The sequence below is a fragment of the Pelodiscus sinensis genome, chromosome 4 (genome assembly GCF_049634645.1).
Source record: "Pelodiscus sinensis isolate JC-2024 chromosome 4, ASM4963464v1, whole genome shotgun sequence".
Lineage (NCBI taxonomy): Eukaryota > Metazoa > Chordata > Testudines > Trionychidae > Pelodiscus > Pelodiscus sinensis.
The window spans coordinates 9,138,217-9,256,232 of NC_134714.1; the positions used below are offsets into that span (position 1 = coordinate 9,138,217).

The window sequence follows — 118,016 nt, forward strand, 5'->3', positions numbered from 1 at the left end:
CTGTGGAGTGGCAGTGTGTGTAAGCGAAGGTGGGAGAGCTCAGGTTGGAAGCAGTGGACTCTAGCTTAAGTCTCTGTCATGGTGAAAGAGGTGTGGGAGTGTATGTTCTACACTCGCACTTGCTCCATAGCTGGCAGTTTTAGACTCAGAGGCTGGTACTGAAGGCTGCATGTGTAGGCAAGCTCCTATTTATGGGAGGACTAAGACTTTGGGCTGGTTATTCAGAATGAAAAGGTGGCATCTGAGGAACCCGGTTCAGTAGTTTTCAACCTTTTTCATTTACAGATCCCAATAAAATATCAAATAGAGGTGCTGACCCTTTGGGAAAATCTTAGGCCTTGTCTCCACTACTGTGATCAGTCCACTGGCTGTTGATTTATCATGTCTCCTTAGATACAATACAGGCCTGTGGCCAAGAATTTCTGGGGGGGGGAGGGGGGTGCCTTTTTTGTAAATGTGGACCGCAAGGGTGTGAATGCACCCCCATGGTCTTCCAAGTGGGGAAATCCACCCCAGCCCATCAGAGCATGGGAGGGGGAGGTTCAGGGAGCACACTACTCCTGCCTTCTCCTGGCTGGCTGGAGCATGCTTACTTCAAGGGGGGGGGGAGGCTTTTGCACACCTCCTGCATCTGGGCCTGCAATAAATTGATCTCTGCACCCTCTCCTGTCAAGGTGGGTACTCCAGCAGGGTGAGAAGAGTAGCCGGTGTCGATGAGAGCACAAGCGCCGCTGGCCTTACTGCACACAAGACACCATGGTGAGTACACTGACTGCAGCTATGCAAATAGCATAGCTGATGTCATGTAGAGCTGATTGACGGTTGGGGTTAGGGGAGACAAGGCTTTAGACATAACCTGCGGACTCCCCAGGAACCTGCAGACTGCAGGCTGAAAAGAGGTTACTTACCTGCATCTGGAGGTTCTTCAAGATGCTTGGTCCCTATTTGTATTCCAAAGGCAGACATGAATCCCAGGCACCCGAATGATGCACAGCGGCATGCACTGACACACGTATGTTGTTCTCACAACTGCAGCCGAGGCTATAAGAAGCATTCAGGACACCACTCCAGGCAGTGTAGGCAGCAGCAGAGGGGAGGGAGAAAGGTACTGGAATCCAAATAGAGATCACACATCTCAAAGAACCTCCAATTACAGGTGTGGAGTCGTCTTCCTCTTCAAGTGATGGCCCCTAATCCCTATGGATCCAAACGTGGCTGCACGGCAAGCAATGATCAGTATGGAGCGTGAGGACTTGCGAGAAGTCACAGTCTGCGGTACGGCTCCGCCTATGGCTGCATCAGGAGCTACTATTGAGGCCAAGCCATAGTGAGACGTGAATGGAAGGTTGGAGCTCCACACGGCCGCCCAGCAAATGTCCCCAACCTTCATCCATATGAAGTGAGCAGCACCGCTAAGTAGTGGAGGTATATTAGTGTAGTATTTGCCAATGCAGTGAGGTCTATTTGGAGATGGGCTGCGCGAAAAGGGATGGTCACTTGCAACATTCAGCAAGGGCAACGGAGTTTGGGCGAAACCTAGAAGTCATGGTTGCACTAGAGGCAGAAAGCCCATGCGTGTTGGATGTCAGGAAAGGGCAGTGGTCTGGTGCCGGTGGGAGGCGAGAGATTCATGATAGAAGAGTAAGAGGTAGATACACTGGATGAGGTGGAATGCAGGCATCACCTTAGGAATGAATTTGGGTACAGGTGTAAGGAGGCCTTGTCCTTGTAGAAGATTCAGGGGGCCGGGTATCAACCATCACGGCCAGTAGTTTGCTAATTTGTCGTGCCGATGTGATGGCCATCAAGAAGATTGCGTTCGCTGAAAGATGGAAGAAAGAGCACATGGCGAAGGGTTTGAAGAGTGACCTGGTGAGGACAGAGAGCAATATTAAGGTCCCAAGAGGTAGATTTGATCACCAATGGAAAGGCTCTGAACAGATCTTTGGATATGTCTATACTACAGAGTTTTTTTGTTGTTGTTTTTTTTTCAGAACAACATTCAATTACGTCCAAACTGCAATCGCATTCTTTCGGGGGGGAAAAATCGAAAGAACTGAAGGGTTTTTCCGACATTGGTAAGAAGCCTTTTTCTGAAAGAGCTCTTTTGGAAAAAGGTGTATGTGGACGGGGAAGAGGGAGTTCTTTCGCAAGAAGAGGAAAGAGGAAAAAGCACAGGTGCCCTGGTAGCCACTCCGTCCATAGCAATCACAGCTTACATGCGAAATAGCATCCATTCAGTGTGGACACACTCTTTCGAAAAAGCAGATTGCTTTTTGATGCGCTTTGGCAGTGTGAACACTCACTTTCATAAGAATTTTCAGAAGATCTCTTCTGGAAAAGCTTCTTCCAAAAGAAGCCTGCAGTCTCTAGACAGCCTTTGAGGAAGAAAATGGTTGCGTGTGTGACAACAGAGATACTATCCATTGTGGGGAAGAAGGGACTGGACACCATCAGGTGGACCTCAGTGGAGTTCTGGGGAAGGGCCAACATTTTGAGCTGGATAGGAATGGATAGAGAGTCTCGTGGATAATGGTGGCCATGAAGTCAGTCAGTGAATCGTGTCCTTTTGGCCCTGGTAGACAAACACCTGCCGTGCACTGGGGCATCACACACCAGGGTGGAGTGTACCCTGTGTGAGAGCTCTATCCAAGCCATGAGGTTGACTTAGCTGAGGTGCCAGAGGCTGCCCTGCATCTGTGTGAGAAGAGAGAGGTGTGCGCAAAGGCAAGGACAAGTGGAAGGGCAGAGAAGGTCTGTGAACCAATATTGGCGAGGCCAAAAGGGGGCTGTCAGTATGGCCAATCTTGCACAGGACTTCCAGGCGGTGGAGAAAGGGTGAAATGTTAATGATGGCAGTTCCTGGTCCAGGGAAGCAGGAAGACTTTGCACCCTAAGTCCACCACCTTGGTTCCCCTAGAACAATAAAGGGGGGACTTTGTGGTTCTTGCTGGTTGTGAAAAGGTCCTCGTGGGGGCTTCCCCGCCTCGGAAGGTCAGAGTGGAGTGTGAGATGGCGCATTTCCATGTCAGCAGGACCTACTGCACTTGTGGGAGTTGCGAGCACCCACAGACTATTGCTGCCATGTTGTTGCAGAACAGCTGAATGCCAAGGAAGTGTAGGAGGGGGAGGAAGGCCCAGCAGGGGAGACGGGGAGCCATCAACTCCAGGACGTTAATGTGAATCCTGGCTTCCCATGGGAGCCAGATGCCTGGGATCGCGTCACCATTTAGATAGGAGTCTCCACTGAGGACGGCGTCCGTGTTGAGAATGGGAGGAGTAAAGGGGCTACCAACCAGGATTTGAAATGGGTTGGTACCCCCAGTGAGGGAGACCAGAATAATCCAGGAGAGCAGGATGGGCTTCACCAAGCAGTCCAGATAAACAGGGGCCACATCTGAAAGCAAAAGCTGGTGAAAATGGGCAGGGGGCTTCATGGAGTGCAAGCCGTCAGGCGGCGCAGGATGGAAAGACCATTGGCAGATGAAGGTGAGCAGGTCGATGCATAAGGTCATCATGTCCAAAGCGGGGGGGGGGGGGGGGGGACAAAGTGATCCACTGGGAGGAAAGCTCAGACGGTGATGAAGTCCAGATGCGCACCAATCAAGGCACCCTTCAAAGGGTTGGAGTATTGCCCCTCTCCCTGTTTGGGGAAGGAGCACTGGAGCATGTCAGACCAGCTGCAGGATGGCCTCATGGATGGGAAGGGCGGTCCAGGAGGGTTCCTGTGTTTGGAGGATGGATCTTGGCGTGGGGTGTCTTGTCTTCTCATCAGGAGAAGAGACAGAGATTGGAGTTAGTCTCTTGTCCAGATATAATGAGGCTCCATTGGGCACCAGCTGAGTTGATGGTACTGCCAGTAGTACCTTTTCCTCCCCTTCCTCATCAATTGAGGGAGCCATGATCTAAGCAGGGGATGGCTGGTACGAAGTCATCTATGGTATGGGTCCTAAGGGAGACAACAGGGCTAGATGTATGAGTTCCATGGGTACTAATGGCAGGATCCTATGCCTGAGGATAGGGCGCTGTGCTCTAGCCATCCAATCTAAGAGAAGGAGGCAAAATAGAGGGCTCTGGCTCCAAGAAGCCCTTGGACTCGGAGGATAGGTCTGGCTGCGGCAGAGCGAACGATATTGGCCGTCCACGGGGTGTGGAAGGGGCTCGCCTCTCCAGCTGGAGCAGCAGGGGCTCATCTGCCAGAGATAACCGAGCTGACAACAGAGGGTCAGAAAGGAGAGGGGAATCTGGGGGTGGCAGCCGAAGCTCCAGGCAACGGAGAGGGGAACTGCACGTGGCAAAAGGGAACACTGTTGATGGTATCGGTGCTGCAGGTGGCAGCAGGGTGGGGATGGTGCAAGGGTGGTGACGGGGGCTGGTAGTGGCACTGGTGCATCATGCCAGTGGTTCTCCTTGCCCTCCATCTGGGGCATTTTCGGAGCTGAAGGAACCAGGTCAATGTAAAATTTCTTACCCGACTTGGCTCGGCTTGGGGAGACAATACTGTGTTTGTGAGCAGTCCTGCATGGGGACCTCCCCTTGTGTCGATGGCCATGCTTCTTATGTTCTTGGTAGGGCTTGTTGGACCTTGGTGGTACCAACAGATTCATCACCCTGGGGGTAGGGGGTGGGGTGTTTGCCAGTGCTGATGGACATTGCTCAATGGCTACACTGGTCCCGGATCCAATTGCACATGTAGGTGCATAGTCTCTTCCACAAGGAACTTGCAGAGATCAATTTCCCTAACATCTGACTTGCAGGATGGGAACGAGCAGCAAATGGTGCAGCAAGCGAGGACGCGCCCTTCGCCCAGGCAGCATAGACGTCACTGGTGCTCATCGCTCACAGAAACAATGAGGAGTCCTGTGGCACATGGAAGACTCATTCATTTATTTGGGCATCAGCTTTCGTGGGCTAGAGCCCACTTTGTCTAATGCACAAAGTGGAAACTTCAGTTTGGCAGTGCCACAGGACTCCTCGTTATTTTTGCTGAAACAGACTAACATGGCTACCTCTCCGAAACTTATTGCTCGCAGAGAAAAAGTGCAGGCACAATGCACAGTTTATGAAGCTGACGTGGTGGGGCATAAACCCTGGAGGGAGACCTCCCCAGCAGTAGACTAATAATAATAATATATGGAGATATACCTATCTCATAGAACTGGAAGGGACCTTGAGAGGTCATTGAGTCCAGTCCCCTGCCCTCATGGCAGGACCAAGTACCATCCCTGACACATTTGCCCCAGATTCCTAAATGGCCCCCTCTATGTCCATTAGTTAGAATGAACCTAACTAATTACAACACTACAAAGAACAAGAAAACCACAACTGAGAACTATGTACATGGAAGAATGGACAAAGCACTTCCTTAGCGAGGCTAAGACTATGGAGGAACAGGGATTCAGACTCGGGCCATGCAGCAGTAAGAGGGAACTCAAGCAGCATCACTCCGCATAGCCTCTGATAACCTCAGCTGCAGACGTGAGACCGATGGACAACACACACAGGTTAACCGACACTGCTACGAATTGTTCTGATTCCAAAGCATGGCACACACATAGGGACCATCGCTAGAAGAACAACTGTTCTATGATAACTACTAGCTGTCACAAACCCCTGGCTTAGATATAGTCTGAGGACTCCCCCAGGGTCTGCGGACCACAGGCTGAAAACCAAACTCTGATGTACAATATCACTTAGAAGAATGTAAATGTTGAACTCCAGAAACTTGGCAACCCCAGAAAATGCCAGGTTAAGGTAACATCTCTGTTACTTCCAGACAACCATAAATTTGTCCTCTTTGGGATGCCATGAGAAATTTTGAAGCAAAATGCAGGACAATGTAGCACTTTAAAGACTAACAAGATGGTTTATTAGATGATGAGCTTTCGTGTCATCTAATAAACCATCTTGTTAGTCTTTAAAGTGCTACATTGTCCTGCATTTTGCTTCAACTACCCCAGACTAACACGGCTACATTTCTATGAGAAATTTTAGCACCCTTACTTTATGCTTTCATAATAGACACTTCCACTATATCTGTGTGCAGCACAAATAGACACGACTCCAATTTCACATAATCCACAAAGTCCCACCAGATTCTTATTACTGTGCTCATAAGGACCTACACAGATACATTGATCTGACTTTATTACTTGAGTCCTGTACAATGAAAGACCAACATAGCTTGGGAATTCATAGGCTTGGCCTATACACAAGTTTTGTACCAGTCTATGCCAGTAGTGAGATTTTTTTTAAACCATTATCAATTATACCAAAAATAAGCATGCTTATACTGAGTATCAATTTCCTTCCTGTATGGGAATAAGCTATGCCTGGATACGCATACACATACTAGATCAACTGTTTACTTCAAGCAACATAACTTCTGGATTTAGACAAGGCACTGATGTCACCTTTCCTGAAGGTTCCATAATGAAATTATCCAATTAAGAACAAGAAAGATTTTAAGAAGCTGGAAATGAGTCTGAGGGGAGTCTCAGACTAAGCAAGAAATGGGACAGTGCTTACGTTCTTTATCCATCATGATTAGCTACAACCACACTGAAGAAAAATGAAACTGCTAGGTGGAATCAATGACATACTGCTAGGGCTTAACATTCTGGAGGGGCAAATCCGCTGATTCCCTTCAGTACACATTTTCCCTTGTTTTATTAAACACAGACTTACCAAGTATGTTACTGGCTTCCCTACAGGGGCAGAGTTAAGGTTATCCAAATATATTATGGGGAAAGGGTCACCTTCACTCTGCATGTCCTGGTTTTCAAGTTCTGGACAGGGGGGCTACTAGTTGAATAATTATCTTCTAAGGGAGGTATGTGTGTCAACTAACGTGACACTTCTTGATTTACTGATATGCAAATCTGGATATTTAAAAAAGTGAATATTCAAGAGTACAGGGAACTCGAGTATTCAAGAGAACAGAGTGTTGTTGTGCAGCTGCAACCTTAACAAAACTAAGTGGAAATTTAAACCTAACTCTGTTCTAGATATTTGTGCTGGAGAGAAGGAGGAGAATATCTAAAGCTCTCCTTATTTGTATACACAGAGTCCATTTACAGTGTTGCTGCACCTACATAATTATAGTGGTGAACTACACTAAGACAATGACAGTGAGATACATAACATTAACCAGAAAGATCCTGGGCACAGATTTATTTTCCCCCTGTATAATCATGGATAGTTTTTATGCCCTATAAAATGAAGGGCTAACGGCACCAGCTGCTATGTAAATTTGCTCACACTGCTCAGCTAGTTAACCTCAATCCTTTGTTTTTCCACTGCTGCATCTCAGTTTACTGAGGGGCCTGCCAGTTGTGCACATCTCAACAAAACCTTCGTTAGGGCCAAGAGGGCTCTCTGAGAGCCTAATGGTTTTTTTTTTTTTTTTTAATCTAAACTAAAATTTAAAGCTCCTCTCCAGGCTAGCTAGTCTTAGCACAGTTCCGATTTAAATCTTCTATTTCTCCTGGATGTGCAGATTTGTTAAATCACCAGCTAGCCACACCAGAGGTATCAAAGGGATCCAGTTGGGTGGTGCTGGAAAAAACAACTCCCTCCTTACTGAAAGGGTAAACAAGAAAGTCAACAGGATATCATTGCTGGAGGTGGGTACAGGCTAGAACTAGCTCTGGGAGGGGAGATGGTGGCACTTAATCTCTAGAGCATCACTTTCCCCACAGAGACCAGGACTATCTCATCCCTTTCAAGAATGGTTATTAAGTCTGTATTGAAGAAAAATCCCCTGCATAGCTCGTGCCCAACCTATTCATTAGCTTGGGGGATCTAGACCACTGCTGCACCATCACCCTCAGTTAGGCAGATGGTGGCTCCCAGGTGCCTCTGAGCCTGGAAGTCAAATCTTAGCACCAGCAAATTAGCCCCTCTTCAAATACTGCGGCTTCCCTTCAATTTCCTAGTCCTCTCCTGTTTATTTCCTTCAGATGAAGGATCGATCTATCCTCTCATCTTGACATTTATGGCTGAAGTTGCAGGGGTGGAGTCTGCTAGCCGTCTCCTTAACCTCTTCCTGCCCTGGCTCTATGCAGGGTTATCACTGCGTTCATGCAAATAAAAACAGAAGGGACCATTTATTGAAATTGTTTTTTGTAAGTACAAGTAAAACATTGTGGAAAGGGAGCTGCAGTTGGCAGTAAAATTAAAATGTGCTCTTAAAGGATGGGAAAGTACAGAGCGTGTGCACTGTCCTATATTATCATAACCATTACATGGGTATTTATTTGTATTGGGACATCACTCAAAGCTTCTAGCTTGGGCTAGTGCTCTTGTTTTCAACCGGGAGTCTGCAAACTAGGTCTAAGATTTCCAAAGGGGTCAACACTTTCTCTTGAAATTTTTTAGGTGTCTGCAAATAAAAAAAAGTCTGAAAAACCACTGGTCGATTAGATTAGACACTAGACTATGCTCTCAGAAGACGTGGGTTAAACTCCCAGATCTACAACTAAGTGACTTGCCACACTCAGTCCAGTTCTGTTTCCTGTCCCTGCTGCAGTGTTTCCAGCTCTTTCCTTATACTTGGTTTTTTCCTTAAAGCCCTGGCTCTTGGAGTCAGATTACACGATAATCTCTGCTTTCATTTTTTGAAAAAAAAAAGAAAAGAAAAGAAAAAAAAGTTTCTAGTCTTCATGCTAATGGGAAAAACCCTGAAAACATTGTTCAAGTGCATCCTCAAGACTCGATTTAAAGAAAAGCACTCAAATGTGTTATACAAGCGTATGGTTTTTAAAGCGATATCGTGACATTTGAGATTCTGACTCATGATTTTTGAACAGCTGGAGCTGGCAATGCTGAATCTGTCTTATTGATTTAGACCTGAAAGCTCTTCAGGGCAGGGGCTGTTCTCTTACCACATGTTTGTGTGAGGTTTAGCACACCAGGTCCTGGCTCTGGGGTGACTGTAATACAAATCAATAATAACTGTGCTGTGCAAATACGCCATGTAGGAGGACCTGATCCCTTCCTTGGGAGTTTAGCAAACGTGAGTCTAAGCTGTAAAATGCCAAACCAGATTTTAAGCTTTCCAATGTTTGCATCTATAGAAAGCAGCCACCTCTGCCTTGCACTCGGTAAACACCCTGAGCATTGTGGAGAGTCCAAAGGGGAAGGCTGTCAACTGGAAGTGTGACTGTCTCACCATATATACCCCTGCTGGCCCTCCACCTTCTTGGTTCCTTCTTGCCGGAATACTCCCACGAAGAGGCTGCGGGTGGGATTTGGAACGGACACGAGCAACACATCTCGAAGAACAACAGTTAGGAGAGGTAAGTAATCGTTTTTTCTTCTTCGAGGGATTGCTCATGTCCATTCCACATAGCTGACTCCAAAGCAGAACCCAAGGTGGCAGAGTTAACCCTTCACGGAACAGGGGACTGCCCTACTAAGAGCTGCGTCACCCCTGGCCTGCTGGGCTAAGGTTTAATGATTAACGAAAGTGTGGACCGAGGACCAGGTGTGCTCTACAGATGTCCAGAATAGGCATCTGAACAACAAAGGCTGTGGAGGAGGCCTGGGCCCGACTGGAGCGGGCTGTCAAAATCATAGAATCATAGGACTGGAAGGGACCTCAAGAGGTCATCGAGTCCAGCCCCCCGCCCTCAAGGCAGGACCAAGCTCTGTCTACACCATCCCTGACAGATGTCTATCCAACCTGTTCTTAAATATCTCCAGAGAAGTCATAACAAGCCCTAATATAGGAAGTGATCCATGACGAGTTCCTCTGGGCTGAGACTGGGAAGCTTTTTACCCTCTCAGCTATTGCAGCAAAAAGTTGAAGGGACTCGTGGAAGGGTTTTGTCCTGTTTAAATAAAAGGCTAAGGCCCTCCTAACATCCAGAGTGTGTAAGGCCTGTTCTTTACCCGAGGCGTGAGGTAAAACACCGAGAGGAAAATGTTCTGCGAAACATGAAACTTGGGCAGGAAGGCCGGGTGTGGGCAGAGCCTGACTTTATCCTTAAAAAAGACCATGTATGGTGGGTTGGAGGTTAGGGCCCTAAGCTCAGACACCTGCTGGGCTGATGGTAGCAGGTTTAAAACAAATAAAAGGAAGTATTCCTTCACGCAGCACACAGTCACCCTGTGGAACTCCTTGCCAGAGGATGTTGTGAAGACCAGGACTTTAACAGGGTTCAAAAAAGAGCTAGATACATTCATGTAGGTTAGGTCCATCAATGACTATTAGCCAGGATGAGTAGGAATGGTGTGCTTAGCCTCTGTTTGTCAGAGGCTGGAAAGGGGTGACAGGAGAGGGATCACAAGATCATTACCTGTTCTGTTCACTTCCTTTGGAGCATCTGGCATTGACCACTGTCGAAAGACAGGACACTGGGCTAGACAGACCTTTGGTTGGATCCAGTATGGCCGTTCTTATGATGTGATGGCCACCAGAAAGGACACCTTCCAAGGGAGGGGTAGTAGTGAACATGCTGTCAGGGGCTCGAATAGAGGACTGTTGAGCCTTGTAATGACCAAGTTAAGGTCCCACAGGGGGACGGGTTGGTGAACATGTGGATAAAACCTATTCAGACCCTTTAGAAAATGGAGAACCATTGGATCCGCAAAGAGCGACTTGCCTTGGGAACCCAAGTGAAAAGCGGAGATAAGCCACCAGGTGGACCCTGATGGAAGAGGAAGAGAACCCCTGGACTCTCAGGTCAAGGACATAGTCCAGGAGTGAGGGAACCGGAGCGTCCATTGGGGAGAAGTCCCTCTGGGTAGCCCAGATAGAAAACTACTTCCACTTGGCCAAATATGCGGTTCTCGCAAAAGGTTTCCTGCTCCCCAAGAGGACTGCCTGGACCCACTCGGAGCACTGATGCCCTAGCGCGGTCTCAGGAGAAGCTATCCCTTCATATAAATGTCTGGGAGCTACCGGCAGTTCGCCTTACGTGTCGGGCGTTCCTTCCCCAGCTGAGGAACAAGGAAGTTTTGGTCCTATCCGACAATATGGCAACTGTGTTCTATATAAACAAGCAGAGTGGTCCCCTCCCATGTCACAAAGCCCTCCTGCTCTGGGAATTCTGCATCCAACAGGGCATCCCCTGGTAGCTTGATATCCCCCAGGCACCAGAAAACCCTGGCAGACTGACTCAGCAGGTCCTTCTTGGGTCACGAGTGGTCCCTCAAGGCAGATGGGGCCCTTCGCAACTTCCAGAGGTGGGGTTTTCCCCACCTGGACCTGTTTGCAACCCACAGAAACAGGAAGTGCCCCCCATTTCTGCTCTTTCATGGGTCATAACCTGGGGTCTCTGAGAGATGCTCTCCTTACCTGTTGGCTCCTGGAGCTGCTCTATGCGTTTCCTCCCTTCCCCCTAGTGCACAAGGTGAGCCAAAGGGTCACGGAGTTCAGGTCCTCCCTCATTGTCATAGCTCCAGCATGGCTGAGGCAACATTTGTTCACATCCCTGCTGAGTCTGTCTGTGAAGAGGCCAACTGCCCTCGCCATGTACCTGGACCTGAGAACGCAGGATTACGGAAAGCTTTGACATCCAAAACCACAGTCCCTGCACTTCATGGCCTGGAAGCTCCCAGGACCCAGCTTGTGTTCTTAGGTCCCCGACATGGGCACCCCATCTGGTATTGCATGGGTTCCCAAACTGGAAATTCCAGGGGGTGCGCGAGGTGACCCAGCCCCCTGCCATCAACTCCCTTCTCCCCTCCCCCACGTTTTGCTGCTATTTTTGTTTTGTTTTGTGTGCACTTCCACACAGAGTGCAGCGGCGGTCAAAAAGGCAAATAGGATGCTAGGAATTATTAGGAAAGGGATAGAAAATAAGACCCAGAATATCTTACTGCCCCTGTATAAAACTATGGTACGCCCACATCTTGAATACTGTGTAAAGATGTGGTCTCCTCACCTCAAAAAAGATATTTTGGCCTTGGAAAGGGTTCAGAAAAGGGCAACTAAAATGATTAGGGGTTTGGAACGGGTCCCATATGAGGAGAGGCTAAAGAGACTCGGACTTTTCAGTTTAGAAAAGAGGAGACTGAGGGGGGATATGATAGAGGTCTATAAAATCATGAGTGGTGTGGAGAAGGTGAATAAAGAAAAGTTATTTATTAGTTCCCCAAATAAAAGAACTAGAGGACACCAAATGAAATTAATGGGTAGCAGGTTTAAAACTAATAAAAGAAAGTTCTTCTTCACACAGCGTGTAGTCAACCTGTGGAACTCCTTGCCAGAGGAGGCTGTGAAGGCTAGGACTATAATAGAGTTTAAAGAGAAGCTGGATAAATTCATGGAGGTTAGGTCCATAAAAGGCTATTAGCCAGGGGATAAAATGGTGTCCTTGGCCTCTGTTCGTCAGAGGCTGGAGAAGGATGGCAGGAGACAAATCGCTTGATCATTGTCTTTGGTCCACCCTCTCTGGGGCACCTGGTGCTGGCCACTGTCGGTAGACAGGATACTGGGCTAGCTGGACCTTTGGTCTGACCCAGTACGGCCGTTCTTATGTTCTTAGTTCCTTTTTTTTTGCTCAACAAGTTCTGCTGCTGGAGGCGTGAGGGTTTCTCAAAAATCAAAAAGGGGGCTTGATGCCGAAAAGTTTGGGAACCGCTGTGGCATCGGATGCATCCGTCACGAGCTAGAGCGATGGCAGGGGGCAGGAGAACAGTACCCCTGTGCAGACCACTTCCTCCTGAAGCCACTAGTCAAGAGAGGTTCTGACATTGGCTGGGGCTGTCATCACCATGTCCAGTGCGTGGAAGACTGGATTGTGCACCGGAGCTAGCCACGTCTGTCGAGGGTGGAGGCGGAGCCTAGCATGCTGCATCACGTGCGTGCATGCAGCCATCAACCCAAGGAGCTTCATGCCCGACCTGGCTGTGGTCATGGGAGAGGTCCGCAAATGAAGGATGGATTCTTTGATGGTTAGGAACCAATCTTTAGGCAAGAAAGCTGTCGAGTCCAGCAGAGCGCTCACAAACTATTATCTGTGTGGGGACCAGGGTGGATTTGGCCTTGTTCTAAAGGAGGCCCTGGTTGAACTATAACGCCCAAACTGGGAGATGGCACGGAAGGCAGTGGTGTCCTCTAGTGAGGCCTGGGTGCCAATCCCAATGTCCCCAGTGCCGGGAGTTCGGTGCGGGGAGTACGAGAGCCCCGGGTTCTCCCGGTGCCAGCCGGGGATGACGAGCTCAAAGATCTCCCTCGCAGCCTCAAATGTGTCTGGAGTCGAAGGGCCCACCTCCACAAGGTCCTCATCTGGGCTGGGGTCATGGCATGGGCTCAGCCGGTGACCTACACGCTGTGGCTGCAGAGGCCGGGTGCCCCGACTGCGGGCACCCTTTCGGCGCATGCCTTGACGGAGATGTGCCCCTGCTAGGTCTCCACTTCTTCTGCAGCACAGGGGCCTGGGAGCGGCGCCACGCAGCACGCTGCGGTGCCGGAGAGGTGTGTGTGAACGTCTCAGTGCCTCCTACAGCGAAGCCCGGGTGCTTTGAGTGGCTGGCGCTGGACGAAGAGCCACCTCCGTAAGAAGTAACTTCAAGCGGGACTCTCCCGCTTTGTTCAGGGTTTGAAGCTCCAGCAAATCTTGCAATTATCCATAAGATGGGCCTCACCCAAGCACTTGAGGCAAGCTCCGTGGGGGTCCCCCCAGGGCATCGGCTTCAAGCTCTTTATGCAGGGCTTGAAGCCGTGGGACCCAGGCATGCCCCGCATGGAGCGTTCAGGGACGCAAACATGAACCCCTAACTATCTACAGCAGAACTATTTCTAACAACTGTAACACTAAAATAAGCTAAGTTTGAACAAGGAAAAAACTGGAAGAAACAACTTGCTGAGCAAGCAGAGCACGTTCCAAGACCATCACGGGTGGTAAGGAGGAACTGAGGGGGTGGAGAGCCAGTGACAGTGCCAAGAGGCCCCCTTTTCCGGTGCCGTTCCCAGAATCAAAGGAGGTGAGCTCCACACAGAAGCACTTGGTGCCAGATCTTGTATCTAAGGTCACAGAGCGGATTCCATGAGGGTTTGCTTCAAGTGAAAGTCCCACTCCTTTCTAGTACATGGTTTGAAAACCTTACAGATTTTGCACTTGTCAATCTGGTGGCTTCCCCCCAAGCACAGGACGAGCCAGAGAGGTCACCGATAGGCACAGTCTTAAGACAAGACCTGCGGGGTTGGGAGTCCTGGGACTTTGGCATGCCCCACGCCCCAAAGGGAACATGGGCAGGAAGGGGAAAACCCCCTTCACATAAGAACGGCCATACTGGGTCAGACCAAAGGTCCATCTAGCCCAGTAATCTGTCTGCTGTCAGTGGCCAATGCCAGGTGCCACAGAGGGGGTGGTCCGAAGACAATGATCAAGCAATTTGTCTCCTGCCATCCCTCTCCAGCCTCTGACTAACAGAGGCCAAGGACACCACTTCTATCCCCTGGCTAATAGCCTTTTATGGACCTAACCTCCATGAAATTATCTAGCTTTGCCTCCCACTACTAACTCTAACACTAACTACTAATCTAGTTACACAACAAAGAGCCGGATATGAGACACAAGGTGGGTGAAGAAATATTTTTATTGGATTTCTGATGGTGCCACTGATGAGCTTTCAAACTTCACGGAGCAAATATGAAGTTTCCACTCACAATTTGCCTATAATGCACCTCTACATCAGTGTTTCTGAAAGTGCGCCACGAAAGCACTTTGGGAAACACATTCTTTGCTGCCAAGCAGAGCCGCGGGAAGCAGTGGCTCAGCCCACGCAGCTTCCCGCGGCTCCCCTTCGCTGTAAAGGACGAAACGGAGCCAATGGGAGCTATGAGGCTCCATGGCCGCGGCGCCAGTAAATAAACAAATCAGGGTGGCCCATTAATGTTTTTCAAAGTGGTTTCGCGGAGCACTTTCAGAAACAGTGCTCTACATTAACTTACCTGCAAAAGTCCTCTAGTGTTAAGAGGAGAAAAAGACACTGCCACTAAGAGCAATTTCGCACAGCCCACGTGTCAAACCATACCAGAGCTTTGGCGCAGGGACCATCTCTTTGTCCTGTGTTTGAAAAGCACCAAGCACAATGGGAGCTTGATAAATAATGATCATAAAGAACACCTGAGGAAATATCCCACCCCAAAAGGAGCCGCCGTGGGTATGATGCAAGGATCGGGAAGGAGGCTATGGAGACTTGGCTTTCTCTTGCCTATTACATACTGGAAGATCTGTGTGGGGTAAGAAAACAGCAAATGTAAAATGAATTCAAATTAAACCAGCTAGTGTTATGTTACCAGCTGATTACACAGTATAAAAATTCTAATTTGAAAACAAATGTAAGATATTACAGCAAATCTGTTTGCACCAAAGATTATAACTATTCTTCCCCTAAAAGCAGCAATCTTCTATAAACATTCATCTAAATACAAGATCAAGCCTCTGATTAAAGTACGCTAAAATAGTAGTTGTGTCCCTGCATTTCTTTGCTCACTTACTTTGTGGCATTATAATCCTGGAATCAATAATGTGATTTGTACACTGGACAGTTACTGGGCAACACACATCATGAAACGTTCAATTGAACGTCCTCTGTCATTCACGTCCAATTGAATCTAGCATCAAGTGGCTCTTTTCAGTCTTGGTGGTTATTAGCTTTGCATGGCTTTGGTGAACCAGCTTAAGTTTTTCCTGTTTGCTACAGATGTTTTCTGCAAAACAAGTGTTAAGAAGTAGTAGTGTGTTTACATTATGGCAGTTTATTCTTGCAGAGGAAAAATATTATTTTAAATGAAACCTTAGTGTTTGCATAATTTAGAATGCAACAAAAAATGTGGAGACCTTAACATTGTGGGATACGCACTTCCTTCTTTCATTTCTGCAGTTTTTTTCCCCATCTCTTAAGATGTCAGATTGAGGGGATGATTTTGCTGCATGCATTCCCTTAGCTTTATTCTTCCGTGTATGAATTGCAAGACCGGTCTTGTCCCTGTCTGGCCTCTTGGCCTGGATTAGACTAGCCTGAGAAAATATGGAGTGATTTTATAAATGGGCCGAGGCATTCATTAAAGGAACACTTTCAAAATCATAAGCCATGTCTTCCATTTCCACCAACTCAGGATGAGCCCCTATGAACAGTTAACAAGCCAGATCTTTACTAATAATGTTCTTATTTAAAATACTTAAAAAGAAAGATTCATTTGTACTAGGTAAATATGGTGTCAGGGTGTACAGCACTTTTGCAATATGTGGGTGCTTGCAAACCCTTTAAGATCGGATTTTCAAAAGCACTTGTCATTCATCTATTTTAGTTGAAGTCAGCAGGAATTTTACCATTGGTATTTACCAAAGCCAATGCTAAGCATTTTTGAAAAGTCACTCAATTTAGAAATAATGTTTCTAATGTGGTTTTGCAGTAGGCAGGAAGGAAGCTGATTAGTCTGTCTCACTCAAATTTCTACCAGTCCAGTTCAATGTCCCACATTTTGCATCATTCCACTTACTCCTTAGTAGGCTGCCAACCAGTGTTGGTACCTGGCATGCTAGGAATTAATACGTATCAAGCTAGTGATATGCATCAATATACAGCAGTAATGCTCCTGAGCTTGTTGTTTATTTCATCCTGGGGCCTCAAAATGCTTTACCAGCGGCATACAACTGAACTGAAGTGGGAGAAATAAAATGCAACTACCTTTGAAATGTGTTGTCACTTCCATATACATACCAGCACAAACCACAGAACAGCAGCTATTTTTATCCTCCTCCCCTTTACTTATTTTTTCCCCAAGAGGATTCATCTGGTAGGAGATAGGTGAAAAAAGTTTTATTGTTCTCAGTCTAATCGTTCAAGGCCAGAACTGAGTCTGGTGCCTTAGAAATACTATAGATAGGTTAGATGAGAGGATTTTTTTTGGGGGGGGACACATTTCATTAGAAAAGTTTCAAACTGTGATGGATAGGAAGAGTGCTGGCCTTTTCTGAACATCCCAACATTCAGTAACCAAAGGATTAAACTCAAGTAGCAAGGAAGTGTTTGCAGGGAGCCAGGAGAGCCAATAGGGAAGGTGTTGAGATTGGAAATGAAAGAAACCCTGTTTGCTTTTTCTTCTTTTGTGTGAGTTTTAAGCCAGGAGTTGGGGGAACAAGATGAATTACACTAGGCAGAATTACCATGCCTACAAAGAATACTGGGCATTAAAATGGACTGGACCTTGAAGCACGAATCTGAGAGTAGATAGGGGATGTCCATTTAGATGCAACCAGGTTATTTTCTTTGTTTTATTGTTTGGTTAAGCTTCTCTGTGCTAAGTCCATGTCCCTCCCATACACTGTACTTTAAACTATATCCCAGGGATGGAATTTTGTTCTTTTCTCAGTTGCTTTAAAACACCTAGTAACCAAGTATGTTTTATCGAGTATATCTTTTTGTTTTGTTAATAAAAATCATTTTTTTTTAAGGTGATGATTTGATTTTTGTGTCCTGGAAGTCTGTGTATGCATGCCTAAGACTGAGAGGTCAGCTATTAAAGATTGCAGTTTGGTTTCTCTCTTTTTTTTTAATGTTCTCTTATATTAAAAGAGCTTGGGGTATCCCTCTGGAAGAAGTTCCAAGTGTTTCTTCCTGGAATCAAAAAGAAATAGGTTTTTTACGTGGTGGTGGCAGGAAGCTTTTAAACAGAAGCCCATAGTGGCAAGGTATTTTAAGGTCTCTTGCAGCCCCCCACCTTCTGCACTTGGGAGTGCCAGTTGGGGGAATAGCCTTGACACATTATTCTTGAAGTGTATTTTATAACACAGAGATGATATGGCCTAATGTGAAATAGCTCTAACTAAGCAAACAAGTGCGCTGCTGAGCCATCTCACAATGGGACACATCACACTCCTTTTAGGACATGCTAGTTTGGTGCTATAATCTACATGTACAGGAGGGGACATGTTCTTTGAGACTGGGTTTGGGGCACATTTGACACTGGAAAAAAGATTCAGCAAGAAACATCATGTCAGACTTTGCTGTCTCAATGCTCCAAATCCATCAACAACCAATGGACTGACAGGAGTTACGCAGCCCACAACAGCTTTAAGCGACAAATCCGGACATTTTATTTAAATATCCACTCTGCTTCTGGTAATAAGAACACATCCCAAATTAGTTAACCAAGCTGCCAAAGCCCAAGTATGTTGTTACAGGTTATTGAAATGCTGACGTTGGCAATGCCAAAGCACCCACTTTTTGGAAACCACTTACAGCTGTAAGTTGAACGTACATCCCAGTCACATTGCACTACTCGTTTTTGCAACAAGAAAAAAGGGAAGGGAAGAATTACCCAATAGTTATTTTTTCTAATCTGTAAACAGAAATGCAAAAGAAATGATGAGTGTGACGGGAAGAAGCATGTGGCTTATTGGAGTGTCCTCATAATACCTCTTGCAGCAGACACGATGAAGAACTGACGGATTTACTGAAACCCAATTTAGGGAGAGTCTATTTTACTTAAGACAGCGTTTAAATGCACAGAACCAAGTTAATCTTTGGTGTCAGTTCATGTATAATACTAGGGAACAGAGATAGGACCACCCCTGAGCATTCCAAACTACAGGAGTGGGTTTTGCCCACAAAAAACTCACGATACTGTATCTACATGTATTTGTTAGTCTTTAACCTCTAGTCTACCCTACAGGATAAGTTTGAATTAAGATACGCAACTTCTGCTACATTAATTGCGTACTTAAGTCAAAGAATCTTAACTCGAATTTTGATGCCATCCACATTGCAGGAAGTCGAAGGGAGCACACTCTCTCTTTGACTGCCCTTGCTTCTCGTAGAAGCAGGACTATAGGCATCGATGGGAACACAATCTCAGTTTGAATTAGCATGTCTTCACTAGACCCAATAATTTGAACCCTGGAGGATTGACTGTTGCTGCTTTGATCTTATCTGTAGTGCAGACATGGCCTAAGGTGATACAGGACTACTCGTTTTTAAAGTTACAGACTAGCATGGCTAGTCCCTCTGAGGCAATGGAGACACATTTTTCTTCACCTAATGGAGGTCTATTAAAATTTTCATTGCTAATTCACTGAGACTAAATATGATAAACTTCAGTCAAATGTTATTCCACAAAAGAACCTTCTTATTTGAACACCTTTGTAATTTGGGGCATAAATAAACTCTACAGTATTTTTTTTTTACTACATCTTGTTTAAAGATCGTGGCTATTTCACACCCTAGACATAGGGTTGATTATTACTGGTATGTAAAGGACAGTGAAAGAAAACAATGTGGACAATTCCAATATTCTGAGGAACACAGATGCTATTTTATGTGCAGGAATGTTCAAATTAAAAAAAAAATCATTACAGACTAACGAAAGAAGTGGCTAAAAACTGGAGAGGGGAGAAATACCAGGCTTCATTTTTGCAGTACCCTTGGCAATAAAGGACAGAGAAAATAAGACAGGGCAAGCTTTGCAAAGTACATTTCAGTAAGCCCAAGCATCATCTTCAGTGTCCTATAGTGGCCCATCTATGTGGTCATTAAACAGATCTATGAACCAAGCACGGAGGCTAGGAGTGTGTGGCCAACATGAATTTGTGCCAATGGGGGAGAGCACATTTTTCCCTCACTCAAAAGACAATACACAGACCTCCCAAGTCTCACTTCTCTGAATTGGAAGCTGTCTCGGTGAAGGGTTTTGCTCTGTGTTTGAATGAGGCATGCAAAATGTCACCTTTTAAAAACATTAAAAATCCCTCAATCTGAATGGCATAGATTGACAGACTTGTATAATTGTCTTATTTTGGATTGAAATGTTATGATAGAGCAAGAACTTGGAAGGCCTAAGAAAATATTCCTTAGTAGGATGATCAGGGTATGTTATTTACAGCACAAATATTTTGCTGGCGTACATGTTTTGAAATGCAATAATATGCCCGGTATTCAGATATATTTTTGACGGTGTTCAATTTAATCTGATCTTTAGGATGACTTATTACTATAACTCCCATTTGAAGTAAATGGCTCTCAGCCTGTCGTAGGCTCAAACCTCAGGTGTTGCACTTCTAAAACATTTCTTTAAGATGGAACTTCAAAGTAAGTAAGTAGGTGACTAGATATGCAACTATTAAAACACATCAGCCATTAAAAGCCACCAAACAATTTTGATTTTGCGATCACTTCAGTATGATGTTTGCATTCTTACAGACTAATATAGGGTTTTTTAAGATTACTGCATAAAAATTGCAGCAGTCGTAGCTTTTCAGCAAGAAGCATTTTTGACCAAGCCATTGAGAGCACAAGACAGATATATGTTCTAATTGCAATGATTTGCCTTTGCAGAAAATTGCCGTACTGAGTCACAAACAACACTTTTCAATGCCATCAACTGTGAAATTTGATGGCGATCTTGCTACAAGTTACTGTGGCAACCAAAATAACCGCAAAAGCAGATGCCAAATAAACTAAAACACTCAAGGGTTCAGCAAAGATGGGTAAAGCTATACTTTAATTGTGAAAACTATAGTAACTATTACCCATTTTGTCGATACTTCATTTTGTACAGCATCTTTCTGACATAATGCACGAGAAAACAACTTTCAGGGTCACATGCAATGGGATGGTTGAGCAAAGAAAAGCAAAAAAACCTCTCTCAGAAATAAAAGCTCAATTGACCAAAGAGATATTTTCTTCAGCTGGGATTTGAAGAGGGGTGGAAGAGAGGCAGAGGTAGATCACTTCAAATGACAGAAGTCACAGCAAAAATTCTCACACCAATACCAAGAAGAAGATAGTCACCCTTTTTTAACCCAATATTAGCCAATAATCAGAGCCATGTTGGGATGTTCCCGTTAGGAAGAGAAATTAATCATATGAAACAGGAATTTCCTTGGTGCAATCCTGTTAAGAATGTACACAAAGTCCTGTTTCCCTGAACACTAATTGAACAAACAGCAGACAGTTTTCTTGGTCTTAATTTCCAAAGCTGCTTTTTCAGACAGTTAACTATTCCCCCAGGACTTTGTCTCTGCTCTCTCATACAGGCTGACAAATACTGCTCTGGCTTTCTGCCTCTAACACCAGCATTTGCAATCAATGACAGGGAAAAAGAGTTTATCTGTTCCGTACCTGCTGTTTTTCGAGAGGTGTTGATCATGTCCATTCCAAGTTAGTGCATGTGGCGAGCACACATTCCTGGTGCAGGAAGTTTTTCCCTTATCAGGATCCATAGAGGACCAGCTCCAGTGCCCTTCCGGTGCAATATATAGGGTGCTGCAGACTCCCTCCACCCTCAATTCCTTCTTGATGGAAACTCCGACAGTGCCTCTTTCCCTCCCCCAATATTTATTCCACCCCAGGCCACACCTCTTCCTGCCCTTATTCTACCCCTCCATGCTTCCCCACTATTCCTCTTCCCCAAAGCAACATTGCCTGGAGGACTAGCAAGGAGCCTGCTGCCAGCAGCAGGGTCACACCCCCCTGCACACAGCAGTGTGTGTGTGGGGGGGAGGGAAGCAGAGTGACCCAGCTGCAGCCTCCTTCGCTTCAATGGTTCCCCACCATGTTGCTCTGCTTCCTACCAGCAATGAACGAGGGGGAGCAATCCCTGTTGCTAGCACCAGGCCCCCTCTAGTCCCTACTGCCTTGGACAGTGGCTTCTAGTATTTCAGCCACCTCATTCCATCAAGAAACTCAATTACTTCTTCCATTAAACCCAAGAGAAGGACGACTAGCTCAAGATCTATGCTTGCCAGCATGACAAAGCCATGCTTATTTGTAGCCATAAACACCTTCTAGCATTCAGGGGGTAGCCAAGTTAGTCTGTAACAGGATAAACTTAAAAAACAAACAACAGTCTGGTAGCAATTTAAAGCCTAACAAAACATGTAGATGGTATTCTGAGCTTTTGTGGGCACAGCCCACTTCTTCAGATGACCAGAGTGTTGGATGTCCAGAGCTAAAATAAATAGGGGAGAAGGGAGGGGGATGGAGGAAAGAAGGAAAAAAATGGGAAAGAGGGACGACGACAAGAAGAGGTAGTGGGTATAAAAATATCAAGGGGAAAGCTGAGCTGGAATATAACAGGAAAAACAAAATCTATAAGCACCTAAAGACTGGACAGTCGAAAGAGGCAGAAAAGAACCATTAGTAGGCAAGAGAAGAGCATACACAGGGAAAGCACCAGAGAGGCAGACTGAGGCTACGTCTAGACTACATCCCTTTTTCGCAAAAGGGATGTAAATTAGACGTATTGCAATTGCTAATGAAGTGGGGATTTAAATCTCCCCCGCTTCATTTGCATAAAAATGGCTGCTGCTTTTTTTCGGCATGGAGCTTTGCCGGAGAAAAGCACCAGTCAGAAGCCAGTTACCTACTATGAATTGCAAGTCTACTTTCTAATGCAAAAATTGAAAAGGAGACTTCCACCAACATAAACACAGAGATGGTCATATTTTATTTTGAACAAATATTACATACAAAACCCACAAATTCTAAAGTTAAGAATGTTTTAGAGGCCATATCCCGGGAGAGAACCAGGGTCAGGGGGAGGAACGAACGTGAACACACACGCACACACAATGACTTAAACCTGTCCTCTGTATGCCCACTGTTCCCCATACAGTTTTGGTACATAGCTTGACCCCCTGAACTAAATTTGGCTGCTGGAGCTCAATGACTGGAAAAGGTCGTACGTTTTGAAACTGCATCCAAAGATCAGTATGGTACAGCAGCATGTTTGTCTCTACCTCTGGCCATAGTTTCTTTTCCTTGCTATGTTGACAGGAGGAAGAACAAGTGACATAAAAGCCCCTACTTTGGCTTTATACCATCACAAAATCATCCTTAAACTCTGCAGATCCTCCCCAGGCTGTCTAACTGCCAATAGGGTCAAATATCTCATGAGGTTTGGCACACTATGGCCACGTGGTACCATAAAATCTGGCCCCATATCAGGAAAATAATCAATGAATTATGACTATTTCTATCTACTGTACATACTTTGTATAAAAACTTATTTGCACTGAAGTTCTCAGAGGTGCTGCATCATTTCCACAAAGAACACTTTGTAAAGGAATGTTTAGGACAAAACACTCACTCCTTTAGCAAGTGCACTTTGAGAAATTTGCCCACATACTGAATACAGGAGAAACTAGGGTCTCTGACAAGAAAACAGTGGGAAGTTACCAATTTTGTTTTAGCTCTGCTTGAATGCAAAGGCTGACAATTTGATATTTGTAGAGGGCTCTAACAACTTCTGTTTTTTGGACAAACTGGAGTCCTTTGATTTTTCTTCCTGTCTCTCTGTCCCTTCATTCTTTGCATCAGCCAGGCGCTTCCGCTTCTTTGCTTCAGCTGAATTACCAGCCGCTCCTCCTTTGGCTTTCTCTGTCCAGACCTTAAAAAAACAGGTTCATGTTACAAACTAAAATCAAAACGTAATATAGTGAATTCCACTGCCCTACACACAGGTGCCCACTTTGAAAAATGCCGGGGGGTGTTTGACCCCCCAGATCTGCCCCAGGATCCTCCCCCACTCCACCCCTTCTCTCAAAGCCCTATTCCCATCCTGATTCTTCCTGCCCCTGACCCGCCCCCACCCCGCCTCTTCCTGCCCAGTTTTGCCCCCTTCCTGAACATGCTGTATCATCAATCCTCCCCTGTCCCCACCCCAGTCCCAAATGCCACAAAATAGCTCATTGGGGTAGGCAGGAGGATCACTGAGGGAGACAATGATTCAGAAGAAGAAATAAACAATTTATAAAGATCTGGCTGATAATTAAAGCATACATTTTGGGGTTTGGCATGGTATAGTATTTTGAATACAGATGGAAAACACCAGTGTTTAAGGAAATTTCAAAACAGGAGTTTCCACAGGATTCAGTGGTAAAAGAGAAACAATTCTATAAAAGATAATGTAACAGAGCTTTCTTACCATCCTTTCATCAGCTGTCAGCACTCTAAATCGACTCATGCCTTCTTTTATTATGTCTGCTTCCTCCAAATCAGGATTATCTGCCAAAATGCTCTCTCTGTTTTCTTCTAGCCACATTTGGAATCCTGTCTTTGGTCTAAAATAGTTACAAAAATAATATCCAGTGTATGAAGCCTATAGAACAATTTTACAAAAATAGCATTTGCAACAAGAACCGATTGGAGTGTTTTTCATTGTTACAAAGTTCCTTTCTAGAAAAGCAAGTCTGCAGTTCCCATTATCTATTCAGCCCCGTGCACCAGCATGCTGCAGCAACAGGTCAAGTCAGTACGCTTTCAAAAATAGAAGTCTTTACTTAAAAATGACTGATGGTTCTCTGCTATAAAGTTCTCTTTTCAAATTGAACACTTCCATGTAAGTTGCCTATGAATCTGGAACCTCTGATGAAGCTTTTAGGTTTTGATTTTAGATGCCAGGGAATGTATCAAATATAAATACTTCTAATATTTTGATCTAGCATAGCCACATGGCTTAATCTATTGTTCAACAATCCATATAAGATGCATAAAGAATAACTACACAGAAATCATGACTTAGGGCCTAAAACTTACATTACACACCGTACAGACTATTGCCACCTAGGAATGCACCTATCTCAGAATAACACAATATTTGAGTTGAATGAATTTTCTATAACTATTGGGAGACATGCAATATTCTGTGCTTTCATTGTAATTTCCTAACAATCAAGACACATTTTATGTAGAGACAATTTTGACAACACACTTAATATACATAGTAACCAGCTAAGATCCGGAAGGTGACTTCACAACTATAAAAACTTAATTCCAGTGTATGAAGTCTATAGAAAAGCTTCTTATTGTGATTTTATAGAGCTTTGCCTCATTCCAATGCCAGGAGAAATCACTCATTCCTACAAACTTTATATGTAAAGACTCTCTCTAGAGGTGAGGCCACTAAGAAGATGAATACAATGGATATGGTGACACATCAGTTGTATTCCGCATGTTCCAGAAATGTTCAAACCAAATTTTAGAAAAAGATGACATTTCTAGGGTATGCCAACATTGTATCATGGGGTATGAATGGCAGCTCATGCAGGGATACCTGTGCTAGCTTTCATCTAGCTAACTCGTTAAAAAGAGAAACAAGGACATTGCAGCACAGGCTTGAGTATGGGCGAAAAGTCACCAGGCTTTGCCTGGTATGTCCTCACTTGTGCTGCTGAAGCCCATTGCCACAGCATCTTCACTCTTCTTTTCAGCAAACTACCTAGAGTACAGCTAGCATGGGTACAGGTCTACTTTCACACCGCCAGTTGTAATGAGGACATACCCACCGATGAGCCAGAGAGCTAAAGCATTAAAAACACTATTGCACAGGTGATGAAAATGAAGTAGAGACAGTTAATGAGTCAGATATTAGAAATGCAGACATTTCTGAAACTATGTCAAATGTATACATCAAAATTAAAATTGATTTAAGTGAAAAACAAAATCCCTTGTATTCCCCCACCTTCTGTTTTCAGTGTTTTCAGCAGCAGCAGCTTGGCTTTCAGGCAACACATTTTCAGCTTTTTCTTCTTTCTCTTCTACTGTTTTGTCACCAGAGTGGGGTGGACGGGCCTGGAAAAATGTGGCTGCTAAAGCCTATAAAAATTATAAAGATTTAGAAAAATCCATTACTGATATTTACACATCGTGAATACATGTCTACATCTGACAATACAAACCACATCATCCCAAAGAAAAGCATTTTACAGAGGGTTTATATTGTTAAACTGACAGTTTAAAATCTTGAGAGTGTATGTATATTTTATTAATAATCTTATTAAACAGAAAATAAAAATATTAAATACATACTGAAGTCACTGCATGAATATGCTTTCTATAGATTTTTAGTCTGCACATAGCATAATTCAGGAGTTGGTAACCTGCAGTTCTTTGTCTGCCTCCTATAGCTCTTTGGGGATTCTCCCAGTTGATCACCATCTCCTACCCCAGCTCCACACTGCTCCCTGAAGCGGCCCACACAGTTCCATATGGCAGGAGGTGTTCTCCGCATGTTGGTCCTACCTGCCAGCACTCCCCCCGCAGCTCCAGTTGGGCAGGAACGAGGAACTGAGGGAGTGGTACTGGCAGACAGGGGAAGTGCAAGGAGACACATGCCCTCCGCTACTCTACCGAGCCACAGCGGCGCAGTGGCCCCTTCTGGGAGCAGCATGGGGCCAGGGGAGGCTGGAAGCCTTGCTGCCAAATGGTAGCCACGGCTGGTAAGTGGCACCTGATGGGACTCTGCACCCTAACCCCCAGCTCCTTCCTGGAGCAACACCTCATGCCCCCTCCTGCACCTCAAGTCCCAGCCCTGAACCCCCCCTCAGAGCCAGCACCCCATGCTCCTCCTGAACCCCAACTCCCAGCCCTGAACCCACCCCCTCAGAGCCAGCACCCCATGCTCCTCCTGAACCCCAACTCCCAGCCCTGAACCCACCCCCTCAGAGCCAGCACCCCATGCTCCTCCTGCACCCCAAATCCCAGCCCTGAACCCACCCTCTCAGAGCCAGCACCCCATGCTCCTCCTGCACCCCAGTACTCTGCCCCATCGACGAGGCCCACTCCTGCCCCCAAACTCCATCTCAGAGCCTGCACCCTCACCACCTCTTGCACTCTAACTCCTTGTCTTGAACCCCCTTCCCAGAGCAACCTTCTAAAGATGTCCCACAGCAGAAGTCACATTAAAAGTATGGGGGAGTAGTCGTAACTTTAATATAGTCAACTATTAATGGTTGATACGTTTTAACTTTATTCAAACCAGTTTTAAGCATAATTTAACACAGAAAACAAGCAATTACAGATGTGAAATCCTAATATCGAGCTAGGCTGGAGCACACCTGCCACCTCCCCCCCACACACAACCAGCCACCATGGGCAGTGGCTGCTCTGGCTGGGATAGAGTGTATCTGCCCACGGTGCTTTTGGGCCAGGCCTGCTGCAGATGGGAGCTGCTCCAGCCAGGCTGGAGTGCCTCCCACTGACAGTGGGTCCCATGGGGCTGAAGCAATTTTTTGTTCATAGGGGGCTGCTCCAGCCCCCATTGATTAACCATAATCAGTAAGCCTCACTCATTAAAGGGGTGGTTAACCATTCACCATCCTATAAGCAATCTATTAAATATGACCATGTCTTATGCTTATAAGAAGCACATGGGATCTTTTTAAGGTAAAAGGCAATATGTGCAGCATTTATTACAAATGGGTCACAATATAATGTCTTGGCAGCAACAAATGTACAACCAAACTATACTGTTAATGAATAACCTAGGGCAAAACTCCCTCTAAACAGTGTAGCTGCATGACTGTGCAGCTATTTTCGGAGCCCCGCTCACAGGTTCAAAAGGTCCCTGTGGAGGCAGGGAGCTCAGATGACCAGCAGGGGGCAGGGCAGCTGTAAATAGCAGCGGAATGCTGTCACATGCTGAACTGAAGAGCTCCCAGAGCAGAAAAGCAGCCAAGATAAGCAGCCAAGGTAAGGAAACAATAAGTGTTGTGGGGGAAAGTCAGAGGGGAGGGGAGTTTGGAGAGTCCTGTCTGCTGGAAGAGAGAGAGGCAGAAACCCAGCAACCCCCTATGACAAGAAGCTGCTTCAGCCCCATGGGACCCACCACTGGTGGGAGGCACTCCAGCCTGGCTAGAGCAACCCCCATCCACAGCAGGCCTGGCCCCGAAGTACCGTGGGCGGGTACAGCCACTGCCCATGGTGAGTGGGGCAGGGGAGGTATGTGTGTGGGGGGGTGCTCCAGTCTGGATAGATTTTAGGATTTCCCTAATTGCTTGAGAAGGGGGAAGTAAGGGGATGACTGCATGGAATAGATGGGGGGGAAAAAAAGGGGTGGGGGGCTGGTATCTGTGCAGTGGGGTGGAGGTAGGGGGCAGTTTGTTTGGGGTGTCCTGACTCACTTGCTACAGTCGTCTCTGTTAGGCTGGGGGGGAGAGAAGGCTGGAGGGGGTGAGGTGTGTGTGCGCATGTGCGCGCAACACTAGGAGGACATTTGCATTTCATTTCAAACAGCGTTTACATAGGTGTTAATGGCTTAAGACAAGAAGAAAAAAGATTCTTTTAGCAGAATATTTTTTGGAGTGTTGCAGATATTAAACTCTCAGGTTCTTGATGTTTTTTTTTAATCCTGTGTTACTAATACATACATAGTAAATTGTATTGCATTAAGGCCAGATCTTTGCTATGGGGTAGAGTTCTGGCTCTTAAGAGTCAGAAGTAGCAAGTACTAGGTAGGATGCTAGTTTTGTAGGATGGAACACTGAACAAGAGGGAAAAAACTTAATAGACACAGTTTATACCATCAGCTCTTTTGTTTATTTAAATCAAAATTCATTTGTCATCTGCTATCTTTGTATATGTGGACAAGTTGTTTTGCATGTGATGGTCCTCAAAATATTTAAGTCAAAGACAAAAAACAAACAAACAAACAAAAAGGCTTTTCTACTTTGAAAGGCTGCTAACCTCTGATATAGTTTTACACATTTTTGTACTTTGCTTGGACAGAGTTTATCGTTTCGGTTCTTTAAGTCATTCAACATTGTTTTATATACATAATAAGAACAGGTAAAATTCAATATTACATTTGGCTCACTGAACTAGTTGAAATATTACCTGCTTAGACTTGGGCTTGGAGATCAGAGGCTTTATAACTGGAGACTTCTGTTTATTTGCAACCCGGCTGTTTGGTGCTGGGGTGTTCTTGGAGAACTTGCTCATATTATCTAGAATGTTACCCGAGTGAGCTGGTGAGTCTCTTTGGTTAGCGGATACCTAAAGTAACAAAAAGTTAGGAGCATTTTATTTTTTTCCACAATAGGGGGTCTTTTTTTCCCCAAAGAATTTATGTTGTATGACAATCTGACAAAAAAAAAAAAATCAGATGAAGCAAAATTCTTACCTTGAAGGGATTGACTCGTCCTTGGCTGCTACATGTAATTACAGCTTTTGTTATAGGAAAGGGAAAAATATAACATATGAAAATCTGTAAAATATTGTATATGATAAGATTAAATTGAACATTTTTCATTATATATCTTTATTTCAAAAAATTAAAGTATTCCAGCCTGTTAAATCAAAACTGAAAATTCTGCACTTTTAATTGAATGTTAGGAAAGAGGAGGAGAGACACATGAATAGATTCTGACAACAAACAACAATACTTTCTCGTTGGAATAAAATGAGATTTACTCACCAGATTTAGGAGTAGACATTTCAGATGATGATGCTACAATTTTGCTGAATGGATTTTGTCCTTCAAAATAAAAAAAATGCATTTTAAACTCAGAACAAAATCCTATTGAACTCATTTGTAACTTTCATCATTACTTTATATTTTAGTATTTGTATAAGTGCTTTAACAGACATTTAATTTGTCTTATCCCTGCCTGGGATTCTCTTTTTTAAGAAAAAGGAAAGAGCTGTATATTACATTTACTTTGCTAAGCTAAGTTTTACTTTGCCAGTTTTATGGATAACCCTCACTTAGACCATCTTTTTTATCAGAAGCAACAGTATTTAAAAGAAGTCCCAAGAAGAAGTGTGCAACCGGACTTCCCTCCTCTGGGGAGGGGGAAGAGTCCCCAGAGGAGGCACGTGCTGGGACTCCCTGTCCCCTGACCGTTGTCCCCACTGGCACCCCGGCCCCTGGCGCAGAATCCTGTCCCCTGCCACAGAACCCACTGGCACCCTGTCCTTTCCCCAAGCACCCAACCCCAGTACCATGTCCTCTGCTCCCACCACCACAGTTGGGGACACATTAGTGAGGTTGGGGGAGGCACGGTTGGAGGAGTATTTTTTCGCATCTCACTTGTGTGGCCCCAACTGACTTTTCTGTGGGTCAGTGACCCAACTCAAAATAGGTTCCCCGCCCTTCTCATAAATAAAGACAATGTTGAAACTTTTTGTGTTTGACATAATATTTTATTTAAAAATGAAGCCTAGCCAACAAACCCCCGATTGGGGCTAAGCCCCCATCTGGCCGCAGCATTATAACGCTCCTGTACCCCCCCCTCATCCCCCGAGCCTTAGATCTGAGCCTATCATAAACTGGAACCCCCTGTCCTAAACCTCTCACATCCCCAAACTCCTGCAGCCCCTCAGTCTTCTGCCACAACACTCCTGCACCATCCACACACTGTCCATCTTACTCCCAACCTCCCTGCCTTGAACCCCTCGCATACTCCAACCCAAACTCCTGCACCTTCACATCCACAAGCATGTGGCTTGCTCAGTACCCCAACCCTTCCATCCTGGAGCCCTCTCCCCGAGCCAGAATTCCCTTCTCCACCTCCTCCTGCATCCAAATACCCTCCCAGACCTTGCACCTCTCATCCCTTCCCACACCCAAATCCCTCATTCCCATCCCAGAGCCCACATCCTGTCTCAACCCAGTGAGGGTATGGCTAGACTGCAGGAGTTTTTCCGGGATTCCAGACGTATTCCAGAAAAACTCTTGTGTCCGGGGATGCGTTTGTTCTTCCACTTTTTTTAGCAGAACAGTAAATATGCTCTTTCGGTATCCCCTGTATTCCTCATTCCATGAAGAATAAGGGGGCTTCCGAAAGAAGGATTTTTTCTGACATTTGGCCCAGTCTAGACAGAATTTTTAAAAAAAGCGGCAGTGTAGCCATATCCTGAGAGTGTATAAGGGTTGGGGATAGCAAGTGATGGAGATGAGGAGAACAGAGCATGGGGCTTCAAGGAGGGGGTGGGGTTTTGGGGGAAGGATGCGGTGGTAGATCTTGGCTTGTTCTGACATTTAAAAAGTGATCTTGGACGTAAAAAGGTTGGAGACCACTGTGCTAGACTGTAATTCAGTGATTATTTTCCCTCCAGCGTAGAGTCCAAAACATTTATATTACTAAATATGTACTAAACACACAGAAGGCAGGACATAGAAACATCAGAAGGAGATATGGGCTAGAAAGTCTGCCTGTAGGTAACAGCAAAACTACAAGCTATAAACTTTTTTTTCTTTGGGTGACCCAGAAATTGGACATTATCATCCAGAGAGAAGGCACAGCAGAGTATGCCTGCACTCTGTTAATTCACAACGAATAGTTCTGCAGCACTTTAGAGATTAACAAATAATGTAGCTTTATTTATTTATTTATTTGATTAATGTATAAATGTATTTATTTAATGTATAAATAGTTTCATTTACAAATTTGACACGTGTAATCAAGGTTTGAACAAAGATCTGGCATGGAGAGCTTTTACATCCCCAATCCTAACATAAAACGCTAAGCACTAATAAGCACTAAGTACTAATAGAATACTTACAGCCCACTCTATGAGTCTCGTATAGCACAGATACTATAATTGACAATATTTTTTCCTTCTCTTTCCCTCCCCATTCCTTCTCTTTCTCTGCTCTTTATTTGTACCCTGGACCCCTTACTCCATTTATCTGAAGTGGGTTGTGCCTCATGATACCCTCTACATTTTTTGTTGTCTCTAAAGTGCTGCAAAACTGTCAATTGTTTTTTAGGTTTTTTTCAGTTACAAACATGGCTCCCCCTCTGAGTCTGTCAATTAAGTAAAAGCTGAATTGAAAACAACAAACAACAACAAAACACTTATCAGGTGAGCCAGATGTCAGTGAGTGCCATTGTTAAAAATGAAACTATAAAAAAAAGCAAGTATGCTCTAAATATCCATGCCACTAGCCATAACCTACAGCCCCTAGTGAAAATCTCTTCTACACATCATCAAGGATCCTATCATAGACAATGACCTCTCCGACCTTAGGAGGCAGGCCAGTCCTTTCTTATAGACAGTCCCCCAACTTGAGATAAATACTGACCAACAAGTTCACACCCCATAAGAGAAACACTAATCCAGGAATCTATTCCTGCAACAAACCCCATGGTCAGCTCTGTCCTCACATCTACCCTAGTGACACCATCAAAGGACTTAACTTAATCAGCTATACCATCTAAGGCTCATTCATGTGCACATCTATACTGCAATATATGCTACCATGTGTCAACAATACCCTTCTGCAATGTACATTGGACAAAACGGACAGTCTCTAATAAATGGACACAAATCAGACTAAGAACGGCAACATATAAAAACCCGTGGAAGAGCGCTTTAAACTCCATGGACACACAATTTCAGACTTGCAAGATGCCATTCTCTAGCAAAAAAACTTCCAAAACAGACTGCAACAGGAAGCTGCTGAGCTGGAATTCATATGCAAATTTGACACCCTAAACCAAGATTTAAACTGAGTGGTTCTGCCATTACAATAGGTAATTTTCTAATCAGGTACTCTCACCTTCTCATTGCTGTTGGAGATAAATCCACTCTGAGTTAATTAGCAATGTCATCACACTGCCTTCTTTGTTATCCTTTTTTTACCTTTTTTTCTTCACCATCTGATGAAGTGAGTTGTAACTCACAGAAGCTTATTCTCTAATACCTTAATAAATTCATTAAAGTGCCACCAGATTCCTTGTTCCTCCAGAGTAACTCTGCTACCTCTCTGAAGCATTTTATATTTGCATCTGTTGGATGCAGATATCCATGGACCATCTTTGTGGGTTGCAAACGGATGAATATTCAATTTATATATCTAAAGCCCTTCAAATCTGATATCTGCAGATCATTTTAGGGGATTGCAGCTCAGATGCGTATCTATGCAGGGCTTTTCTATGTCTGACCTGCCATGTCACACAACATCTGTGCCTAATTTTCCCTAAGATGGAGATGATGCTTACCTGGCTCACATTGGTGTCATGAAAATCAATGTTTTGAAAACACTAAATCAACAGTTTATGTATTGTTTATCATCCAATCCATTTTATAAGCTGAGGGGAATTTCCACCATAACAATTAATTCTAATTGAATCTGTAAAATAAAGATTTATGTCAACTTCCCAACCTGCCCCAAGTGTTTCTTACTAAATTTTTGCATTTCTTCCACTTCCTCAACTGCATCTGCTTCCTTGCTGTCTTCCATATCTTGTTCATGCAGAAGATTTCTCACTCGAGGCTGGCTCCACTCTGTGGCAGAACTGCTATAACTATGTGGAAATAATTAATCTTAATGAGGATACGCATGACATTGCAGCTCATCCAAAAGGGAAAAGAGCAGAAAGGAATAAAATGAGACTTATTTACATTTCTGAATTTATTTTATAACACAAAAGCAATCTGGACTTTTTTAAATATGCTGTTGATTATTCTGTGATATGACAGTCAAAACAAATCAAGGGTTTAATAAGGTAAAATAGCTATTGCAGTGCAACTAACACAAAAAGTACACTTACCACTGCCACCACTACTACAGTACTCGCGTAGCACTAAGAAGGATCACATAAGCCTGTGTGTTCTCTTGAAGTCTACAACACTGAATTAGAACAACTACACTGACCTCCAATGAACAAAGAAATCAAAGCATCTAAGACAGATCATCTGACTTTGATTTATTCCCCAAGATGGGCGAACATAAGGTGGACTCTGAATAAGAAGCTTGCAGCCATTTTTGGAGGAAGTGTTAAGGAAAAAGATGCTAACTATTGATAAAAGGGATAAAACATTTGCAATCTCCTGCTATATAGTCTTGACAATCCACAAAAATATAAATAAGCCAAGTTCAAGACTAATCATTTAAATATGCACACGTCAATTATTGCACTAACTACTCATTTGGTTACACAGCCAAGTAACTAGATGCATATATTTTCAAAACGTAATTTGGGCAGCAAGCTTTGAAAATATGATCTGGTATTTTATTGAAATCCTATTAAACTATCAAATACATTGTCTATATTTTTCTCTTAATCTTTGCTGATTACTAAAATGTGTGGCTATAAACAAAAAAAAAACTCTTTTTCCAACCAGACTCTCACAGCAATGAATGAATCTGGCAATAAAAACAATCTAGTTTACTTGATATAATCCAATCCTCAAAGAGACGGAAGTCACCAGCATTGGATTGTGGCTTCCATTCGTGAACCAGGAAAGTGGAGCAGGCTACTTGGAAGCTATCATTCTGACTGCAGCACATATTCAGAAGTAAACCTGCGGACATTTTTACTATGGGCCTTGAACTTTTTGCAAAATTAAACATCTTAGTTTTTCTATCACTGATACCATTTAATACCAGCTCTAATTCTCTATCTACTCCTAGGGGACAAGTGCTATGAAGAACCTCCACTTTGGCAGAAAATCTCAACTAAGCACTATTCGACCATCTTCTTGCACTGTAATAACTAAGTTGGTCTTAAGTCACAATTTGTATTATTTTGGTGCAAGTCTGTATGTGGACACTAATAACAAAATGTGTGTGTTAAAACTAGCCTAGTTGTTTCAGGATCAGTTTGTGTGTAAACCTGCTTTAAGCCCCTGCGCTGCCAACTCAGACTAGTATCTCAAGAAATTCATTTGAGTTCCTTCAGCCTCTTGTGTCACCAACAATAGTCAGAACTTAGTTTTATTCTATTCTGCATAGGTTTATATATCACCCTCATTACCGTGGTATCTGAGCGACTTAAAAATTCAGCCAATAGTGCATAAGCAGGAAATGAACCAAACCACTCTCTCTAGCTGCGTTGGCTCTCGGGGCTTAATACAATTAGCTATTGGACAACACAGCTCTACTATTATATAGACCATTTGTAAAGTAGCATCACACGGGTACTAGAGCCAATTGTCATACACTGACAAATGTATTGCAAATTATAGCACTGGACAACACAATTATATTGACTGCACCATGATTTTGAATAGATCAGTATTAGACCTTGCATTGATTCCTGGAGGATCCCACTAACTACACCTTTACTGTTTGACAGAGGACTGTTGAGAACTACTCTTTGAATACGGTCTTTCAACTAGTTGTGTACACACCTTATAGTAATTTCATCTAGAGCACGTTTCCTTAGTTTGCTTATGATACAGTCCCACATGACATTCTCACAAGTCTTACTGAAATCAAGATCTCTCATGTCTACTGCTTCCCTCCATTCAGGAAACCAGTAAGATTGTCAAAGAAATTAGGTTGGTTTAGAATGATTTGTTTTTGATAAATCCACGATGGCTATGCTTTATAGCTCTCCTAGAAAATTTACCCGGCATTGCTCGGGTCCTTCAGACCAGGGGGCTGGTGGTGTGGACAGTGCAGAAGTCAGGACAGGGCAGTGGGGGTGGAGGCTCAGGGTAGAGGTGCAGGAGTCAGGACAGGGGGCTAGGAAGTATGGGGGGCTCAGAGTAGGAGGTGGCCACTCCGCAATGTAACTGTCCCCTGCACTTGCTGCCCCATTAGTCATTTTGGAGCACAGATGTTCCTGCTCTCAGCTTCCTTTCTTTCTGTGTTATGGAAACAATCAAGTTCCAAGCACATCGCATTTTTCCTGGGTCAACCAACCCCTGACCTAGCTTAAAGTTAGGATAAGAGGAAGCTGCATATCAAATCTGGTGGTCTAGCCCTGACCATTTAGGAGAGTTCTCGATCAAACAAACTCAAACGGACAGACACTCAAACTCTCTAAAAATATATATTGACTTTAAAAAACCATCCATGTTTCCTTATCATATATAAATTCTTTTTACCCAGCGTTCAGGTGGTTTCGGAAATCCTCTTCCTCCTCCTCCTCTTCCTCAGGTACTGCCAACTCTGTGGCTCTCTCTACTGCCATCTCACTAAGCCGCTGGGCTAATATTAGTTTTCGAGAGCGAGACGCATACTTGATAGCTAAATTGACCGCATTTTGGCTCATGAGGTCAGCAAGTTCCACACAACGGAATTCACGTTCCAGTTTACAAGAAAGCTAACAAAAGAAAAATAATCCTTTAGTTATATACTCCACAGGCAAGCTTCCAAGAATAGCCCAAATAGAATAATTAATCACAGCAAAGGCACTAGTCACCACCAATTTAATATTTCATACAGGACACACCAGACACCCATATATACATACACCTTATAGCATTTGCAAAAATAGTAACCTTTTTTTTAGCACATACAGGGTTCCTCTCTTAGTCAATGAAGACCTATTAGTCAATAATTTTTTATAGATAGATATACTAGAAGACTTACCTGGCGTTGCCTAGGTCCTTCTGGGCAGGGGGCTGGTGGCGTGTGGGTGCAGAACTCAGGGCAGGGCTTTGGGATGTGGAGGGTGGGGGGTCAAGGCAGGAGCCTGAGGGTGTGGAGGGGGTATGAGAGAGTATTGGAGTTAAGGAGAGGCTCAGGGCAGGGGGTAACATCCAGTGGAGCCATATCTCCTTGCCCCCAATCAGCAGGGCCTTCTCTCCCTCCCAGCCTACAGGGACCTTGTGTCATCCCCCCAGGCTCTCCCGGACACTAGGGGCCTTTTCTCCCCTGCCCAAGCACTGTGGTCAAGAGCCAGGGAGGGAAGGTGGTGTGGTAGGGGGCTACTTACTCACTCTGGTTGCAAACAAGATGGAGGAGTTCCAGATTTGCTGGCTGCTCTCTTGGTGGCATGACTATCCCCAGTGGTCACTCTGCACTCTAGCTCTTTCCTGTGGACTTGCTGCCCCTAGTGGTCACTCTCAATCGCATCTCTCCTCTCTGTGCCCCTCCCTTTCCATGTTATGGAAAACAGTCCCATTCCCAGCACTTCCCATTTTCCTGGCACCACCAAACCCTGACCTTGCTTTAAGTTAGGATAAGAGGAAGCTGCCTACCAAATTTGGCGGTCCTAGCTCTTGCAATTTAGGAGGCGCTTTTAAGCAAATGAACTCTCAGACAGGCAGATGCACAAATTTCTTACCTCCAATACTCTCTCATAACCCCTAAAAACGAAGCCTGGAAATTCGAAACTGACTTTAATACAAACCATGCATGGATATGCAAGCCCATCAATGATTGTTAAAATAATGCTGGAAATTTAGTCATCGTGACAGTAAAAATTTAACAACACTGCCTAGAATAGCGTTCCTCAAAGTGGACCACGGGCCTGCTTTGGGAAAGCTGCCAGCTGGCCACTCCACTTTGTTTACCTAAAGGCTCTGTAGCCACAGAGCCTTGTGGCTGCTTTTGGCTACAGTTCACTGTTTCCAACCAAGGGGTGCCGCAGAGCGTCTGTGGTGGGCCTGGCCTGCTCCCCTGCTGCAGGTTACATGGTGGCTCCCAGGGAAGCAGCTGCAGAGCCCACGGAGAAGTCTCCCTGGGAGCAGAGCCAGCAGCCCTTGCCAACTTCACTCCCTGGGTGGCCCACTCCCCAGGAGTGACCATCACTGTGTCAGCGAAGCCTCACAGAGTGGAGCTGGCAGCCCTTGCTAGCCCTGCTCCCAGGAGTGGCCCAAGGCCAGCTGCAGCAGCTGGCGTCCTAGGCGGGGCGGCGCAATCAGCGCCCCTGCCTGCACGGCCGTCAATGGCCGTGACGTCATCAAGGGGTGCCGGGGCGCCCCGTGACGTCATCATCAGGCGCCCGGGCCAGCGGCGCCCTAGGCAGCTGCCTAGCTCGCCTAGGCTCACGGGCCGCCCCTGCCTGCTCCTGAGCAGGCAGCTTCACTGCAGCAGCAAAGTCTCCTGCCAGGGAAGCAGCTTCACTAAGGCAGTGAAACCTCCTCTCCTCAAAAATGGGGCCCCAGGGAGGTGGCTTTGCTGCAGCAGCAAAGCCTTCTCCCAAGGAGCAGGGCCGGCAGCCCTTACCAGCTGCGCTCCTGGGGAAGAGGCTTTGCTGAAGGCTCTGCAGTATACAGCTTGCTTAAGCTTTATACTGCAGAACCTAGAGCATGTAACTGTGTAACCACTAAGACTTCTAGTGGTTACATGGTACATTTTTAAATGACTTTTTACATCCCAATTTCTAACTCTGCAACATTTATGGTAGTCTGGTGCCAGGCTTCTTATGCAGAGACTGCCAATTACACCTAATGGTACAGCAAAAAAAGCAGTTATCTCTGTACGATATCTATTCCACAACTGAGAAAGCTAAATGCACACCGAGTCTTACATGAATAACTGTACACACAGAAGAAATTGACAACATAGCTATCGATAATTAAAGTGAAACCGACATCAAATACTATCTACTGAAAATGAATGCTAAACAGTAAGCTTTAATTGCTTTCACATTTAAATTTTACTTACAGCAAACAATTTCATTAAAAGTTCCTGCTGTTCTTTTGCAGCCTCATTTTTAGCATTTTCATCATATTCATATCCATTTTTTGATAAATAATCCACATGGTTGTGAAACAAAATTGAACGCCAAAACTGTTCCTGAATAAGAGTAAAAAAGCATAAAGAAGGCCAGAATAAAAGGTATTTAGTACTTTCCACCAACTCGTATCAAATTATTTTCTAATGTTCCTAATGTCCCACATCCTATTTGGGCAAGTGATACATAGAAGAGTGTTCTTTATCTCAGGACCTTTACTTAAGCCTCTATCTGAAAAAAAGAAATATACCACACAAAGAACTTTGTGGCATGCTTGTAAAACACATCATGGCCACACACATACGTACTCCATATAGTGTTGCTGATTTTGGTTGTATGTATGTATTTCTGGAGGTTTCATTGCATGACATAATCTTTAACTGAAAATTAAATTCCAGGAGATTCCCAGATAATCCTGGAGCTCCAAACATCTTATATGCAAGGTTAACACCATTTGTATTATACTTGTTCTAAGCTGGACTGAATACTGGTCTAATCTGAACCATCTGAGCCTGCACCAATTTATTGTAGTGAAATGGTATGAAACAGCACTAGCTGGATCTTGGCCAAAACTAGTGTTTTGCAACACAAACAAACAGGGCTAGCAAACTAAACTAAACCATTTGTGTTTAAACTAGTCCACGTTCATTGCCTCGACTGGGAATGATTCTGTTCTGTAGTGTAGAGACTACTTAAATACAAGCTCTCTCTGTCTAAATTAACATTTCATGAAATCCTTCAATTGTTTGGCAAGGACAACGTTGTTAGTACTTTTGAAAAATGGAGGAAAACCAATGAATAGTTCATAAAAGAATAGGCTTTTTTTTTAACTGAAGCTTCTTCTGTATACATAGATCAGTGAGCGTGGATTTCAAAACACATGAAATTGCCATATGAAATGGTGGTTAAAAATCAATGCCACTTTACATAATGTGAATGCCAAATGAAAACAGGTGTAAATGAGGTTTAAATGAAAACAGAATATGGAGCAAAGTAGACCTTTTGCAGAAATACTGAAGAATCTTCTGCATGTACATCTTTTTAACTAGTCTATTTTAAGAGACAAATTAAACCTGAAGACCAATATTTTCAGAATGGCTACTAATTTTGGGTATTTAAGAATATACTTAAAGGAGTCAGATTTTCAAAATTTGTATGGATCAGCATTGCCTCAAAATCAAGCCCTTTTAAGGGCTTTTAAGTTGGGTCCCAAACACTAAGGCAGCCAAAAATATTAATTATTTTTGAAAAGCAGACAGATTAGATTTTGTTGGTAAGTTAGCATTTCTTAATACTTTGACTCTATCAACTGTATTTATTTATTTTCCTTGGTACATACAATTATTTCAAACAAACAAACAAACAAACAAAAAACCTGTGTAAGCTACCAACCCTGAATAAACTCCACATATCTTTCACAGATTCTACAATGCTTCTCTGTATTACAATTCCCAAAATGTTTACTGGGGTTAAATATTTTACAATAAATTTAGTGATGCCAGACTGACAGCCCTGGTAACTGAAGACCTCTATTCATGTACAGATGGACAGAATGGGTTGCAGCTTCCCTATACTACCCTACTAATGTGTCTCAAACTTGACGCAAGAGCAAAAACACTAGAAGAGTACTATCATGGATTCAATAATTTGACTTTCTGATGCTCACTGCAGTTGTAGTTTTAAAGATGTGGACCCCATTCATTAGAACACTTAAGATTACCAACAAATTGGGATGCGATTAAGTCTACATACCTCCATCTGTCCTTTTTCTGTGGTAATTTGACAGTAAGGAAGTTTAAAAGATAAAATTGCTACAGCAGGACGTGGAAGTGTAGGAGGGAATCGAGCTCCTTTACAAGGAATGCATCTGTACCAGGGAAACAAAACACATACAAATCATTCAAAATCTACAATAAAGCCAGTTCACCTAACTGCAAGCCAGGTCTCCCAATTATCTAGTTGGAACAAGATATTTTAACAGGATTTATTATTTACAAAAGTAATATATTCCTAACACTTAAATCAATATTGCAGTGATGGGATTGCATATATTTTTACATCTGAAACAAATAAAAGCTTATGAAAAGGCAAGACTATTTTCTCCACAATGTCAGTTACACCAAAGTTCCTATTCCATTCTCTTGTTTACTCCAGATATGTTAAATACAGCAATAAAACATCATAAATTTCTAACACACGATTTAACATATACTAGAAACCATACATCCAAATGTATTCAAATTATGGGCCACTGAAAAATGGAAGATAATTGCAAAATTTGAGCTTATCACTTGTTTTATTTCTGAAAAGCAGAGTGTGTGATGGAAAGGGCTACATACACACTCACTCACTCACTCTCTTAAGACAGTTTAATACCACTTTATGCTTTTTGACATCACAGATACAGTCCTGAATTAAGTTACTCAAATATTACTGTGGTATTATAATGGCATTGAAGCCAGTAAACTCTTAGAAGGTTCAGCTGTCTGTAGAGCAGTCTCACTCAAGTAATAACATTTCTGTTTAAGAGTTTGGGATGGTGTTTCAAGCACTGCATAAAAAAAAGGAAACATTACTGATCTGGCTATGTGTTTTAATTACTGCATAAGGTTTGATAAATGAAACACCAAACAATGGCCTTCCCCTGATTTCTTATCTTTAGTAGTTCTTGTGGCTTTGATTAAAACATTCTTTATAATTCATAGAAGATCACCCTTTTTATTAGAGGAAAAGGAGGAAAAAACTCATGATGACTCGGACTCAGTCATCCCACTAGTTTGATATACGTTTTAATGAGTTTCCTGTAAACCAGGGTTATTTAAAGATCTGGAAGTGGAAGTGGGCAATGCCGTGACGTTTGCCAATGACACAAAATACTTTCAATTTAAAAAAAAACTATGGAGGAGTGTAAGAAGCTCTACTTTGAATTACATTTTTTTCTAAATTCTTCTGCCACCAGCCTTTAGGATGGTGTACCATTGACAAAAGATAATCTCAATTTCCCATGTGAGCTGATGGGTTCTGAACTGCGGGATCCTCTCCGGGGGGGGGGGGGGGGGGGGGAGGATATAGGAGTCACAGATGGATGAATAAAAGACCAACCTAGTGTGGATCAGCAATTAAACAGATAGGATGCTTGGGTGCATTAAAAAGGGATTTAAAAAAATATCAATTACTTAAACCATGTTATTGTCATACACCGTTCTATACAATGGTGGTTTATTCTCAGCTTCTTACAGTCATAGATTAAGTATTTTTGCAAAAGTAAACTGTTATGACTGAATCCACACAGGACAATATCCACCCATGTGGATTTCATTACACGATCTGGCCATTATTAAAGGCATACGAGGGGGAAAGATATACCAAATGATCAAGGCATTTATAAAAAGCAATGTACGATTGGACCAAATGGAATTGGGAGCTTATGATACTGTTTTAGGAACTCCATAATCAGAAGAAATCTTATGAGCTTATTGGCTTTAGAAAATTGTAATTTTAGTAAGGTTTGAATTCAGTACCAAGAGGTCATGAATTTACCATGCACGATAAAATGCAAGATGCCTACTAGCCAAGTTAGAAATGTAAAATTAGTCAGTCACACGTTAGAAATGTGTTAATCAAATTGTTAATGATAATTTTATTCAAGGTGAACTTAGTAATTAAAAGTATATTTTAAAACTTTATTTATTTTTAGATAGATCGATCGATCGATCGATCGATCACTTTGGGGCATATGTATTAGCTACTTAATCTTTTTAAAAAATCACACTTGTAAAAGTTTTTTTTCTAGTTTATATTATAATAAAGGGGAAATGTAACATATATACCATGATCAAGATAAATCAAGAAAGTAATTCCCTTTGCAATATCCCACCTCAGCTGCTGGGGGTTTTCATGGATACCAACTACCCAATAATGATCTGATTTTCCTTTGCAGTGCTCTCTTGTGTCACACACAGGAATCCATGTGTTCCCAAGTCCTCTATTCAACATCTTCACGATTCCCTCAGAATCCACATAACATGGGGTACCTATTTGTAACAAACACACGCATTGTTCTGTAAGACAACTTGGTTTAAGGTTGCAATATGACTAAGGATTTATGGGAAGATGCTGCTAGGCAGCAGTACATGGTTAGGATACCCAAATATTAAGTAATGCCCTCCTGCCAAAGAGTACAAACTGTTTGGGAGAAGCTACTATTTGCTTAGAAAGCTGCACCACCTGCTGGTCAGATTATTCAAACTGAAATGTAAATGTGGAAATACATAATAGATTGGAATTCCTGAAAGATTTGCTAGAAAGTAAGTTACTTGAGGGAAAACACCAGCTTTGGTAACACGCACTTTTTCCTGCTATAAGTTTCAGAAGTAACCAAGTCAACCGAAAGGAAATTTCTCTTTTCAGTCATGGGCCCAGCAGTATTTGCAATTTATTCTTCTACTCAAGGCAGGTAGTTCCCAAATTAAACTACTTAGCAGCTGTAATTGTCTTTGACATTTGATTCAGATGGTGTAGTCTTTCTACTTTCTCACTATGCAGCTAAAATTCGGGCCTGCATGAAGGTTGGATGGTGGAGTACCAAACCACAAAAGAAAGAGGTCATACTTGTGAATACAGAAAACATTCAGAAGAGGTGCAAGTGCTGATATCTTTAGACTAGCGAGTGTTTGCTAGATCCCCAGTATTTATTAGCCCTCCAATTGCATTAATAGCCAAGAAAAGTTATTCTCGTCCATGTATGACTAGCAGATTGGAACCTCTCCTTTTGGAAGCAGAACTGCCCATTTATCTGGTCTTTGTCACCTCAAACTGCAATTATTATTGGACACAAAGCTGCCAGTGGAGACCACTAACATTTCAGCTAGTGCAGAATGCAGTTCCTGAAGTGGTGCTTCTCACAGGAAGAATGACGCATGTAGTTCACAGCATGCTCTGGTTTCTAATTTGTGTCCAGGTACAAGTCAAGGTATTGGCTGCAACTTAAATATTTTTTAATAATATTGTTCCTGATTATTGCAGAGAACACTTCTCATGCTGTAACACAGCATTTGAGATCAGCTGAAGAACATGACTTAAAAGACCTCACAAGGACTCACAAGGGGGAGTAGGGTTTGGGGGCATGTTCCCAGCTGTGGGACCTCAGTTCTAGAACTCACTCCAAATATAGATCTGACAGAGGAGACATTGCTGATCTTCACAGAATGCAACATGGCTCATCTATTTTTCTCACAGGCTTTTCCCTAAGTGGAAGTTTGGGATAGAATTCAAGCTTTTTCTGTTTTGGTAGAATGGCAGAGATGTGGCTGGGGGGCGGGGGGGAGGGCAGGAGGAGGAAATGCAAAACGGGAAGCTGACTGGCTCAAGGTTTTTTAGTAAGATTTTTATGTGTTTTGGTTAATATCATAAATGCACTAAGATTTCTGATTACCACATTTTAAATCAGAGAACGAAGGACTGGTCAGTGTTCAAGACCGTTTAAAAACAAACTGGAGTTACAGGAAAATCTCATTTTTTGAAGGTTAGGTGTACTCTCTGCAAAATTCTCCATCTAAAAGGGAACTAACATTTCTAATTGGAATGTCAATCATATAACTGCATTAGCTTACCTTCTGCTGAAAATCCTACCCACATCAGGTAGGATTTCCTCGTAAGAGGAAGTGGATCTCCATGCAAAACCAGCCTCTTTTTTTTCCCTAACTCTATTAGCTGCACTCCAAGGCACTGGTCCCCATCAAAGCCAGTACCTAGTAAGAAAAGAAAGTCAAAACAATGACTATATAGCATAACAATGTAATTGCATACTTTCTTTGACAGCATCCGATATAGGTTGCACCTCCCTAAACCGTGATTCTATGGTCTGGCAAGATCCAGATCATGGATGTTCCTGGACCTGAGCCGCAGGGGGGGGAGCCAAGTGGCAGGAGAGCCTGGTGGCAAGGGGGCTGGTGTCTTGCAGCCCAGGTGGGGCCACATCAGGGAGCAGGGCCAGGTCTGGCATCTGGTAGGAGGGCCAGAGCTGCTGTCGATGGTAGCGGGCTGAGACCTGAAGCGGTGCCAGTGGTGGGGAAGGAAACGGGCTGGCCGGGAGGGGAGGGGGGGTCTGGCATGGTACCTCCCCTGGTTCAGCAAATTCCCAAAGATGCCAAACCAGGGAGGTCTAACCTGTAGTAAAATGCATATTCTTCTCTGAGCTAATTTTTAATATGTTTTTAATTGAACAGTTACCTCAGTAATTCTAATTCAGGTTATCAAACTCCTCAGTCAAATAACTGAGAGACCAATTCTGATCTCAGATATGCGGGTACATATTGTGTGTATCTTGTAAGCTCTTACAAACACATACGTAATAACTGTTTTTACAAACTACAGTGGCAGTTTGCTCCTGTGTTTCAAATCTAAGCAGGATAATGGCTCTCTTACAGTTACAATCCTCTCCCCCAAACTTAGCCAATTATCAAAGCATTTTCTTTATTCCTGCCAAGCAATTAAATGTCTATAGTATATTATAATCTAATATAAGGTCTATAGTTTATTCAGAATTCACGTCGTCATAAGTGACAGATATGCATCAATATACAACAAAGGCAACATTTGCAAACTTGAGTGTTTAAAAATTTAAGCAAAAAATTGTTGCTGTTTCTCAAGTGTTGAACACATACAATTCCTACATAAGTCAGTGGATGCTGCGCATCCTTGGCCCCTCTCACAATCAGGTTACTTATTTTTAAGTGACTAATTTAAGGCACTTGAGTTTGAATATGTAGGTTTTATTATTCAATGACAGTTGTGGGGTTGCTGCAATAAAAGGAATAACGAGTGGAGGAAAAGAGAGAAAGCACAGAGTGAGGAAAAGAATTGGTAACAATGTACAACAGACCATTACCTGAAACCACTAACAAAAGGTAATAGGGATGGATGGGAAGTTGTGGAATCTCCAACACTGGAGATATTTAAGAGAAGGCTGGATATACATCTATCAGGGATGATCTAGCTGGTGCTTAGTCCTGCTGTGAGGTCAGGGGAATGAACTTGAGGACCTCTTGAGGTCCCTTCCAGTTCTAGTGTTCTATGATTTAAAACAAACCAAAAAAAAGAGCACACAAAAAAGAATACCTCTGTGATAAATAACCACAAGCTGTTCTCCATGTCCTGCCATTGACACCACTGGACCAGGGAGACTGAAGATCTCTTTCTGAACTCCACCAATTGTAAATACACGAATTAGCATGGCACTAGTGGCACATGCAGCCCAGCCCTGACCCAGACAAATAGCTTCAATATCTTCATCCTTTGGCATATCTACTGTCCATTCCTTGTTTGAATCCCAAGAGCTAAAATGGATGCAATGAAGCTTGCTAAAAAAATGAGAATAAAAGAAAAACATTTAAATTTGAAATACACAGCATGATTTAAAATATACTGTCCACTTACCTGTTCTTTGTAAACTTTTAGAGACTGGATACTGCCTACAATCTGCAACTATCAGAGAAGTGAAATGACATGATAATTACAAATTATAAATTGTAATTCTATTGCTCAGTGATTGATCATCCAATTCAATTTGCAGCTTTGGAGAAATAGAGATTCTTCAAAAGCATGATGTGGAATCTGGTTAGGTGCCCATGGGTGGGATTCTTCAGATGAGCTGAGCAACTACAATTCTAATTAAAATTAATGGGAGCTGAGGGTGCTAAACACTCCTGATAATCAGGCCCTTACAAAACTTGTCACACTTTCCTGATAAATTATTTTGGTTATTTTTTATTAAAAATTTTAAGTTTTTTAAATTTAAGCTTTGAGAGACAAACAAATTGATTAAAAATTCAATTTGACAAGAGTCTATTTGCATGAATAGTTCTATTAAGTGCTGCAAGGATTTAAAAAATAAAAAAGGACAGACAACTCTCACAGATATCTGTCAGCGGTAAATAAGATCCAGGAAGAGAGCTACATGTTTAGAGCTTAATCCCTGTGTCCATTGATCATTACTGTCTATTACATTCCCATTTGTCATTTAATAGTGGAACTCCAATGCAACATCTTTCACATGGCAAACTTAAAAATACAACTACTATAGAGTCTTGTTACATTACATTGAAACACTAGAAGGCCAAAAAGGCTGACTCTTAAATACCCCAAGTGTCTGACATACTTTGGAAAAGCTTTCAAAAGCCTACAAGTGTTTCAGCACTCCTCTAACTAGTAGATGCTGGTCACATTTTATAAATTAAGGGCTACATTTTGGCTAGTTGTACAGAGATGAGCTGGGTGAGGAAATTAGTGGAAGATCCTTCTATCTTCAGAATCCTCACTGAAGAATCAGGCAGGATGCTACTGTAAAAGGGAACATTCTGCTGTTGGAGAGCACGTATTTCACCCTTCATCAGCAGATATAAGGAGCACGATGCAATACACAACTTAAGTCATTCTGTCAGTGTGTGCCCTGCAGCCAAAATACATCTGTACACCTAAGCTCATACAAAATATCTGTCTATTGTCACTCCCAGTACTGAGGAGAGAAGTAAGGGGACACACTGGCCAACATTATGGACTTGAGGGGACTGAAATTCTGTCACTCGTACATACAGTTTCTCTTACAACATCAATGCATTAAAACCAAACAGAAGAACTTTAAACAAGAAACAAAGAAAAGTTACCTGCACAACATAAAGTATTAGGATACTCTTTAAATCTATATAGTGGAAGGATGTGAAAATCTATCACCAAAATTGCTTGGGTTTTTTTTTTAATTAAGGTCAAGAAGCATAAAACAAAGAGCTCCATGGTATCAAACGTGCTGACTTTAATTCCACAATACAGGTCTCATGCAGAAGTGCTACAGTTTACCTTGCAAGTTCCTCTGTGCTCTCACATGCCAACAAGATAGCTTCACTAGAGAGATCAGCCATTGTGTAATTTAGAGAATTCGGTAAGTGTGTTGCATGATGTATAGAGGTATCATGAAATTCCACATCTATAGCATTGTCTTGCTCATCATTATAACACCGGATAATACCAATAGAGTTCCATACCTATAAGAAAAAGGTGAATATTAGCAATTCCAAATAAGCCAGTTAAATTATTTACACCTATGAACAGTTACAAAGGGTTTTAAAAAAATCAAATTCATAGCTCCTGAATAAATTCAGCAGTATAAATTTAACCAGATTTCATCTGTAGACACCATAATGGATTACAAAAGCAAGTTATAATCACTGTGTGTGTATTGTTTAATCTCTCTCCCTGTGAAATGAAGGATAGGTTAGTCACAGATGTAAACTATAGGGATGTAAAATCCCAGTTAACCAATTAAATGTTATGTGTAACCAGTTAACCGATTAAACAGGGCCAGACAAGGACTACTCTGACTCTGGCAGAGCACCCACGCCCGCGGAAGGACCCACTGGGCTGAACAGGCCCAGCGGGCTGCTTCAGCCCCCACTGGGTAACCATCACTCGATAAGGGTGATGCTTACTGATTAATCAGTTACCTATTCACATCCCTAATAAAGAAAGAAATAATGGAAGAAGTTTACAGAAGATCATAAAATAAAAATTAGTCTTAAAAGTACAAAACTGGTGAATAAAACTCATAGTTAAGGACAGCATTTAGTCGCAGAGGTAAAGGATTCTGTGAATCTAGCAGACCTTAATGACTTCTTCATCTTCAACCCTGCCTCAGCGACTGCAATGGATGGATCAGCAAGTGGGGCCATGGCTGTCAGCAGCCAGAGTTTTCAGCCCCCAGGGCTGGAGCTGTCAGTGACTAGAGTAGTCACCTTCCTTCCAAAACCCTCAGTCACATCCCCCAGCAGCCATGGCCAGAGCTGCCAGCCGCAAGGGCCAGTGCTGTGCTGGCCCCAGAGCTGTCCTCCTTGCTCGTAGTGGACACAGCCAGGTCTGTCAGCTGCCATGACCAGAACTGTTCCACTTCCCTACTCTAACCACCCCTGCAGCACAAGGTGTCTCTTGACATCAGCCACAGGGGCCAGAGCTATCCCCCCAACACCATGCAGATGTAGCAATCCCCTCCCACACCCTCTCCCCCCACAACTGGAGCTGTCAGTGGCTAGGATTAGAGCTGGAGCTATACCCACTCTAGTAAGATGAAGGCCTAAAACAAAAGCCTATGTAGCACAGGCCTGATTTGAGGCCTGAGGCCTAGCTAGCAAAGGACAACATTTGGCTAATATAAAGCAAAACTAAGCTGTGAGCAAGAGGCAGGCCCCTTGCTCACAGAACTTAGCATGAACAGGGCTAAGAGTGAAAAACGCTACTTGGTAATAGGCCCTGGTGTAGAACAGTAATTGGTATTGGTCATAAGGTGAAAGCACATTCCAAAAGGATGGTAACACCATCTCATTAAAAAGATCTTAGTACCCACTCCCCCCACAGATACCAACACAGGTTCAAGAAAGGGTCTAAAACAACAGCATGATGGATACAGCTGATCTAATTACACCACGAGGTACAGGGTGATATCTAAGTAGCATCAGAGGGTGGCAACCTGATGTGTCAGGAGTGATGTATAACTTGTTTGTACCTGTATATAAAGTGGTGTCTTGGGGGGATGGACTTTGACTGACCAGGAAGACAGTGGAGGTCTCCCACTGATTTAGTCAGTCCACTGTTCGGTGGTCTACTAACAACTATTACTGTACTTTGCTTAACAATAAACCAGACTGGGCGCCTTTGATCCTCATCTGATTTGTGATCTTTGGGGGCTCTCTTGAAGTCTGCTGTGTTAACTAACTGTGCAAGTCAACATGGCAAACATCATTGAGACACAGGCAAGCAGCCTTCTGGTTATTAACACTGACAGAGCAGGAACCCATCAGGACGACCCTGCCAAACCGACAACAGTCCCACCCCTTCACAGCAGCAGTGGGGACTGTCAATCCCTACTTCCTCCCCCACTCCCTATGATGGGACTTGGGCTGTCAGAATGTAATCACACAGGTACAAAATGTCATTTTAATTTTTCCTTAAATATTCTATATCAAATAAAAAATAGAAACTTCAAATTTGTGTGTGATTTAGGCAAGTTACTTAATTTCTCTGCAGCCAAGTTTCTTCATGTGTAAATGAGGCTACGTATACAATGCTTAGCAATCCTTGTAAAAGTACTTTCAGATTTAGACCCAAAAGGTGCTAAGTATACCATTAAGAGTTCTTGGTATTAACAGAATACTACTTTTATTATTTAGCTTCACAGTTATGTCAAACTTTAAAATTTTCCAAGATAACAGTCTAAAAAATTTGATCTTAGTCTTAGACAACTCAAACCAGAAGAAGTGTCAGTAATTATGGAAGATATTATAATACCCGCATCCATAGATAAAATTAGACTTACCATGAAGCGGTGCATGAGATGCAAAGGGGTAGAACCAGACTGGAATGGCTTTTGCTGTGGGGTTGGCATTGGTCCATCATAGAAAGGTCTTTGGGTGGTTGACGCTGGTAGAACCGGTATGCTGCCATCTTGGTCATCATCATCATCTTTTTCAAGATTGGAATTAACTTTCATTAGCGCAGTATCTAGAAAGTAAAACTTCAATATCAGAGAATTACTGTGGCATATGAGAGAGAAAACAATTAAAGAAACACCAAAGAGCTGTGCAATGTGGTAAGACATAGGACATATTTGACCAGAGGATGTAGGAAAGACACAATAAGACATTATTAAACCCCCCCAAAATACTATAAGAGTTGTAGAACCCAGTTCATACTGTACCTAGTGAGTTATCATCCTCTATTATTGCCCCTCGGTGCCTAGGATGGCCTGAAGCTAGCATGAGGTCATCATCATCATCATCTTCTTCCTCATTAGATATGACCTTTGGAGACGACCGTGGCTCAGTCAGGTTTGCGTTTAAAAAGTCATCATCTTCATCAAAAAGATCATCATAGTCCTTTGTCACTGCCCTGGAAATCTGAAGAGAAGTAAAAGTCCTCAGAGAGCATTTTTCTGATCCTTGCATTCATAAGGTGAATTAACTAATAACCAGACCAACCCATACAGGGGCTCAGTTGGCTAGATCTTTGAGTTTTTAAATAAGCATGACTGCATAACACACACATAAGGATTCATATTTTTATTACCTTGCCACTTGATTTATTTCCAGCTCTATTACAAACATTCTCAAGGAGTCCCAGATTTCCTTCGGTGTCTGTATAAGCTATTTGCCCTCCTTTGGGGTGCCATGCCAGCCCACAAATTGTGTAACTTTTCTCATGTTTCATCCTAAATACACAAAAATGGTTTTTAAGATTCTTAAGGCTAGTCCTTTCATAAGTGCATTCTGCAATGTACTCATGCTCCTTGGTGCTATAAAGCAACATATAGATAAATGTAGCAAAAAAATTAAGAGGTACAGAAAAGGGCTACTTTGATAATCAGAGAAATGGAGAAACTGCCTTATGACTAGAGACTTAAGGAGTTTGGTTTGTTTAGCCTAAAAACCAAAGGCTGAGGAAAGACATGATTGTTCTCTACAAATACAGGAAGGGAAAAGAGTTATTTAATATAAGGGCCACTGTTGGCATAAGAATATATAAAATCATACAATCACAGAATACTAGAATTGGAAGGGATCCAGAGAGGTTATCAAGTCCAACCCCCTGCCCTCAGGACCAAGCACAACCTAGATCATCCATGATAGGCATCTCTCTCAACCAGTGGTTGTAACTGGTTTTTCTCAACCAGCGGTACAGTACCCTTAGGGGTACCCGAGAGAAGTCTGGGGGGGTATGTCAACATAACTGAAATTTGGAGAAAACTGAATTTTGGTTATAAGTTTTACAGTGCTTTATTATTTTTGTATTTTTTACACCCAAAAATTTCATCGCCTGCCTGGCTACGATTAAGTTGTTTAAATAAATGTGTTGCAATGGTAGAAATAAAATTGTGTCTGAAAACTGTAGGTACTGGGGGTACTTATAATTTTTAAAAGGGGTACTTTATACAAAAAGGTTGAGAAACACTGGCCTATCTAACCAGCTCTTAAATATATCTAGTGATGGAGATTCCACAACCACCCAAGGCAATTTATTCCAGTGTTTAACCACCTTGACAGTTAGGAAGTTTTTCCTAAATGTCCAACCTAAACCTCCCTTGCAGCAATTTAAGCCCACTGCTTCTTGCCCTATTATCAGAGGTCAAGGAGAACAATTTTTTCCCCTCCTCCTTGTGACACCCTCTTAGGTACTTGAAAACTACAATTATGTCCCTTCTCGGTCTTCTCTTTTCCAAACTAAACAAACCAAATTCTTTCAGTCTTCCTTCATAGCTCCAAACAATTTACCACTTAAGACAGTCTGGTGAATAATTCAGTGAAATGTATAAAAGAAAGGCCAAACATGAAGTAAAGCCCTTCTTTTTCCCAGTCAAGGATCATTTCTGGAGATCTTTTATCTTCTAAAAAATGACCTCTCTTGTGGAGTAGGGTTGTATTGGTATCAAGCACAAAAATTATTCCTAGAAAATTTCATCAACTTAATAGCTAACAAACAGCATTTTGTCCACTACAAGAGACATATATTTGGCATTTTTTAAATCAGGAAGGAGTGCTCCTCATAAATTACCTCCAACTTTTACGCTGCTGTGGAATCAAACAAGGAATTTGCTTCTCATGATTTACATTGTCATCTTTGTTTTTATCTCTGGCAAAAAGCTCCTCCAGCATTTCCAACAGCACTCCTTCACAAGCTTAGCATATAGGAAAGACCATTTCTTTTTAGCTACAGCCCAGCACTATCTGAAGAGGCAGCTATTGCTTTTTCCTGTAAAGTTGCTGATGTTGAGAGAATGACAGCTGAAGTGTGATATGACTTTTTCAGGTTTTCAATTTTGTCACAACTTGCAATGCTGCCAGGAGACGAAGCTGCACTGAAGTTACTGTGCTTTGATTCAAAGTGGCGCCTCACACTGACAACCTTACAGATGGATACAGGGGTTTGGCATCTTAAATGAAAACGAGGCAGCATAATAAAAAGAAAATCTGCTCTTCAGTTTTGGTTAAAAGCTGTTTTTCCTGCTAATTTTGCCAATTCACATTCATTTTTCCATCACTAATGAAAAAATGGACATGCTAAATTGCAAGAACTTAAAATCCAATAAGTCATACTTAATTTGTGCGAGCATCTCTTGGCTGTCAGCCAGCAGCTGCCATTCTCCAACCACCCAGCTTTGAAGGCAGTGCCACCATCAGCAGCAGCACAGACATGAGTGGCATTACCATACCATGCAACTCTTACCACTGCCCGGCTGCAGGTGGCAGCGCTGCCATCAGTGCTGGGTATCCAACAACTCTTCAGCCACCCAGGCAATGTTTATTTTGTGCTGGGACTTGCTGGAACTGAGTCCTGGCACCTTTTTCATTTACAAATTAAGCACTGCCAGTGAATGACTTACTAAGTCAGTCAAAAGCTTCAGAGGGGTAGCCGAGTTAGTCTGTAACTTGAAAAACTAGAAATAATAGGCAGAATAATATTTTTTTAAGGTGAGCTAGCAGGTCATATGGAAGTCTTGTTGGGCTCACAGGCTCCCACCCATTGTGGGGCCATATAAAGGCCATGAGTGGACTGCCACTCTATTGCTCTCAGCTGAGAGAGCAGGAGAGTGGGATTTTTTTTAAATCTAAATATATCTTTTTATGAGTTTTCTAAAAGCAAATTATGTATCTATTTATATGGTGAAAGTCTAAAAATAAATGATAGGATAAAACTCCTCTTTATCAAAACAATAGACAAACATTTATGTATTGTATGGGAAAGCAATGAATACCTTTCCATGCACTCCTGAGTTTTCACATTCCAAATGACTATGCATCCATCAACACTTCCAGCTGCTACATACTGTCCGCAAGGAGACCAGGTAACAATATTCAGAGTCTAGGGTAAGTAGAATAGACATTGCTATTAGGTGAGCATTGACAATATTCTTGGCTCTGTATAGTAAAAATCACATATATGAAAATTTTGAAAACTTCTAGGAAACTTTCTTATAAGAGACACATTAAAAATAAGGATGTTTTTATTACTTTTCATTCAGAGTGCTTATTTTCAGTCACTGCATGCTGTAGAGAAATGCAACAAAATCCGAGGTTTTCAAATATCCTGCAACATGTGGACAGCAGCACAATGCATTTTGCAAGTATAGAAAGCAACTATTTTAGGTGGAGTTATGTACAGTGTAAATGACTATGTTTTATATTTTAATATTTGAAAGACTATTAATATCTGTTCCACTGGCAATATACCCAGTGATTACACACATACCGAATACACATATCTAAATTACTACACAGGTAAATTTGCATTCTCCTACACAGCAATCTCCAAAGACATATTATAAGACAGGGAACAGCAATGCTGCTAATTCCCTGCTATGTAAGCAGATTTCAGTTAATCAAAATATAGAGTAAATAAATGAAATCTCTACTACACAAAATCAAGAAATATTCCTAACAGTTCTCTTTATATGATTCAATATAGGATTATAACAAGATTACAAAAGAGAGGGAAGATCACCTAGAAGGCATATGGTCACTAAACAATTTCTAAGAGCCTCCTTATGGAAAAGTTTGCCAATCTGGGTTTTAGGGCACTCACCTGAGTGATGAAATTATCTGAAAGATCATATTGATTATCCCAAGTTTCTCTTCTGTACAGTTTAACAATTCTCTCAACTGGAACTGCTAGTAACTATTCAGCGGGACAAATCAAAATTTTTCTTAATTTAATTTTTATTTCAAACTTCCCTTCCCTTTCAAATAACATTAATTATAGCAGCAAACAAGCAGTATAGTTCCATTATTCAGAACTGATATTATAGTTGCAACTACCACAATGTGTCACAGTATTTAATGAACACTTTTAATAGCATTCCAATTTAATTGGTTGATAAAGACATAGAACATTGCAAATTACACTGGAAATCGCAAGAAACACAAATCAAACACATTTGAGCACACCAATTTCTATTTTAAATCTGCATTTATTTCTGGGAGAAGGGTGAAGAAGCTAACAGCTGCCCCTGAAAATTACAGAAATTCTTTGGAACAACTAGCAAAATTTATAAATAGATTTCAGCTGCTTATAAACAAGACTTCCCCCAATGGATGCCCCAAAGTAGATGTCTATTAAACCGCTTGATTAGATTTATTAATATGTATATATTATCTAATAATATAAGTATACATCTTTGAATATTTAATTCTTAAACAAGATCATTTCACCTAATTCAAAGTATAGAAAAAAAACATGTAAAAATTTGTCAGACACCCTAGAAACCACTACACTTCAAAGCACTTCTTATATGAGGGCTAAATAAGAAAAATAATAAAAACAAAAATAAAAAAATACATGTTTAAATTTCAGAATGTGTGTGCAATAGTGATTTTAGAACATAACTGTATACCTGAAAAGCAAAATGCAAATCTAATGGACTGCAGGTGACATTCAGCCTGGCACAAAAGGATGATACATGGTCTTCTACACCACTTAACCCTCCTGGTATCAGCACTAGGTGGAGATGGGCAGAGAGACTTGACATAAAGCCTCAGAACAAGATGGCCTGAAGTGGATTATTTAAGGCAAGCTTTGGGAGAGAACAATGAAAATGCACGTATGCAGTTCCAGGGGACGAGAACCTCACATAGGGTGTAAAAGTTGTAACCATTGTTTCAGATCATAAACTGAAAGAGGGGTTTTTCCCATTTCCCACTTAGTTTCCAGTCCAAAGCCTCTTTACTATGGCTGCATATATGGCAGGGCAGAATTTCACTTTACTGACCATGTAACTATCAGCATGTCTTCACTGACACTAAAATTAATTTTATTCTCTGTTGAAAATGCAATAATTCATTATTTAAATGCATATTTATTTATTTTTACAGTAGAAATTATTCACAGGACAAAATTTACTCACATTAAAGAAAGACTGAATCACTTTGATACCTAGTAATGAACAAAGAACCCCAACAGGGTTCCTTCCTGTTGAGCATAACTTGAACGTATACTACTCTATCAGGCAGAGACCTAGAGTACATTCAGCCTCATTTTGGTACTCATGCTACAGTTTTTAACAAGTATCCATTTCCAGGGTTTGTTTATTTTTAAAAGGAATTTCATCAACATATTTTTCTTATTTTTTCATGCTGGGATATGAATTGACCTGGCTTAAATTCAATTGTTAGCAATCAGTGTGCCAAGTACTCCCCCAGAGAGAAGACTAAAATACAGACTGAAAAACAATGTGTCACTTACCTTCCCATTTTTAGGCTGCCAGGCAAGCCTACACATGGATTTAGCATTTATCACATCGTTACACTTCTGAAGCAGTGGCCAACTTGTCACGCATGTCTGAAAACAGAATACTTAGATACTAGGTTCTCTAGAATTGCAAAAATCTCTCTGTATTGCAAATAAAAAAGACTTAAAAGTGAAGCGTAGTGAAAAGATGTAATTAGACTAGAATTGTGGAAATGATGTAATATCTCTCACCCAATATTATACAGAGTCTATCTTATTATTACAGGCAGTCCCCGGGTTACGTACAAGATAGGGACTGTAGGTTTGTTCTTAAGTTGAATTTGTATGTAAGTCGGAACTGGTACATATTGTAGGGGAAACTCTAGCCAAACATTTCTCCAGAGCTCAGTTCTATTCTCCCACACCTCACTTCCCTCAGTCCTTTATTCTCAAGCTGAGGTGTCTGCTGAGAAAAGCTGCTCCGCGTCTCCCTGGTCTGCTGTGGGGGGCGCTAGCTTCGCATCTCCCTGGTCTGCTGGGGGGAAACAGCTAGTGCGGGGTTGTCTCACCCCGTTTGTAAGTAGGAATCCGATTTAGTCGGATCCATGTAACCCGGGGACTGCCTGTATAAAAAATCATTTCCAGGTTTTATAACTTAGTGAAAATTAGGGATGTAATTTGCTGGCTCTACATTATAAAGCCTAAAATAAGCTTTATACTGCAGAACCCATAGCGAAGCCTCAGCAAGCCACCTCCCCAGGATCACAAGATTCCAAAGTGGGAATGCTTTATGCTCAGTTCAGACTTTTCTCACCTTGAGTGGAAAAGTACAAGCTCCAAAATGGGTTTCAGAATCCGGTGGCTTGGTCACATGTCTTTCTACAACCAGCCAGTTTGGGTTTACAAAAGACAAACAAGACTATTCACAGGTCATTGACTTGATCACCAAGTCATTACATGTCAGGAGCATCAGTAATGGCCCTCATTAGCACATTTAGAATTATAAACAGCTCCACACTTCATATTTCTAACTTCAAATACAAGAATGATACATGCACAAAAATAGGATATACACATTTAGCAGATTGTAACTTAAAAATTGATATGTTACATGAGGCATTTTGTCTAAAGAAGCTTCAGTTACACATATTTATAAGTTTCAGCGGGGTAGCCAAGTTAGTTTGTAACTGGAAAAACGTAAAGAACAATTAATAGTCTTGCAGCACCTTAGAGACTAACAATCTGAAGTAGATCATGCCCACGAAAGCTCATGATACCATCTACAATTCTACATGTTTCGCTAGTCTCTAAGGTGCTGCAAGACTATTTGTTGTTTTTTAAGTTTCTACATATTCATAAGACAATTTTCATAAAGCATGGGAAGGCATGACACAGCCCATGTATAGTAATTCCTATTTGGAGTCCCACCCTAGAGTTAACAGGACTCAAGCAAGGTTTTAGACACAACTATGCAAGAATGAGCTCTACCGTGTAAAATTAAATTATGAGCTTTTGTTAGCAGTAAACCTGCAAATTATTTATTTCATCTGAATTAGGATTTTTAAAATGTTCATCTTTTCCATGCATTGCCAATAAACCAATCATAACACACCAAAACAAAAAGTGCATTTTAGTTAAGAACTTTCTTTTGTAAAATACACACAGTAAAATCTAAGGTTTAACACCAAAAATTGGCATTTTACCTGATCTGAGATTTTCCATATTCTGACAGACCCATCACAGCTTGCTGATGTCTGTATACGATAGAGTATTTTTTAAAATGTCATTAACAATTCATAGTAGAAGTAGAAAAAGTCATGCTGCAATTAGAAGTATAAAAGGTGTGCAGCCAGCAATAGACATATATTATCTGAAAAGTCTTTATACTCACAATAAATGCTATGATTTATATTTTATATTAAATAATATATATATCATCGTTTGAAAATATATGAAACCCTGACTTTTTCCAAAGCTGCTGTATTTACATCTTCTTCACAATGACATACTTGAAATGAGATATAATTCTTTTAAATCAATATTTTGTTTTAAATTATGTTAGTGGATCATCTTCTTCCCTGAGTAGTAAGCACAATATTAAAAAATTCACATTGAGGATGCACACGTAGGGAAGTACAGCTAAGCTTACTGGACACAGTTTGATATTCACTTGACACTTTTGATAAGCTGTACTCAGTAGAGACAACTGAAATAAAAACAATGTCCTCTGTGCCTGTGGATCATTCTATGATTTTTAAGATCCCAAAAGAAACAAAATATAAATGGCTGGAGGAAAAAAGTAATACAAAGTAGAAAGTGACAGAAAAATGTTTTACCAGAAAAGCATCTTGGGGATCAAAAGACAGACTTAAGACAGGGGCATCATGTCCTCGGAATGTTTTCTGTTGGCTGCTATCAGTCACCTCCACAACTTTGATCATAAAATCACTGCACATGAAAGCAATGTACTTAATTAACCAGATTACATTAACACTGACAGGCAGGCCTTTGTTCTCCTTTAATTGAAGTAAATGTGAGTTCTCCGTTATTGATTGGTTGGAGGATAGGTGTGATTAAAAAACACCCTATCACTGAAGATTTTATGTGAAAAGCGAAGTCTTGCCATTTACTGCAATGGGAACAGGAACAGGCCATCAAAATCAGAATGCAACAATTCCACCTCCCAAATTAAAGAGGAAATGGGATGCTTTAATAAGAAATCATATAATACATGACACATATATAATATGTTATTTTAGGCTGATATCACATAAATCTATATTTTGGCTCTTAAAAAGTAGATATTTATATGGATAGATATTTAGGTTTGGATATAGATATACTTTTTTTTAATCAGTACCACAATTAACTTATCTTGCTAAATAGCTGCTACATATGCATACTAAGCTTGTTTGATAAAAAATCTTTATGAAAACTTTAATATTTAATGTAAACAATGCATTGGCTAATTTTCAAATATTTGATTTTTTGTAATACTGTGACTCAACCTACTCCATTATTAAGAATATTATAAACTTTTAAGCCATATTAGGCCCTACAATAGGATCTTGACCCAGCACTCTCCCGTACACTTGTAAAATGTAAATAATACTTCAACTGATGTTTCAGATGTAAGAAAAAAACATAACACTAGTTATAGACATTTGAGTCTCAAATTCAGTTTGGAATACATTTTTATGGTATGAACCACTTGAAACAGGATTAGAATGCACTTCCCTAACCCACCTCAGTCCCTGGAAAAATCATGGAGCAGGTCCTCAAGGAATCCATTTTGACATACCTGGAGGCTAAGAAGGTGATCAGCAACAATGAACATGGATTCACCAAGGGCAAATCATGCCTGACCAATCTAATCAACATTTATGAGAAGATAACTGGCTCTGTGGCTATGGGGAAAGTCAAGGAAGTGATATAGCTTAACTTTAGCAAAGCTTCTTATATGGTCTCCCACAGTATTCTTGCCAGCAAATTAAAGAAATATGGCTTTAATTAATGTATTATATGGTGGACAGAAAGCTGACTTGATTGTCAAGCTCAATGGATAGTGATACATGGCTTGAGGACTATTTGGCTGGACTGTAAAGGTTTTATTCAACATAAAACCATAAAATACTTGAACTAGAAGGGAACTCCAGAGATTATCAAATCCAGTCTCCTGCCATTGCGGCAAGACCTAGCACCAACTCAGTCATCCCTGATAGATGTCTATCCAACCTGCTTTTAAATATCACCAGTGATGGAGATTCCACAACCTCCCTAGGCAATTTATTCCAGTATTTAACCACCTTGACAGTGAGGAAATTTTTTCCTGATGTCCAACCTAAACCTCCCTTGCAACAATTTAAGCCCATTGCTTCTTGTCCTATCAGAGGCCAAGGAAAATAATGTTTCTCCCTCCTCCTTGTAGATGCTTAAAACTGCTATCATGTCCCCTCTCAGTCTTCTCTCTTCTAAGTTAAACAAGCCCATTTCTTTCAGTCTTCCCTCCTGGCTCATATTTTCTAGGCCTTGAATCATTTTCATTGCTCCTCATTTTTGTTGTTCTCTTTAACATCTTCATTAATGATCTGGATGATAAGATAGACTGCGCCCCCAGCAAGTTCGTGAGTGACATTAAACTGGGAGAAGGAGGTAGATATGGAGAGTAGGAACTACGTCCATAGTGACCTAAACAAATTGGAGGACTAAGCCAAAAGATATCTGATGAGGTTCAACAAAGACAAGTGCAGATTCCTACACTTAGGGTTGAAGAATCTCATGCACTGCTATAAGCTAAGGACTGACTGGCTAAGCAGTTCTGCAGAAAAGGACCTAGTGATTCCAGTGTACAAGAAGCTGGATGTAGTCAACAGTGTGCCCTTGCAGCCAAAAAGGCTAATGGCATATTGGGCTGCATTAGTAGGTTTACTGCCAGCAGATCAAGGGAAGTGATTATTCTGTTCTATTCAGCACCGAAGAGGCCACATCTGGAGTACTGCATACAGTTTCTCTCCACCCCACCCCCACCACATAAAGGATGTGGACTAATTAGAGAGTCCAGTGGAGGGTTACAAAAATGATTAGGGGTCAGAGGTACATGAGTTATGAAAGAGGCTTAGGGAATTGGGCTTATTTAGTCTGCAGAAAAGAAGTGGTGGGGAGGGAATTTGATAGCATCCTTCAACTACCTGAAGGGGGATCCAAAAAGGATGGAGCTAGGCTATTCTCAGTAGTGGCAAATTACATAACAAGAAGCAGTGGTCTCAAGTTGTAGCGGGAGAGGTCTAGGTTGGATATTAGGGGCAACCATTTCACTGGAATGGGTAGCCTAGGGCAAGGGTGAAATCTCCATCCTAGAGGTTTTTAAGTCCTAGTTTGACAAAGCCCTGGCTAGAACAATTTAGTTGGGGTTGATCCTGCTTTGGGCAGGGGGTTGGAATAGATGACCTCCTGAGGTCTCTTCCAATCCTAGTCTTCTATTATTACGTTGTTAATGTTCCAAATGTTGTGTAGCTATTGGTTGTCCTGAATCAAAATCAAATTACCTGGATCCAGCAGCAATCTTTGTACCATCCCTGTTAAAGACAACATGGTTTGCATTTGTGGTAAAACGAGTCAGGATGCCATCAGGAGATCCTTCCGGGAATGTATGAATCTGGACAGTGTTGTTAGAAACTGCAGTAAGCAGTCTTCCATTCTACAAATGAAAAAAATACATTCTGGAATTGGTGGATCAAAGAAAAATACTTTGGTCCAAAGAACGGAAAATCACTGTGATCTTTTTCATATTTCCACAGATAATCTTGAATGATTCCAGATAAGCTTCTGGTTTTAAAAATAAACAGCATCAGAGAAATTTTCCTTCCAACTGTATTTCTTCCTCTTCTCTCAACCACCACAAAAACAAAAAAACAAAACAAAAATTTAACAGAAACCAAGGAGAAAATCTTCAACTACCAAATTCAACTCTCCACAATTTTAATTTGATTTCGCTGTCTTCCGTAAGCCCATGGTTCTTAACCAGGAGTACGCATTCCCCTCAGGATACACAGAGGTCTTCATGAGGCACATCGATTCCTCTAGAAACGTGGTGCTCAACACATGGCTATTTGGCCAGCTGAGTGGCTTCAGAACTGGCTGGACACCACAACTCTAGACATTTGCCTAGTTTTATAACAGGCTACATAAAATGCTCTAGCAAAGTCAGTACAAACTTCAGTAATAGTGCATGATGACTCACCAGGCATTGCCCGGGTCCTTCAGGGTAAGGCATTGGGGGATGTGGGTGGAGGAGGATGTGTGTGTGCAAGAGTAAGGATTGGGGAGTGAGGAGGAGCTTGGGGAGGGTCTTATATTACTGTGTACAGATGTGGTCGCCTCATCTCAAAAAATATATATTGGCATTGGAAAAGGTTCAGAAAAGGACAACAAAAATGATGAGGGGTTTGGAACGGGTCCCATATGAAGAGAGATTAAAAAGACTGGGACTTTTCAGCTTAGAAAAGAGACTAAGGGGGGATACGATAAGAGGCCTATAAAATCATGACTGATGTGGAAAAAGTATAAGGAAAAGTTATTTACTTGTTCCCATAATATAAGAACTAGGGGTTGCTAAATGAAATTAATAAATAGCAGGTTTAAAACAAACAAAAGGAAGTTTTTCTTCACACAATGCACAGTGAACCTGTGGAACTCCTTTCCAGAGGATGTTGTGAAGACTACGACTATAACAGGGTTCAAGAAAGAGCTAGATACATTCATAGAGGTTAGGTCCATCAGTGGCTATTAGCCAGAATGGGTAGGAATGGCATCCCTAGCCTCTGTCTGAAAATGAATGACAGGAGAGGGATCACATAAGGATTACCTGTTGTGTTCACTCCTTCTGGGGCATCTGGCATTGGCCACTGTTGGCAGACAGGATACTGGACTAGATGGACCTTTGGTCTAATCCAGTATGGCCATTCTTATAGTCCATCAGGGCCCTCTTTTCTTTCCCCCCTCTGAAGCCCCCTCCAAGAGCCAAAGGCTTATTCTCTTCCCCGACCACCTCCCCCCACCAGCTGCCAACAGTCTGTTTTCTTTCCTCCATCCCCTTCCCAGCCCTCCAGGGGCCTGTTTTCTCTCCCTACACCTGGACCACCCCCCTAACCCTCCAAGGGCCTGAATTATTTCCCCCGGGGCTGCCCCCAGCCTGCCAGAGGCCCTTTTTCTCTCCCTCCCCTCGCCCAGCACTGCAGCCAAGGGCTGGGAGGGGAGAAAGGGTTTGGGGAGGGGCACTACTTACTCAGTGTGCTAGCAGGCTCAATGGCAGAGTCTGAGTCCTGCTGGCCACTCCCTTGGTGGTTCAGCTGCTCCCAGTGGACATTCTGTAGGATAGCTCGCCCCTGTGGACTCATTGCTCCCAGTAGCAACACTCATATCATATCCCTCCAAACCCTCCCTTTGAATGTTATGGAAAACTGTCCTTTTCTCAGGGCTTCCAGTTGTCCTGGCACAATCAGTCCCTGACCTTACTTTAAGTTAGGAGAAGAGGAAACTGCATACCAAAGACAGTGGTTCTAGCTCTTACTGTTTAGGAGTTCTTGAACAAATGAACTTGCAGACAGACGGACACACTCTAAAATACATACAAGGGAAGTGAATACAAATCAGACTCCTGAAAGGGATACAGTAGCCTCAAAAGGTTGAAAACCACTGCCGTAAAATAGCTAAACAAGTTATTCCTGTAGGACCTAATCCTGTAAAGATGCTTAAATGTATGCTCTGTGAGCAGCACTACTGGCTTCAGTGGAACCACTCATAATGCATAGGTAAGCAAGTGAATAGGTCTTTGCAGGACTAGTGCCTTACAGCTTTGTGTCTTTACTAAAATTGTGAGCATAAGTCAAGAAATGGCACTAATGAGCTCTGAGATCTATCCAATCCTCTGCACCTGAAAGAAGGGGATTATGAGGCCTTAACTGTGGTGAGCATGAAGCAGGAAAACAAGGAGGAATTCTAGTGTTTTGATAGAGAAGAAAGAGTTCACTTCCCACCAGAAAAAAGTGTAATCAAAATATATTTAGTTTTTATGTGCCATGTTATCATGAGAGGGCACCCTTGTCCCAAATTTCACAGATTAAATGCCATTAAGGAAAGCCTGAAGATTTTTCAGACATAGTTTAACAAATGGACAGTTTGCAGAAATAAAAAACAAAAGACCATCACATTAATCTTGCCAATATTTCCTATTCAGAATGATTCCAAATTAATATAGGATAAATTGCCATAGCAAATTTTATGGCACTCTTTTATGTTTACAGAGATAATCTATTGTTAAGGAAAAATATATCATCACTCTTTGCGTATGTATGGCAGCAGGTTCAACAAATAATGTAACATAACATACATAATTACAGCTGTCATGCATATTTTCCTCCAAAAGCAGAATTACCGTATTTTCAGGCGTATAAGACGACTTTTTATACTAAAAAACATCCCCCAAAAATCGGGGGTCGTCTTATACGCCGGGTATAAACATACTGTAGCTTCGGCTACATGCAGAACGTCCCTATTATTACCTTTTAGGCCGCTGGATGTGCGGTAATACAGTACTGTAGCTTCGGCTACATACAGAACGTCCCTGTGCTGATACTGTATGTACCGCGCTGAGCCAATCACAGCAAGCAGTGTCATCTATTAATGCATACAAAGCCTGCTCGGATTGGCTGAGTCAGAGAGGCGGGCTATTACAACCTTTGCCAATCCGAGCAGGCTTTGTATGCATTAACAGAATACACCACTTGCCGGGATTGGCTCAGCGCAGTACATACAGTATCAGCACAGGGACGTTCTGTATGTAGCCGAAGCTACAGTACTGTATTACCGCACATCCAGCGGCCTAAAAGATTAGGGACTTTCTGTAAGTGGGTGTACAACAAATGGCTGGTAGAAAAGACCCCATCATGGCTCCAGCAAGAAGAAGGAAATTGCCTCGGAAGGGGGGGTAGTCTTATACGGCGAGTATAGGCCAAAACCTATGTTTTAACTGGAAAATTAGGGGGTCGTCTTATACGCCCAGTCGCCTTATACGCCGGAAAATACGGTACATAAAGTTTATGTTCACGAATATAAATATTACATATATATATTTATGTAACAACATTCAGACTATAATCTAATGTGTTAAAAGATATCAAGTTGTACTGTACTAATTCAGACCTACTTCAAGGGAAAACCGTTTTTATTTATGAATGAAGAAAAATTAATTTTTAAAAACAGAATTACTGGCATTAAATCTTTGAAAATGTTTTTAACACTCATACTAAGAAACAAAGATATACATCTTTGAAAGCAGTGGGCTAACTAATCTGCAAAAATAAAATGAGTATTCCTCAAAATTTTCTTGTGAATTTTTCAAGTTTTTGCTATGTTCAAATATAGCCTTTTTTGAAGTATACACATCAATAATTATTTATTCATTCCCCCCCAAAAAAGTTATCAAAATTTGAAGCATGCATTTTATAACTACAGGCAGTCCCCGGGTTACATGGATCCGACTTACATCAGATCCCTACTTACAAACGGGGTGAGGCAACCCCGGAAGTGAGGTGTGGGAGAATAAAACTGAGCTCTGGAGAAATGTTTGGCTAGAGTTTCCCCTACAATATGTACCAGTTCCGACTTACATACAAATTCAACTTAAGAACAAACCTACAGTCCCTATCTTGTACGTAACCCGGGGACTGCCTGTACTATAATTGCCAAATTGTATGCCACAAATTAGGGGTGTGAACATATAACCAGTTAACGGGTGGAAATCAGCAGTCTTACTAGACAGTTTGAGAGAAGGGGGCAAAGCAGCAGCAGGGAAGGAGGGCGTGCCTTCTGTCCTGCGTGAGGCTGCCCACATGGCCTGGGAGCTGGCAGTCTAGCCTGCCCATTCCAGCCTGGGCTTGGTGGCAAAAGGGAGCCACTCCCACCCAGTGGGCTGGAATGCCCAGCCCCGTTTAATCAGTTAACCTGTTAAACTTAACATTTAACTGGTTAACTAATTAAATGGGATTACACCCTTGCCACAAACACTGTTTCCAACTTGAAGATTAACTACAAACTCCTGGGATCATTCTCTCATCTTCAAAAGATGCTGTAAAATGAGAGAACATTTAAGATCTTATACAACAAACAAACACCAAAGTATTTATATAATACTTTTTCATGTAGCATAGAATAGCTTCAAAGGAATTACTATGAAAATTCTCTCAAGACAAATGAGTTACATTTTCAAAAGCTGTATTATGATGTACAGTTGACACGTTACGAGAACAGATGTAAGACATCTTTATTTTAATTATATTCAAATAATCATTCCATCCATATTTATAAAAACGTGAACTTCCTTCATGATGGATAGATATATTAGGCACTTCAATGCCTGAGCAGATTACCAGTTTACTGGATTGCTAAAATAGGTTCTAATCGGCACTCCCACAAACTACTATCATTTGCAGTGGAATAAAGATTCAAGATTCAATTTCTATCTTAGCTTTGAAAAGGTCAGAGAATCATCTTTTGGGTAGCCAAAAATCCTTAAAGCCAGACACCCACAGGTTAACAAGGGCAAAGCTTTCAGCACTACTGGGAAATAAGTTCTGTAATATAATTTTTGATCCAGATGGTCAATCAACCACTATAAAGTCTGAGAGTGTGAGCATCATCATTAAATTACACTGTATATCCGTGGTGTCCAATCAGTTCTGAAGCAGTAGCCTCTATAGTGGCTACTGCTATAGTGAACTAGCCATGTTATTCTGAAATAATGACTAACTAACTGTTCAAGCCAACTAGCCACACTCAACCGGCCAAATAGCCACATGTGGCTAATGGCTAGCGTGCTGTATACCACGGCTGTATATTAAAAATAAAAATAATTTGCTGCTTCCGTTTCTCTAAGGGAATTTAAAATCAGGATGTAAATATACCCTGATGTGAAGAAGAGATAGATATGTACATTAGAGAAACTCAGCATGAGGAAAACTTCAGTATTTCTTTAACCCACTGAATGGGGTAAAGATAAATAGTCAAATCAATAAACTCTAAAGCATTTTAAAGTTCTTGAATGATTTAGCTAAATCATAAACCAGACAGACTTGTTAGCCAATTAGAGGTTTCTAGTGACTCAACATTAATCTCTCTTTTGGGAACAGATGTCAGTAGATGTGGGGGTAAAATGATATTTAAAGTAAATTGATGTATTTTAATTGCTTTAATACCTTAGCCTAAATACATTGGTGGAGTGCAGTCACTTGCACAAACTGCAAACTACTCTACGGTAAAGAAATAATAGAAAGAATAGTAAGACATCAATATGGCTCCATCAGGAGTTCTTTGATGACCTAAAAATCAAAAATGAATCCTATAAAAAGTGGAAACATGGATTCATTGTTAAGGAGAACAAAAGAAAAGCAAAAGCACGCAGGGGGCAAAACCAGAAAGTCTAAAGCACAAAACGAGTTACACCTACCAAAGGGTACAAAAGGCAAAAGTGATTCTTCAAATACATTAGGAGCAAAAGACAGACAAAGAGAAGCATTGGTTTTCTACTTAGCCGGGAAGGAGAGCTAATAGGTGACAACATCAAGAAGGCTGAGATGTTTCATGCCTATTTTGATTCAGTCTTCACTAAAAAGATTAACGGTGACCAGATACTCAACACAATTAATGTAAATACAAAGGGGAAGGAATGCAAGCCAAAACAGGAAAATAGGTTAAAGAATAATTAGGTAAGTTAAACGTATTAAAGTCTTCAGAGCCTAATTAAATTCATCCTAGGATAACTGGGGAACTAACTGAAGTAATCTTGGAACCATTAGCAATTATCTTTGACAACTCATACAGCACAAGTGAGGTCCCACCAGACTGGAGAAGGACAAACATAACACCTATCTTTAAAAAAGGAGAACAAGGAGAATCCAGAGAACTATAGACCAGTCAGCCTAAATTTGATACCTGGAGAGATATCGGAACAAATGATTAAATAACCAATTTGTAGGCACTTGGAGAATAATAGGTGAGAGGATTATTCTAAGAGGGGTGGGCGAGATTCTGTGGCCTGCACTGTGCAGGGGGTCAGACTAGATGATCATAATGGTCCCTTCTGACCTTAAAGTCTATGAGTCTATGAGTCTATGAGGGTTGTAAAGCATAGCCGGCACGGATTTGTCAAAAACAAATCATTCCAAACCAACCTAATTTCTTTGACAATCTTACTGGCCTAGAAAATGGAGGGAAATAGTAGACATGAGATATCTTGATTTCAGTAAGACGTATGATACAGTCCCACGTGACATTCTCCTAAGCAAACTAAGGAAATGTGCTCTAGATTAAATTACTGTAAGATGTATACACAATTGGTTGAAAGACCATATTCAAGGAGTAGTTCTCAATGGTCCTCTGTCAAACTGTGAGGGTGTATTGAGTGGGATTCTCCAGGAATCAGTACACAATCTAGTATTATTCAATATTTTCATTAGTAACGTGGATGATGGAATGGAGAGGATGCTTATAAAATTTGCAGATGAAATCCAAGCTGGAATGGGTTGCAAATACACTGGAAGATAGGATTACAATCTAAAGTTATCTTGACAAGTTAGAAAATTGGTCTGAAATCAACAAGATGAAATTCAATAAAGACAAAGCAATTCACTTAGCAAAGAAAAATTAAAATGTGCAACTACATAATGGGAAGTTAATAACAAGGTAGTAGGCACCGATGAAAAGAATCTGAGAATTACTGTAGATCACAAATTGCACAACAAAGTGAAGCAAATGCAAAAAAGGCTAATATTCTGCTGTTCCTTTACGAGTGTCATGTGTAAGACAGAAAGTAATTACTCTACTCAGCATAGGTGAGGACTCATCTGGAGCAGCATGTTCAATTCTGGACATCAGACTTCAAAAAAGATATGGACAAATTGAAGAGAGTCCAGAGGACAGCAACAAAAATAATAAAAGATTAACAAAATCTGATCTAAGGAAACACTAAAAAACAGGCATAGTTAGTCTTAAAAAAAACCTGAGGGGGGAACCTGGTAACAGTCTTCAAATATGCTAAGGGCTGTTAGAAAGAGAAAGGGGTATCAATTGTTCGTGCCCACTGAAGGTAGGACAAGAAGTAAAGGGCTTCATCTGCAACAATAAAGATTTAGTTTAGATGTTAGGAGAAACTTTCTAATTATAAGGGTAGCTAAGCTCTAGAATATGCTTCAAAGAGAGGCTGTGGAATCCCCATCACTGCAGGTTTTTATGAACAGATTGGACAAACATCGGTCAGGGATGGTCTAGGTTTACTTGGTATTGCCACAGTGTAGGGCAGGACTGAGCAAGATGTGGCCCGAGGGACAAATCCAGCCCGCCTAACACTTTGATCCGGCCTGCAGACTGCCTCTGGCCACTTTCTATTTATACCCTGCTGCTAGTGCCAACAATTTTCCAGCAGGATCCTAAGTAAATGGCTTATGGCTCATGGTCAGGGGCTGGAGCCACAAGCCCCTTAAATAGCTGCAGCAACCACAGGTGACTTCCAGGCAACGTGGTAGTAGAGGGACTAAGAACCATTGCTGCTATATAAAGGGCTCGCAGCTCCTGACACCACCACTACCCCATTGTCTGGCCGGCACCTGGGCTGCTGCCACTATTTAAAGGGCTCGTGGTTCCAGCCCCTGCCAGAGCAGTGTTATGACCAGAAGCCCTTTAAATAGCTGCAGCATCCACAGGTGGTTCCCAGGCAACAAGGTAGAGGTGAGGCCAGGAGCTGCATGCCCTTTGCTGTTTTTACTTCAAAGTCTTTGGACAACTCTGGAGGGAGGCTAGTCCCAACCCGACCCCTTGCAGGGATAAAGCTGGCCTGTGACCAGTACCATAATTCATTACGTGACCCCCCCAGCAAAAATTATTGCCCACCCCTGGATTAGGAGTACGTTTTGATATCACAAGGTCCCTTCCATTCCTGCATTTCTATAATAAAGACAGATCCCTTTTACTCTCATGTAAGACGTGTCTGTGAAAAAATTAAGAAAATTAGCTTTCAACAAATACACTAGCATTTATGTAAGAGAGTGCAATGAGTTATATGTGTAACATTAAATCAAGTTATTCCCGTGGTCCCCAACCCGGTGCCCACGGGCGCCATGGCTCCCGCCGGGCCCTTTACATGCACCCGCAGAGCAATCTGGGCTGGCCCCACCCCCGGGCGTGCGGCAGGTGCCAGACCCGGGCGCATGGCTGGCCCTGGCCCCAGGTGCGCCGCGCGTGCCGGTGCCGACCCTGACCCCCGCCCCCGGGTGCGCCGCACCAGCCCTGGCCCCGGCCCCGGCCCCAGCCCCAGCCCCGGCGGTGCCGCGCGGAACCTGGGCAGCCCCTGCCCAGGATCGCAGCACATGCCGGTGCCAACCTCGGGCGTGCGGCGCATGCTTGGCCCCGCCCCCAGTCACGTGGCCTGTGAGTGGTCCCGCACCCATACGCGCAGCGCGTGAGCAGCCCCGCCCCCAGGCGCCCGACAGCCCCAAAACGTTGGGGACCACTGAGTTATTCATTTGCTAAATCCAATGTCATTCTATTCCCAGTTCTGTAAATATTCCAACACGTTTAACTTTATGCACAATAGCATTCCATTGAGTTCACACACATGAAGTTAAGAACCTGATGACAATTTTACAGGATCAAAGAATATCTCAGCACCTGTACTGCACACTTCATAGGAAATGTTATACTAATACCTTTAAAGCAAATGAATATGCTTTTTCTCCCACATTAATGGATTTAGGATCATCATCATCCAGGTTTTCCCAAATCCTAACATCTCCATCACTGCCACAAGTTACAATACAGCTGTTAAGAAAATGATAAAATCATTATTAACATTTCTATATAGCGGGGTTATGATTTCCTCAGCCTAAAATAGGGAGGGAAATGTTTAAAAAATTCACATTTCTATTAAAAGAAATGCATTTTATAAATATTTATTTGTCAAATATGAGAAAGACTCATACAACATGAAAACCTTGCAATTCTGGTAATACAATACAATAATTTAATCTAAGTCTACTAACTAGGTATGCCTATCCCTCTTTTGTATCTGCCCTTAAATACTCATACACTCACCAGCCAGTTAATTTTCAGCATCTAGGGCAGAGTTTCCCAAATGGTGTTCTGCGGAACCCCAGGGTTCCGTGAAGTGACAATAAGGGTTCCACAAAAAAAATCCATCACAGTAATGTTTTATGATTTTTAAAATAATAATATTATGTGATTGTTGTTTTTAAATATGTACAATTAAACTAAATGTTGATCTCATGACCTTATTCAGCATTTGTTTATTATTATCCTTACTTATTTGTGGTCTACTTTTTCAGCTCCATATATTAGACTGCTGTTATTAGAGGTTCCACAAAATTCTTTCAAGTTTAAAAGGGTTCCATAGCGAAATAAAATTGGGAAACACTGATCTAGGGGAAATTTTTCAACAGCACAAAGAAAAATTAAGAGCTCAGTTTGCACTGACTTTTACAAGGAGTTAGGTGTCCAACTGCCCTTTTGTGCTTTTGAAAATCTACTCCCATCTTATCAAAATTTTGACATCTGAATGTGCTAATACACACTTAACTGAAACTGAGATGTCTGTATAGGAGTGCAGGCCTTTTAAAAACTGTCCAGAGTCTGAATTCAACTCCCCTGTCTTCCATGATTTCACGTCTACAATTCTGATGCAATAAATTACCACCCAAACTTCTTCACATAGATCTGGAGCAGAAATCTGAATCTCTAATTTTCAGTGCTATATGAACAGGAATTACTTCAGGATTCCATTATCAGCAACACTCCTGCCTCTTCGTACTGTACTTGGCTCAGTCTAAGATATTTGTATTTTCTATCAATCACACTATCTAAGTAATGGAAAGGTTTTATAACTTCTGTCAATCTTTTTTATATTTTGTTGTTTATGGTTTTGGTTCTTTTCTGTAAATCAATGTAAATCCATTCCATTTAATACCCTCTTTTAACATGCACAGACCACGTCTACACTACAAAATTAAGCGGTCATAACTTATGTCAGCATACAGTTACTGCGGTAATTATGTCACTTCTACATGTCTACACTTTGCTCAATACATTGGTGGTGCACGTCCCTCACCAAGAGTGCTTGCATCTGTTGAACTCATCCATGTAGGCACTGTAGGATGGCTTCTGAAAGCCAGCAACAGACACTGTAAGCAACACAATGTATACACTGACACTTTATTGACCTAACTAGATAAACATTGATTCTACACCTCTCATGGAGTAGGGATGTTAAACTGCAAGTAATTGATTAATCGAATAGTCGATGCATTTTGCATCGACTATTCAATTAGTCAATAGGGCGCCTCCACCTTTGAAGTGCCACGGGAGGCCCAGGCAGAAGTGCCACGTGGAACCCAGGGTCAGCTGAGGACTCCTCTGCTGTTCCCGGGCGCCATGTGGCAGTGCCACTTTAAACGCCATAGGGATCTGAGAGTCAGGCTCCTCGCAGCATTTCAAAGCAGTAGCACCCCATGGAGTCCAGGATCAGCTGGGGACTCCCCCGCTGACCCTGGGCTCCATGCAGCACTGCCACTTTTTAATGCCACAGAGAGCCCAGCGTCAGGCTCCACGTGGAGTTTCAAAGCGGCAGTGCCGCACGGAGCCCAGGGACAGTGGGGGAGTCCCCAGCTGATCTCAGGCTCCACGCAGCACTGCCGCTTTGAAATGCTGTATGCAGCCTGGTACACCCCAACAGGCCCCAGGGTCCATGCAGCACTGCCGCTTTGATATATGCCCTCCTCTTTCCCCTCCTTGCTGCCTTTTTCTGATAGAGCCAGAATGGAGGGGGAGGGGGAAGCAACTAGCCAACTAGCCTGTCGACTATCCGATAAGCATTTGCTTATCCGATAGTCAGCTAGTTGAGTAGTCCTTCACATCCCTATCACGGAGATGAAATGATTAAGTTGGTGTAGCATGGGAGTGGTCAATGATTTCTGATGGGGGGAGAACACTCCAAGAATTTGGTAAATGATCAAAGGCCGCACTCTTCTGTGATATTAATGGAGGAGGTGCAGGATCTGGGATGGAGGTTGAGTGCAAAAGGGAGCTCAGGGTAGGAGACTGGGATGCAGGAGAAAGTGTGGGGTCTGCGTGGGAGTTTGAGTGGGGGGGGGGGGTGCAGAGTCCGGGAGAGGGTATGCAGGTGTAGGAGAGGATTCTGACCTAGAAGAGGGATGTAGGGGAGGGTGCAGTATCTGGAAGAAGGTTGTGACTTGTGGCGGGGTGCAGGGATTTGGATTGTGACCTGAGGTACAGGATTGAGGTGCAGGGTCTTGGAGAGGTATGGATTAGAGTGTTTGGGTTAAGTAAGGTTGGAGTGCAGGGAGGCAGAGGGTTTGGGTTAGGTGAGGTAAGGGTGCAGGAGGGGAGGCAGAGATTTTGGTTGTGACTGGAAGCAGGTTATGGGGTGCAGGGTCTGGAAGGGGTATGAGTTCAGGAGTAGAGGTGGACAAGTTTTGGATTATAAAATCCATGGGATGGGGAGGGCAGAGGGTTTGGTTTACATGCGCTAGAGATGTAGGAGCGGGGGACAGAGAGATGGTGGAAGGAAGGGGTTGGAATGACAGAGGCAGGCTCTGGGCAGGAGGCGCTTACCCACATGGCTCCTGGCCAGTACTCCAGTAGTCCAGTACCCTCAGGCAGACTCACTGCCTGCCTGCCTGCCCCACCCTTCACATTGCTCTGAGTGGCCAGCTGCTGAAGCCATGTGCTGCTCTGAACGCAGGAAGGTGGGAAAGGGAGGTTGTTAGCAGGGCAGCATGTGAAGCCTCTCGCGTTCAGAGATGCTCAGGCTCCTACAGCCAGTCATTCTAAGTGGTGTGGGGGGGGCAGGGTAGGCAGGGAGCCTGGCTGAGGCTGCAGGCCAGATCCAGCAGCTTGGCAGGCTGCATTCAGCCCGCAGGCCATATTTTGCCCAGCCCTGGTGAAGCAGGTGAGTTTTGTCGGTGGGAGCAGAATTTTTGTGTAGATATTTACATAGTTAGATTGATGTTAGCTGCTTTGCGTCAATCTGACTCTGTAGTGTAGACCAGGGCTCAGTTGCAGCATTATCACACCACACCTTTAGTAAACCCAAAGAATTGATAACCACACTACAAACTAATCAACACTGATCAGGGTTGTGCGCTATCCTAATTAACAATAATATATAAATATGCAGTAATTTTTTAGACCTTAAGATCTTGGCCTCAATGACTTCCTATGGCAGGGAGTTCTATAATTTAATTACACATTTGTGGAAAAAGCATTTCTATTTAACTTGTTTTAATTTCCCACCTTTCAATTTCATTGAACATCCCTTTATGAGACATGGATAGCAGAAGCTCTTGATCTATATTCTCTACACCGTTTATTATTTATAATACACTTGTATCATGTCCCCTATTACTCAATTCCTTTCTAAAGTAAACAATCCCAATCTTTTCACCATCTTTTTATACAAAAGTTTTGCCAAGCCCGTGAACAGTCTCTTCACTCTTCTCTGACCCTCTCTAGTTTTGCAATATCCGCAGCACTGCTTGCAGATACATGAACTGCCGAGCCCTAAATTAAATAATTTACCTTCCAGAGTCATCAAAGCAGACATCTGTGTGGCCTTCTGTGTGTCCATAGCGCATTGGTTTTTGTGTTGAAGGCATCTTCTCTCTTATCTATATAATAAAAAAAAGTAAAGCTTCATAAAACAAATAAAAATGATTTGCCAGTGTTAATAACAGGAAAACACTACTCAAATCTCAGTAGTAAAAATATTTTGATACAGTGATATTTTGCAAGTTTTTTCCCATTAAAGAGCTTGGACAGTGCTCATAAGAATCACTACAAACAATATTGTTTTGCATTTTGAAAAATATGCATTTTGCATTTTGAAAAGTATGCATTTTGAAAAATATTATGGAAAAGTAAGATGAAGAAATTTTGAAGGGGAATTAGCAAATACTGCAGTATTTCCAGTTAAATAAATACAAACCAAGAGCATACACCACCACTTTACTGTGTAAGAGTTAAATTGTTTAAAACGTTAACAACAACTGCTAGCCTATGTCAAGAGTCATGCAAGCGTATCCACCGTAAGTAGAACCTTGCACCCATGTGCCAATAAAAGGGGTCCCATGCACAAAGGTTCACCTGGGTTGATCCAACTGAAATATTGGGGGGGGTGTCACATAAGACAAACCGTTGTGATAAACCTATATCTTTATTATGAGGAAAATAAAAATGGATAAACAGCAGCTCCAAATAATAGCCATTTCAAAGTTTGCAGCTGGAACAGAAGCCATTTTTTAAAAGCTATCTATTCTAAAAATCTACGGATGGCCTAAGTTGTATTGGCATAAGTAGAACAGTTCAGTATTTTAAAGTCTTCATGAACTATCAATGAACAATACACACACAGCGCTACATTTTTGCTTGTGTTTTTTTAAAGTCCATGAGGATCAGAGTTAGAAAATGTTAATTAATTTAACTGTGTTAAAACACAGTGGCTCTTAAAATAAGAAAATTGCCTCCACATGTCTGCTTTTTTGAATACTTCTGTACTTTTCTATTCTATTCTAACAGCAAGCCTATAAACTGGACAGAACCTCAAAACACACAATCCATATAGGTGTTATACTGATTCCCTGATATGTTTTACTTTTTACAATATATGGTAAAAAATTACTTGAGCAATCTCTCACAGAACTAGAAAGCCACTTCCTCAGTGTTGGGCCTTTAGTTAATGGTGAAACAAAATCGGGCTGCAGGACTTGGAAGTACAGCAGCTGCTTAAGACACAGCGCTGCATATTGGAGGTAGAGACTGGATATTCATTGGCAATAGAAAAAATGACCAGATATCAGATTCAAGTCATTCATTCACTATGTCGCATAGGACCAGATAACCATCAGCCCCTACTAACGAGAAAAACACCTGATGGAAAGTGCAGATCATTCCACTAGGTTAGAATGAAGTTTGCTGTATCCACACTGAAGAATGACAGGGCTTGAACCCAAGTCACAGTAGGCTCTGACCCACCCCTTTGCAGGTTCCTAGGATCAGGGTCCTGAGTGCTCAGACTGGAATCAGAATGATTTGTGTGTAGATGGCAAGGGAGGGGCTTGGGCACAAACCTGAGTTGGAATTCCTTCAGAAATTATATATTCCCTACATGGATAATGATAAGGGGTGTGATTTATACCCACACCCACTGCGTCCTGAACCTTGGGTAGAAGGCAGAGCGTGGGGTATCTGGCATCTGGAGGGAGCTGCCTCCATCTTCTGTGTTTTAACTGGGAGATCTGTACCCAGCACCTGAGGGGTGATTAGGCCCCGTGCTGAGGTCATAGTGAGACACCCCACAATCTCTCCTGCTTTACTGCAATGCCAGGTATGTGCATAGGCACAGATCCCAGAGCCGCCCTGGACACAAAGACACCAGTTACAGCCTCCTCTCAGCAGGCTCTTTGGGGCCAAAGAGCCCCCATAATCATGTCAGAGGAGGAGCCACTTGAGCTTTAAAACTGAAAGTCACAATCCTCATGGCCCCTGCCTGCTCCCACTGGGGAAGCACCTTGGATTCTGTGGGGCATCTCCCCAGGACAGGTGGCTTTGGGAGATGAACTGAGAAGAGGGCTGTGCCCACGAAAGCTCATGATACCATCGACATGTTTTGTTAGTCTCTCAAGTGCTACCAGACCATTTGTTAAGTTTTTTGCATGTCCGCTGTGTCTCCCAGAGTGCGAAAAAACTCCCTACACCCCACTAACCCCCCACATCCTCCAAACCCTCCTACCCCACACACCTCTCCAACCACCATGCCCCCACGTCCTTGATACCCTGCAACTTACAGCTCCTCCTCACCACTGAGCTCCCCCCACCCCAAGTACTCACCACCCCCAGTACTCGCCACCCCCCACCCCCAGTACTCAGCCCCCCTCTCCTGCTCCCCCGCCCCCAGTACTCAGCCCTCCTCTCCTCTCCCGCCCCCAGTACTCCGCCCCCTCTCCTCCTCCCTCCACCCCCAGTACTCAGCCCCCTCTCCTGCTCCCCCGCCCCCAGTACTCAGACCCCCTCTCCTCTCCTCCCCCGCCCCCAGTACTCAGACCCCCTCTCCTCTCCCCCCCCAGTCCTCCGCCCCCTCTCCTCCTCCCTCCACCCCCAGTACTCAGCCCCCCTCTCCTGCTCCCCCGCCCCCAGTACTCAGCCCCCCTCTCCTCTCCTCCCCCGCCCCCAGTACTCAGACCCCCTCTCCTCTCCCCCCCCAGTACTCCGCCCCCTCTCCTCCTCCCTCCACCCCCAGTACTCAGACCCCCTCTCCTCTCCTCCCCCGCCCCCAGTACTCAGACCCCTTCTCCTCTCCTCCCCCGCCCCCAGTACTCAGACCCCCTCTCCTCTCCTCCCCCGCCCCCAGTACTCAGACCCCCTTTCCTCTCCCCCCCCAGTACTCAGACCCCCTTTCCTCTCCTCCCCTCCCCCGCCCCCAGTACTCAGACCCCCTCTCCTCTCCTCCCCCGCCCCCAGTACTCAGCCCCCCTCTCCTCTCCTCCCCCGCCCCCAGTACTCAGACCCCCTTTCCTCTCCCCCCCAGTACTCAGCCCCCCTCTCCTCTCCTCCCCCGCCCCCAGTACTCAGCCCCCCTCTCCTCTCCTCCCCCAGTACTCAGCCCCCCTCTCCTCTCCCCCCCAGTACTCAGCCCCCCTCTCCTCTCCTCCCCCGCCCCCAGTACTCAGACCCCCTCTCCTCTCCTCCCCCGCCCCCAGTACTCAGACCCCCTCTCCTCTCCTCCCCCGCCCCCAGTACTCAGTCCCCCTCTCCTCTCCTCCCCCGCCCCCAGTACTCAGCCCCCCTCTCCTCTCCCCCCCAGTACTCAGCCCCCCTCTCCTCTCCTCCCCCCCAGTACTCAGACCCCCTCTCCTCTCCTGCCCCCCCCAGTACTCAGCCCCCCTCTCCTCTCCTCCCCCCCCAGTACTCAGCCCCCCTCTCCTCTCCTCCCCCGCCCCCAGTACTCAGCCCCCCTCTCCTCTCCTCCCCCGCCCCCAGTACTCAGACCCCCTCTCCTCTCCTCCCCCGCCCCCAGTACTCAGACCCCCTCTCCTCTCCTCCCCCGCCCCCAGTACTCAGCCCCCCTCTCCTCTCCTCCCCCCCCCCAGTACTCAGCCCCCCTCTCCTCTCCTCCCCCCCCAGTACTCAGCCCCCCTCTCCTCTCCTCCCCCGCCCCCAGTACTCAGCCCCCCTCTCCTCTCCTCCCCCGCCCCCAGTACTCAGCCCCCCTCTCCTCTCCTCCCCCGCCCCCAGTACTCAGCCCCCCTCTCCTCTCCCCCCCCGCCCCCAGTACTCAGCCCCCCTCTCCTCTCCTCCCCCGCCCCCAGTACTCAGCCCCCCTCTCCTCTCCTCCCCCGCCCCCAGTACTCAGCCCCCCTCTCCTCTCCTCCCCCCCAGTACTCAGCCCCCCTCTCCTCTCCTCCCCCCCAGTACTCAGCCCCCCTCTCCTCTCCTCCCCCCCCAGTACTCAGCCCCCCTCTCCTCTCCTCCCCCCCCAGTACTCAGCCCCCCTCTCCTCTCCTCCCCCCCCAGTACTCAGACCCCCTCTCCTCTCCTGCCCCCCCCAGTACTCAGCCCCCCTCTCCTCTCCTCCCCCGCCCCCAGTACTCAGCCCCCCTCTCCTCTCCTCCCCCGCCCCCAGTACTCAGCCCCCCTCTCCTCTCCTCCCCCGCCCCCAGTACTCAGCCCCCCTCTCCTCTCCTCCCCCGCCCCCAGTACTCAGCCCCCCTCTCCTCTCCTCCCCCGCCCCCAGTACTCAGCCCCCCTCTCCTCTCCTCCCCCGCCCCCAGTACTCAGACCCCCTCTCCTCTCCTCCCCCGCCCCCAGTACTCAGACCCCCTCTCCTCTCCTCCCCCCCCAGTACTCAGACCCCCTCTCCTCTCCTCCCCCGCCCCCAGTACTCAGCCCCCCTCTCCTCTCCTCCCCCCCCAGTACTCAGACCCCCTCTCCTCTCCTGCCCCCCCCAGTACTCAGCCCCCCTCTCCTCTCCTCCCCCGCCCCCAGTACTCAGCCCCCCTCTCCTCTCCCCCCCAGTACTCAGCCCCCCTCTCCTCTCCCCCCCAGTACTCAGCCCCCCTCTCCTCTCCTCCCCCGCCCCCAGTACTCAGCCCCCCTCTCCTCTCCTCCCCCCCCAGTACTCAGCCCCCCTCTCCTCTCCTCCCCCCCCAGTACTCAGCCCCCCTCTCCTCTCCTCCCCCCCAGTACTCAGCCCCCCTCTCCTCTCCCCCCCCAGTACTCAGCCCCCCTCTCCTCTCCTCCCCCCCAGTACTCAGCCCCCCTCTCCTCTCCTCCCCCCCAGTACTCAGCCCCCCTCTCCTCTCCTCCCCCGCCCCCAGTACTCAGCCCCCCTCTCCTCTCCTCCCCCGCCCCCAGTACTCAGCCCCCCTCTCCTCTCCCCCCCAGTACTCAGCCCCCCTCTCCTCTCCTCCCCCGCCCCCAGTACTCAGCCCCCCTTTCCTCTCCCCCCCCAGTACTCAGCCCCCCTCTCCTCTCCTCCCCCCCCAGTACTCAGTCCCCCTCTCCTCTCCTCCCCCCCCAGTACTCAGTCCCCCTCTCCTCTCCTCCCCCCCAGTACTCAGCCCCCCTCTCCTCTCCCCCCCCAGTACTCAGCCCCCCTCTCCTCTCCCCCCCCAGTACTCAGCCCCCCTCTCCTCTCCTCCCCCCCAGTACTCAGACCCCCGCCCCAAACTCTCCCTAAAGTCCCGGACACGCCGCCGAGGAGCCGAGCCCCGCACGCACCGGCCCGGCCCCGCCGCTCGCCAGACACCGGCCCGGCCCCGCCGCCGGCCCTTCCCGCGCTCGCGCCGCCCGCCCCGCGCCTGCGCGCTCGCCGCCCCCAGCCGCCAGGGCGGGGCCGGGCCGGGAGGAGGAGCCCGGGCCTGGGCAGGAGGATGGCGGCGGGCGCGGCCCACGCCGCTTCGGAGCGGCTCTGCCGAGGCAGGTGAGGGGGTCGGGGCCCGCCCCGGGGGGAGGAGGATCGCCCCGACACCGGGCGCAGCCGGCAACTGCCCCCTCCCCCTCTTCCTCCTGCCCCCCCGCTACCCCCCCTCCCTAGCTGCCCCGTCCCCCCTTCCTCCTGCCCCACTGCCCCCCCCCGCTGCCCCCCTTCCCCCCTTCCTCCTGCCCCACTGCCCCCCCCCGCTGCCCCCTTCCCCCCTTCCTCCTGCCCCACTGCCCCCCCCGCTGCCCCCCTCTCCCTAGCTGCCCCGTCCCCCCCATGGTCCCCCCTCCTGCCCTGCCAGCCCCACTACCCATTCCTCTTGCCCCCGTGTTCCCCCCCCACTGCCCCAGCCTCCCCCTCCCCGGCCCCCCCCACGCCTCCCCCCCTCTCCTCCTAGCAGCCTTTCCTCTGTCTCACCCCCCCAGCCTCCTCTCTGCCTGCTCAGCCCCCCCCTTCCCTCTCCTCCTACCCCCGCTGCCTCCTCCGCCCACCCTCTCCCCGGCCTCTGCCCCAGCCCCTAGCCTGCTCTTCCCTTTGCCTCTTCCTCACTCTGCCCCGTCCCCGTCTTCCTTTTGCCCCACTCCTCATTCCTCCTCTGCTCTCCCCCAGACCCCCTCCTCAGCCTGCCCCTTCCTTCTGCTCCCTGCTCTTTCACATGTCCCTTCTTCAGCCTGCCCCACGCTCCCTGCTTCTCCAACTCCAGCCTGCCTCCCTCCCCCTTTCTCCTGCCCTCGCCCCTGCCTGTCTCTCTGCCCTCCCTTTTCACCTCCCCCAGCTTGTCTCACCTCTTCCTTAGCCTCCCTCTTCTTCCTTGTGTCCCCCTCTGCCCCAGGCCTCTCCCTCCTTCCTTTCCCCTCCCTGGCCCACACTCCCATTACTCCTGCCTTTTCCATTTTTCTGCAGTCCTGTCTTCTCTTGTCTCCAGTCTCTTCTCAACACACTCCCATATTCTTCCTCCCTCTAATCTCTTTCTCTCTCCCCACACCCCTTCTGCCATTCCCACTTCTCCTTGCTACCCATCCAGCTGTTCAGTTAATCCAGTCTATCTTTGTGTCTGATGGCAAGTGTTATCTACTGCTGCCTGGCATGAGGTCTGGCTTGGAGATTTCTATCTGCATATTCCTTTATAATAACTGTGCTGGGGAGAGCAAGTAAGTATAAGGTGGGCTGCATTTGCATTAGAACAGTGCTATTTTTTTCTTTATTTCTCATGAACAGATGAAAGAGAAGGGCTCAAAGCTTTTATCAGTTCATATGTTGTAGCATGTGCCTTAAAATGGGGGGGGGGGAATACTGGGTTTTTAATACTGCTCAGAACAGACTAGTGATAGAAGCTAGTGTTTAGAAATAGGTATGCACAAATCTAAGCTTGATTTCAAATGTGCGTTATTTTCCAGTTATTGTCTTTCAGGGTGTTTTGTGATTTAGCTTTTAAAATAATTTTAGGCCAAACTTGTAATAGCGGAGTTGTATCTCATTCATGGAGAGAAAGCTCTACAATATAGATAAGTACAAGTAATCGTGTGTTGCTTCTGTTATTAATTCCAGAGTCAGGTATTAAATGCCTGTGATTTCATACGCACTGGGTAGACACATAATAGTATTTTGAAGACATGTTCCCTCTTCTCATATTATTGTCTTCCTGAAGGGGAGAATAACAGGAAAAAGAACTTGTCCTCCGAAGTATTTTGGTACAGGATTGAGATAGTTGTGACGTCTATAAAAGCAGTTAAAATAAATGTTGATGTCTTATAGTCTGTGTTTGCAGAACACAAGAACATATTTTGTGTTTCATGCTGACTTACATAGTCATTTTTACTAAAATAGACTTTCTCAAAGTACATTGACATGTTTTTGTAAACACTAGTCACTGTCTTACGCTATTCTGAGTGATGCTACTGTTACAATTTTAGCTATAATAGCTTGACTATTCAAGTCAAACCTACAGTGTTTTGATGGTAGTTTTTTTTTTAAAAAGTTGTCCCTGCAAACATATTTGGTCCTTCAGAACTTTCATTATGTAATCCTTTTTTCAGTTGAATTAATATTCCCCGTTGTGATCTTAACTCCTCCATTCTCAGTAAAATTGTGTGTAGCTCCAGTTTAAAGAACATGCTCCTGCTGTCCTTACTCAGACATAATGTTTCCTATTGATGTTAGTGGGTATTGAATACAGAGTTCAAGATCTGACCTGTTCTGGGATCATTCTCACAATCATGAGAGACTGATCTGTTACTGTCCTCTGACTATAGGTTTCCTACTGATATTTATAATGGATTTACTGTTGTAGTTAAATGAATAGCTACTCTAATACACAAACCACTAGGCTGAATTACTTTGAAACACTGTATTCAGCAGTAGTTTGTCTTAAAATCACAAAATATCTGAAATAACAAAATAGATCTGTTTTCCCTTTCTAACAATATGGCCCATTTTAGTCATGCTTTCAAGAAAAAATAAACATTTTATGCCCAGTTTTGTTCTGCAGTTGCAGTATCAATCCCTGGTGGAAGGAAATTATTTTTGTATGAGAAGTGATATTGGACCCTTTGTTATAGTCACATCATTAGTGCTTTCATGTTTGATTCAGTGACAGTATTAGAGTTTAGGCTTCCTTTTTTAATATTCTGTGTTCTCGTGGAACCTTGTGGAAGCTGTGCAGAGACATGGTTTTCAGTGGGGAAAAACAGATATATTTGAATCAGTCTTTTTGTGTGGGGTAATATGTGTTCTATCAAATTATTATAGTGGGAATTCCTAATCAGATGAGTGGGAAGATAGAACTACTCTCTTCAACAGACTTTCTAATAAATTCCTTATGAGGGCTGAGGGAATTTCATGTCAAATGTTGTAAAATAGTTCTTTAGTCTTATGCATAGTGTCTTTCAGGTTCTATCTCTTTCATATTTTCACTCACTGATAATTGTTGCCTACTGTCTGATTGGGGCAGCATCTTCATTGTATAAATGCATCTGCTAGCTAGAAGATTTTGCTTTTAGTTGAGATCCGGAAATTTATGTCAAGACACAGTGTAGCAATGAGATTTTTTAAAGCTATAATGACATCTGATAACCTTCAGAGTCCAGTGGCCTGATATGAACCCTGTTTTATCCATGCATGTTGTGTTTAGGAGGAAGAGTTTCGTGTTTAAGAGTTTTGTCAGTTGTATCTGCTTTTAACATGCCTAAGGTATATCCACTTTACAAGAAAGCCGAAGTAGACAGAAGTCTCTAATCTTATGCTGCTGGTTGTCATGTCTATTCATCTTTGTAAATGTAAAGTTCTCAGAGCTGACATACATGCATAACTCCGGCATATTGGATAGCCTTATCATTTAACATTGCCCATTAAGTAAAATAATTCTCTCTCTCTCTCTCTCTCTGCTGCCTTTATCTTTTCTCCTCCCCCCTTTGCATTTCAGTTACTAATGGAAGTACCCCTCCATAATACTGTTTGTCTAGAGAGTCTTCAGTTTATGGATGAGATACTTAAGTGTACAATGCCTTTTCAGGGTACTTATATGATCCTCATCTCTATAATATCTGAGCACCTCACAATCTTTCAAGTAGTTATCCTCAAAATGACCTTGTGGCTTTGTTGTTAACCTAATTTTACAAGGAAAGAACTGAAGCCTTGTCTGCCCCAGAAAATTAGATCAGTTAAATTACATTGGATGGGGTGCGAAAAATCTGCACCCCTGAACAGCATATTTAAACTGACCTAAGTCCCCATGTAGACAGAACTAGGTTGACAGAAGTATTATTTTATTGACCTGCCTCCTGGAGGAGGTTGGGGGGGGGGGCATATAACCTACACTGACAGGAAGATATTCCTCATTGATATAGATAGTGTCTACAGTGATGCACTGCAGAGGTGAAAGTGTGCCGCTGTCGTTTTCAAAGTATTGATAAGCCTGAGGTACACAGAGACCAAAGGCACGTTTATAAAGGTACTCAGGTATCTAACTTCAATTGATTTCAATGGGACTTGGTGGCTTGCTCAAGGTCACATAGGAAGCATTTACAGAGCAGGGAAGTGAATTTGACTGTCCCGGGTCCCATTGCACCATCTTTCTGTTCTTTTATCAGGCCAAGTTCAGACCTGGTTTTGAGAGGATGCAGCTCCTCTCTTGCATAGTCATACATTTTGAGTTGCAATTGCCTCTCTAATTGGCCTGACAAAATTAGTCTCTAGCAGCAGATGAAACTGTAAACTCTTTGAGGCAGGGCAGCCTTTTCATTATGAGACAGGAACCTGATACCTGACTGGACCTTCTAGACACTGTTGCAGTATGAATGATAATTGTTCATCATATACGTATTAGGGATGTAAGTGACCAGTCGACTAGCGGGTTACCTGCTAAGCATATGCTTATTGAATAGTCGAGTAGCGACTTGACTAGCTTCTTCTATCAGAGAGAGGCAGCAAGGGGTGGGGAGCAGGAGCCGGTTCCACCCCCCAGCACCGTCTCTGGGGGAGCAAAAGAGGCAAAGGCGTAATGGGGGAGCTTCCAGGCAGCTCTTAATATGTATAAAAGCAGAGGCGCAGCAAGAGGGGCGAAGAGCAAGCCGGGAATCAGCTGTCCTGGCTTGGTCCTGCCCTGCCTCCCCCTGGCTGCACATCCAGGCCGGGAGTTAACCCCGCTGCAGCTCTGCAGTTTCCCCCTTTATCGACTAATCGAGGAGTTGATGGAATTTCCATCGACTACTTGATTAGCTGATTACCCGCAATTTAACATCCCTAATATGTGTATGGATATAAATGAAAACTGGTTCAGCGGCTCTATTAAACTTACACTTCCAGGCCTGCAGTTCCCATTCTCCTAGACTAGATGTTGTTTTTAATTATCAAAGGTGCTCTAATCAAATACTTTTCCCACACTTCTGATGCTTCCTGTGTATTTCCTATGCTCAGTATATAAGGTATGTGGACACAGAAACTGGGAGTGAGCCTCCCAGCCTGAGTAGACAGGGTGGGGTTAGTGAGCTAAATATAGCTGTGTGGTATAGCTCTGGTTTGTCACCTGTGCTTGGACCCAGGAGGCAGGGTGGGTCTGAGCTCAGGCGGCTGGGCTGAGCCTCCTCCAGTATTGCAGTGTTCACACAACTATTTTTAGGACATTAGTGCAATGCCAGATGGCATATATCTATCTACCCAGGCTACAAAGCCCACGCTATGCCTGTGAGGAAATACTTTCAATAGGTTGAACCTCTCTAGTCCAGGACTGACTGGTGCCGCACCAGAGAATTTGCCAAACCATGGGAGGTCAGTATTGTCTAGCAGCATTACCAACACTCCCATTGCTTACTTGGCTCTTACGAGTCATTTAGGGGTAAATTAGAGCTAAATAATAGCACAGAACACTGAGAGCCAGGACTGAGGGCTGTAAACAAACTTTATGGGACCTCTGGAAACTTGGCCACACCCACATCCATCTAACTAAAATAGTGCCAGACCAGAGAGTACCTGACTAGAGAGGTTCAACAAGAAGTGCTGTGTAGTTCTATAGACGAGCCATAGGTTTAATTTATCTGACTCCCTTGCTCGCTCACCAGCAAAGGAGGAGGAAACTGAGCATACAGAAGCGCCAACATACTCAGCCCCTCAGGGAATGCAGAGGGAATATACTGGGTAATTATCATGATGAGAATGGATTTGATACAGAGAGGAAGCGTATGCCTTTTCTTTCCCTTCTCTATCAGTTTTTAAACATTAGAGGAGAAGTAGTATATTCTGATTTGGTATGGAAAAACCTTCTATCTCAGAGTGTGACATATCTGGAGTGCTTAGGTGCACCGTACCATGCATCTTGAAAAAATCCTACTATACTTTCAGCGATATATTCTCTCAAGTTTTTTTTCAAGATGCCTCCCTTCACATTTTACCTCTTAAGAATAAAATAAGCCTTAGGAAGCAAACAGAGAGAGTGAACTAAAAATGTAGAAGTGTCAGGAAAATGCTCTTTAATGTCAATTTTCCTCAACAATGAGTAATAAGCAGTTCCATCTTTTATGGCCTTTTTTTCAATTGCTTTTAGTAAGGGATCTGGATTTGTTTTAATCCTTTTCAGTACGTAAAGCCCCAGATATTTCAGCCCCTTGGGAATCCAATGGGTTGTTTTTTTTAAACTCTATTTAGAAAAAATAAATGAAAACAGCATTCAGAGATTGGCAGAATCTGTGATTTACTTATTTTTAATTTATTTTGTATCCTGAAAGCAACCCAAAAGTGTCATTTAAGAATAGAATCCTAGGCATCAGACTTTGCGGCTTACTAATAAACAAGCATATCATATAGGTACAGTAGCTCTTTGTACTCTTTGACCTACTTTGTTTCTGTTCTGGCTTGCTCTTTCTTGAAACGCTGATTGGAATAGATGCAACATTTGCTCAGTGGACGACCAAAGCAATGTAACCTAATGCATGTGGTGTGCCATTTTAAAATCTACCTGACACAAAATTGTCAATCAAGTCTTTCTGCTGTAAAGCATGGTGAATGTATGCCCTAACTGATATTAATATTCATGGAGAATGGTAACTACTGGAAAATATTAATAATGGAGAAGAATTAAGAGTGTCTACATGTATGACCAAGACAGTGTATGTGAAAAATCTTCCTAATGAATTGAACTTGACTATATTATTTATATATATGCCAGCAATTATTGCCAGGACTGTCATTTATACAGTTGTATTGGTCTTGTGCCGTGACACTATTAACCTAGTTGTATTTTCTGTTTCCTTAGATACTTCCAAAAAATTCCTGAAAGAAGCTTCATGCTGTAGAAACTGTTACAGAAGAACACAACATATAGATCTGGGACTTTTGGAGTTATACTGCCAAAATGGCAGAAAATAAAGAAAGTAATAGTAAAAATATAGATGTAAGACCTAAAACCACCCGTAGTAGAAGTGCGGACAGAAAGGATGGTTACGTTTGGAGTGGAAAGAAGCTCTCATGGTCAAAGAAGAATGAGAATTGTTCTGATGGTGAAGCAGCAAGTAGTGTAGGAAAACCAGCAACTGGTTTAAGGAGCCAAGAGAGGAAGCACAGCTGTTCAGCTATTGAACTGGATTTAGATCGTTCCTGTGGCCACCGATTTTTAGGCCGATCTCTTAAACAGAAATTGCAAGATGCTGTGGGCCAGTGTTTTCCTATAAGAAATTGTAGCAGTCGGCACTCTTCAGTGCTTCCATCAAAAAGAAAAATTCATATCAGTGAATTAATGCTTGATAAGTGTCCTTTCCCACCACGATCAGAACTAGCTTTTCGATGGCATTTAATTAAAAGACACACTGCCCCCATAAGTCAAAAGGCAGAAGATTGGATAATCGCTGATTTATCCCAAAGTGAAGAGAGGGATGATCAGCTGAGAGATGGAGAGAGCATAGATGGGGGAGGAAATGCTTTCTCACAGCCGTGTGACATTACAGATAGCAACTCCTGTAAATGTGATCCTAGGACTGAATCGGTTATGAGTAAGGTGTTAATGAACAATAAAGAGGAGAGTGATATGGACTCTGATGATGAAGTTATAACACTTTGCACAAGTTCTAGAAAGAGGAACAAACCTAAATGGGAAACGGATGATGAGCTGCTGCAGATGGAAACTCCTCCCAAATATCACACCCAGATTGATTATGTCCACTGTCTTGTCCCAGACCTTCTTCGGATCAATAACAATCCGTGCTACTGGGGCGTAATGGACAAATATGCAGCTGAGGCGCTACTAGAAGGAAAGCCAGAAGGAACTTTTTTACTACGTGACTCTGCCCAAGAAGACTATTTGTTTTCTGTTAGTTTTAGACGCTACAGTCGTTCTCTTCATGCAAGAATTGAACAGTGGAATCATAACTTCAGCTTTGATGCTCATGATCCTTGTGTCTTCCATTCTCCTGACATAACTGGTCTCTTAGAGCATTATAAAGACCCAAGCTCTTGTATGTTCTTTGAACCACTTTTATCCACTCCCTTAAACAGGACTTTCCCTTTTTCCCTTCAGCATTTATGCAGAACAGTTATTTGCAACTCTACAACATATGATGGCATTGATGCTCTTCCTATTCCTCCATCTGTCAAGTTATATCTGAAGGAATATCACTATAAATCAAAAGTTAGAGTACTCAGGATCGATGTACCAGAGCAACGGAACTAGAATGTAATTTTGTGCGGGAATAGGGGTGGTCTCTTGATGATAAAGTATGTGTTCTGACCTTCTGCCCTTGAATTATTTTCCTATGGCAATTTGAATTTTTTCTGCAGATTATTTACATTTCAAACTGACCGCTCCCTGTGTCTTTCTATACAAATGTACTTTGACTCTTTCTGCCACCCCTTTTTAGTCACCTCATCAGAATCTGTGATTTTTTTGGTAATGTTCATACCCTAGGGTTTTATGGAATTTCAGGTAGGTTTTCTGGGGTTTCCACATAGGGATAGTCTTTTCTTTAGATTTAAAAATAAAAATTCATATTTGAATTTGATGTTTTTATATTGTAATTTGCATATGTTGCAGGCATGTTTGAAATGTATGCACTGTACACTAAAGACTAATCTGTATTTTCTATCTTTCAAAATGAGTGCTAATGACCTATATATAAAGTAAAATTAATCCGTTTATTTCTAACACTATTACTGTGTGAAAAATATTTAGTCTTTATCTTTTGATGGGCAGTTATTGCTATGAAGATTTTTCTACTTTCTCTAAACACTTGTGACATTGCACTGTCTTGCACTATTAATCCTGAAAAGAAGACGAATAACCTTCTTACCTCATTAGTAGCGGGAGGGCTTTTTATTTAGCTATGGTTTAGAAGAAACAGCAACAGATTGATCAAATGCTACATCTCATAAGACAAGATTGCTTGCTGCCAAATTCTGTGTGCAAGAAAATTATGCATTTTTAATGCTCCAGAAAGCTGCACCATTTTACATTATATTTTTGTGGTCATTTATAAAACTCCAGGTCTTGCTGCTTTTCAGTACAGTTATTACTCTTCTCATACTTGAATCAATGGCAAAATCCCAGTTCACCTCAGTGGGTGCAGGATAAGGCATAAAACTATTCACTGTAAATGGCAGTGGGGCCCAGGTCTGCGAGGTGTTGAGCAGCCTCTAATTTCATAGTCTGCATTGAAGGAACTCACCTCTGCTTATGGCACTGGGCCCTGATTAGCCAATCTGTCAGATGTGGTATATTGTAAAACTAAAGTGGGAGTATTGTTTTTTTCCCTTTAACCACATAGACAATTAGTGATATGCTGAATAAGCTCTTAGGCATGTAGGGCCTGATCCTTTCATATGTGATTAACTTTATTCATACATAGTCTCTTTGTCTTGATTAAGATCACTTGTCTGCATAAATGTTTGCATACTTAGAACCTAGACTAGCATTACATTGTTTCTTTGGCCATTTTGATGTTCAGTTGTCAGAAAATTATGTGAATTTGTGGCAGCAACTCTCCCCCCAAAGTTGGAGACTTAAAGTTTCCACCACAACTCCTGATACTATTCCCACCATTCCACTGAAGTGCTGCATTCCTTACCTAAAAATTCTGTTGTGACATCTTAAGGTTCAACGTGCCTTAAATACTAGGTTACTGTGACTCACAGCCTGAATGTCAACAGGCAGTCTACAGGCATGCAGGCTACACCTGGGCTTCCTCTGGTCAGTTAATGTTTGCAGAGTGATGCCAGTGCCTGCACAATCCCAAATTTCCTTGGCTCTTTCTATTCCGCCCTGGAGCATTCACACAAATGAAGTTTAAAGGAGTAACAAAGAGCTGTAGCTTGTTCATGAAACAGGTTTGACAAACATTCTTCTGTTACAGAACTGAATTGATTTATAGCAGGGAGGGTACCCTCCCACATGTGGCTAGAGCATCCGCTCCCCACTGCAAGAGTCAGAAAGGGAGCCCCGAGCTTTGAGGGCCAGATCACGGCAAGCCAAGCTGCCCATTGGCTTTGCCTGGCCGGGGGCAGGAAGTGGCTCTGTGTGCTGCTGTGACCCCTTCCTCTTGGCTGGAGGACCACCAGCGCAGGGAAGCGCTGCGACTGTGCTCACTTGCAGGCTCCACCCCTGTCTCTCCCATTGGCTGGGAATCTCAGCCAATGGGGGCAGTGTCTGCAAGCCCAGGGGGCAAGTAACCACCCATGCCCACCGGGAGCTGTGCCAGATAGGTGCCTCAATCATCTGCACCCTCCTGCCCAGACCCACTATCCCCAGCCCACTCCTGCACCCTACCTTCCCCACAGACCCTGCACCCCCAGCCTACTCCCCAGCAGACCCCTCCCACACACTGAACATTTTAGACCCACCCAGAATCTCTATCTAGAGGCCGCCACATAATGTACTTGTCCCACATCCCCCAGTAGAGTTAATCCTGCCCTGGGGGGGAAGCCCTAAGCCTCAGGGCCCTGCCTCTGGGGGTATGGAGCTTGAGGAGAGTGTTCCCCCTGCAGGCCCCAATATTTTTTGATTTCAAGAGCTCTGGCCCCTTGAATCATCAAATGAATGGATCACTCAGCTGTCTTTTTGCCTCCCTACATCACTGCAAAGTTCATTGTCTCTGTTTTGAGTCAGGAAGACTTCTTGTGGGCTTTCTGTCCCCTGCTGATTTGTATGAGCTTCCATTATCTTGATTCTAGATTGCTTAATTTACACTGGAGACAACTTGTTGCTTTTCCTCCTCTCAGAGAGAGCTTTTTTTCCTCCCTGTATTTGGTCACATACTTTAAAGCAGGGCTACTCAACTTTGGAAGCCCTGGGGGCCACAATGATACTCACAGCACATGCTGAGGGCCACAACTTAAGTGTGGATGCATAGACATGCAAATAGCTTCTTTCACACTGACGGGCATGAGTACAAAGATTAAGCCTTAAGCTGCAGTGCCAGACCCGATCATGGCCAGTCAGCACCTCTCAGGCTCTGCCCACAAGGCTAAGCAGCCAGCACTTCCCACAATGCCCCTGCGATCCCGGCACCTTCTCCCTAGGGGCTAGAAATGCCAACACCCTGTATCCGTCTGTTCCAGCCAGTCTGCTTGCGTCTTTCAGTGCTCACCCCCCGCCCCCCGGGAAACACCTCGCCGTGGTGGAGCGTATTCCCAGTGGAGGCCATGTTCAAAGCATCCTACCCGCAGGCCATGTGGTGAGTCCTGTGTAAACCCAAACCGCACTGTGGGCTGCAAATGAACAGGCGGTGGCCCACACGTGGGCCGCGTGTTGAGTAGCCCTGCTTTAAAGCATACTATCAGTGAATATCCATAATTTCTCATTGGGGGTTAATGCACACATTTCACAAGGATATTAGGCACCTGCATGTCATAGGCTTTATAAGACCCTTATTCAATATACTATTACAATACAGCAATATTGTTTACAAGGTGGCAAAGGTCCTACACTGCTGCCTCTGATACATGGGGCGGGGAGCCTGTGTGTAACCGGTCACGGTAACCAATAAGCCCAGGCTTATCTGCTAACCCTGTAAAGTGTTATCCTGTTACATCCCTAATTCAGACCCTCTCTCTTCATAGACCAATGCACTTTGGAAAGATCTTCTCAAATAAACTTTTCTCCTATGTGGAAGAGATGCTATGCAGTGTGGTGAAAACTTCATGCTGGTTCCTCCCCATGTTAGCTTGATGGCTTTGTTTCCTTATTATGTAAGAGTGCCTTCATTGTTTCTGCCTGAGGATCAGGCTGGTCAGACAAGCAAATACACATTCCTTTGTCTAAGGCAATCTGGGTTTATGCTTCTTGCCAAACACATTTCAAGAGCATAATTCTAGCACATACTCATAACTCCTTGTAAACATCCTGTATGTACGCCACTCAGTATCAGTGAGATATTAGTTTTCTAGGGAAAGATTACATGCCCCTTTTGGGGTATGTATCATGACATCAGTATGTTATGTGTAATAAGTATGTCAGACCTTGTGAGTAGATGACGGAGTAGTGAACCACTAACAGGCCTCAGCGTCATCTTCCTTTTTAGACCTCCGCCTTCTCAGCATAGAACTTGCATTGAACTAATCTGGTGACACTGTGATGTAGATACATTTCCTCTACAAACTAAAAGGAGACTATTGTGTTTGTTTCAGTTGTGGCTTAAATTGACTAGATTCAAAGTCTTCAGGGATAAAATACTAGGGCATCAATCCATGTTATTGCATGAATATATCATATGTTAATAAATACAGTATGGGGCAGATTCTCCGCTCATTGTACCATTAAGTCTATCAAAAGTTTTTATCGGTTTAGCCTCTACCCATGTTTGTGCAAATGGCTATTAGTGAACTAATATCTATGACACTATTTATAGCTATCAGTGCATACATACTTCCTTGTGCTGCTTCACTTCAATTAACTTCATTGAATAAACTGATCATCCCTTAAGGATTCATATTTTTTAAGCTAGTTCATATTAGGAAATATATTTCTTCTAGCAGTAGATAGATATTTCTTCTAGGTCTATTTCTTCTTTCTAATTATTTATACATAACTCACAGGATTAACTCAGAAAAATGAATTGTGATTTAAAAAAATTAATCATGTTAAACAAGAATGCCAATTGTAATTCATTAAGTATTTTGGGTGTTTGTCTACATTTTCAAATATATTTTTATTACAACACAATACAGATTGTACAGTGCTCAATATTTTTTATTACAAATATTTGCACTGTAAAAATAAGAAATAGTATTTTTCAGTTCACATACAGGTACTGTAATGCAAACTCTCATGAAAGTGCAATTTACAAATTTAGATTTTTCTTTTGTTACATAACTATACACAGAAACAAAACAATGTAAAACTTTAGAGCCTGTAAGTCCACTCAGTCCTACTTCTTGTTCTTATATCACTACACAAATAAGTTTGTTTACATTTACAGGAAATAATGCTGCCTGCTTCTTATTTATAATGTAAACTGAAAGTGAGAACATGTTCACATGACACTTTTGTGACCTGAGTTGCAAGGTATTTATGTGCTAGATATGTTTAATGTTCCTTCATGCTTCGGACACAATTCCAGAGGACATGGACATGCTTACAAGCTGAGGATGCTCATTAAAAACTGTTAATTGAATTTGTGACTGAACTTCTAATCTGTTTTACACACATTCTGCCATATATTTCATGTGAGAGAAGTCTCAAATGACCCAGCACATGTTTGTTTTAAGAACGCTTCCACAACAGTTTGGTACCTTCTTTGCATTTTGTCAATGCAAATGTCTAAAAATAGCTGTGGCACGTGATCCAATATTTAAGAATCTGAAGTACTGGCCAACATCTGAAAGGGGCAAGGTGTAGAGCATCCTTTCAGAAATCTTAAAGAGCAACACTTTCTGTGGAAACTACAAAACCAAACCACCAAAAAAGAAAGTCAACCTCTTTTTGGTGGTGTATAACTCAAATGCTGAAAATGAACATGTGTTGGTCCACTCTGTTTTGGATTGTTATCGATCAGAACCAGTCATCAGCATACACATGTCTTCTGGAATAGAGGTTGAAGCATTAAGGGACTAGGGATGTGAATGGTTAACTGGTGGGATTTAGAGCAGTCCGGCAGGGCTTGTCATGAGCAGAGACATTCTAGCCTGCCCTGAGCAACCCCTCCCACCCCCATTTACTCAATTAACCCATTAAACTTAAAGTTTAACCAGTTAACTAATTAAATGGGATTTTACTTCCCTAGAAAGGACACACGAATCTGTAGTGCATCTGGCATGTACATATTTTGGGACCCTGGCTACAATGATACCATACAAATGCCTGTTCTCGCTTCCAGGTGATGTAAACAAGAAGCGGGCAGTATTACCTCCTGCAAAATTTAATTAAGCTTGTATGTCTAAACGATTAGCTGACCAAGAAGTAGGATTGAATGGACTGGTAGGTTGTAAAGTTTTACATTGTTTCGTTTTTAAATGCAATGTTGTGCATAATTCTACACTTGTAAATTCAACTTCCACGGTAAAGAGATTGCACTACAGTCTTGTATAAGGGGAATGTTTTTCACAGTGCAAATATTTGTAATCCAATAAATAAAAAGTGAGCTCTACATACTTTGTATTCTATGTTCTATTTGGAATCAACATATTTGAAAATGTAGAAAGCATCCAAAATGCTTAAATAAATTGTATCTCTTTTTTAACAGTGCAATGAAATATGATTTTTTTTAGTCACTTGACAGCCCTAATTTCTTCATTCTCTACCACTGCTGTAATCACATAAGACTGGCTGAAAGGTGGGAATCATCTTTCATTCCATGTGTGCATAGCATCAAGCATAGCGGAGTATTAAATAAGTCCAAACTTAAATTTATCCAAAATTTGCTGAGGCACTTTGCTTAATCAAACTGGTCTTCTTCAGAAACTCCAATGTAAGCTAATCTCTTCATAACTAAAGGATTGCTTAAGTGGAATTGATCATCATGTTTGCCACAACACAGTAGAAAAAACTACATTGCAACTCATAAAGATGATCTTTAAGTCCTTCCACTGAACACAAGGAAGGTAGATGAGTGCTTTCATGAAAGCTAACAATGCAAAGACTATCTTCATTTGCAACAACAAAAATTGTCCCTTCATAATAAAAGGCTATGAGACAAATGTGCATTGGGTGGAATTTTACAGCCTGCTGTATTTTTCAGCTTTGTCCATTTATTTTTTGCAGCCTTTATAATTGTGGCATCTGTTGCCATAACACTGAAACAAAACAATAGCTTGGTTATTCCAGATTTCTTTACAATTTTGGGAGACTAAATAGTTCAGAGAGAGACAGAGACACTCACACAGAGAGAGAGAGTGTGTGTGTGTGTAAAAACAGAGCCATTCAACGACTGGGTAAATAATTCATAAAGTAACTAGATAGGAACAAAATCGCTGAACAAGTTTTTGTGAAAAATTGTGCAGGTTTTTGTTTTGCCAATTCATTTATTGTGATTTTTTGCATCTGACTCGGGACATGTAATTGTTCAAGACACTTTTTTTTTATGTGAAACATATGAAAACTCAAGTCCATCTTTTGCTCAAAAATTCAAACTGATCAGTTTTTACAAAAGAACCCTGTTAGAGGCTATCTGTTCCAATCAGCTGGTGGTTCCCTCTAAGCTCCATGCACCTCTGGCAGGGTGCAGGAGGGGAGCATGTGAAGTCTCTTGCTTCCTCCTCCCCAGGAGCCGGTAGTGCCTAGAAAGAAAAGCCTCTTTCTGCCTGAGGCCCTGCCCCATTGGGGGTGCCCTGCTACCACTGCCAAAATTTTGAAGTGCCCCCTCCCCATAAAAATTATTGCCCATCACTGCCTCAGCTTTTGCTATAGATGAATGGTTTTCAAACTACATAGTGTGATCCAGTACCAGGTTGTGGAATATCAGGCACTGGGTCTTGTTGCTACAGAGGGATCAGGTGACCAGTGTAGGTGCTAAGGCAGTTCCCTGCCTGTCCTGGCACTGCAGACCGCACTGCGCCCTAGAAGTGGCCAGCAACAGGCCTCACTTCTAGATGTGAGGGGCAGAGTGCACCAGGCTCCGTGCACTGCCCCTGCCCCGAGCACTAGCTCCGCACTCCCATTGGCTGGGAGCCTGCTGCCGGCTGCTTCTAGGGCACAGCATGGTCTGTGGTGCCAGGAGAGGCAGGAAGCTGCCTTAGTGCCCCCGCTGCACAGCTGACCGGGAGCCCCTCAAGCTCCTCCTGCCTTAGCTGTGACACCCTGTGATATAGTGGGGTGTGCAGTACACTCTGTTTGGGCATTCACGGGACGCTATGCTTGGGCTGTGGGTGACCCCTACTGGCCTGCATCTATAAGCACTGTCCAGGGGGAAGAGGTCACCCTGAGGGCCCTCGTGTCACGTAGACCATGGCCCAGCCGGTTCTCACCTGACCAGGGAAGGGGTTTGAACAAAGGAAGGATGTGGCTTGGCTGGGGAAACATGAAGAGAACAGACCGAGACGAGTGCTGGGGGTTCAGGGGCCTATGTCCCCCTGCCCCAAGGGGTCTAAGGCTGCCTGGCCCTGATTCCTATGTCCACACCGTGCCTAGGCTGTGCTGTATCCTGGAGAAGCAATAAACCCTCTCTATTCTACTAGCTGGTGGAGTCTCATCTTGCTGCAGACAGGGTGCAGGGTTGGGGGGTGCCCGACGTGCCATCACACCCCCCAAAACTCCTCCTATACCCCAATGCTCTCATTCTCAGCCCCGTCCCACACACTAGCCACATTATGTTGGCTCGTGGGCATCAAAAATGTTCATGTGGTTTGTAATGGAGAGGAGTGCTGACCAGTACCCGGTGACTAAAGGGTTAAACTCAGGTCGCTAGAAAAGGTGTTGGCCAGGCCTCCAGGAGAGCCAATTGAGACAGAGGGTTGAAATTTGATTGGGATATAGATTCCTTGCCTGCTTACTTTGTGTGGGAGAGAAAAACCAGGAGTTGAGAGAGACAGAATGATTTAAACCCAGGCAGGACTACCATGTCGCCAAGGAATTTGAGGCAGGGGAATGAACTGAACAAAGAAAAAAAAATGGAAGAGAGTAGAGGGAAAAGTGAATCTAGTTGCATTCAGGGTAATTTTTCTTTATTTTGTGGTTTGGTTTGAACTACTCTGTGTAAACCTATGGCCCCGGGGCGGATGAGAGTGCCACGGGGCCCCAGGTAGCACAATTTTGCGCCCCCCCCCCCTTGACACGGCACATGCACGGGGCTTCTGCAAGCGCGAGGCCCGGGGCAGCCACCCCGCTCGCCCTGCCCCAAATCCGCCGCTGCCTATGCCTCCCTTCCCCATTTATCATCTAGCACTGTGCTCAGAGACTGTTTCTGTGTTTTAATTTGTTTTCCTTAGTTGCTCTGTAACATCTAGCAACCAAGCATGCTTGATCAAGTTTACCTTTTGTAATAAAAAAATCACTTTTTTTAAGGTGATGATTTGATTCTTGTGTCCCGGAAGGTCTGTTTATCTGTGTATATTTGCATGCCTCAGACTGAGAGCTCAGCTACCAGAAACTGCAGCTTGTTTTTCCTCTCTTCTTTTTTCAAGCTCTTTTAGGGCAAAAGGGTTTGGGGTACCCCTGGAGGTGGGTTCCAGTGTTCACCCTGTTTTAGGGATAAAATCACTTGATGGTAAAATCACTTGATTTCTCAGAGCCAGGAAATCTGTGAGCCTGGGAAGTTTTGGTAACCAGTGCCTGTAGAGGCAAGGTTTTTAATCTCTCTTGTGTTTCCTCTCCTTCTGCACTCAGGGCATGTCTACACTACAGCACTAATTCGAACTAACTTAATTCGAATTAGTGAATTCGAACTAAGCTAATTCGAACTAGTGCATCTAGACCTAAAAACTAATTCAAATTAGCATTTTGCTAATTCGAAGTAGCATATCCACACTGAGTGGACCCTGAACCGAAGTTAAGGCTGGCCGGAACAGGTGCCGGCAGGGCATCAGGACTTAGAGCGTGGAGCTGCTGCCTCAGGCTAGCCGAGGGCTGTGCTTAAATGGACCCAACCCCCACCCCGAACAGACAGTTCTCAGGGTTCCCCGCTTGCTTGTCTACCTCGAAGAGGGACAGCAAAGCAGTCCTATCTTGGAGTGCCCTGAGTACCCACACTCGGCATATCACAGCACTCGGCCATCAGCCCAGCTGAACTTGCTGCAGGCTGCCATCCGGGAAGGTCACTCGGGGGGCTGTCAGGATCCAGGAGAGCTTCCACCCTGAGGAGCCCGCAGAGCCACCCCAGTCCTCCCCATTGGAGGCTCGTGCCCCATTCCTCCCTCACCTCCTTCCACTTACCCCTCCCTAGCCCCCCTTCCTGATGTACAAAATAAAGGACAAGTGTGTTCAAAAACAGAAACTCTCTTTATTTAACAAAACTGGGGGGGGGGGGGGATAAACCTCTGAGGAGACTGGGAAAAGTAGGTGGGAGAGGAGAAGAGAAAGGGTGGGAGAGAGGAGGGGGAAACCTGGGAGGAAGGAGCTGGAAGGGGGAAGCCAGGGGAAGAAGGAGGAGGGGAAGTATAAAACTATGGTACGCCATATCTTCAGTACTGTGTACAGACATGGTCTCCTCACCTCAAAAGAGATGTTTTGGAAAGGGTTCAGAAAAGGGCAACTACAATGATTAGGGGTTTGGAACAGGTCCCATGTGAAGAGAAGCTAAAGAGACTGGGACTTTTCAGCTTAGAAAAGAGGAGACTGAGGGGAGATATGATAGAGGTCTATAGAAGCATGAGTGGTGTGGAGAGGGTGCATAAAGAAAAGTTCTTCATTAGTTCCCATAATATAAGGACTAGAGGACACCAAATGAAATGAATGGGTAGCAGGCTTCAAACTAATAAAAGAAAGTTCTTCTTCACAAAGCAAATAGTCAACCTGTGGAACTCCTTGCCACAGGAGGCTGTGAAGGCTAGAACTATAACAGAGTTTAAAGAGAAGTTAGATAAATTCATGGAGGTTGGGACCATGGAGTGCTATTAGCCAGGAGGTAGGAACGGTGTCCCTGGCCTCTGTTTGTGGAAGGCTGGCATGAGCCAAATGGCTCGAGACAAATGGCTTGGTCATGTCTTCGGTCCATCGCCTCCGGGGTACCTGGTGTTGACCGCTGTCGGCAGACAGGCTACTGAGCTAGATGGACCTTTGGTCTGACCCAGTACGGCCTTTCTTATGTTCTAAACTCAGGGCTCAGGGTTGGGGGTCTCACTGGACCACCTTGATTTTCATGCAAACCTGCTCCTGGGTTTGCATGTGGCCTTTGGTGGCCAGGCTGGCAGCCCTAGACGGCCACTTTCCTGTGCCTAGTGTGGAGGTCGTAGACGTTGGAGGCCTCTCCACCCAAACCTGGATGAGGTCCACGATCTCCGCACTAGACCAGGTGGGCGCCCACTTCTTGCGGCCCCGGTCAGGTTCCAGGGAGCCACCAGCCTGGTTCCAGGAAAAGGCGGAGGGCTGGGTGGCAGTGGGTGGCTGGCTCATGCTGTGCCAGGTGCAGGATCTGCTGGCTGGGTGCTGGCAGGCTTGCACCTGGCACAAGCACCGTAGCCAGACCGTGCCCCTTTAAGGGCTCCGGGGCCGGGAGTGGGGCAGACGAGTTTCCCTGGTTTGGCCCAGAGTGGCCACCAGGGCAAGCTGGGAAGGGCTAGCCTCCCACTAGTTAGAATTAAGTGGCTACACAGCCCTTAATTCGAACTACTTAATTTGAACTAGGCATTAGTCCTCGTAGAATGAGGTTTACCTAGTTCGAATTAAGCGCTCCGCTAGTTCGAATTAAGTTAGAAATAGCGGTTTGTATGTGTAGCACCTATGAAAGTTAAATCGAACTAACAGCTGTTAGTTCAAATTAACTTTGTAGTGTAGACGTACCCTATGGGTACGTCTAGACTATACGGTTTTGTAGACAGAAGTTTTGTCGACAGATACAGTCAACAAAGCGTCTGTTGACAAAGAGCGTCTAGACTACATCCAGTTCTGTCGACAAAGCAAGCTGCTTTGTCGACATAACAGTGTGGACACAAAGAGCAGTGTAGATGCAATAACGCCTTCTATCGACAGAACTCTGTCAACAAAAGGCGTTATTCCTTGTAGAATGAGGTTTACATACGTCAACAAAACTGCTGAGTTTTGTTGACATTATGTTGACATAACTCAAAGGCAGTGTGGACGCAGGTATAGTTTTGTCGACAAAAGTCCGCTTTTGTCAACAAAACCCTGTAGTCTAGACACACCCTCAGGCTGTGTCTACATTGGCACCCTTTTCCGGAAAAGGGATGCTAATGAGACCAGTCGGAATTGCAAATGCCCCAGGGATTTAAATTTTCCCCGCAGTATTTGCATGAACATGGCTGCCGCTTTTTTCCAGCTCGGGGCTTTGCCGGAAAAAAGCGCCAGTCTAGACTGGTATCTTGCGGAAAATAAACCCTTTTCCGGAAGATCCCTTATTCCTGATTTTAAGTAGGAATAAGGGATCTTCCGTAAAAGGGTTTATTTTCCGCAAGATACCTATCTAGACTGGCGCTTTTTCCCGGCAAAGCCCCGAGCCGGAAAAAAGCAGCAGCCATGTTCATGCAAATGCCGCAGGGAAAATTTAAATCCCCAGGGCATTTGCAATTCCGACTGGTCTCATTAGCATCCCTTTTCCGGAAAAGGGTGCCAATGTAGACACAGCCTCAGAGTGTCAGAGTGGGGAACAAGTATCAGAGGAGTAGCCCTGTTAGTCTGGATCTGCAAAAGCAACAAGGAGTCCTTTGGCATCTTATAGACTAACAGATGTATTGGAGCATAAGCTTTCGTGGGCAAATGCATGCAGAGTGGGGAACAGCTCTGACACATGAGTCATGAGAAAAAAGTTTGAAAACCATTGACCTAGATCACACACTGTACTCAGTGTTTGGAAAATCCACATGTACAGCTGAGTACAGCTGTAGGACTGACACTACAATTCCTATTCCTGACCCAGGCCTCCTCACCCAAAGCTGACCTAATGGATAAACTCATGCCGATGTCAGTCGTTTGATAACTGGCCCACATGTTTGTCATGAGACAAAATGTTCTTTCCCATCTATGCTTCCCCAAGCCAACAAACGAGTTCCAGTAAATTGTTTGTATTCCAACAACATTGATAGATCACAATCAAGACTGGGGTCCCATTGTGTAATGTACTGTACCTACACATAGTAAGAAAGTGTTACCTATTTAAGCCGCAGGCGCTAAGCAGGGGAGGAAAGGGAGGTACAGAGATGTGAAGCAATTGACAGCTTGTTTATACAGCAGATCAGTGGCTAAACTGACAATACAACCCAACTCTCCTAAGACCTTACCACTGGGCCATGCTGCCATAAGGAGAATGACTGTGGGGGGAGGATGCCATGTTGAAGTGCTTTCTTTACCCCTTTTTTAGAAACAGGTCTATCTGATTGCAATATACATTTGAAATGCTTTTAACATTTGCTCCTTAGGTCTCCCATCTGGTAAGGAAAAGAAAAGCCTGCCTACCCTGGTCTTCAGCAAAATCGTTCTTTGGTAAGAACGTGTCAGAAGGAAAGTCAGGCCCAGTGAGGAACAGTGGACAAACTTCAGATGGAAACTTTTCCTACAAGTTTTGGTTGTTACTTTTTACTTTGGATTTTGCTCCCACTGAGTTTATATAGCTCTCTGTATAAACTCAGAGTCCTTGGGCTCGTCTACATTGGCCCCTTTTCCGAAAGGGGCATGTTAATTTCAGAGATCGTAATAGGGAAATCCGCGGGGGATTTAAATATCCCCCGCGGCATTTAAATAAAAATGTCCGCCGCTTTTTTCTGGCTTTTAGAAAAGCCGGAAAAGAGCGTCTACACTGGCCCCGATCCTCCAGAAAAAGCGCCCTTCAAAGTAGGAATAAAATCCTCCAGAAAAGGGCGCTTTTTCCGGAGGATCGGGGCCAGTGTAGACGCTCTTTTCCTGCTTTTCTAAAAGCCGGAAAAAAGCGGCGGACATTTTTATTTAAATGCCGCGGGGGATATTTAAATCCCCCGCGGATTTCCCTATTACGATCTCTGAAATTAACATGCCCCTTTCGGAAAAGGGGCCAATGTAGACGTAGCTTGTGACTCTCATTAGAGTGAGTGAAGGTTTTGGGTGCTCAGCATGTCTGATAATCAGGGGCGTATATTTCTGTCAGTTTTACTACTCTTCTCAGCAGCTTCAAGCCAATGAAATCGACAGAGCAGTTGTTTGTTCTAAGTTATGTATCTCTTCAGGGCACATCCAGCTGCAAAGAAGGGTCATAATTTATATGCTGTTTCTTTAAAGAAGCTGCCCCATGTTTCCAATATAAAAAAGAACCTTTGTATGATGCTGTCACACGTGGCCTTACTGTAAAACTGACATGCTCTTAAATAATTAAAAACGGAGTACTTTAATTTTGAAAAAAGACCCCATAGGAAGGAGGTTGAAGGAAGCTTTTAGTCAGCTTTGAGGTTAGATTTATTGATCTGGTGATCAATCCCATCTTCTTTCCTGAATTTAAAGCTAATGGGAGATTGCGGTCAAAGATGAGTGGCTTTTAGTTAAGGTTTTTGACTCTTATAAATAATACAACAAATGTCTTAGTAAGTAATAAGGAATAAGGTATTCACTCATTCTTTTAAATAGAACAAATGTGGCAAACAAGACTCAACTGTAATTTCTGAAGTCATTTATTAGACAAATTGCTCTTCCCTACTTTTTTACAAGAGAGAGACATAAACCATTATATTATTTATTCATGAATCATAGCCATTAAGATGGTAAATCAAATTATCAGCTTCCTCTCTCTTTTCAGTTTTAATCATTTTTTATAGTTCATGTAATATAAAGACAGCTTCCTTCCTATGAAACAAGAGACCTTCAGAGACCTATTTATTGTAAACGTACATTTCCTTCCCATTTTTAAGTATATCCTAGTGATTCTCTCTGTCAATTTTAGCTCTAATAAAAATCCAATAAAGACCTTGTACATTGGTCCAGTGTAGCAAAATTAACTGTGAAGAAAGTGGGTTTTTTTAATCACTGAACTACATTATATTAGAAAATTCTGTTGAGGTTGGTTTGTTTGCTTTTGTTTTTTTATGTGTATGCGATGTGATAAGTTGATGGCATGATGGCATAATGAAACAAAAATCTTGACCACAGCTCATATACTCCTGATAGCAGCTTTCTCTGATGGGTTGGGTTTTTAGATCTATAAAGTATTTTCACTTTCTTTGATACTGAGAGCCATTCTCTTTCTCAGTCCCTGCACTGCAATCATGTATCTGTTATAGTCTGCCTCTGGGCAGGATGCACAAAAGCTAATGTCACTGCAAGGCTAGGAACTAGCTAGCACTGGAGAATGATTCAAACACCCTTTCAAATATCCTCTCATTGCTCTTCATCTGCATCAGCCTCTGTTTGCTTCACTAACTTTTGATTTTAAGCTGTAGATTGTGATATTGTGTAGAGTCATCTTGACAGCTATCTATTTGACATCACTAGACTAGAATCGGGTGGGAATCACAGTCTATTTTGCTCTATGTGAGAGCTGACCTCCTGTGTACATTGATTTCCATTTGAAACAGCAGCTGTAGCTGTTAACTGATTTTTAAACTTGATTGTCCCTATTAAATGCTGCTGTCAGGAAGCAAGGGTGAGGGCATAGTTACCAAGAGTGTCGTGAAAGCCTTCAGATTGGTGGAAATTGCATCTTGTGCTATAGTATAAAAATCTATACAGGTTTACTCCACTCTGCATGATTTGATGGGGCTGCATATAACATCAATAGCATATGCATGGGGAGAATTGTAATAACTTAACCTCCGTCCTCATCATAATGATTGCTTCAATGAGTGTAGCTCATGCATTATCTAAATGGTTTCCTCATCTAACAATCAGGTCAAAGTGCTAAGGAGTGCATGCATTTTTAAAGGGGTTGCACCTCTAAAGATTCTGGTAAAGTTCCAGATCTACTCTTATGGATGCTCAAAGGGAGTTTTGCTATATGACCTCTTGCTCAGATTGTCTGCTGGAAATGAACTAAGGAGATCTGCAACTACCAGCACGAACCTCTACAGTTAGAGCTTCAGGGGATAACCGAGTTAGTCTGTTACAGAAAAAACAACAAATGGTCTGGTAGCACTTTAGACTAACAAAACATGTAGATAGTATCATGAGCTGTCGTGGGCACAGCCCACTTCTTCAGATGACTGGAGTTATGAGTAGGGGACATGAAAACTCAAAATAAATAGGAGAGGGGAAGGAGAGGGGGGAGAAAAAGGAAAAAAAAGGAAGGGGTGTGTGAGACAGGGCATCATTAAGTATCTGGAGAATGGGTACTTAAATCTAAGCACATCGAAGTAAATAGATAGATGCTAAGACAGGAAGGATACCACTCATAGAGCTGTTAGCACCTTCAGTGGTTATGAAGTAGGTAGTGTCCTAGCCAGCCCATATCTCGATTGAGTCCATTAACATGTGAATTGAATTTGTGGATGAAGTGAGATTCCAGTCCTTCCCTGTGTATTTAGCTTGTGGAGCTGGCCTGTGACAAGACAGCCACCTGCAGATCTGTTAAAGTATGGTTAGGTAAGCAGAAATGTTCAGCAACAGATTTGTGTGTGTTCCCTTTACGTCTATCCGATTTGTGTCCATTGATTCTTTCCCACAGAGACCGTCCAGTTTGTCCAATATGTATAACAGTGGGGCACTGCTGGCATTTGATGGCATAGGTCAAATTACTAGATGTGCAGTCAAAAGACCCTCTAAAGAACCAGCTCCATTGCATGAAGGCAGTAGCAGGCTTGGGTAGTGTGTTCCACCATCGGCTTTAAAGGAAGCTGAATCGGGCCTTGAGACAGATGCAATCATTTTCCTTTCTCTATCCACTCTGCCCCCGCCCACCCATCCACACACAATCATGCTTGGCAAACTCCCTGCTCTTTTGCCACATATTCTAAGAATGGCAGTTCCCTTACATCCTTATGAAAACTACTTTGCTCACTTTATTTCCATTATGCAGGAAAGTGCCTACCTCCAGTGGATGTTGGAATTCAGACCCATAATAAAGCCCGAGGGCTTCTTTATTTTCATTAATTCTCCTGTGGGAACAGAGTGCCAGATTCCGTTCCCTGAGTTGTCAGGGAAAAAATTTACACTGACCTTAATGTATCTGTTAAAGAAGCCAAGATTTGTAGAGTCCCAGGCCACCTTTTCCCAACTTGGTGGTCATGAGACAGATTTAGGGTTGTCTCTCAGGCAGGGCTGTGGTTATGGGGTAGAAGGTAGATAGCATAGCAATTGGCTGGGGACCCAAGCTATAGAGGGCCCTGCAAAACTAATGTATATGTTTCAGACCCATGGGGCTAGAGCCCTGTGTCCTGTGAGGCTGAAACCCCAAGCTTACACAGGAGAGAGTCATAATTTTTTTCTAGTGAGGGGGAAGCGGGTCATGATTTTTTTTTAATTCCAGAGGGGGTTACCCGCACAAAAGGATTGAGAAACTCTGATCTAATCTGACCTCCATAGAACCTTCTCCCCAAAATATTCCTGGTAACAGGAGCATGTATTTTAGAATAACGTGCAGTCTTGATCTTTCCGACAGTCTCTTGATTGATCTGCTAGTCTACCTATGGAGTTTTTATTGTCCTCATTGATAATAGCCCTGGCTGGAAGAACCGAAACCCTCTCTGTATCCACGGATCTGCGGCAATGCTGACTGTGGCATGGGATGCTTCCTGGTCAATGTGACTCAACCTAGTGCAGCAACGGGCAACCTACCTAATGTGTGTGCCACATGGGTGGCCCTTCTTCATCTAAGTGGGCTGCAAGATTGTCATTACCAAGGTGGACTAGGGTAGTTTTGCTCACTATACTTGTGTACCTAGAATTTGCAGGGGGTGCCGACTGAACCGTAGCAGAGGTTTGATTGGCAGCAGAGGGAGCACGTGGTTCTTAGAGCCCGTGTTGTGAGCAATCAGTAACACACCTCACGTCATGTGCCCTCACTTTCTGTGCGTGACACTTTAGTAACTCTGGTAGGAAAAAAACTACGTAGATGGACATCAGTGCATCTGACAACCCTACACATGGGTGATGATGAACAAAATACCTCATGGGCCACACATAGAACCCCGATGGGCTGCAGGTGCCCACCACTGATCCTAGTGTCACCAAACACTTGGAAGCAGGTGAGCACATCAGCCTTTCAGTCCATTTGGCTTTTCTGATATCATAGACAAGATGGAGACCAGCTGTACTTTTGCTTGTTGTGTATGGAAATGGAGCCCCAAAGCCACCACGCTTATTTTACACAGTCTTCTCCATGACGGAAGAGCAACCAATGCATCAATTTGATAACGACTGCTGGAAATTGCTAACCTAATCAGGATTTGAGTGAGTAACCCAGAGATGTACAGCTTTGTATTGGCAGCCTAATCCATCTCATCCTGCTTTAATTCTTTTTCTAAGAAATTATTCTTATTTACCTCTTTACTCTGTATACTTAGGCTATTTATTTAAGTGTCGTGGTGAGCCAACCGCTAGAAAAAGCTCTGGGTTGGTCTCAGTTCAATAGATCCTTTTTTTTAACAGTGTTTTTAAAAATATGTGTTAACCAGTCCCAGCTGCAACCTATTACTTGCACTAACAATGTGATTTTTAAAGGAACAGACTGCAGTTTGTCCTCCTGAAGCAGCTGTGAAGTTATATTCCCAGGCCAGGCTTTTATACATGGAAAAGTTACAAGATGGCCAGAAAGCCATGTAAACATCTCTTAATTTTTAATGCTAATCTGACTAGAAAGTGGCCCTATCAAATTTTGTTTCTAATTAAAAAAAATTGGATTAGCTCTTGGGCTGAGACCTGCTATGTCATTTTTAGTCTGTAAGTAATGAACCTCTGAAAATAGAGCTGTATAATGTAAATATGGTGATTGGTGCTGCTGGGATGGTCAGGGAAATACATTAGCAGATCAAACAGGGTAATAAATCTTCTGCCACAACCTCCCTCATAAACTAGATAAATTGAAATTGTCTCTGGGGTATTAAACAGTTCATTATTTTGCAGGGGAATAACATGCAAGACAAATGAACGGGGTTCTTTTAATTGATATTCAGACCCTGACAAATTGATCAAGTAAACCTGAGTGAAAAATTAATCTGAACTATTGCAGTGTTATTGTATCATTTGTACAAAGACACCCAGAACTCATTGTCTCATTGGTTATGGGGTTTTCCCCCTAGAAAATACATTTTCTTTAGCAAAATAAGCACACAAAAATGGTTAACGGTGTCTCAAAGCCCAACCCGGAGAGCTGATAGCCTTGCCAGCCCCCTGGACAAGGTGGCGGGGCTGGCTCCATGTTCTCAGAGGAGCAGGGCTGGGACAACCAGCAGGGTTGCCAGATGGTTTAACCAAAAATACCGAACACCGCTCCCCCCCAAAAAAAACCACCGGGGAAAAAATTCTGTTGAGGAAAAAAAGGGGGAGACCAAAGTTGTTGAGCAAAAAAAAAAAATTTTTTTAAAGTGTGGCCCCTTTAAGCAATGCTTTTGAGGCTTTTTGGCCCTAACATGTTTCCTTAAAAAATGAGGAAGAAAGCCTCTTGTGCAAAAACGGCTGCTAATTAATTATGCAAGCCACAGTCCCTGCAAGTCCCTGCAAAACCACGCCAGGATCTGGGGTAGAGGCATCCATGCTCAGGCGCTCAGAGGAAAGAGAAGCAGTGCTGGCACAGATGTTGCGGGTCTTCCTGACCATTGTAGGCCTCCCTCTGTCAAACTCCCTCTCAAACTCCCCTGTCCGCAGCCCCCTGTCCACTTTCGCTCCCTGGTCTCTCTGCTTCTGGCTTTTAAAGCCTACTTGCCCAAGCCAGGCCTGCCCCCTCGTGAATCACTCAGGGGAAGGCTGACCAGATGCAATCAAGAGAGCAATTGAGGGAACAAAGGGTCAGGCATTCAGTCCCAACCGCCACAGCAGCTGAAACTGAAACTGCAGTCACCTGAAAACAGAATCAGAATTCAACGAACAACAAACAAAATTCAAACAGTCGAGCAAACTCACTCACACCAAAAACGAGTACTCTCACTCTCCCCAGGTAGCCTGTTCAGTGGCGGGATCTCTTGCGGTCCCTCTCAAACTCCCCTGTCTGCAGCCCCCTGTCCGCTTTGACCCAGTGTTCAGTCGGGTGGGGCAAGTGTGATGGTGAATAGGAGATTAAGGGTACGTCTACACTGCAATGCTATTTCAGGATACCATTTAAGGTGCTGATGATGATACTGACAGATTGAGATCGCAGATAGAAGAACATCTAGCGGATGAGCAAGCAGGATTCAGGAAAGATAGAAGTACCATAAAGCAGATATTGCCACTAAAATTGATAATGGAGAAAGCTCGGCGAAAGAACAAGAACATCTATAGTTGCTTCATCGATTTTAACAGTATAAATCAGAAAGTGACTTGGGTGGTGTTGTAGTCATACGAAGTGGATAGCAGACTGATATGGTTGTTGAAGGAGATCAACAATAATGCAGAGGCAGCAGTGAGAATGTGCGGAGAGTTGGGAAGTTGGTTTAGAATGAGTAGAGGTACTAGACAAGGAGATCCGATATTGCAGAGTAACTTCATCACGCAACTAGAGAGAGCGATGCACAAGATCAAGGAAGAGGTAGAAGGGATATCAGTGCATAGGATGAGAATTAACAACTTGAGTTTTGAGGATGATATAGTTATCATCAAGGAAGATGAAGAGAAGTTAGCGAGAATGGTGCAAGTGCTAAATGAGGAAAGGAAGCGGTATGGACTGATTATGAATATCGATAAAACAAAGACAATGGTATTTGGAGATAAGAGAATAGGAAGGAAGATCAGTATAGATGGGATCGAACTAGAGAACATAGAGAAGTTCATGTATTTGGGGAGCAATATGACATGATCTAGACTGTAAGAAGGAAATAGTGACTAGAATAGCGAAAGCAAGAGCGAGTTTGAAGGCAGTGGATAAGATCTGGAAAAGTAAAGTGATTAACTTAGGAACAAAGCTGAGCATCTTGAAAATGTGTGTATTTAGCAGTATGTTGTACGGATGTGAGACATGGGTGATAACGAAAGATTCAAAGAGAAGGATATTGGCATTTGAGAGGAGTTGTTATAGAAAGATCCTGAGAATAGGATGGATGCAGAAGGTCACCAACATGGAATTATATAGAAAGATACAGCCAAAAGAGAACATACTGCAGAAGGTTATACAACAGAAGTTACAGCTATCCTGGCATATCTACAGAATAAATGACAAGCGAAAAGTTAAGACCCTGGGATTCAGCATAGTGGATGGTCTGAATAGGAGAGGCAGACCCCACAGAGAATGGGTAGGTGATATAGTAGATTGGTGCAGAGCTAGTCTACAGAAATTAAGCCACTCCACACTGGACAGGGAAAGATGGAAGGAAATAGGGAGGTATTAAACACCAACGGGCGTTGAGTCCATGGCTGTTGATGATGATGATGATTTAATATAAACCTCAGTGGAAAGGAACAGGGACTCCTTAAGGACACAAGGTGCATTCCCTTGGTAGAACTTAGATGTGTAGGTAGCAAATTCATGGCTGGACAAAGACAGGCTGATGAAATAGGGTCAAGGCCATGCAGTCACTACTTTTATATTTTTCTTCGTTTAATGACAGAATCAGGAAATAAACTACCAGATTCTTGTACCCAACATACTCATTTCTTTGGCATCAAAGTAGCCAGGAATAGTTGGGGGTGGATTTTGAGGGGGGAGGGGCAAAGCACATGACTCATCCATTTCCAACCACTCATCAAGCCAACAACGGTGCTTCCACCCCCAAAACTGCATCCTTAAGTAATTAAACTCCTACACAGATATGACCAAATAGCATTCCAGAAAGCATCTTCTAGAGCTCAGCCTTTCAATACTTTCCAAAGTGGCAATAATACATGATACCCTAGAAACTGGTGTAACACTTTGTGGTCCAAGAAAGAAGCATACCCAATGTCACACAAATAGCATATTGTACTAGCAAACAGAAAGTACATTTTAGTGGCAGTCAAGATTGCGACCGGCCATACCCATAATTCATCTATCCATGACCTTCAAAACATTAAAATAAGAAGTTAAGGGAGAAGACTTGTGCTTTCCTTTCCATCGTCCTCTGGCCTTCAGCCCTATCGATAATATTCCCAAGCTTCCCATAAGCCTTCAACTTCTGTTTCCAACAGATACCCCAATACAGAAGCCCCAGCTTCCTCAAACTTATACAGGTTAGATCTCTATAATCTGGAGTTCCCCCGTCCGGCAACATCTGTGGTCCGGCATCCCTGTGGGTGCTCCTGGGCTGGAGCACTAGTGGGGAAAAGCAGAAACTCAGAAACTTCTCCCCTGTCCTCCCAGTGCTTCTAAAGCACTGCAAATAGCTCATCTGCGGCATTCAAGCTCAGGGATGGAGGGATAGGAGCGGGAAAAGGAAGGACACTCAGGGGAAGAGGCAAGGTGGCTGCACAGCCCCACAGCTGTGGGGCTTGGCGTGTTCCCACAGGGCTACAATCCTGGCCACCGGCCACAGGACTCCGCTGCCATGCTGCCTCTTCCCCCAATCCCTCTCTTTCCTCCCATTCCCAGCCCCTCTGCTGCAGCTGGAGCAGAGCCCCACAGCTGGAGAAAGCAAAGGGCCGGCATTGACCTCCCCTGGTTCATATTGATGTATAAAACATGTTGTACCTCCCTGATCTGGTAAATTCCCTGGTTAATGGCGAGGTACAATTTGTATTCTAATAATGAAAAACCTCAACCGTGACCTCATCTGGTTTGGTATCACCTCTCTGGTAGACATTCAGAAAGGACATTTGTATAGAAGTGGTGTCCTTCATGTAACATATTGATTTAAATGGAAGTTAGGTGCCTAAATACCTTTTGAGTATGTCTACACTACAGCGTTAATTCAAGTTAACTTAATTCGAAATAGTTAATTCGAATTAAGCTAATTCGAGATAACGCATCTATACACAAAACCTATTTCGAAATAGCGTTTTGCTATTTCGAAATAGTACATCCACACTGAGTGGACCCTGAACTGAAGTTAAGGCTGGCAGGAACCAGTGCCGGCAGGGCATCAGGTTAGGACTTAGTGTGTGGGGCTGCTGCCTGAGGCTATGTGAGCTCCGTGCTTAAAGGGACCCTACCCCCACCCCGGACAGACAGTTCTCAGGGTTCCCCGCTTGCTTGTCTACCTCGATGAGGGACAGCAAAGCAGTTCTGTCTTGGAGTGCCCTGAGTGCCCACACTCAGGACACCACAGCACTCGGCCATATGGAGCCTGAGCTGCCCTTGGGCACGCCGGTGCATCTCGTGGGATCATTGCCATCAGCCTGGCTGCACTTGCTGCAGGCTGCCATGTGTGGGGGTCCATCGGAGGGCTGTCAGGATCCAGGAGACCCTGCAGGAGAGCGTCCACCCCGAGGAGCCCTCAGAGCCACCCTGGTCCTCCCCACCGGGGGCTCGTGCCCCATTCCTCCCTCACGTCCTTCCACTTACCCTTCCCTAACCCCCCTTCCTGATCTCAAAGAAAAGACGCGTATGTTCAAAAATAGAAACGGGGTTTATTGAACAAAACTGGGGAGGGATGTATAAATAGCAGTTTCCATGTATAGACACTATTAAAGTCAAATCAAAATAATGGCTGTTATTTTGAATTAACTTTGCAGTGTAGACATACCCTTAGGGATCTAGACCATATAGCCTAGGGGTCCCAACTAGGAATCAGGACTCTGTGGCTATGTCTACACTACGAGTTTTCTTGTCAAAAAATATGCTAATGATGGACTCTTTTGCATGAGTCATGATCTCATTTGCATATTTTCTGTTGATCCATTTTTGCACTGGGGTTTTTGCGCAAAAACAAGCAGTGTGGACATTTTCTTTTTAAGCAAAAAAACCCTTTTTCCACAAGATTGGTAAACCTTTTTTTGAGGCATAAGGATCTTGCAGGAAAAGGGAGTTTTGTGCAAAAAAGAAATGTTCACAGTGCTTGTTTTTGCACAAAAACCCCACCGCAAAAAAACGGAGCTGCAGAAAATATGCAAATGAGATCCCTCATTAGCATATTTTTGCGGAGAAAACTCGTAGTATAGACGTAGCCTAAGGGTATGTCTAGATTGCAGGCTTCTTTCAGAAGAAGCTTTTCTGGAAGAGTTCTTCTGAAAGAGAGTGTCCACACTGCCAAAGCGCACCGAAAAAGTGATCTGCACACTGAATGGACACTTAAATCTCGCATTTAAGCTGTGATTACTATGGACAGAGTAATCTTTTGGAAGAGGCGTTCTTCCTCATAGAATGAAGCTTACCAATGTCGGGGAAAAGCCTGCGTTCTTTTGATATTCTTTCGAAAGAACGCAATAGAAGTGGGAACGTAAGTGAAGTTTTTTTGGAAAAACAGCTTTTTTTCTGAAAAAACCCTGTAGTCTAGATGCACCTTAAGTTGCTAGGTGCAGGACAAACAGACAGCCAAAAAATGGTGTTTTCCTCCAAAGATGGATACAAACAGACGGGTGGAGCACAAGGTAAAAATGAGATAATTATGGACAGCCAAATAAGCAGTAGTCACAACACTAGTGCACAATCTACTAACCAATAGTCATTTAGTAGAACTAAGCTCTGGGCATGCTACATAAAATTATTTTTGCACTTCACAGAGTCACCTGCTCTAATGTAGTTTTAGGGATTATCAACAACCTGGACTAGGAATGTTTCATGTGTGTAGATAGCACGGGTAAGTGCAGGAAGACAGTAAATCTCATGTCCTTTGGTATTAATTTCCTTTCATAAAGTTTCTGATTTTGCTAAGTGTGGGGGTGCTAACCCCCAAAATCCTATTGTTGGGGCGCAACCCCTCTTATAGTCCAGTCTGCGGCGGCAAAGGTTTACCCCCTCGCCCCCTTTGCCAGGGCCTTGTATGGCCGACACCGTCGCTTGGGAGTGTAATGCGCTTGCTCTCGCAGCTGCCATGCCCTCGGTGCTTGGTGGTCGCTCCTCAGCCGAGGGAGGGAGTAGGGGGGCCCGGGCCCACCCTCACTCCCGGGCCCCAGCCCAGGGCCCTAAGAGCAGGTCCCACCAGACCCACTCAGCCGGCGGGGGATTCTAACCCCGAAACCCTCCGGCTCGCCGGGCTTACGCCAGCCCCTGCCCTGGGCTGCTTCCTACTCCCTACCTGCTCCGCGCCTCTCCCACTGGCTCTCCACCCTCTCTCCTCCCCCGGGGCTTTGCTCCTTCCATTTTAAAACTCCCCGCCCCGGGTGCGCCCCTGACATCATCTCCCCGTCGTCACCATGCCGGACGTCGGGGCAGCCCCTGCGCTTGGTGGCGTGCTGCCCAGCCGTGGCCATGCAAGCCGCACAGACCGGCTGCAGCTTCCCGGCGGCACTGAGAAGCGCAAGCGCCACAGCTGGCTCAGTGCGGGGTGGGTTCGCCTCGGCAGGGCAGAGGAGACCCGCCCAGTCACACTAAGCTTATGAACTCTCTCTTTCCTATTAGCAGTACATTTTCTTCAGCCACAAACCTGCAGTAAATATATTTGCATTGTGGGGGTGTAATATGGCTCATTGAGACCCCAACATATTTCATTAGCTTTTGTTCAAATACCATAAAGAGCAAGGGAAATACTGGATCCTTGTAGTTACTAATGATTTAAAATGTTCCAACCCACTATAGCATGGTTTAATTAAAAACTGAATCTGCAAAACTGAATTCTCTTCCTACATCCTGATTCAGCAGAGCCCTTTTGAACTTTAAGCACATACATAAGTCCAATGAGACCCAAGCACGTCCTTAAAGTTAAGCTTGTGCCTAAATGCTGTGCAGATTGGAGGCCCTAATGTATAGGATTTGGTTTCTTGTCCTGCAACCTTTATTCGCGTAAAAAAAACCTGAAAAACAACGAATGATTCTGCAGCACCTTATAGATTAACAAAAAGGCTACGTCTACACTGGCCCCTTTTCCGGAAGGGGCATGTAAATTTCACTAGTCGTCGTAGGGAAATCCGCGGGGGATTTAAATATCCCCCGCGGCATTTAAATAAAAATGTCCGCCGCTTTTTTCCGGTTTTTAAAAAAGCCGGAAAAGAGCGTCTAGACTGGCCCCGATCCTCCGGAAAAAGTGCCCTTTGAAGTAAGAATAAGAGCCTCCGGAAAAGGGCACTTTTTCCGGAGGATCGGGGCCAGTCTAGACGCTCTTTTCCGGCTTTTTTAAAAGCCGGAAAAAAGCGGCGGACATTTTTATTTAAATGCCGCGGGGGATATTTAAATCCCCCGCGGATTTCCCTACGACGACTAGTGAAATTTACATGCCCCTTCCGGAAAAGGGGCCAGTGTAGACGTAGCCAAAATGTAGATGGTATCATGAGCTTTCGTGGGTTCAGCCCACTTTCATCTACAGAAGGTGTTGCGCACGCAAAAGCTCATGATACTATCTACATTTTTTGTTAAGCTCTAAGGTGCTGCAGGACCGTTTGTTGTTTTTCAAGTTTTTTCAGTTACAGACTAACATGGCTACCCCTCTGACACTTTATTTACACAGTCGTCTTTCTCTGAAGTTAGTCTTCTGACTTGAGTAAAGATTCCTCATAGTATTGCGCCCTTTGCTCTTAACTCACTGTTATTTGATTGAAACAGCCACATAAATAGTAACATCACAAAATCTTGGGTTACTCTTTGGAGGCACTAAAAATACTTGCTTCTGAAGGGAGGAGGGTACTTTGAAGCAGTGGAGGAGTTAGGGGAAGGTCTCCCCCCATTTAGGGAGTTGGTCCTTTCTAGATATTTTGGCAGCAAATCTTGTTTTCTCAGAATGTATTTAACAAGGATAATGACGGGGAAAGGACAGTGATCTCTTTGAACTGTTCCAGAATGTGACTGGTTTTCTCAGGTCAGCAACCAGCCCTGATGTTCTGTTTTCCTGCAAGAGATCTCCTTTCAGGGCAATACTACACAGAGAAGACTTGGTAGACAGCTGAGTGTATAATTTTTATTACTTATTTGTACTGAGATAGATGCACTTAGAGGATGGGGGCAGACAACTGGAGGCTCAGGGTGGCTGAAACCACACCCCCAAAATGTAGGGATTGCACTAATACAGAAAGAAAATGCAGAGCTTGGAGTTTAAGGTAATTTATTTCACTTTATTGAAAAGTGGACACATTTAGTCATGGTACAAAGCCACTCATTACAATGATATTTGATAACTATTCATTTATTATTTCTTAACTTTATTCTTCCCTCTCCCCATTAAAAGTTGTCTATGCCTCTATAAGTGCTGGAGTCCCAGGCTACGTCTACACTATGGACTTAATAGCTCTAAATAGCCCGCAATAGCTGTTCCACGTCTTTAAAGCAGCTGGTTATTTTGAAATAGATTTCAAAATAACGGGTGCACTATTCCGGCATCCCTGTAACCCTGCTTCTACAAGGGTTAAGGGACATTTCGGAATTGTGCTTTATTTTGAGGTAAAGGTGCAATGTAGACACACCCCCGTTGTTCTAAGCACTGGACACTCTAATAAGATGGTGTCTGTCCCGGAGAGCTTATAATCCAAGTACAGTGGCGCTGGAACAATTTTTAGGGGGAGGGTGCTGAGTTATGGCCCCTTCCTTACACCTATTTGTGCCCCTCCAATGACTGACAAGTCTCCCAGACTGGACTGACCGGACACCATTCGCGACAAGGTGTCCAATCCATCAGGCCTGCAACCCCAGTCCCTCACCACCCGAGGGTGGGGCTGCAACTGGAGGCAGCTGTTGAGCCCTGGGCTGAGGCCAGGAGCAGAGCCGTGGGCTGGCGGGGGGACCCTGGATGGCAATGCAGCCTCCGTGGGTGCTGCCTAGAGGCCAGAAAAGCTGGTGAAGCTGGTAGCAGGTTGGTGGCAGGGCCAGCCTTTGAGTGCAGAAAAGCTGGGTGCAAAACGTGGGGGTGCTGCAGCACTCTCCAAACCTCTCCTAATTGGGCCTATGTCTGAGTAACATTCGAGGGAGAGAAGCTGGCTCTACAAACAGCCAGGGGAGCACAAGGGGGAACAGTGAGGCAGTTGCTAGGCTAGTATAATTCTGGACTGTACTAAAAGGAGCGTTGCAACCCAAACACAGGAGAGAAGTGTCCTGCTCTGCTCGATGTCAGTGATGTGCAGGGGTGCTGGAACCCGGGGCTAGCCAAGGGGACCATGCCCCCTCCTTTTATAACTTGGGCATAGTTTGGGGGGTAGGGACAGGAGCAGGAATGCTCCTCTAATTGGCAAGCTAGGTGCTGAGCAGTGCTGGCAGGGGCTACGCTTCACGGCGGGGGAGCTGATCACTTCCTGGTGGGGAGGTACTCAGGTGGGACTTAGCACCCCCCTGCCATGAGGTCCCCCCTTGCTCCTCTTTTCCCCCTGAAGCCTCACCTTGTGGTCCAGCCAGAAGCTAAAGCCAGGACATGGTTAGAGCAGCCCAGAGAGCCTGGGCCATTGTGGGGAGATCTGGACCCTCCACCTGCCCTCGGCGACGTGCCTTGGGAGGTGGGGACATAGGCCAGGGGCTCCTCTAGCCTGTGACAGTAGAACTTCTGTCTGGCCAGGGGGCATACCCTTAGCAGGAAGAGGAGAAGCAGGGTGGGGCCCTGGAGAGGGGTGCGGGCCTTGTGCCACCTCCCTCCCCCCCCACACACACACTTCTCCAGAGGTTCCAGTGCACCTGGTTCTGCATCCAATTTGTGGTGCCTTGCTTTAAGAAAGAAGTGAAAAAACTGGGCAAAGTCCCGGGAAGAGCTATAAAAACGACAACAAGGGCTAGAAAACCTGACCGTGACAAGGTGCTTTCTGAGGCTAAGTCTACACTGCAAGGTTTTTGCGGAAAAAGCTACGCATAATGCACTCCACATTTTGTGCAGCTTTTTCAGATGGTGGGGTGTTTTTTTTTGGTTTTTTTTTTGGAAGAGGCTTTGGCCCCATCTAGCCTCTGTCGGCAGAGCCCTTCTGCCTTGTGAAATAAGGTATATAGGGCTCCCTGAAAGAGCGTGTTTGCTCTTCAGCGAAAAAAAGCGTCTGTACCTCCTGTATCCCGCAAAAACCCAGCAGTCTAGACGTAGCCTGAGGGAACAGAGTGATGGGCACTGCCAGAGGGCAGTGTCCTGGAGCGGATACTGTGGTTCAAAGGAGCGAGACAGGGCCAGAAACACACGGTGGAGACAGCAGAGCAGACAATGGGCAGGGCACCAGCTGAAGGTGACACACTCCAGCTACACAGAGCTAATTCTCAAACTGGCCAGCAGGAGGCATTGGCTGGTGAATTACAGGCTGTTAAAAAGAAGACAGGGATCAATTGTACTCCCTGGCCAATGAAGGTAGGACAAGAAGTAATGGGATTAATCTGCAAGGGAGATTTATGTTAGACATTAGGAAGAACTTTCTAGCCATAAGGATAGCAAAGATCCGGAATAGACTTCCAAGGCAGATTGTAAATTCCCTGTCACTGGAGATTTCTAATAAAAAGTTTGACAAATGTCTGTCAGGGATGGTCGCTGTTTCCTGCCACTCCTGCCTCAACACAAGGGGCTGGAGGAGATGATCTCTTGAGGTCCTTTCCAGCTCAACATTTCTATGATTCTCTCATTACATCCTCTGCTTCCTGTGAAATAGTGATGGAGTCAAAACAAACGTGTTTGCAGTGGGCTGTCAGAATCTTCTATTGTCTTCTTTCCTAAAATGCTTACTACTCATATTTATATTAGTCTGTTAGTCTGTAACTTTAAAAACAAGTAGTCCCGTAGCACCTTAGGGCATGTCTACCCAGCAGGGGTAAAGCCGAAATAAGCTATGCAACCTGAGCAACGTCAGTTGCATGGCGCAAGTCGAAATAGCTTATTTTGGCTTTTGGTGCTGTCTACATAGCAGAAAGTGTGAGAAGAGCACTTTTCCTCCAACTTCCCTTACTCCTCCTAAAATGAGGGTTACAGGAGTCAGAGTAAGAAGTCCCCCCCCAGCTCAACTTTATTTTGATGTTTTGTTGAAATAAAAAAATCTGATTTTAGTGTAGACGCAGATTATGTTATTTCAGAATAATGGGCAGATGGGGCAGCAAATTGTGCGCACCCCCACCACTACCACAGGGAGGGCAGCTAGACGCATGGCCCCAGGCTCCCTGGCCCCCAGAGCATGGGGAGGGTGGATACTTGGGGGCAGCAACACTCGTCCCCCAGTACACCTATAGTAGGCGTTCTGAGGGCGGAGTGCAGACGGGATGCCTTCCCCCACCTAGCATACCAGCCACCCATGCTCAGAGGGGTAGCCATGTTAGTCTATTTTTGTTATTTCTAAGGGAGTATCTACACTGCACTCAATAAGGTACACAATTTGAGCTATGAAAATTGTGATGCTATTTTAAAATGGCTTATTTCGTCATTTGGCACTGTCTACAGTGCTATTCCAAAACGTCCCTTACTCCTCGTAGAAAGACATTTACAGGGAATAGCAAGCCTGAAATAACAGGCTTGAATTAACATTTCCAGTATCCCGAAATACCATTGCAGTGTAGATGTACCCTAAGATGCCACAGTACTACTTGTTGTTTATAAAAGCAGGATCTTCCTAACAGGTCTCAAGTATCAGAGGGGTAGCCGTGTTAGTCTGAATCTGCAAAAGCGACGAGGAGTCCTGTGGCACCTTATAGACTAACTGAAGTGTAGGAGCATAAGCTTTCATGGGCAAAGACCCACTTCGTCAGATGCATGTAGTGGAAATTTCCAGAGGCAGGAATAAATATGCAGGCCTGCATATTTATTCCTGCCTCTGGAAATTTCCACTACATGCATCTGACGAAGTGGGTCTTTGCCCATGAAAGCTTATGCTCCTGCACTTCAGTTAGTCTATAAGGTGCCACAGGACTCCTCGTCGCCCTAACAGGTCTGTATCTGAGAGCAGAACATAAAAATCAAGTTAAAAAAGGAGGCACAGACACGATGACAGAAACCTCTCTATTTGTACAAAAAAAGCAGAGTCCTAAAAAGAAGATTGTTAGAACACACTGACCCTTGGCTATACTCTAGAAGAAAACTGAGATTAATATGACATATGAATGCAGTGATGCTGAAGGAGATTAATCGAGTGGCGTGGCAAGATCTGCTGTCGAAATGGACTGAGTGCAGAGTTTGCAATCTGGCTCTTCAGACCAAGGTTGGATTAACATTTCCGTAACGCTCACTGTGAAACCCAAGTACTTACAAGCTCTGCCTCTAGGGAGATCTATTCCTCATGGGTCTTATCCAGAATCCTGAGATCAATGTAAAGATTCTCAGTAACTTCAGTGGGATTTGGATCCGGTCTATTAAGAACAATTCGATTATCTCTCTTTTAATGTATACTGAAATGTCTAACCCCAGGGACGCAAGCGAGGGTTTAACATGTTCCTACTCTGCATAATTTCTTCCTCTTTCATAAGAAGGAAGAGGAATTTTATGCTAATTGCCTCAAGTTGGAAGAACAGAGATTTTTCTGGAATTTGTTTGACTGTATTATCCTTTCTATATTTTATTTACTTATTTAAATATTTTTACCCCGCCTTTCTATCTAAAATATGTAGTTGACTAAAGAGACCGCA

General features: G+C 43.9%; 2 protein-coding genes across 7 annotated transcripts; one reads left to right on the forward strand and one right to left on the reverse strand.

Moving 5' to 3' along the window:
- Nucleotides 1-22,386: 22,386 nt before the first annotated feature.
- On the reverse strand, nt 22,387-78,820 carry WDHD1 (WD repeat and HMG-box DNA binding protein 1). 3 transcript variants are annotated; one of them, XM_075926238.1, is made up of 26 exons: nt 78,714-78,820; nt 73,518-73,606; nt 69,614-69,725; nt 60,404-60,555; nt 57,695-57,806; nt 57,062-57,112; nt 55,374-55,469; nt 53,718-53,810; nt 52,891-52,997; nt 50,208-50,349; nt 49,840-50,038; nt 49,459-49,643; nt 46,953-47,137; nt 45,219-45,460; nt 43,712-43,849; nt 41,977-42,133; nt 39,852-39,966; nt 38,030-38,161; nt 35,521-35,738; nt 32,869-32,990; nt 29,153-29,212; nt 28,859-28,902; nt 28,573-28,731; nt 25,421-25,554; nt 23,885-24,020; nt 22,387-23,347 (listed from the first exon to the last, which is right to left on the reverse strand). In XM_075926238.1, exons 2-26 carry the CDS (start codon nt 73,592-73,594, stop codon nt 23,147-23,149), a joined length of 3,369 nt encoding a protein of 1,122 aa, XP_075782353.1. In that variant the 5' UTR covers nt 73,595-73,606; nt 78,714-78,820; the 3' UTR covers nt 22,387-23,146. The 3 variants fall into 3 exon arrangements, with proteins under 3 accessions (XP_075782353.1, XP_075782354.1, XP_006120180.2); XM_075926239.1 differs by having other exon boundaries at nt 78,742-78,800; XM_006120118.4 differs by lacking the exon at nt 78,714-78,820 and adding an exon at nt 75,505-75,662.
- SOCS4 (suppressor of cytokine signaling 4) lies at nt 78,783-87,546 on the forward strand. Of its 4 annotated transcripts, none has more exons than XM_075926241.1 (2): nt 78,783-78,911; nt 85,661-87,546. In XM_075926241.1, the coding sequence occupies exon 2, from the start codon at nt 85,760-85,762 to the stop codon at nt 87,068-87,070; it is 1,311 nt and encodes a 436-aa protein (XP_075782356.1). In that variant the 5' UTR covers nt 78,783-78,911; nt 85,661-85,759; the 3' UTR covers nt 87,071-87,546. The 4 variants fall into 4 exon arrangements, with proteins under 4 accessions (XP_075782356.1, XP_075782355.1, XP_075782357.1 ...); XM_075926240.1 differs by having other exon boundaries at nt 78,793-78,915; XM_075926242.1 differs by lacking the exon at nt 78,783-78,911 and adding an exon at nt 79,523-80,077.
- Nucleotides 87,547-118,016: the final 30,470 nt, after the last annotated feature.

Coding starts and splice junctions, on each gene's coding strand:
- WDHD1 (XM_075926238.1), bottom strand. CDS start 73,594: ATGCCTTCAACACAAAAACCAATGCGCTATGGACACACAGAAGGCCAC. Junction 55,470..57,061: donor TATGGAAAATCTCAGATCAG/GTAAAATGCCAA, acceptor TTCTGTTTTCAG/ACATGCGTGACAAGTTGGCC. Junction 50,350..52,890: donor ACTCAGGAGTGCATGGAAAG/GTATTCATTGCT, acceptor TTGTGTATTTAG/GATGAAACATGAGAAAAGTT.
- SOCS4 (XM_075926241.1), top strand. CDS start 85,760: ATGGCAGAAAATAAAGAAAGTAATAGTAAAAATATAGATGTAAGACCT.